We start from the raw sequence: 144,179 nt of genomic DNA, 5'->3' as shown, positions 1-144,179 counted from the left end.
CTCACTGAGAACCTAACAGCTAACGCCGCTTTACAACTTAAGTTCTGTCGGCCTGGAGTGGGGGAAAAGCCATCCATCAAAGATGTAACAGAACAATTTTAAATTCCCCCCCGAGTTACCGATAACTTCGGCTTCCACAAAACACAGTAAGCAGTCACACAAGGCTGCAGCATACTGTGGAGTCTGTCCTTCACAAACCTTACCTCAAAACGCTAGTGGTAGAAAAGTTTGTATCTGTACTGGATTCTAGATTATTCTTAAGACTCCATACACAGAGGTGACCCATGTGCTAAAATGCAACTATCTGAATTCCACTCAATGTAATTACCTCCCCAGGGACTGCCTGCCTCCCTAACCACATGGATATTACAGGCTTTAAGAAGTTCCAATAAAAACACACACACTTCCTTGTAAAAGCACCTACTGTTGATCAGTGTGTGCGGAGGAGTATTAAACAGCAACAGATGCAAAACAACTCATAACACGGGACCATGGAGGAAGCGTAAATAATCTGGAAGACAGTTCCAGTGAGACACAAAAAGTAAACACATTGAGTAACCATGAGCCTGCCAGTCACCAACGTTTAGTGACTTTCCGTAACTGTATTATGAGGGATGATATTTTCTTAAGGCAAACTTGACTCTGTGCTCAGAGTTTCAAGTCACACTATTCTATTTAGTGGCTATTTTGGGAGTCATGAGAGATCAGAAGCGTTCTTGGGGCTGAACCCTGCCCTCTGCCATGATGTCCGGCCGCAGGTGCCACGGTGCCCACGGCCGGCACAAATGACATCTCGAGAGGGAGATCCGGTTTAACCTTGGACGGCCGGATCGTTTACAAAGACCGTCTGACACCACCTCCAAGTGTCTATCCTCATAGATGTGTACAGTATGTGTACCTGAGTGAGTGAGTGAGTGAGTGAGTGTGTGTGTGTGTGTGTGTGTGTGTGTGTGTGTGCGCGTGTGAGAGAGAAAGTAAATGAATGAGTGTGTATGTGTTAAAGAGCATAAATGAATGAGAGTGTGTGTGCGTACAAGCAACTCATGGTACTTGTGTTACCCGCTGGTTGCCACGGTATATAAATAAGGCTACAAACAGCTTGTGGTTATAGTTAATGGCCAGTCTCAGTCATGCAGCTTGCTTCAGTTTCCTGTGTGCTTTAATAAATAAAGTGCGGTTTTCTAGTGATACTGTAATGCAGGATTTCACCAATGTATCTGACCTTTGAAAATGGATATAGCTATACCTACCATTACAACACAGTCAAAACTTCTTTCTTCCTTTCTTTCTTTGAAAACTTTATACTGTAGTGTTCCTCGTCATTTTGTTATCTATTAACAAATAATGAAAACACACTAAATGTCCTCATTTATCCTGTAAAAAAAAACGACACCTCTGCGGGCCAAACTAAGCGAGGGTCGTAAAAGCAGCGGTTTTCCATGTGATATATCAACCAGTTTCCTGTTGGTTAGAGTCCCTCTCCGCATGTGCATGAGGCCTTAATGAGAGTCTGAAAAGCCATGGCAAACATCCACATTCTCACACTGTGACACAGGGTATTCAGGAGAAGGCTCTTCATTGAAGCACTGAGCTATCTTTAGCATGGCACTGATTTCATGGTTTGATCTGGTTGGTCCAAGACAAAAAAAAAAAAAAAAAAGCCCCTAAGGTTCTCTTGTGAAAAACACCCAGCACCCACTGGCTCTTCAAATAGTGCCAGCGCAGCTTTCTGGATGAAATTCACGAGGAGGTGAATGTACAAATTTCACTGCTTTAACATAACACAGAGAGACGTCCTCGCGTCAACACATTCCAGCAGTTCTCTCTGCCAATCTTGGATGGGCGAGCTGCCTGAGGAGAAAAATCAAAAACATATTGTGTTTCACGGTAAAAGGAGAAGAAAGCAAGAGAGGAATCCAGGCGTTCGATCGATGGACGTTCCGTGACTCTGTTGAGATTTTTCTCCCACTTTTTGACACTCTGTCCTTTTATCGAACACAAAACTCTAGGACCCTTTCCATCCTTTTTCCCCCTCTTTTTGTAACTCAGTCACTCACATTTTTCAGTCATGTAGTTTCTCCAATCTCTTTCACCATAAATATATTGCAGGTGGCAAGAAATCACCTCCATTGCTTATGTGAAATTCAGAAAAAGCTACCTTACAAACTTAACGTGAAAAGAGTGGGGTTTTTTTCGTCCTAAAACTTCCCCTTTTAGCTCCAACTTCAGCTAGCAGTGTTTTACAGTCCAGAGGCTATGTGTGTGTGTGTGTGTGTGTGTGTGTGTGTGTGTGTGTGTGTGTGTGTGTGTGTGTGAGAGAGAGAGCGAGCATGTGAATTCGAGGCATCTGTGTGGAGTGTGAGAAGGTTGTAGACGTGTCATCTGAAGAGAAGCAGGAGCTCAGAAAGTGTTCTGACTCCTTAATTTACCGTAGCCATGGCTGCTTTTGTTCCCTCCGCTCCCTACCAAGCTGTGTGTGAAAGCGTCGCTGTTCTTTTCGTGTGTGCCGACCATCGCTTCTCTCTTTTTTCTTTTTTTTTTTTTTTTAAAAGGGGTGGGGGTCTTCCCCCAATCGCTACTACACTCTTCAGAAAAGAGAAAAAGAATGCGTAATAGAGACAAGAGAACCATCTATGACATTATACTGGTAAATAAAAATCATAAAAGTGCGATCAGTCTCTAGTGCAGGTTCCATCCGTCCGAACGAGGGATCCGAGCGATGCCCCCTCTTTGTGCCGGCGAAAAAGAGGTGAGAGGGGAGCTCAGACTAGCCCCTCAAGACAGTAACAATCACAAAAGGCATAAGAGGTGAAAAATAAATAAATAAATAAATAAATATGCAGGGGGATCAACAGAAAGCAGAGCAAAAGAAAGTGAGTTTGGAATAAGAGTAAATCAAATCTGAGAGAGGAGTATTGAAAATTACTGAACTGTCAAAAATCCAAAGCGAGAGGGGGAGGGGGGGGGAGAAAGTGTTTGAACCATCACCGTGTTGCTTTCATGCAGGGTGTCCCAGCAGGACATGCGGAGGAGGGTTAGCAAGGAGAGGCATGCAGCGTTCGTGTTGCAGCATGCAAGCCCGCAAGTGCATGAGCGAGTAGCCCAAACAAACGGAGACAGGGAGGGGGGGGGGGGGGGGGGGGGGGGTTGGGGGAAGGGGTGGTGTTTCTGACCTGTGGCTCTTCCACGTCGCTCAACTAGTTGAGAGGCTCTTCTTTCGGGGAGAGTTACAAAATCCTCACGCTAGAGAGAGAAACAGAAAAATCAAAAGCAACAAGGTTATCACTGTGCGTGACTGTTTTTTCATGCATGCCGGCCTTCTCGGTGCTTCGACGAATCACACAAACGTATGCGGGCATACCTTGAAATCAACTGTCGAGACAGAATGTGTTCGGTGCAATAAATACATCAGTGAAGTACATCTCAGAAACATGTGAAAACACCACACTGACACACTCCTAGACACCCAAGCCCTAGGGCACGTCTGAGGATGATTAGCTAACTTCAGGTCCTGGAACACAGATTAAACACCACAACCAGGATCTTCGTTTAATCAGTTGACCCAAAACGCAGTGCTTATAGTTCTCCCGGGTTACATTTAACCATAAACAGCTGTATGCAGAACATTCAAGAATAAACAGAAATAAACCAAAATTTTCTTGATGAGAATGAACGTCACTGGTTGAAAGGCCTGAGCGTACAGCTTTAATTGTCAGTTAGAATGGCCACCTTTCCGACCTTGCAAAAAGAGGTTTTCTGAGGGGAGGTCAATGTGTGTGTGTGTGTGCGTGTGTGTGCATGCTTGTGTGTGTGTGGTTCAGCGTACTCATCCAAACAGCTGCAGGCTTTGTGGACATGACAAGACATTTCTCTATTCACACGGTTTTCATTTACTGAGGGACGCAAACCCCCAAGAGACGAACGGCCAACAGCGCGGTCTTTATGTGGAAAAGCTTATACCAACCTATTATCCAAGTGTAAAAATTGAAATGGAACCAAAAAATACTGCAGCTTAACAAGCAATATGAGTCTTGCAAAATAGATTTATGGAGTACAAAAAGATGTCATAACATTCGTAATATTTTCCAAAGTAGTAAACAAAACTTTGGCCGCAGCTCTGTACCTGAAATAACTAAGCATACAACCAAACAAAAACAGAAAGACAGACTGATAGGCGAGCAGACAGATAGATTATATCAGAACTCTTGGGGGTAATCAAGTCATAACCGACTCAACTACAAATTACTGTCCCAGTGGATCAAAGACTATTTAAAGCCAATGGATACATTAATAAGCAGTTACAGAGACTAATGTTGGGGGGAAAAAGACCAAGATGTATTGTAAACAAACTGTTGCTAGTCTCTTCCATTTAAAATATCACAACACTGTCATTGTTTCCTAAGGAGATGCAAATTAAAACGTCTCCTGCTGGATACAAACATGTGGTACAATGAACTTGCAGGACGTAACTGTGCAGTGGTGGAAACCAAGCGTCAGTAATAAGTAGTAGGAAAGGAAATCTCAGTCTATAGAGAGTCTGTGACAGATGGCCAGCCTCCTATTCAAAAAAACTCTCCCTTTTTCTCAACCCACTTCCCAGAGCAGAATTAAAGCACTTCAAAAGGCCCTACAAGTTTTCCTCCTCGAGGAGTTTCAGCTACTCAATATACTATTCAATAGTCATAATATAGCCTCAAGAAAAGTATTAACTTTAACTTTCCTTAAATATGGCATTAACAAGCTTATCTAAACTGTTCAGTGTGCTACTGTCCTCTTTACAGCTCCTGAACATATAAATCCAAATGTCTTTAAATGATTATTACATGACAGTGTACTGATGTCTTCATCATTTCAGTGGTCATACAGATATTTCCAAAAATTTTAAAATGTGAGGAGAATGACAAATTAATACTTATTTCTTCCCCTGACTGTAGTGTTGGGCGATGCAGCAGAAACGCTATACCATGCTACAGAGACAATCTGCCAGACAATTCAATTTAGGTCAGCAGGAATTCATTCAGGCACTGCACAAACTTGCACTGTTCATGTGTACCGTGTTGATAATAGACCATCACAACAAGTCATGCTGAGAGAACCCCCCCCCCTTAAACACACACACACACACACACACACACACACACACACACACACACACACACACACACACACACACACACAAATACTGGTCTTTCACAGAGGGAGCAAATATGCTATACTCAAGCCATGCTTGCCATGTCGCATGCAAGATTCCCGCTATGTTCCATGCTAAATTTTTCCCTTACTCAACCCAATTACAGCGAGTCTTTCATTTAAATAATGTATTTGAAGCTTTTCATGCACTTCAAAGGAAAGAGTTAGATTCCTTATACATTTATGCACTTCAAACTAGGTCAACGAAAACAGAAAATACACATCAGTGGAAACCTCATGGGGTAAATATTCTGCAAATGTGGTAACATATATTTATACCAACTTATGAAATAACGAACTCAGATGCGACCAACATGTGGCCACAGCAGTTTCAGGCGGTATCCAGAACAAAGACAGTGCTTTTTAAACAGATAGGAGGTCTGTGTCCTACTTAGAGCCCAGAAACCCAAACAAATGTCCCATCTCACCACGCCCTCTGTACTCTCTCACATCATGGGGGGTGCCAGCATTTCACACTTGAAGGAGAGTTTGGGGTACATCAGAAGTTTTGGTGCAACATGACAAGAGCCTATAACTGATGGGCGAAAGGTCGCGGGTCATGTCCCCTCAAACGGACAGAGGAAGTAGTTTGACTTTGCTTCACAAAACGTGACACCGGCATCAGGCATATCTCAATTCAGCGCTATGAGACGTGCACTACGGGGTGTCCCCTCCCCTCTGACTGAAAACCAGGGCAGAAGAGGAAGTCTGGATGTCACGGACGTCTCGGTCCGAATGGATGATGGCTTTTATTGAATCGAAAGAAGAAGGATCAATTGTGAAAGGAGCTAACAGAAAACAAATGCATGTGATTGATGGTATAAAGGCTAACACACTTGAACGAAAGTTTGAGGAAACACTTCAGGACTGATTGCAATATAGATACTAACCAAGTACTTCTGGCTGATAGGATGTCAGAGAAATGTTTGTATTTTTTTTAATTAGTAATTTATAAAATCTTTTGACCCTTATGTGAGAAATTGACAAAGCCAGTCTATGTCACTGTCTCAGAAGCTTACTAGCGTTTAATGCTAATCATTGACTTTGTGAGTACCTTTGTATCTTATGATCATGATCTGGCATAATATACCTGTACTCTCAAAACAAAATAATCCTAAACATTCATGAGTCAAAAAGAGAGCTATGGTATGGGTGCAGATTTCATGAGAGTTATAGAAGCGTCACACAAGCAGAAGACAACATGGAAAGGAAAATGCTCATGCAGCCACTAAAGCATGGCTGCATTTGAGACTCTTGAACCTTGAACTGTGTCTAAACACAGCTTTGAGTGATGAATAAGCAACCAGGCTGGGAAATGCCAATCATCTCAACATCATGTGATCTGTCTGGTAAACACGCCCTCCCCAAATTTAGACCTTCAGATTTACCCTCTCTACTATACATGCCATCACGGGGAATGAGGGGAGGGGGACGGAGGGAGACAGAGAAAGAGAAAGATAGATGAATACAACTTGGCATCTTGGTCACTCTTACATAACTATGATGAAGATCTGGGGCCTCAGGCCACAAAGTTTTCACTACAAATTTGCTATATCTTTCTTGCCGACATGTATAATGCACTGAAAAGCCACGATCAGCTGATTTAGCATTTAACTGACTCCTATATTCTCTTAAAAGCTGTACAACAGAAACTTTGTCTAATGCTGAATAGAACTTTGCGCATCCTGGTTGACATGTGGAGTCTGTCACTTCCACTGTGCACATTTAATGAAATCCCAAAAAGCCTTGCTGTAGTTTAACCTCCCAGAGTGTGCTACTCAGCCAGAAAGAAACCTATGCAGAAAAAGCTGAGTGAAAATTCCCGCAGCTCCCCAAAAAAGGACCTTAGGAGCATGGGATGAAGGGGCTGGCATAGTCCAGGGCAGTGAAAAGGATTACAGGGGCTTGAATTGCATCAGATAAAAAAAATCCCTGTCTACAAGAACTGAAGCTGAAATCAGCCTTTTGAAACATCCCAACCAAAGACATGAAACACAATAGTTCGCTGTATCTACAATGCCCGAATGCTTAGGCCAGATCGTTTCCAAGCGGCCTCTCCAACGGGTTAAAAAAAAAAAAAAAAGCTCTCTACATTAAGCTGTGAAAGTCTTGGGGTAATGTTTTGCTGGCTGCAGACCAATCTGCAATCTTTACTACTTCCAGATAAAAACAGAAGTTGCAAATTGGACAAACCCTGGGCAACACTCCTAAGCCCCTGAAGCAATTTTTTGGAAAACACAACTGGTGTCGATAAATCAAGGTGAATCAAAAAAAAAAAAAAAAAAAAAAAAAAAACACGTCACAACTGGTGTACTGATGGGAAAAACAGACTACGTGTTCAGGTTTGTCCAAATCTCTTTCAGCATCTGTCAGCCCCTCACAAATCAACTGGCTGATCACACCTTTTTTTTTTTTTTTCAAAATTTCACCATATCATTAGATTGATGAGTCTAAACATACACTTAGTAACAGAAACTCAGGAGAGAAACATCAGACCCTAACATTATTACAATTTCTGAGGAACTCGTGTGTCAATGTTGCGGAGACGTAACACAGACAGCAAACTGAGATTAGGAGGGGGTGGGGATGATGTGGACCCAGGGTTGCATGAATCTTAAGTAGTCCCGTGTAGAAGAGTGCTTTGTTACTCCCCATGACAGGACCAATCCCTCCGTTTTTCTTCACTTCCTTTTGGCAGAACATTTATCATTCTTCCAAACAAACAATCACGCTACAACACAGCCCAGCACAGGCAGAACAATGGGCTACTAAATCGGGGGCTCCTTAGCCCCCCTAGATGGTTGCTAGGATACCTTTGATCCTCCAGACAGCTTGTCAACAAGCTCATCACTTACTTACAACTCTATGACAAAGTCGTTATTCCTCTTCTTGTTGTTGATGGCAATGATGGACAGAAGGAGGAAGAGCCTTTTTCCCTAAATCACTGGTAATTCGTTACAAAGTTATAGCAATTCACTGGCTCCAGCATCACATACCATGACTCCTTGGTGAAGTGGAAAATGTCAAGGACTGCACCTCAAGGACTGCAAGTTCTGATCCGAGTCGCCTTCGTCGTGTCACTAACTTTCCCCACAATCCGAGGGCTGGCATTCAAGTCAGGATGCATTCTCTTTTTTTTTTATAGACTAAAACATTTGAAAGCCTTTAGCAACTTCACGTCAGCTAATCAATGACTGATTTATCATTCCATTTCAAGAAGGCTTAGGAAAGAATCAGTTTTATTGTTAAGGGATTGGTAGTGATACCTAAAGCATTTTAGCGGTTTCCGGGGATTATCACACTACCAGGCCTACCGCACGAGTTAATGCACAGAACAGGTGCAGTGCAGATTGGGAGTGGGAGTCACGGTACCAAAGTGTGATGACACAACCAGTTACAGTCAGTCACTGAGATATGCATCAGTGAACACAAAGTGCTTCATGATGTGCCCTGTCCAGAACAGAGAATCCTGACGTAATACACACAAACACACACACAGATAATCTTTATGGTGGTAAACACTGGATTTCAGATAAGGGGGGGGGGGTAGGGATAGGAATCTTCATCCCTCTTCTGGGCTCTGTTACAGAGTTGGCTGTTTTGAAATTCCGTGTATTTATGAACAGGCTGTGACTTGAACTCGTGTCTACTTTGTACTCTAACAAAAAGGCAACAATCCAAAGGGGGGGTTTGGGCATCTCCTATATTCCTCCTCACTATTCATCGACTCTGTACCTGTTCACGGAGTCTTCTCATTTTTATGACCTGTTTTTTCCCCTTGTTGTCTGCTGCTTGGAGGACTCAACCTCCCAAGACCACTCATAGAAACTGATGGCATAGACTCAGGTCTTTTCAAACAACTCAATGCACTAAGAAGAAAAACAATAGAAATGCCAACTGCTGCCACCACAAACATACCAAAGCAAATGAGCATGCAAATGAACCCCTCATGCAAATGGCACGCATCTTAAGGGGCTAAACAGTAGGACCCTTTATATGCGAATGTCTTTGCTTCCTTGGGCGTCTGATGCGTTTGCCTGTACTGAGGTCGGACGTAATCGGAGTCTGAAAACATGATGACATCTTCTTGCTTCATGCAGGAGAACAGGCAGGCCACTGAAGAAACTCTTTATTCCTGTGTGGAGGCACCGAGAAAACAAAACGGGAACAGCAACTTACTTGTATGTCATGGCGTCAACTGGCGTATACTGATTCATGAAAATCCCTCTTCTGGATGAAGTCAACCACAGCTGAATATGGATCAGGATCCTTTGTGTCACTCTGTGAAGAAAGGAGAGCTGTTAGATACAGAAAACCAAATCAGGAAATGTATACTCCCCTACAGATCATCCCCTTCCATTTCAAATAGCTGAAATCTTCTGTTTGGCCGTTTTACCATTTCACAAGTCTAACCTCTCTGGGGACACCACGACATTTTGGGAGCAAGCATTTATTCAAACATAACTGTCATTTTCAGCAAAATAAGAAATATGTACACACAGACATGCACACACAAACTTAAACAAAGTGTTTCAACCCACTACATTACTAATAGCTGAAGTCTTGTAGCCTGACAACCAGTCAGACATCTTTCCATAGTCATGGAGAATCTCTAGAGAGATTGTGGCATTTCTGGGGTTGGGGGGTTCATACCCAAGTCAGTCTGAATCATGAATCTGCACTGTCAGTAAAAACATAACATCAAGGAGTCTTTTCATTTAAATCAAGTGCAGGTTGGGGCATCTCTCTGTTTGTCATAGACCCCCAACACCACCGAAATGCTTATATTAACAAGGACAAAAACACAACAGCCTATGTTTTCAGACAAAAGACATCTGAACAAAATGGGCTACCTCACAGCCATGCCTGACTTCCTTACAATTAACCAGCCAAAGAACAGGCCCTCGCCAACTTTGTGGGGGATACCGTTGCCATGACTACCGCTGAGCTGAGGAGAATAAATTGAGAGCACCGAGGAATTCTTAAATCAGGAAAAAAGACAAAATGTGGCTACAGCTATGGAGCAATGGATACAATTTACCAAATGAGCAAAGGTTAAACGTGTTGCCGAAGAAAAAAAAACAAAAAACTGTTCACACAGTGCACTGTCATAAAGATGACAATGAGCAACAAAAACCATGAGGACATCTATTAAACCTCTGTTGTCCACATTATATTAAAATCCTTCCTAATAAAATGCACTTAATCTCTAAAATAATCCATAGATAAGAGAATAAGAGAATACGTTATTCTTGGTTACGTATCCTTCCACTCAAATGAAACAAACTGAAAAGAGGCCAAGTGAGAACGTTCTGTAATTTCAAAAGCTGTATTTGCTGGTGCACATATGTGACCCATGTGTTTCAGTCCAACTCCATACATCAGCAAAATCAAGCCTAAGCTACCGGCTTATCTGCCTTCATAACCGATTAAAACAGCAACACATTAGCTTAATAGATTACATGACATGTCCCTGCATACAATACAACGACAAAGAGAAAGAGCGAAAAACCACAGACTTAGGAGGACAAAAAATAAAGACAAGAAACTCAGATGTAGGCTAATCAATCATTTCTGACTGCTCCAATCAGTTCCCATTTCCATACGCAGGAACGAGGAATGGAACAGTCCACAGCTGTTAAGGCTGAAACAATGTTAGTTCATCCGTTACTCAGCATTTACCCTGGGCAAGCAGGTCAAGCTCTCTCAAACAGTTTAATCCAAACAGCATTTGCTGGCAGTACAGGAATGGATTTATGTTTTTCTGATAGCGTTAACCTATCCCACCACACAAAAGTGCCTCCAGATGTCCAGCCAGCCAGCCCCTGGTCTTAGAACATGAGACTGTGAGGAGAGAAGTCTATGGGGGAAAATGCACCAAGCTGTTGTCTATCTAAAGGGTCCCATCTGACTTCTCCTCATTAGACTTTTAACAAGTCTGACTGCCTCAGCAACATCAAACCATCCATATCTTTCTCTTGTGCTCTGTGCATTACAATCAGAGCCAACCAAAATGAAGCTTTCAGATCTGCATACAAAAGCCCAAATCTTTTCGAGGTCCTCAGTGGAATCTCGGTGAAAATCCAAGAATGCATTGGCGTAACGGGCAACAAAGGCTGATTTTTCCACAGTCAATAGCATTTAGCCGTAATAGAATGGTTGAACCGGTATGTATGAAATATGTGCAGATTCTACTTGTTTCCACAGAATGGTCATTGGACCAGTTGTTGGGAATGCTCGGGGCAAACACTGTGGAAAAAATTCAGAACTTTCCGACGCGAGTATGGAATTTCTCGGCAACAGTTCCAAGAGAACCCAACAAATCAACAAAACCCGTTCATAAATCTCAAACTGTCATGAATTTGGGAGAAAACCTCTGATATATGGAAAATACATTTAGACATCAATCATCAACATCACAAATGATTTTTAAAATATGGAAGGAACGGGAAAAGAAAAAAGGCATTCTTTGTGTGATGCCAAATCATTTCCTGGGAGCCCACGGGCCATTTTCATGCACAAAGACTGATCCATCACTAAGAATCCCACTAACAATCCCACTAAGAATCCCACTAAGAATCCCATGGAGAAAGTGAGAGGTAACGTCTGACATTCCAGAATTGTCATTAAGCAAATACACTATTTAACAACCTTCTCTTCCCTCTCTCTCTCTCTCACACACACACACCTTTTTGCCCCGTTTTTTAAATTTTGCATGAATCAGACACGGGGGCCACGCCTGTCATGTATCAGTATTATTCATAGGTGGCACTCCAAAGACAAAAGCACGGCTAACTGTCTGTGTTATTGTAAGTATGTAGAGCAGTGCACAGTAGACCGGTAACATGGAGTCTTTGAAGTAGCATGATAACAGTTTAAAAGACGTGCCACTGAGCTTTGATCTGACAGAGGCTAACACAGACTGTTCAAGTGTGTGATCCGCACTCTCTTAAGAAGAGCCTAGCTCACGAGTGAACCAAAGACACTGTCAGTACCCAGTAATTGGTGCCATGCAAATGACAGTCCATAATAAAGGCATCATCAGAAAAGAGAAGGAAAGGACCATATTTAAACATGCGCTTGATGTTGTTTGGAATGGTGACTGCAAACTGGCAGCAGATGCATTTCAGGGAACCTGTCCCCTGTGCTGACGAATCACTAAAATCTGACACACAGCAAAAAAATAAAGAATGACATTAACCCATTCCAAATAATTCAGCTGTTACATTAAGACAAAAAAAAAAACCCTGTTCACCCTACATTCTCTAAACAATGATATCAAATTAAATAAAACTTAAAGATGAGAGTACATCAACACTAGCACCAAACTCACCAAGCGATCACAAGAGAAGAGATGTGTCCGCCCGGCCAAAAAAACACAGTGAGGTAAAACATCCCAAGATCCAATTTTACATCACGTATTAAACAAACTGTCTTTAAGCGTGACTCAATTTCCCTTGTGTGGCATCAGATTAGAACTAGAAAGCGAGCAATCAAGGTTTAGTCTAGTATTACTGAAGTGAAGTAATCGGTTCAGCTCCAGACTCTGCTGTGAAGCCTCTCTCACGCAAGCCCTGGGAGCTGGATGCTGTTAAAATGATACGGTACTCTGTTTTACCCCCCCTGTGTCACTCTCATCCCTGTTCCAATATGCAGGTATAGCAGGGGAAAGTTCACATCTCTACCAAATGCCTCCACCAAGCTGTCCTGATTGCTAGGAAGACTAACAATCATGTCCAAAAGGAGAGATAAAAGCCCTGAACATTCACTGACAGCCAAAACCTTTCCCTTTCTTTCCCTCTCCCTCAGTTCTCTCTCTCTCTCTCTCTCTCTCTCTCTCCCTCCCCACCCCCCCTTCCTTTTTTTTCTCGTATTCTCACTCTCTCATGCTCTCTCTCTCTCATCCAAATAACAATTAATTATTAAAGCTAACCAGTTTAGAAATGTGACGGTGGATGAGGAGGAGGAGGGAGAGCCGTTGCATCACACACACACACACACACACACTCACTCACCGAGCGTTCAGCATGGAGGTGGCTGTGCAGCTCTGCTGCTCTGACAGGTTCAGACAATAGCTGCCAGATAGACACTCTATGTGTCCCTGCTCACCGAGAGGCAATCGAATTCGAATGTGGTCTCTGGGAAGCATCAATGCTCACACGATTCCTTTTGGGGAGACGGAAGAAGAGGGGGTTGGGAACGGGTGCGTGTGTGTGTGTGTGTTTGAGAAAGCGAGCGAGACATAGTGTGTGTCTATTGTTTACAGGGTCACAGCGTGTTCTTTGGCAGGGTGAATAGTGTTCACTAGCCCAGCTGCACTATAACAGTAGTAAATCTCCCCGTAGCTCCAGGGGGGTCACAGTGGACCAGGCTGGACAGTGTTGGCCTGTATAAACAGTTCACACCCTGAGGGTTTACTGTGCAGAAGAACAGAAGGGAGTTCGTTAATCTGTTTCGTGCATACTCAAAGCAAATATTCATAACCACTCCACCAAAATCATGTGCCAATGCTGTGACAAATTACTTTATGTGCTCTTCACTATGAGACTCAAACACAGAACTGAGCAGATCTTTCAACAAGATTATGCTTTGCATAGCAGTCTACGGCAAGCTTCAAACTCTCCGGTCTTGACCATTGTCGAGCCAAACAGTCTTCCATTTTGCATAAGAGAATTTCATGCTTTGTTCACATTTAAGTGTTCCTGATCAACTAACTTTGGTATTCTATGTGGTCTCCAAATGTGGTCTCTGCTCTCCCCAAAATCATTACACTAATTTGTTTTCATTGTGACATACATCTATCTCTTATTTTCATCATTTTCAACAAAGTGTACCTATTGATTCAATTTAAACCAATGAGCTCCATCTTTCCTCGCAACAGCTGCTCTGAGAGAACAGAGTCTGGACAGCTGTAATATTTGGGTGGTCAAAGGGCTCTCGACCATTTCAAGCGCATCAAGATCAATGAGGGAATCATGTACTAGTCTTTTCTTTGCCCCTATTTAACGCCAGTGATATAAATGAAAAAAAAAATCAATCCACAGCAAGGAAAGGCATGGAAATGTATAATCTGTCATCACATAAAAACGAGGCATGTAAAAAGGATAAAATAATGGCAGTTAACCAGCCACTTTAGAGGATTTTGGGGGTCTTGTACACTGATGATATCCTCTGACTTCAATTTCAATTTCAATATCCTCTGGCTTCAATTTCATCATAGTAACATAAGAAAAATAGGCAAGCAAAAAACCCATAACTGGATAAAGTGAGGCCCATGTAGTATTACCTTATGTTATTTTTATTTTTAAACTTTTAAAGGTATTTTTATTTAAATTTATTGTTTTAAATAAAAGAACACAGAGACAAAAATCTGTCCTTTACAGGAGTGAAACTGTGAACTTGATAATGAGCATACAGTGCAACAATCAGCAGTCTGAAATGTTACCTGTCACTTCATCGAACAGGAGCTTTTATTCATTCTCTGTGCCAGTTGAAAACTGGAGCCTGTAGGGTGTTGGGAGTTGGGGGAAGGGGGGGTCCTTCAGACATCACGGAACCACCGACATCCCAATTGGCTCCACGGTACTGTATACAACTGAATACAATCCATCCACACTGCTCCTGCACTTAACTGCCAAGGGATAGGGGCCAATCAAAATGTAAATGAGACTCTGTTTGTGTGTGTGAGTGTGTGTGTGTGTGTGTGAGGGAGGGAGCTGATATGGGCCAAGTAATGTTTACAGTGTCCCCCTCCACGGGGGGTGGAAAGCAGGTCAAACGTCTCTGGCCATTTGCAGTTTCTTCTAACAGTGAAAGGACTTATTACAGACTCACACTTGAACAAGACCTTTTCCGAGCGGAGTTAAAGTTCTTCCCTCCACTCTTTTGGTTTGAATCACTGCAGAAAGATACGCTATTTCAAACACTGAAGAGGAATTTAAGCGACACTGAGAATGCACAGCTCTGCATAGAGTAAACCTACAACAAAATAAGGGTCCTCACAACCAAACCTATGTAATGAAGTCAACCAATAAGTTCCATCACGTCGCTACTGCACGGCATGCAGAATAAAAGGGGAAGTCCACAGACAACAACATTTACAAATTCAGGCGCATTTCCCACCATCAGTAAATCAATTACCACTGTAATGAATGTAACTGAAGAATCAGGCGGAAATTTGTGAGGCACGCTGGGTAAATATGTTATCTTTAACAAGCTTGGCTATCACATGTTATTCTATCAGCCCCCTTAGTCAGTCTTGTGCTTCCAATGGGATCCATTTAAATTGTTTGCAGTTAGTTACACAGATACATTAAAAAAAAAAAAAAAACCCACAAGCATAGTTGCGGGGGCATAACAATTACACACAAACAAAAATAAAACTATTGGAACCATGATACAAATAAAGCACACAACGTACATGACAATTTAAAAGCTAAACAGAACAGCTTCAATATTCTGCCAATTGAAACTGGCTTTGTCTCACACATTCCCGTGTCCTGCAAGTTGAAACTCAGCTTTGACCTCTCTGACCTCTGATTACCTGCAATTCAACCATAGGGCAGGATATAATTGGTCAGTGAGGTAAGGTGAGGAGAGGAAAGGAGAGAAGGGGTTTAAAGAGAGAGGGAGAGGCACTAACTTCTGACAATTACACAGCCACTTAATAAGGGGGGGGGGGGGGTAATTAATTATCCTGTTCGTGCATCCCTGACAAAACAAACAACTTTTCATGTGATAGCCACTTACTCCAACATAAACAAAGCTTGTTTTGTAAGGTTTTTCATAACTGGGTGTAGTTCAGAAGAGGAAAGAATACGATTTTATTTTCCTCCATAAACTTTTCCTCCTTACATTGAAATTTGATTTATTAGCCATCTCATTTTGTGACACCAGATAAGATTTTCTTGGATTCATTACCATACTTCCTGGTATGGTGACACTGTATGCGTACTGATAATCTAACAAACAAACAATCTAGAACTGTGCTCTGTGTCAGAGTTCAGTTCCCTTTAGTCCTGTTGTGAGGGTATAATCCCTACCATGTATTCCAGAGGTGTAACACAATAAGGACATCCAGGGTCTCTCAGTGAGTTTCCCAGCTCTCTCTGACTATCAGCTGAAAGGTCTTGGCAGGTATAAACAAAGGCTGGCTGTGTTCAGTCTGATTCAGTGCAGTCGGATAGCCAGGTCACTTAACACTGTTCTTTTTCTGAGGGCAAAGAGTTAGGAAAAGGCTATAGACTGATGTGAACTACAGCCATAACCACAATTTCAGTTATCATGGAAGATTACAGTCTGACGCACAGGACAATATTTGACAAGTTGATAGGGTTGCCAAACCAAAGCAAGCAAAGGTGTGTCATATTGTCCTTAACAAGATGTCTCCTCTGCTACGTCTCTGCTTCTCTAACTGTGGCAAAGAAATCTTGCTTCTTTAAGACAGATGAATATAGGCAGTAGCATTTTCAGCAGTTAAATAGTAACGCAAAGATTTCAGGACGGTTTCACAGTCCCCTTCATAAAAAAAAAAATTGACCCGCTCTGGGAGCTCATTTCACAGGGGTATTCAGTGCCAGTTTGATTCAGTGCAATTGGGTTTCGGTGACACGCAACTGCCTGGTCAGAACCAAGTCACTGACCATTTTATTGACAGGGACTGGATGGTGACCATACTTCCCATGACCCACTACAAAACAAAACTTCATTTCAAAAAGCCCGAGGACAGTTTTGGTCATGATAGACTCATCAATGAGACATCGAGTGTGACTGTGTGTGCTCTAATAAACAACAGGGAACTGACAATGAAAAGATGAGATGTAATGAACAACCATCGGATGAAGAGGTCTCTGACTAAGGCATGATGAACTCAAAGGGGATAAAGGAACAATAGAGTTTCCATCACAAAAAAAAAAAAAAAACCTCTTTTGGTCATTCAATTGTTGGACAATAATGTGCAGCAAACATTTCCAAAATGGGCACTCTGCCATGTGACCAGGATATAAACAGCTCATACTTATAAATTAAAAGGAGAGCACACACGTAGCCTACATAAACAATACAAACTCTAACTGTTCAGTATTCCGACCTTACTACATATCTAGCTTTCGCGGTTTATAAGCTAAGAGTTTAGATATTTTAACTGATTCATTGATTAATAAATACATCTGAGCATCAGTAATGTCCCGTTTCAGCAACAGTGCTGCATCCAGTTTTCTGAACATTTTGTAGTACGAGTTTACAGACCTCAATGTGAGTTGTGATGCTTTTACTGAGAGCGCGTTCAAAATGTTTGGTAATATTTCAGTCTAATCAAAATTTATACGTGTCCATCTTGGACAGTCTCCTGAGTGAAAATAAATGCTTCGTTTTTAAATTCTATCATACTGTCATTTAATAATTCCGAGAAGGAGGTTTCATATCTTACTATAAAATATGAGATACAGAGACGCTTTGATGCTGAAGAGAACATCAGCTTACTTCGAGCTAACACATCGCCCCTCTGCAATCAAATTATGCGGGTGCGATCCGTTCGGCTCTCTTAGCGGAGCTCCGAGATTTACATGAAATGCATTAGTTTATCACACACCCATATTTAAATACCTTGCACGTACTCCGCGGTAAACTAGAGAATTGCATCGTCTCTAAAGCATGTTCAAACTATAACATGCAAAATCGTTTATATTAACTCCCGCTACCGTTATGTTTTCCTTCGTTTTTAAATAGGGCCCTTTTGTTGTTGAAAAGAAGGGGATCCTTTAATTTATGCGTGCTTCGACTAGCAACCCCCAGATGACCCTTGAATACCAGACGCGTATTTAAACATCTTGTTGAATTGAGCGTGAGAATTCAAACATCTACCTGAAAAAAAGTCTAGATGCCGCTTTCACTGCAAACCCTTTGCACACATTCTGACGAAAAGCCATAAAAATGGAATAAGAGGGAGAGAAAATCACAGAAACGTGGTAAAACCACACTAAAGCAAACAATTCTGAAACATGAGCGTGCTCTCGAGTCATCAATAATAAAAAACCTTTTTGATAAACACCAGGGTTACGTTGCGATCTGTCGCCAGTTCATCAACATCGTTATCTAAGAAATTACAAGAATTTGGTTTGCCACTTTATTCAGAATGCGGGGTTACTCCTCTGTCTTCAGTAATGAAATCGAATAACTTGGATTAAGGAATGTCACCGAAATAACCACATGTAGACATGCAGAGACCAAATATTAACCTGTTGTTTCTATGAGTAACAAGTGCATGTCGACGAGCTCAAAGTCTTCTAAGCATGACCCGTAAAAGCAGCTCATCTGGGTACTGCGGCTACTCAAAAGATAGTAAGTTTCAAGCACTTGTCGAACATTGTGAGGTAACCGCACCCAAATACAGCAACAGACTAAAACCAAAATAAATTCTTAGTTGAAACAGACTTGCCTGATAATGAGGAAAATCTTCCGTTTTTCCAAGCAGTTAAAACAGTCCAAAGTTGATGTAGGAGCGTGACAAGTTTGTCTCTCCCAGCATGGCGGCTGCAGCGCTGTTGCTGTGATTCAAAAATCCTTTCACGATATCAATTCAGACAGGAAGGAGGGGTGAGCAAGGTAACCTAATGGTCCTGACGACTTGCGCAGAGAGAGAGGAAACCCAAATGCACAAACATGAATTTATCTCACTGTTTTAATTATCGCCATAATAACAGTTGTACCAACTGTAAGTTTTTTTTGTTTGGGTTTTTTTTTCAACATATGCTCATTTTGGAAACTTCGCTCGTCAGCAACTTGCCTTGCAGCGGAGACCTGCAACAGTCCACACAACTCCTCTTTCCAGCTGGCCAAGCGTTGAGTGAATTGGGAGTGAAAATGACAGACTTTTTCTAAGCACTTAAACTACTGCATTCCTAAAGGGTCGTGCTGCAATCTAAGCTACTTCATCCTCGTGAAAACATACGTAAATGAATGAGTAAATACGATCAGTAATTTAAAATCTAAATAATCTTAATAATCTAATCTCAGTAATCTAAAATCTAAAAATATTTTTATTATACGACTTTAAAAGAGTTGTACTACGGCGTAGAACCACTTAATGTTTAATAACTCGCAAGAAATCTCTTTCTGTTACGTGCTGGTGAACAAACACAGCAGCTTGAAAAGCGACATACTGTATTTAATAGTTAGAGTTAGCATCACATGCTGACCTCCGAATTCGTAATTTTCATTTTAATTCTGTTCTTGCACTGAATCCATTCACTGGATAAAAGCAAAATAAGACCAGTGTTATATACCCCATTTCCCCATCATAGTGCCACAGCTCAGGCTTGGGCCTGATTTGTGTTTCAAACCAGAGGAGAGCTGTGACCTGAAAAATGAAACTGAAAATATTTTTTCAAAATATATTTATTGTACAAGCACATAGAGGGAAGCAATAAGAAGCTGATTGTTTAGGGGTCAAAGGTTGCATCATATTTTTCTTGTTGGAGGACTGGACACACAACATGGTCACAGAGGACAAACAGCCCCTTGTCTTCTCTTCATTCTCTACAGAGGGGGTAGAACAGACTACTATGGGTGCTTGTTGCAAACAATTAGAGCTTTGAGTCATAGCACCCAGTCTCAGTTTGTTTAATCAGCCTGTACAGAAAACCGCTTGAGAGTTCTCCTGAGATTATACTGTTGAAGAACTGCAATGGAACGAGTTACGACTTATTCATTCATCTCATGAATCGATTTGGTTTCTGTCATTTTTTGTGTCATAAGTATTGTTCAACAACCTACAGAACACTGAAATATCGAAAAAGAAGCCCCTGAATCAGTCTTTTGCTTTCTCTCTGTAGATACACATCATAAATAATTAAGTTCTCTTTACCAGAGTTCTAAGAAGATAAGTGTACAAGTGCAGTCATGTCTCTCAAGTCTCCATCTAAACCTTTGCCCCATCTCTTATATCAATATAATCTTTAAGAATGTTTTAAAGATTGGAATTTGATGTAAAAGCTCTCTCCTAGAAAAACTGTGCCCCAAATACCTCCTGTCTTTGTAGCGGTACTCTTGATTTAGACTAAGCTGTTATAATTTTAAAAGTCATCGCAGCGATAAGGCTTCACTGTATCTGTACTCTCAAAACATCACGTTGTTTATGGTAAGTGGATGGGAGATACTACACAAATGCCATCAGTCATACATCTCCTTTAGTGTTTGTCATAGAATGAATACAGTAAGAGACATGTAGCCCCAACACACCCCAATACATGTATTCAAACCTGTCATTGTACATGTGAATTGTTGTCATAAAATAGAAATTAACTTGAATTTACTGCCTTTTACTATTTGATAAAGTTGTGAAAGTAGAAAAATGGGTCAAATGCATCCCCCCCCCTTTTTTTTCAGTATTAACAAAGTTCACTAGCAGTTTGAATAAGTTAGGTCTTTAGTTTATTGCTCCTGAGTCTTGTCTGCCCACTGTAAGTGCTGATAGTATTGCTATAAAAATGCACATAAAACCCGATGACTGTAATCTCCATTCTTTTTGTGAGTGGTGTTCATAAGGAAAAACAGATGACTGTGGAATGCTTTCACAAAACCAGTCTTCAGTTGGGAGGGCAGTTGATTTGTGGTTAATAAGACAGATGTGCATTTTTTTGCCCTCTCCCTTGTGATCGCACAGACATCAGCGAACACCAATGAGGTGTGGCTTACTTACACACGTAAGCTAAATTTAGTGTCACTTGTTCATGTGTATCTATGCTGCTACGCAGAGAATGATAATAAGTCATGGCTCTGAAGAGGATAGTGAAATGGTGTGACTGAGTTCATTTGTCTGTTTACCAACTCAGTTAATAGTTTTATTGTGTTTACTTTTTAAATTTATTTCTGAGGAACATGAAGTTTAAAATTAGCTTAATGCATTTGAAAACCACCAACCAAAGTCCAGTTAACTGAATCTTCTTTAGGAAAAAGTTGACACTTACAAATTAGTCAATAAGTGCATTCCTATTCTAATAGTTAAATAGTTTAAAAAGGTGTTGTTATTTAGCATTTAATTCAATGAGTGTAAGTCAGATCAGAGTATGATAATGACTGAACATCATATGTTTAAAATTATCACACATTTCATGTTCAGTAAATCAATTTAAATGCTGTATAAATGCATGAAGCATATCTAAAATGTGCAGTTTAAGGACACAGATTAGTTCCAGGAAAGGTCATGACCCTTCTTAAGGTGAGGTTGAGGTGAAGAGATGACTGATGATCTTCCAGTTATTTTGACAAAAGAATGATAATCCTAAAGCTCTCGGGTCTGGAGGAATATCCACAACCACCCCAAAACCAAAGACATTAGTGGACGGACTGTTACAGCCCACTATTCATCTAGTCCTGTCATTACAGTGAAAGAAGTGTCGTGTAATTAACAGAGAGCAATAAAAATCGGTCAGAATAGACCAATATATTGTGGTGTGGATGATAAACTCTTGTAAATTTATGCTGACACACACCATTCAATTATTCATGCTTTGTGGTTTGAAAAAAAGAAATGGATCTGGTATTTCTGTGCTCTGTGATATGTCTTTGTGACATATCAACATAAAACTAAGGTGGAGACTGTTTTACTTGTATGCTATCCAGTTTTAGTTTTATCATTTTTCTCCATCCTCACAGAAGCACAGAAGCTGTTACTGAGCTGAAAAGGTTGTTGGGTTTTGCTCTGTTTGGGTGTGATCTAGCCTGTGATTGTATATACCACATAAACATGCTGCGCAGCTGCACTTAAGATCAAAGTGTCATCTGTTTGTGGTAACCCAAGTGCTTTGTCGAGATGGAAACATGGCAAGTACTGTATTGTGTACAGGACAAACACTAATAACAGATTATTGGCACGCTTCAGTGATGGATGAATAAATTGCTGAATTAAATTTAGCTTAGTATGTTTGTTAAAGTGTATAAACAACGGCCGTAACAGTCCATTCATAGAATCATCTTTGCTGGTTTCCTATCCCGACTATTGCTGCTGCAATTTTATCAGCATATTTTCAGGTGCTCAACACGCTATTCTGGGACACACATTGCAGTGCATGAAAAATTTAAACCTGAAGCCAACTGCCCACTAGAGGAGGAAGAAGAAAATAATAACTTAATGTATTTAGTCTGCCAAGGTTAAAAGGACTGGCTCGTAAATGATATTAAACAAATTGTTCTGCAGGGAGCGTGGTTTATGCTTCAGCCATGACTGCTATTTCAGATATGATCATAACCAAAAGGATGTCTGCACGGCTTATAGGCACTGCGTCATTCAGCATCTTACTGAAACACCAGTAGCACTGCGTCAACGCATGAACACTGTGACAAAGCTCTCAATTTCACAGTCTTAGTGACACTGAAAATCAATTTTAATCATGACAAAAATCATTTAAAAAAACATTTGTAAAATTGAATTATAGCTACAGTTGTGGTCATTTTAATATTTATTAAATGCTTATCCTTTCTAGTTTAATGTAAAATTTTTCACCCTACTAGGAATGAAGTCATTTTAAGTCATAATTTTGTGTGTGATATTGCGGGATATGTAATAATTCAACAGATGCTGGAGGGGCCTACGATATTCCAGTATTCCATGTCCAAAGGAGAGACTTACTAAGGAAAGCAGTGTCTTGTTTCAGTCATGCCATTCCTAACGGATTAAAGAGACTCCAAAGAATGAAGAATGGGTGGCAGCTGCTGTCACCCAATGGAGCAAACCATTCAAAAGCCTTCAAAAAGCCACATCCCATCATAAGTTACAACAATTAATGAGGTCTGAGATTTGTTTTACTGATCAAAGGCAATTTCAAAACCCACCACAACATATTAAAAACGAGAGTGCTGATCTTTTCTGAGGCAAATCTAATTATAGAGACACGTAGATGATCAGTGTGTGTTTTATTGAGGGAAAGGGAAGGGACTGTTTGTTCATGAAAAACAACTCTGATTACATTGATCAAAGTTTGAGAAATTCCTTGTAGTTGATGGTAATAAGGGGCCCTCTAGTGGGATGTAAATGTAGCCACCTGACATTCACATAAAGTGAATAGCTGATTTCAGTTCCAACACTTCACAGTCAAACTTGGTTTCTGTATGGTCTCCCTGAATGACAAAAATGATGGAAAATGCAGTGTCAGAACAATTTCTTCCATTGCCATGCACAGGCAGAGGTTTCTTCGTGGGCCTGGAGTTAGCATACCACTATGCTAAACCCCTCCTGTACAGTAGGGGGCAATGATGCCACATTTAATCTAAGCAGCTTTCAATGACTGACGAGGAAAATGGAAAAAGGATGGCGCCACACTCCTAAAAAAGTTATTCAGGATTTATCCACAGTTATGTAGACGTACATCCTTGGTTTTGACGCTATATATATATATATTGTAAGTTAATACAACGTTCTATACATGCTTCCGTGTTACAATAATTGTCATTAGGTCTGGTGTCTTGACTAGTTATTGTTATAATTGTTATCCGTTTCGTATCATGGCTGTCTGACAACAAACTGGGCTGTGTAAAATACAGTAGCACGTACATTATTCATACAAATAAACTATGACGAAGCAAAGTATGTAAACAGTTTTGTTTGTCCAGTAGTAGGAATTGTAGCTGTGGTCCAGAAACATGCCCTTGTCAACTCAGTCACAGGCAGGAGATGAGCAGTATGTCCTGGTCGCCAGTTTGGACAATGTCAGAAATCTGTCCAATATCCTGAAAGCCATCACCTTCCGAGAGCACGCTATATTTAACGCCACAAAGAATGGCCTGAAAGTCACAGTCGAGGACTCCAAGTGTTTGCAAGCAAATGCATTTATTCAGGTGAGTGCTGGCACTGAATTTTGACAGTAGTTGTCGCTGCCATATATTTTGATTGAAGAGACGGTTGCTTTCATCATCGGTGTTTAGTCACAATTGCAATCTTTAATGATTTTTTTTTTAATTAATTCTCTCAGGCTGATATATTTCAAGAATTCACCATTAAAGAGGACTCAGTGGGGTTTCAGGTTAACCTGACTGTACTTTTGGATTGTCTGACCATCTTTGGTGGAAGCACAGTACCAGGTAAATGAAATTTTTAACAAATGTCCCAAAGAGTGATAATGTTGTCCTTTTGTATTCTGTTTGACATAACAGTAGATAGTTATACATAATGCTTAATAAATCTGTTTTCTCACTTTGCCAACAAGGAGTGAGCACAGCACTGAAGATGTGCTATAATGGCTATGGTTACCCACTTACTCTGTTCTTGGAGGAGGGTGGAGTGGTGACAGTGTGCAAAATTAACACCCAGGAACCAGAAGAGCCTTTAGATTTTGACTTCTGCAGTACCAATGTAACCAACAAAGTCATTCTGCAGTCAGACAGTCTGAAAGAAGCCTTTTCTGAACTGGACATGACCAGTGAGATCCTTCAAATCACCATGTCGCCCAGTCAGCCCTACTTCAGGTGAGCTGTCGTGCTAAAAGGGCTTTTCACTTTTCACTATTAGGCCAGAGCTGTCATTCCATGTGGGTTTGTAGAGGCTCTGGTCGAGCGTTTTTTGTTTTCTTTTTCTTTAATTTTGCTCTTTAACTTTCCAGGTTGTCAACATTTGGGAATTCTGGGAATGCTCATTATGATTATCCCAAAGACTCAGACATGATGGAGCTGTTTCAGTGTACCAAGACTCAAACTAACAGGTGAACTACGCTCATCTCCCATTAGTGTTATACTTGTAACACTTTGTTTAACAGCCTCTGTATCATGAAGGAATATAGATGGAATTCCTGTGGTTTATATCTAAAAAGAAATTGCCATATAGAATGAATCAAACACATGTCCACACTATTTGTAGGTCAAAGGAAGAGAAAGCTGGAAAGCATAAGGAAAGTCTAATAAAGATTTTTACTCACAGAAATGGCTTTACCAGAAAAGGAGGCCAGGAGCTTTCAATCTGGATATAAAATCATTATTTGCAGAGGCGTTGGAGATTTTGTGGAGATACTGTTCTGGCTTGAAAGCCGTCGTTGAATATGATAGCAAAATTTTTTAGAAGGGACAGTCAAACAAAATTTGAATCAATTATCAATGCAGCAAGTAAGTGTCAACAGCTTGCTGTCAATTTTGATGTTAAATTATAATAAAAAAGCCTTTATAGAATAACAATACTACTTTTCCTTCACTTCCTGTTGATGTGCCCAACTGTGTTACTGAGCACTCTTTCTGTGTCTTCTCTCCCATAGGTACAAGATGTCTCTGCTGAAGCCTTCCACCAAAGCCCTGGCCCTGTCCTGCAAAGTCTCCGTGAGAACGGACAGCAGAGGCTTCCTCTCCCTCCAGTACCTGGTCAGGAACGATGAGGGACAGATCTGTTTTGTGGAGTATTACTGCTGTCCAGATGAAGAGGTTGAGGAGGAATAACATGGGCATGTTCAAGCCATTCTTCTGTTTAAAAATATTGCAAACATTGCTGTCAGCAGTTCAAAAGTAAAAAAGGACTATTTATTTCACTGTAAGTTTTTGCAGCGTTTAAGATGCCTGATTAAGGCCTTGATGTGTAATCATTTAAACTTGGGTTCCCTAAATCCAGTTTTTGGGGTCTGCAGTTATGCCTTTGGTCTTCATGTTGTTTTACCTCGAAAAAACAAATGTACGTACCCTTCTGCCAACCCAAGCACAGAGTGGCTGGTAGGAATGAAGTTTGGCCCCCCAGGATTGTATATGGCCAGCTGTGATTTAGGCCAAGCATTTACTTGACCTTGGCACAGTGTTTCACCCATTCTGTGTATTTTATTTCTGTTTAAATTAAGGAGATATAAGTCCACTGAAGTTCTCCTTGTGTTCATAATTGTTGATCATACATATTGTTTCTCTGACAGCAAATGCTAGTGAAGCTGGAAAAGTGATCTGATTTCCTTTTGAAGTGATTTGTTCAGATTTGAAAGTAAATTGCTGTCTTAACATTCTGTTATCTGGATGTATTGTGTTGTTAAATATTTATGTAGGAAACAATGTGAATGCACTCTTTATTATGTTATCTGGTGTATCATGAATAAAAAAGTTTGTATTAAACTTGAAATGATTCAATTGTTCTCTTAATTTTCAGGTGTTGTATTCCTTTGACAGCATCTTGCTATGATGGTATTGATAGTGGAGTAACGAAACGTTCTCTTCCTAATCTCTAGGTGGCGCTATACTTTCAGTAAGTCACGCGTTTTGTTTAGATAGTATTTCACTTCCACTGCGTGTCATGCACCTCCACAGTGCAAAATGTCGGCGCTCAAGAGAAAACGTGGAGGAAAGGGTCCTGGAGCGAAAAAAGCAAAGAAAGTGAAATTTGTTGAAAATGGAGAGTCACAGCAGGACACAGCGACAGAGCAAGAACAGAGTAATGTCATCAGCGTTCCGGCTCCGGTATCAATGGTAGGTTACTTTAATTCATAGTGCTGAAAAGTGGATGCTTTGAAAACTTAACAAGTCGCGAAGAGCCGGAGTCGCGAATGTTCAGTATCAAGGCTGTTAAAAGGCGACCGTGAGCTTATCTACACATTTATTTAAGGAAGTTCACGTTACGTTATAACCTGTTCTTGAATGTGGGTGCATGATAAAGTGTAATCCGCTCTAACATGGAGATAAGTTGACTTGAGTCTTTATTGGCTGTGAACGTTGCCTCAAACTTCATTTACACTAGACTAAAAGTACCGCTCTCTTTGCAAGTAGTAAATATTTCCTGGAATGTGTCTTGGACTAACTTACATATCTTTTGTGGTTGGCTTGCAGGGTAAATGGAAAAACAAAGAAAGGGTTCTCGTGTTCTCTTCGCGAGGCGTGAGCTTCCGAGCTAGACACTTAATGCAGGATTTGAGGACTATGATGCCTCACTCCAAAGCAGGTAAAACACTCAGACACGACTCTAGTTTTTACCCGTTAAATATTATGTGAAAGAGAGGATTATTGTGGTCTGTGACTTGTCTGTATGTCAATAGCAGTAATAACAATTGTTTTTTTGAATCTCCACTTGTTAAGAGTCAGCAGTTATCAATGGTAAAAGTGGAATAACACACATTTTATTGTCTCAAATTGTTGTGTAGTAAAACAGATTTCCCACTACACGTAAATATGAACGTACATCACAAGCTGCACTGCATCCTTACTTTACAGATTCAAAGATGGATAGGAAAGACAAACTTTTTGTTGTCAATGAGGTAAGAGTGTACTTTAAAGATTCTTTAACACAACTGATGATTTTAGATATTTGCATTTGCTTAATTATGTGAATATTTCAGGTATGTGAGATCAAAAACTGCAACAAGTGTTTATTCTTTGAGGCCAAGAAAAAACAAGACCTTTACTTGTGGTGAGTTTAGAGCACACTATGTTTTTGTTTCTTAAGCCAGTTTAACTCTGCAGCCACTTAAGGTTATTGCCCACTGTGTCATGTGTTTTTCTTCCATTTATAGGATTTCAAATGTGCCACATGGTCCATCTGCCAAATTTCTGGTTCAAAACGGTGAGTAACCCTGGCTTGATTCAAATTAGTTTTCAGCTGAAATGAAGTCCTTTTGCTTTTGTTTGATCTAAATTCTCTTTATCTGTTCTCTAAGTTCACACACTCGCTGAACTTAAGATGACAGGGAATTGTTTGAGGGGATCCAGACCACTGCTGTCATTTGACCCAGTAAGTGCGACTGAACAAGAGGCAATGCAATATTATGATAATGATACTATGATGATGAATATGGATAATGATAAAATTTACACATGATATTGAAGATTACAGAGGTAATGATGGATGGTACTTCAATGTCTTATCACATTGTTTCTGCATGTTTTTGGTTCTTGTTATTCAGACTGTTACTTAAACAGAAATGTTAATGACATTTTTTCTTTTCTAAATCTCTAGAAATTCGACAAGGAACCCCATTATGCCTTGCTGAAAGAGTTGTTTATCCAGGTGTGCTTGCTTGCTTTTCTTACCTTGATGACTTTTCTGTTACAATGTTGGTAGTAATTGTTGATACTGAAAATGTCTTGTTTTCTTTTTTTGCCTTTTAGACGTTTGCGACACCACAGTATCATCCTAAGAGCCAGCCGTTTGTGGATCATGTATTTACCTTCACGATTGCAGATGACAGAATTTGGTTCAGAAATTACCAAGTGAGTGATGGCCTCTTCATACTCTCTCCCTGAACTGTCACTGAGGCAATACTCACACTTCGGGTTAAGTGTTCACTACTCGCGAATCCTGTTTGATAACTGTGTATATTTCAGTGTCGGTTTTTGGGTGAAGTAATGCTTATTGTAATGTTGTGTGCAGATTATCGAGGAGGATGCATCACTTGTGGAGATTGGGCCCCGATTTGTCCTAAACCTCATCAAAATATTCCAGGGCAGTTTTGGTGGGCCCACTCTCTATGAAAACCCACACTTTCAGTCTCCTAACCTGGTAATAATCTCTCCATGTGTGTTATAGTTATAGGAGTTTATTTCAAAATCAATTCCATGCCAATTTTTCACACTGAGTTTTTAGAAATAAGTTTTAATGTGTAAAAAAAAAAAAAAAAAGAAAGAAAGAGAGAAAGAAATGTAGAAAATAAATAGATAAAATCGTGAGCTTATAAGGCAATTTAGTATGTAACAGATGCAAGAAATATCCCTTAAAATCTTTATCTTTTAAGTCAGTTACATGTGAGGAATCTCATACAATTTAAATGAAATGGTGGCAATACATGCTGGACATGTGTAGCTAAATGTATTAAGGGTATTATGATGATTGAAAGCAAGCCAAGCATCTTACTACACTGAAAGCCAGTTATTGTACAGGCTGCATATTGCAGGTAGTATTAAAAAATGTGTAAGATTTTTTTAATAGGATTTGTAAATGTTCTGAGATGTTACATATTGAGTTTGCCTAAACTACCATCACTCTGTCTCATACCTAGCATCGACGCGTGATCCGTCTGGCCAAGGTTGCTAAGCAACGTGAAAGACACATGGTGAAGGAGGCTCAGAAGATTAGGAAATCAGAAGCCAAGGAGGTGGTGACAGAAGATGTGACTGATGACGTGTTTGCCACGCCAGCAGAGGAGAAACCTGTGGAGGTTGAACTGGAGCCCCCTGAACCAAAACCAGTAAAGAAACGCAAACTAACAGAGTTAAAGAAGAGGACGCTGTTGAAACGCAAAGGCCTGAGATAAAAGACTCTTGTTTCGGAGTGACTAAAAATTGCTCTCTTGACTGTCAGCAGGAGCCAGAGTCAATTTTTGACTAATTTATGGTGTTCGAGAGACTTGACCAGCCTTTTGTATGCTTGTATTGAAACTGAGTTTGTAATCCTGTTCAGTTGTACTTTTTGTCACAGCTATAAAGAGTACATCTACATCTTATTGTTGCCTGAAATCTGAAATCAACTTCCAATGTTAATTCCACTCTGAGCTGAACTGATGAATGACAACTGTAAAAACTGTTGTATTTGTATGTTTTTCATTAGAATATTAAACCATATGTCTGGAAACATAATGACCACCTGTTTATGTATTTTGACACTTTAAGCTCACTGCTTTGTACAGATGTAAATATTGAATTAAGAAACTTGAGCCTTTGTTGTTTCAAATAACTTCAAAATGGGAAATGAAAGATGAGTAACAAAGAAATTGGATTGGAAGTATAGCATCAGAGTCTACACCACTGTTAAAAAAAAAGCTACTTTATAGCATGAAATGAAACTGTTCATCTTGGAATGTGAAATGGCATGAAAATGTGTGTCCACTAGCCAACAAATATAATTATGTGAAATTGGTGGCGACCCATCCTAAAGGAACCGTGCCCCAAGTACTGTAGAGAGAGTAAACATGAATACTCAGTAGCTCAAATACTGTAGTGAAGGTAAACTTTAAAGATTACTGGGAATATATTTCCAAGAGAACTGCATTTTTTAGATGAAAAGCATCCCAGTGGGTTTAACGGCCCAAATCCATGACTGAACTGGGACCCAAGTCCCAGTATCTCAGTGTCTGTGATGCCCTGATTTCTTGGAGATCCAGAAGACAAAACTTTACACAACTAGACTTGGAGGAAGCATGCATTTATACCATTTCTGCTTTTGGAGTGTTAGTTCTATATGTTGATTCAAATAAACAGTTATGCCTCGACGGTGGGCTCTGGGTCTAAACATGTTTTTATTCCTTTTACTACCAAGAAACCACAGTGAGTGAAGTTTTGAATGAAATTCAAGAGGGATGAAATCAAAGAGAAAACTAAATGGGTCGCTGTTGTATCAATCAGTCTTCATTAAGGATTGAGTAATAATCACTAGCACTCTGTCCAAAATGTCGCCTCAACACTTTGGAGATTCTAGTAAGGAACCGGGAATTCTCGACATTCTAGTAGGGAAACCGGGAATTCTCGACATTTTGATGGCTGCTGTGTTCTGCTATTAGCTGTCGTTGTACTCCAAACCGTTGGAAGGTGGTAATGCGCTACAGTCGCTTTCCGGTTCTCAAATAAATATCAGAAGAAGAAGATGACAGCGGCTTTGCTCTCTAAACCACATTGTACTCATGGACGCCTCAGTAGATGTGTTGCAGGATGTGACTTTAACTTACTTGTAAATCTGCTTTAGACTTACCAGTTTCTCAAATGTCGTTTATCTCCTTAGTTGTTTGTCACGTTTATTATTTTTAAAATTGACTCTGTAGTACCTGACAGCGAAGGCAACTAACGTTAGCTTTTACAGAGAGCTCCGGCAAGCGACAGTAGTAACTTAGCATATCATTAGGTGGGTACTAAGAGCTAAGGTAGTGGCTAAAATTCTGGATATCTATATGAAAGTCATCTTCATTCTGTGGACAACCGTGGGAGAATAAAATGAAGTGTCACTACGAGGTGTTAGGCGTCAGTAGGGACGCAACTGATGATGACTTAAAAAAGGCCTATCGGAAACTAGCACTGAAATGGCATCCAGGTAAGCCATGACATACTTTATACTAAGCAACTGTTTTAAACTTCAATCGGAAACCACATCTTTTTTGCTGCTTTGTGTTAAGGTATCACAGCTCAAGCACTTTATGTTGCCGTCAAGTAAAGCAATAGGAATAGCTAAGTAAGTTGTTGTTTTGTGAGTCGTAAAGGTTATTAATTTAACCTAATTTAGCCGGTGGTGTAATATACGGCAGTCTGAAATGTACTCCAAATGCGATCATTAAGGCCTAAAAGTCAGTCTTTATATTCAGGCTGTCCTGCCAAGCTTAAGCATAGTCTTGGCCTTTTATGAAACTTAAGCTTGAAGAATTTCACAGTTCTGACTTGTTTCAACAAATGGTGCACAGAGAGTTGTTATGCCAGAAAGTAATTCTCTGTTAACTGCATGTTTACATATAATGTGATAACCATAATATAAATTCATGATTGTGTATAGGTCCTTTGATACAAGAGGACAAAATTACTTGTAAAATACCAAAAAGAAAAAAAAATTTAATCGGAACCTAGGGAATTCACATGGCCCTACTCAACTTAAAACAGATAGGCAATGATCATTTTGGAGAATGTAAGTGAATAGAGTCTTGTGCTTCTGTCTTATTCATAGTCAGCTGAATGAAGTGATGGTCCACAGGAGTCTATGATCTTTGGTGAATTGATTAAGGCTGGGGGGAAAAAAAAGAGTGCTGTTTTTGAATGGGATTGCCTACCCCAGTTTTACACTATTACAAGTCACCAAACTTGTCCACTTTAGGGCAGCGATTGTCAACTCCAGTCCTGGGGGCCCACTGGCATGCATGTCTTTGTTTTAACTCAGGACTGACACACACCCGATTCCACTGATTAGTTAGTTAATATATCATCGAGCCCTTGATTAGGTCAATTAACTGTTATGATGAAGAGTTAAAAGAAAGACGTGCAGGACTGGAGTTGAGAATCAAGGGAATGTTTGGCCCAGGATTATGTATTCTCTGAGAGATTCTTTATCTTGTTATGTTGTCTTTTGTTGAGACACCTTTGTTTTATTTTGCAGATAAGAATTTGGAAAACGCTGAAGAAGCAGCAGAACAATTTAAGCTGATTCAGGCAGCTTATGATGTCTTGAGTGACCCTCAGGAGAGAGCTTGGTGAGGATATCATCATATTGCGGTCTGACAATGTCCTACATAGTAACACAATTCTCCTCCTCTCTTCTTATGCAATGATTTTCATCAAAAGAGCTTATCTGGAGATTTGTTGTTAATGCTATCGTATTAATGAAGTGTGTGCACAGTACATAAGGTACAGAGATTACATTTACAGCTACTTTAATTGCTTACGATTTTTGCCTTGTCTTGTCTCAGGGGATTTAGTTCACAGCCCAATATTAAACGGCCTTGTTGAGTGACAGCATGATGGATACTCCTATACTGTAATTGCTCGCAGCAGACCAAGTAGAGAAACAGTATTTAATGTGACATTTGTTTTGTTTATACTGCATTTTCATGCATCATTTGTGCTTTAGTTATGTTAGCCTGATATCTAGGTGAAAGTGTAATACATACATTTCCATTGTAACTGTATTACAGCTTATATCATAGACAGTCTAAATTAGGACTATACTAAACCATTTTTTTTTTTAAATATGTAAACAAAACTGTCAGAGTTCATAGTTGTTTTTGATGTTCTTAGGTACGATAACCACCGGGAGGCGCTACTAAAAGGTGGAGTGACTGGAGAATACCAGGATGATAGCATTGATCTCCTGCAGTATTTCACCGTCACTTGTTACTGTGGTTATGGAGATGATGAGGAGGTGAGTGCATGGACATCTTCAGGTGTTTCTCTCAGTAGTTAAGAATTAGGATCAAGATCAGGCTAACACGTTATAATGCACTGGATATTGTGTTATGTTTAATCCATTCATTCATCTCGCATGAGAATGTTGCACATCAGAGGTCAGTGACTCTTGGAAGGAGAGACATACTTGTAGGGTTTTTTGTTCCAGCCTTTTGAAAACACCTTTCGTTGTAGCTGGGGTATGAAGATTATAGCCAGGTGTGTTTAAGTTGTCCCAGAATGTAAACCCGTTAAAGTACTCTCAATGAGAAGGGCTGTCTTTACATGTTAAGTTTGTTCTACATTGGGCTGTACTGCTATTAGAGTCCACCAGAGAGCAGTACAACCTTATGTATGATGGATACTTTCAAATAAATAGAAACTCAAAAATTACACCCAGAGTGCCAAATTAACTGAAGGAAAGGAATAAATGATAGAATGACTGTGACGCAAAGCCACTCCCAATGCCTAGGCCTTACACGTCAGTCAAAAGGCATAATGAAAAGAAAGAAATGAAAAAAATAATGGTTATTGTAGTAAATTAGAGTGAAAGAAGAAAACAATACTAGATGAATGCCTTGGTACATACTGATATTTTGGACTTTTTGTAACAATTAATTTGTTAATATTTTTATTTTTTTCCCCCTTTTTGACACTTTTTATTTGTTCTTTAAACCCATTTATTTCCTGATTTATTTAGACACTCTCAAGCCTCACTATTAACCCTATAATTCTGATAACGCATTACTTCATTACAGTACTACTGCAGTGTGTGGAAGGATGAGGAATTCCTTCTCGTGTAGAGATTTTGGATTGAACGACCCTTCTGCAGTCATTCATAAGCCGTGTCTATATGATTTGACTGAGTCTCTATTCAGTTATAATCTTCATATGTGTCTTGTTCCTGCTTCTGTCTTTTCTCTTGATTTCTTTTCGTTTTTCCCCTCAATGCCTCTGGGTCTTTCTCTTCTTTCTTCCCTCCTTTTTTCTCTCTCCTCTCTCTAGGGCTTCTACACGGTGTACAGGAATTTGTTTGAGGCCATTGCGAAGGAAGAGATGGAACACAGTAAAGGGGAGAATGAAGACGAGGATGAGTTTCCCTCATTTGGAGACTCTCAGAGTGACTATGACACTGTATGTACTCATATGACTGCTGTGAAATTCCTGTGAGGTATATCTTAATGCTGTTTTTTCCTTTTAGATTATGTTTCACACCGTTTCTTTTCTGGTCCAATACTAATACAACCCGAGGCACCCCTTGATTTCCATTCGGAGGGCTGTTTCAAAACATTTCAGACGTTTTTGTCTAAATGACCAATTTCAGGTCTTGTACTAATTTAAACTTTGTTTTGATGAGTTCACCTCTATTAGTGGGATTAGGTAACGTTTCCAAATTTACGAGCATAAATTTTTCAGTGGAAAATTTTTTATGAAACTTAATGGAAGTTTTCCAAACCGTCATGCACTCCAAGTTTATACTGATGTGCATTAGTGAACATCAATTTTGTTCTCTCAGTCCAGAGCTGAAGAGGCTCTTAAGTCCTGAGCCACATTGACCGATCACTGGGGCCCCGCGCAGGGCTTTTCAGTCTTACCATCTCTCAAATGGAATTCTCAAGTGTTTGTCTGCTCGCTGTGACGGAGCTTAAACCTTTGCGGATCGTGGCTGAACCCTCTTGCATTGTAGGTAGACCATGAGAGGTTCTTAGGGTGTATCTAAGGCTTGTGTAGGTCATGGAAAATGATAGATGGCCCCCGGCCTTGTGAGGGACTGTATACGAGGTATTTATATTGGACGGGAAACACTGTGGCTACATAATGCTCATAAAGGCCTTGTTCCATGGTCACAGGTATTGAATGAACAAAACAAAGTGGAAACAGCTGAATGAGAGATTTTGCGTCTAGTAAAATTCCATTGTTTTCTGTTTAAAAAAAGCTTTGATGGGATCTTGGGTTTGGGATGTCATGAGAAACAATACTTATATGAATACAGGGTTGTACAAGGTTAAATGCCAAACTACATTACCAGTTTAGGCTAATAGTTCGTTGTGTTATTGTTACTGTCCAGCCAAGTGAGAACAAAATTTAATGGACAATGATTCTCTGTCACCACATCAGTAAATTTTGACTTGACTTGCTTGCACTTGGAGTTTATGTTACTGAAAAATGAAATCAGTGTTGTGCCAGGATGGCATTTATTGTTTTGTTTGAAGACTGTATGCTAGAGTTGGACTTGGTAGTCTACACTCTTATTTAAATCTACACAAAGTTATTTTTTTCACTGTATTTATTTTTTGATTGTATTTTGGTATTACTGAATGCCATTTCTAGCTTTCTTGATTGCGTTTGTTATATTACTAAATGGAAGGACAATGTTTACTTGAATCTTGAAGAGGATACTCTAAACCTAATGAGTACTGTTAACTGTCAGGTACTTCAAAGCCACATGTACATTATTCTGTGTTGAACAAATTCATGTGTGAATGTACATAGGAGCAAAAAGGTTCCACTTATGCTTTGTCAAATATTCAGGTATGATACACAACATAGAACATTATTTTAATTGAATGTGAGACCATCAAGCACTATTTATTGTTTCCGTTTTATCTGCATTTGTTTAACTGTCAGTATTATTACATCAGAGCAATGTGCAAGGTAGCTCTCTCTCTCTCTCTCGCGCGCGCGCACACACTTATTTTATACATTAGAGAAGTTGATAATGTTACTGGTCTCCTAAGTCAGGGCTGGTTTTTATTGATTAACACTCATTTATGAACCTCTTCTCTCCTCTCAGGTTGTGCATCTCTTTTATGCGTACTGGCAGAGTTTCTGTACACGGAAAAACTTTGCATGGAAGGAAGAGTACGACACTCGACAAGCATCCAACCGCTGGGAGAAGAGAGCTATGGAGAAGGAAAACAAAAAGACGAGAGAAAAGGCCAGGAAAGAGAGAAGCGAGTTAGTGCGGCAGTTAGTGGCCTTTGTGCGTAAGCGTGACAGAAGAGTGCAAGCGCATAAGAAAGTTCTGGAAGAGCAGAATGCCGAGAAAGCCAAGAAGGTGGAGGAGCGGAGACGGAAACAGAAACTCCATCAGGCCAAGTCAGTGATCAGAGGAGGACCTACCTTCTCTCTTTCTCTCTCTCTCTCTGTCTCTCTCTCGCTCATATTTCCCATTCCATTCTGTTTATCATTATTGCTTTCTAATGGTATTTCTTGTTTCTTCTCTTATAAAATTGTGGGGGTTTATATTACTGTGTTGTTGCTTCACTAGATCCCAAATTACTCATCACTCCCTTTTGTATCTTGTTTCATTTCCTCTTGTTTGTGTAACTGGTCTCATGCCTTTATGTTCTCTCACTCCCATCTCTGCATCTTCCTGTGTGTGTGTGTCAGTCTGTTTACTCATCTGTCTCACTCATTCATTTCTTTGGGGTTCTAAACATTCTGCAAAGTTAGAAGCTGAAAAGCACAACTCCAGTATTAAAGGATGACGCCACCCCTCCGTTCTAGTGAACCCACTTCTCCATAATTCTATAACTTTCATCCCTATAGCATGGGGTATTACAAATGCCTTACATTTTGGAGTGAACTGTCTATGTATCTCTAATGTATGTTGTTGTGTATGACCACAGATCATCAGTTGCCAATGTGCAGAGGGTGGTTGGTGTATGTATTGTGTGTATCGGCGGTGAAGGATATTGTGTCACGTGAATGTGTTGGTCGTCTGGACAGGCTGGCAGAGGAGTATAAGGAGCAGAGTTGGGCGGCCATGTCAGTGTTGGAGAAGGAGCTACAGCACATAGAGGCTCAGTACGGCCAGGAGTTTGGAGACGCATCAGAGAGCGAGGAGAGCGTCGAGGACGGGCCGGACAGAGTGGACCACGGGGGAGGAGGTCGGTAAAAATCACCCACGTAAAAGAAAAAAAAAAAGCATGCTCGTACTCTCTCACATATGCCCGCGATTCAGACCGCAGGGATCAGAGAGGTCAGTTAAAAATCACCCACGCACGGATGCAAGCGCACGCAAACACCTCAGAATAGAGTGGACCACGGAGAAGGAGGAGGAGGAGGTCAACGACCATAATTCTCAGACACTCGCACACAAGCATGCGCATGCTCGCACTTGCCCTCAGTACTCTCCTGAAACACTTATGCCACAGCAGGTCACCTCTTACTCATTCTCCACTTATTTGTTTCTCTTTCTCTCTCTCTCTCTCTCTCACGCATGCGCTCGCTTCCAAGCATGCACACCCACGCGTACACATACTTTGTGCCTGACACGTATAATTGACATACAGCTGTGCTCCCTTCCTCTCCATACCTCTCTTTTCCGCTCTGAGACAAAGTGTTAAGTGAAAACAAGCAGCGATGACCGTGAGAGATCTGAAACGAATGTGACTTGTGTGTTTCTGCTCCTCAGACTCCACGCAAGCAGATGGTGCCGCCGATGACGTCGATGGCTATTATGACGATCTTTACTGTCCGGCGTGTGACAAATCCTTCAAATCTGACAAAGCGTGAGTTAAGAGCCGGCTCTGGTTCCCGCATGCACGTTCAAAGCTACTCTGGGTTCACCGTTCAGTCTGCCTGCCCTGGAACATGCTATGACCGTGATTGAAACATGTCAGTGCACACAGTGACAGTGCTGTGAAGATGTAGAAACAGTCATTTGCTCAGGTGGTTTTGTTCAAGGTTTTTGTTTAAATAGAATGTGGCACGGGGAGCCATGTGAATCTCAAACTTGCAGTCTGAATCACGTGACTTTTTGAATTGCTCAGAAAAAGGTATCTGTCATGGAGCCATGTATAAATATTGCTTTGATGAATATTCCTAAGCTGTTCTATAGAGTGACTTTATAGATATTCATTTCGTGTCCTTATTGCAATCATACTACAAGCATCTGATTTAAAATGTTCCTCTTGGTTTCAGTCTTCTTTTGTGCTTAAGTTAAGAGAGACGGGGAAAGTCTTGATTCATGTCCTTTTCTCTCGCCAGCATGAAAAATCACGAGAAATCAAAGAAGCACAGAGAGATGGTGGCCTTGCTTCGGCAGCAGTTAGAGGAAGAAGATTCGTTAAGTCTGAACTCTGGGGAAAGGGATGGAGAGGATGAGGAAGATGAGGAAGAAGAATCAGAGGACACACCAAAACAAAAGTATGAGGAGTTCATTATCATTTTAGATAGTATTTTTAGTTTGTATGTTTTTTTTTTTTTTTGGCCTGGTGTAAAATTATTTATAAAAATGTTAACATGCCTAAAAATATAGCACAACTGTATACATAATCATCGGGCAAGACATCAGTCTTAAAAATGGATCTCAAAATCTTACTTCATGCTTTTTATAAATATTTTTGTGGTCTGGAGTAAAATTATGCGAACAAATTCTGACAGAACACTTGTGTAGAAATGTAAGAAAAAACATGTACACATCAACAGCTAGGTTGCAGTATTGCAGTTTTGTAAAGAAAAAAAAATTCAGAATGGTACTTATATATAACTTTTTTTCTGTGACGTTACAGGCTCTCCAGGAAGCAGAAGAAGAAGAGACGACAGCAGAAGAATATATATGTGAGTGCCTTTTCTGTCAGGAGCTCATGTCCATAAAACAGACAGCACATTAACGAGTAAGATTCAGTATATATGAGAGAGAACAGTACACCTGTGTATTTAAACGTTTTATTTAAACTTGAGGTATTTCAATCTGATGTGTGTTAGGTATTTCAGTGTGATGCATCTTCTGTAGACTTTGTGGGACTAAGAAAATTGCAATAGTTGTATACCCTTGGATGGACAGGAGAGGAAGAAGTAAAAAAAACAAACAAACATAAAATGAGTTGGAGAATGCAAATTTTTCTGTCCCTGTCTTCTCCTAATTTGTGATTATAATCTATAAATATAAGCATATGTAGTTCGTATGTCAGGATAGGAAAATTCATAGTACCTCCTGCTTTGCATGGCAGTTGATAAGGGTTACATTAAGTAAACATTTTTTTTTTTTTTTAAATCCAAACAATATAATAGCTCTGGTCTACCCAACACTGTATACATTTTCTTTGGTTGCTTAACTTGTAAAATTGATTGTTTGCTCATTCCATTCAAACTCTTGTTATTGGCCTCTCACTTGTAGTGCTGTAGAGTCATTCAGTTCATGTTTGGCTTTAGTTATTATAATCCTATGCATTCTGATCAATTTTATCAACTGATAAAACACTTAAAATTGTACCCACATTCAAAAATTGTGGTTCCTCTAAGTACTGCATAGATTCAGCCTGATGACACACTAGCAGAATCCCTCACTGCCGGCTCTGGTTGCCTGCATTTGTGTGGAAGCTGAATGAGCCAGCGACATTTTCACACCCATAAAAATGAAAGGGAGGCGCAGAGCAAGTCGAGGTGTGAGAGAAAAAAGAGCCATATGGCCACTTTATCTGAGGTGACATATCATGGATTATTGATGAAAGGAAACGTGTCATTCTTGGTAAGCTGTTTACTTAGGTCGGTGCCGATTTAACTAGATAGCAAGATATTATATTATACAATAACATGGTTTTTTTTTTTTTTTTTCCCTTTTCCTTTTTTTCCTTTAAGTCTAATCAAACCATGTCTGTATTGGACTGAAAAAGCACTTATCATTTAAAACCAGTCAGTAGTCTTTAAGAAAGAGAATATTGAGCTGACAGTGTGGTGGTTTTTTTTGTTTTTGTTTTGTTTTTTTATTCCTCTGTAGAACTCCACTGAAGAGCCCGAGGCTGAGGGTCCGGTCCCAGAGTCCAATCTGGAGACCCCACCCCCACCTGCACCAGAGCCGAGCAGCAGTGAGGACACCCCCGACCCCTCTAAGGACGCTGGGCAAGGTGTTGGTCAGGAAGGACTGGCCACGGCCAACAGTAAAACGTGAGATCTCTCAGCACCTTTGTGCTTATGTTTGTAAGATGATGGTTGGGAGTTTTTTTTTTTGCATATTCCCATCTTCTGTTATTTAATTCATTTATCAGCTCTGGAAAGACAAAGGGGAAGAAAGCTGGGAAAGAGTCTAAAAAGAACACCAAACAGCATGGAAGTGGGGAATCAACCCAGGAGGTATGTACCGTGTATATGTCTGTGTGTTGACTTGCTCATCATTGCTCGTGCGCTGTTGCGCTGCACATATATTTATATCTAATCTTTCATTTTTATGTCGCTGATATTGTGTTCTCATCCACTCCTAGCAGAGAGAAGTAAACCTGCGTTGTGTGACGTGCCAGTTTGAGTTCGCCACCAGAAACAAACTGTTTGATCACCTAAAAACAACAGGGCATGCCACCGCTCTCATGTCCAACGGCCCCCCGCCAGGCAAAGGCAAGAAAGACAAACGGAAGAACAGATAGCCATGGCAACAAGGAAAGGCATTTAAGACTGAACCAACCAGTGACCAGGGGGGTCTTTTTAAGAACACTCGACCAGAACAGAACTGCACTCTGAATACACCTGAAATGTCGTGACTGGGTTTATTTTAAATGAAATGCGTGACTGAACATGAGAGAGTGAGCAAGAGTAAATGAAGATGTTTGTAGTTTTGTTTCTGTGCATGTTATGAAACACTCAGTGGCCTGAAGGTTAAATGGTTTACAGACGGATTCTGAGTATTCACTAGTATGAAGAGCCCTCATTTTCAGGTCACAGCTCATATCTTTGACCCCTAAAGACTAGACTCAGGATTGCCAAAGCTAAGCTGATCGTTAAGGAAATAAAACCTTAACTCTCTTATGCACAAATACTGTATCACTGTTTGTATTGACTGCACGTTGGCAGTCCGTCCGTGGATCTTGGCAGTCATTAAACGTTTATGGTGGATATGTCAATACATGCCTAATCTAGCTGCTGCGGTTATCCGATTGAGTATCCAGCGGTTTGGAGTGACCAAGGGTCTATTATTCAGCGCAGTGCAATGTATGGAGAATGACTAGATAGAGAGACTTGCTGCTCATTGATGGTTTGAGTGCCTTGAGCTTACTCCAAACAGAAGGTAAGTATGTGCTTTAATTAATGTGGTACATGGGATGTCACAAACATGTCATACTAAACCTGGAGATGAAACTAGACCCTGACTGGAATAAATGGCAATAATGCATCAACAGGCTTCCTTTTTGCTCTGAATTTCTTTAGTGTGTGTAGTCCCCACACTCTTGATTTAAAGCGACATTCATTTACCAAGTTTAGCCTGTTCTCTCAGTATTCTATGGCTAATTCAGTACGTTTTCAGTAGACTCAAACATTAAGAGTAATTCACAAATAAACTAATTAGTTTTCACTTATTCAAGAGCCTGGTTTGATGAACAGGAGATTGGGGAGAAAGTCATTAGGTCCATTACACAATTATTTTTTTCCCCCATTCGTGATCTGACAAACTTCATGTGGTTCTTTCGCTGCCTAAGGTTAGGAGCAGCCTCTTGTGAACAAGGACATTTATTTATTGCTTTCCATGAATTATCTTCTGGAGCTTTAAGAGATGGAGCAGATTTGAGGTCTTTGGTTGGTAGACAGCCTTTTATGCTGGCGGAAAAAAGTCTGCTTTTGCTTAGACTGACACCTAAGAAGTTTAAAAGACGGTCAGGTTGTTTTTAAGCTTACTTAGAGAATGGAAAGATCTTATATAGAAGGTTAAATTACCAAAGAACTAAACTGTCCCTTAACCTCTAATTTAATTTTATCTTTTGATGGGGCAAAAAAAAGAAAAAAAGACATTTGTCCTGAAATGTACAAATCCCATGTGAAGCATATGGTAGTGGGTGGAGATTTTGACACTAGGTTCAACAGGGAATAGCAATGAGTGGAAGCTAGAAAGGCAAAAATATCCAAAAGTACTTAAAATATGTCAGGATAATAACAAATAGAAGACAGAATGACATTAGCGCCTGTGGTTTATTTTAAAATTTGACAAGAACATTAGTCAGAGAAGCCTTATTCTAAATATTTAGTGTGCATCTTACAGGTACAGCTGTGGTTTATGGGATCCATCTACTCTGTAGTCTATAACTGCTTCTTTCTTTCAAGGAAACTAATAATCTTTGTCACATCCAGCAAACTTGACCAGTTAACAATAACACTGTGGGATATGTCATTTCTGTTAGTAAGCTAGATATTGTTTGAATCTTAGTAATAAGGACTTTGATAAAGTGCTTTAAAAACGGAAGTAGTATGTTCTATGTTACTTATTTTTTTATTAGTTAATTATTATTTTTTTTGATGCTGTTCTTTCCAGGTCGTGATAACATGGCAAGGAAAGTGTTGTTTAAATGGCCAGTGCCCTCTCTACAGTACTCCTGAATTTGTCTTATGTCGCAGATCGGCTCTATGGCAACCTTACTGTTTTAATGTTGCCATAATAAAAACTGTAGTACCTGACAAAAAGAATGGATCGTGTGAACCTTAAGCCTTTACAGGGCTTACTGCTGATGACTGTTCAAGGGACAGCTCTTCACATAATTCCTCTTTTGGTCAGATCATCTGCAAAGTGATTGAAGCAATTGGTGTTCTATAAACAGTGTTCTTGTACATCCTTATAAGACTTAAGACTTACTAGTTAGTAGAATCACACACAGAGAATCATTCAGTAGTAGTTCACAGTGTAATGCGTAAAATTAAGAGACAAACTTCTCATCCATTGTAGTGGTTGCGAGAAGTGTTGAGATTCAGAACAGATGCTCCCTTCGTTCTCAATGGCTCTCCATGTAGTTCTTTACTGCTTTATCGAAAACAGCCAAGAAGAAGTCCGCATCCTCTTTTGTAATGCACATTGGTGGTTTGATCCTGAAAGTCTGAGCGTGAGAGACATAGAGGTGTGAGTTGGAGTTTTAACTGCAGCACATGTTTCTAACAACTCCTATCTCCTCAGTATCTCTTATATGTGATAAAATGCTTTAGATAAACGCTTTTCAACCGGGAAGTTTGTGACCCCCTAGCTGTTTGTGTCAGTACTGTAGACAGTTTGTGAGACAGTGAGAGGAATGTAAATGTCAAATTAAACTCACTTAGGTAAATCTCGTTTTACTTGACATGATGCCATTAACAGTGTGTACACTGTAAACAAAAAGCCTTGTCTGGGGTGCGTTGCATTCAAGTCCTTCGTTTAATTTGGGCACTATGCACATGAGGTTTGAAACACAACCGCGAGGACGCGAGACCTTGAATTCATTACATTAATGATTTTGAAATTGATGACTAGCGGTTGATAATCGAGGTCAAGAAATCCCAAAAAAATAAATGATCCCCAGACAAAATGTTATGATGGTAATGGGAAGAGCGATATTGTCTGGCGTGTAGCAGCCCAGTAAACTGGTTTGACAGATGAGTAATAATGTTTTAGGGTTACACTGGGAGCGCCAAGTGGCGCTTGTCACATGATGCTCCGCTTCGCTTCGGCGCCAGTGGGCGTTGGGTTTAAGACTGGTCTTAACTTGGACTCTGTGTTCTAGTCGCTCCAAGGCTTCTAGTACATCTTTAGCCTGCGCTGATTTCTCTCTCTCTCCAGAATACATAGTAATTTAAAAACTTCTACAGCTCACTTCTAAGAACTAGCAAAGCCATTTGTCTGGACTTGAGAGTGGATGATGACGACAACATGTTGTTATGTTTGTAAGAGAGATGGTGTGATAGTACCTGGAAGTGGCAGAATGCAACTACATGCTTTACATTCCTCTCAGCTGAATGTGCCTGTACAAGTTTGGCCCTTGGGCCCAATCCAAAGAAACTCTGATGGGATTGCTAGCTTGTGGACCTACCTGTCCGTATATTCCACCTTTCCCAATCAGTACACCCATGTCCTTGGTATCCTCAAAAATTTGGGACATCGCTTCAGGGGGAAGGGGGTCTTTGCTCGCCTGGATAAAGGCCACATGAAAGGAATAAATGAAAAAAAAAGAAAAGATTGGGAAACACAATAAAAGTGCATGGGTGAGTCTCCTTACTGCTTGGGTTTTCTGGTTAATCATTTATGAATTTTTGCTCCATGCCCTTTGGGATTGTGTGTGCACAAACACATGTACACACACACTCACAATGAATGCGAAGCTTGAATTGTTTTCCAAGCGTATCAAAACCTTCTAATCATTAACTATTTACAGCTTGGATTAAAGCCTATCTTTTCACTGCGGTTCGCATGTGATCACACTCCCCTTAATTACCCAAACATAAGAAGACATCCCAACAAATAAAAACAAAGCAGAAAAAAAGGTCAGACATGAATCTCTTCTAATCTACACACAGTGGAACACACACCTAAATCTGTGTGACACAGCTGCAAAACAGCCAGATGTTCCTGTTTATTAATTATCTGAGCTCAGGTAGCCAGGCAAGCTAAAGACATCAATGCAAAATGTAACAGAATTTTCTCTGCTGCTGTTGGTGTTAATCATCAGCCTTACCTAAAAGTTCATGGTGATGGGATGAAGCAGAAAAAAAAGCTTTAAGTGGCATAGACCAACACACAACAGTCACGCAACAATCTGAATTTAAAAGGGTAAATGGTTACCTAATGGCTGAATGAGTCCACTCTGTTTGTACAGATACAATCCTCAAACATCCAGTAAAAAAAAAAAAAAGACCTGAACCAAATCCAAGCATACTTACTTTATCTTTAACCATCTCTACTCCGATCTGCAGACCTTTTCCACGGACATCACCAATGATCTCGTACTTGTCCCGGAGTTTGGCCAGCTCAATCAGTAGATATGTCCCTACCTCTGCACTCTTCTCCTGTGTCCTGTCTTCTTTAATGGTCTATTTGGAAGAAAGAGAACGTGTCTGGCTGGATCATAACTCAGTTAATTAGCACAATGTACCTTACCAGGTTGGATATCACATTTCATTTATTAAATGGAACTAATTTAATAAAGACAAGATATGATAGCCTTTGTTAGGTACTCAGGAAGTACCTAAGAAAGTGCATGAAAATGGAAAAAAAAATGCACTCTGTTTTTTGTGTGCTAACACAACTATGTGGATACAAATTGGGTTTATAAAAGTCATAATTTGTACACAATTTTATTATGTGTTTAATGGCTAAACTATCTGGCCTGATCTATTGCACTGGAGGTATATGACAAAAAAGGTCACATTATACCAAAAATATAGTGGAATATACCTTTAAAAATGCAACCTAGATATAAATAAACACATTTCTTTTATTTTTCTGCTTCATTTCCATACTCACATCCAGCACTGATGAGGCAATAGCACAAGCAACAGGGTTACCACCAAATGTGTTGAAGTGAACTCCTTTTGCAAAGGAACTGGCAATCTCTGTAAAACAAGAACCATTGTTTCACCACAATAAGAGCAGCCCTATAACTTCTGTAATGAACCAGCCTTTGGAAGCACGACTGTATGAAGAGAATTACACAAAGGAGCCCGCTATTCACAGAACAATTTCAAAAGCTCTCCAAACAGCTTTTACTCATCTCTGCTCCTCCTCCATGACAGAGAGGAACAGAATAGATTGCCTCTTCAGTTCATTAAGACCCAGGGCTTCTCTCTCCTGCTCTCAGTATCCACAGAAAGGATGAAACAAACAAAGAAGAAAGAACAGTAAAGCCCATGTGACTGGAAAAGAGAGAGAGAGAGAGAGAGAGAGAGAGAAGCAGAGAGAGAGAGAGAGAGAGAGAGAGAGAAGCAGTAGTGGCTCAAGGGTCAATTGAGTGAGACTGCAGAAGGACAGCCGGGGCTGTCAGCTAAATTTATCATAGTATTACTAAGGACCATAAAGCAAATGAACCATCTAAGGACGATGTTTCGCATTTGTATTCACTCAAAAATAAAACTCTGAATCAATCTCTCTCTCTCTCTCTCTCTCTCTCTCTCTCTCTGTATGTGTGTACGTCTGAGCATTTGTGTGTCTGTGTGTGTATGTGTATATGATGGCAGATAAGGCTCTCTGGGGTATTATGTACCTTATCTCTTCGCGAGATCAGATTTACATTGCAGTTTCCTAGTCCACCACACTCCTACAGGTTTTAACCGCTTTTTCCCCCATTCGCTTTTGTTTACTGTGTGACTTTCAGCTAAACCCGCATGTACCCGATTACCTGAAGCAATTACTGTACAGGTAAGCTCACAAAAAGGAGGGGGCAAGCAATCTGCCCCTTATCTCTAATTCCATAATAAGCATTTCCTATAAGGAGTTTTGTTGGCAAAAACAATCAGCATAATATAGAACTTTGGTTTATCACATGGAAACATCACAAACAGTCACTGTGTGGCACTAACGACCTGATGCGCTCAAGTTTATTTGTATAGCGCTTTTTACACCAAAGATTGTCTCAAAGCAGCTTTACAGTGATCGGTGCCTAAACCTCCAGTGAGCAGTGTCTGCTGTTACAGTGTCAAATGTGACACACGAAACTGATAAACTGATAACTGATAAAAAAGAAAGGAAGAGCAACTTTAGGGGAAATTGTGTGAAGAATAAAACTACAGACAATTCTCCCACATTAAGGACAGTTTACAAGAGAAAAATTCAGAAATTTGCGGTTGTCAAGTCCACATGATGCGATACACTAAACAGAAAGCAAGACCAACCTGGGGTGGTGACGAGAGCACCCATAGGGAATCCATTTGCGATTCCTTTCGCCATGGTAACCATATCTGGAATGACATCATGACCTTGGAAGCCCCAGAAATGACTTCCTGTACGTCCAAATCCTGTCTGGACCTAGAACGAAAGAAGAAACAAAAGGAATAACGTTTGATGACATGCTAAATATCAGTGACGTATGACAAAGAACACTGATCACCAAAGTGTTTTCATCTTTTCAGCTGCATGACCACTGAAACGTCGACCGACTTAATCTGTAGAAAATCTCATCTCAGGGCATTGACAGATGTGTTGATTTACAGACTATTAAACTAATCCCCTACCAGTCATTTCTAAAAGTAAGGTCTTTCCCTGACATGAAAAGATGAACAAATTAATCGTGCCATCTACTTTCAAAAATCGGTAAATGAACTGAATCTGCAAGCACCATGGGGAACGACCCTATAACAAGTCTTCTGAATAAGGATTTAATCAATGACTGAAATGCACAAACAAGAGCCCAGTTTGTGTTAACAGATGATTAGGGTCTGCACATGATTGATTCATTTGTAACAATTGAATGCATCAAAACTATGTGAATTAGTTTGTAAGTTAAAAGGAAGTCGGTATGACAATGTCTAAATAAATGTGGGGTTTTTTTTTTAGTGCTAATGGTTTGTTACAGGTGGCTATGCACCCATTCACACAAGTAACATCTGGCACAGTAGAATGAAGTTAGCCAAGTTTGTATATATTAGAGGAAGATATGGACTCACCTCATCTGCTATGCAGATTCCACCTCTTTCCCGCACAAGTTTGTAAGTCTCCTTTAGGTAGTTTTTGGGATATTGCACAGCTCCACCCACACCCTGTGAAGAAAAAGGGAACGCTTGAAAAAGACAGGAAAACATGTGCACCTGCATTATTCAGCATAGTTCCAAGAGAATTAAAATGTAAAAAATAATAAATAATAAAATAATCTGACATGTCTGATAACTCTCTCTCAAAAAAAAAAATCGATAAGACCTACACATCCGACAAATAAAAAAGACATTATACGAACAGAACAGAGCAGGTCTCTTGGCTATGAATTTATATTTGCAGCCAATGTTTTCATTATGAACCTCACATATTCTTCAGCTCATTTATGCTTTACAACAGATTAGAGAAGCAGATTAGATCACACATGGACTGTGCAGACTTGAGCTGTGCGATGAAAGATTTACTTGATGACATTTCCATGCGTGCTCAGTGTGCTTGAAGATGCCATAATTACATACTGCTACATTACGTGTGTGAATACATAAACCAGCCACTTCTTGTTGGATGTGAAAGTGTATCTGTGAATGTCATTTACTGTATATGTGCTCATTATATATACATATTTATATATATAAACAAACTGTGTTGTGTCTGTTGCACAATGTTCACAGTTTTTTAAAGTCTTGCTGTATAATATATGCACAATCAACCCATCACTTGATGGAGAGTACTGTGTAATGTGAATAAAAGAACAGAGTGTAGCTTTCTTGTTAACCAATGGGATAAAACCGTCCATGTTTTTTCTTTGATATATAGTCTGCTTGAATGTTTCAACTAAGCTGACATCAAACGTTGACTGACATCATGTTAATGGGTAGTTAGAGATAGTAATTTTGCATTGCTATGACGACTGGCTTTCTTTTATCTTTACAGTGCTTGAATATGCAGCACCACCACTAAGAATGCAATACTTAGGGTATTACTTAAGAATCCACTAGAAGTAATCTGTATTAGTCTCGGTATATGGTGTACCTGGATGGGTTCCCCAAAAAATGCAGCAATGCGACTGGGCACAGAGGTGGCAAAGACCTCTTTCAGTTGACCAATGTATTTGTCATTAGCTTCACAGTGACCTGCAAATAAACTGAATGTCACAGAGTAACACTGCTGTATACGTTTCATGTCTGTTATGCTTTAGGAAGAAACTTTGTCTTAGCTTTGTTTTTTATTGCCAGAGACTGACAGCTTCTGCTACTTGAAAACTCACATGATTAATGAGCATTTTGACAGTTTGAAAGCAAAATAGGATTGCCCCTGGATATAAGTGCGCTGAAAAGCAATGAAGCTGAAAGAATTCTGCGAATATAGTCAATGTTTAAAAAAAAAAAGAAATCTGGCCCTTGTCCTTCAGCCAGACACTATCATATATGTTTACAGCTCAAGTGAAGTAAAGTTTCTCAAGCTGTCATTGAAATGAGGAACAGACAGAAGGTATGACAGCAGAAACAACATTAGATAAGGCAGATGAGGAATGTTTTATGTAAAGAAAAAAAAAGATGATGGATCTTCTCAGTGAAGAACAAAACAGGTAAATTTTATGAGGACACGCAGACATTTAAACAATGACACACCTGTGAAACTAGTGTGCTGAATCTGTGTAAAAAATTTATGGAACTTTCAAGACCTTTATAGAGACATTCTTCAAGGAGCATGTCACACATACGGGTATGGTTATGCAAGCCAAATATACTGTGTGAGTGTGAGTGTGAGTGCGAATGTGTGTGTGTGTATGTGTGTGTGTGTGTGTGTGTGTGAGTGAGTGCAGAGAACCTGTGGTAACTTATGCGGCTGGAGGATTGTCATGCATTAAACCATGGCTAATGTGGCACATGCTTTTCACAGAAGAACAAACAGAGTAATGATTAAACCCAAGGAGAAGCTTGTTTTAGCCACTGGTTCTACTCAGCCATCATGTGTCCACGTGCCTCTCTGTAAGAGATCACTGTTTGTGTGTGTGGCTGCACATGTGCTCTTGTCTCAGCATCAATGTGTGTGTGCATGTGTGTGTGTGCATGTGTGTGTGTGCATGTGTGTGTGTGCATGCATGTGTTTCTGTCACCATTTGTGTATATGTGGCTCTTCCAGTGTGTGTATGAGTGTATGCACCTGGGGAGCAGCTGCAGTTTCGGATGGTTTGGACAGGGGAGTCTCTACAGTGGCTTCCTCCCCATGGTCCTCTGAAAACATCTGGGCACATGGTCTGGAACGAGAGGAGACCGGACAGAACTGGACTTCAATGTACGCCTTTCACTAAGTTACTTATCTTAAAAGTTCTGCTGAGTCGCCTACCCTGAATTCTCAGGACTGTCATGTTCTAATCTGATTCATCTTATCACCAAGCCCTTTACTTGACTGATCATGTGTGTCAAAACCAGGTAGAACAAAAATGTCCACTGAGCTGAACGTGCTCACAACAAACAGAATGAAAATTTTAATGCTTAGAAACCTCTTTGAAATGACAGGGACAGATGAGGAGCAGGGCTCAAGACCAAAGTGTTAAAGAGTAATCCTTTGTTCTGTTTAGTTTCAACTGTATCTCTGTCACTCTGCCATAACTGTATCACATGGTTACATTAAGAAAACAAATCACCTGTCTACACAGGATTATACTTGATGTATCTTTGCTAATACGGATACAGCATGTGTGCGTGGGGACATGAAGAATGTTCCATGAGATGGTGCTCAAACTTCATTAGAGTGACAGTAATAAGGCAGCTTTTGTCTGGAGTGAAAACATGGTCATTATTCACGTTCCATTTTCACCTGTGTAATAGGGTCTGTGAACTGAGATCAGGGAATATTGCATTACAGCAGGAAGCAGCAGATAATGTGACTGACAGGCGAGATACGTACATTGTGGCAGCCCAGGCCGGAGGGGGTGGGGTATTTGTAGGCTGAGTTTGCGGTCAGGCCCAGTGTCTGAGGACTTCCACCATGATATGATCCCCTGTAAAAACATAAATCGTTGCCAAAGCACTGTTAAATCTATATCCTCACCCATTCATCTTACTGATCTCTTATCTGTCTCCACTGATGTCAAATAAACAGTATCACACAATGTTGTTTCACAATAAATCACCTTCATTACGTATTTCTTGTGTTCATTTTATGTCATTTTTTAACATTTTTATATAGCTGTCATTTTACACGTTCCTTTAAGTGTTTATTTTTTTAAATCTTTGATCTTTCATTTTGATCTTTCCCCAAGCTAGAATGCACAGTTACTGACTTCCTTCCATAATTTTGACCCTAAGACTCACGCTTCCATCAACAGCAATGAGGCTAGCAAAGCCCTGACATGTGTGAGACGGTGAAACCTTTTCATCTTTTCACACTAAAAGCTGGGTGGTGTCATCAAGCAGCATAGCATGCTTAGAGGAGTGCTCTATTTGTGAAATAGTAGTCACAACCACTGGGGCGCCTGACCACCACTGACTGTGTGTGAACTTCAGTAACACTAGCTAACTATCTCAACCGAGGCAACACAGCTGACCACAAATCTGCTGCTGTGGCACAGCAGGTGTTTCGAACTGCGAATCCCCGTACCCATGCACCTCAACCAAGCGTGTCACTTGGGAGCCCTAAACACGCGAACCTTACCATGGTTGTGTCCTTCGTCTGTTTTATTTATTTATTTATTTTTTTAATTACTTTGGCATATGTTAAGCTTTCTGGTTGCAAAATCGCCTGAAAGACAAACTAAGTCTGTGACCATAACCACATGTCTAAATGTCACACCCCCACTCTGATGTCATTCTTATGTCATGCTTGGGTTTTTTTTTTATATTTAACAAGCATTTTCTTGCCAACTGCACCTGGCTGGTTCCTGACTGGTTCAGACCGGAATGGCTACAGTCAGTGTCGTATATTTTAACAATTTAAATTCTTTGAATCCTGAGATACCAATCTTGATAGCTCTGAATGCTTAAAGGCAGGCATGCAGATTCAGACACGCGGCCATTTGACAGTCGGTAGCACCACACAGTCATACAGTATGTACTTAATACATAAAGAACAAAAACTATTTATCAATTTAGCATGTTCATTTTTCAGTGCTCTCACTCTTTGGAAGATCTGTTTTTAGAACTGCTTCAATGTAGAACTTTGAACCAAGAATGTCTCTTTCTTAGATTAGATTCTGAGAATCAGAGACAGAACACTTTGATACAGGTAGACGAAATCTGTTGTCTTTACCTTAGGGTGATGATATCAAAATTTCCCGTGTGGAGACGTGCCATCATCATGGCCAAGTCGTTGGCCTCTGAGCCACTATTTGTCAGGTAAACCACCTGTGGGGCAAAAACACATACACACACACACACACACACAGGAGATTACAGTTCCCCAGTTCACATAGATTACAGTTAGACAGATTTTGTGACTATAATGGACCAATACAGTGAGTTAACCAATGATAAAACCAGTCCAGAATTACAGGGTACGCCAAACCACACAGGATACCTTAAGTGGATCAGGCATGAGGGACGCCAGCTTCTCAGCATACTCCTGGATTTGAGGGTACACGTAGATGCTTGTTGTGTGCCAAAGTCGTCTCAACTGTCTCTCTGCAGCCTCCGTTACTTTTCTGTGATGATATGAACTCTCAAATAAATCTCTATAGCAACACTAACACTCACAATAACGGCATGAAAAAACGCAGTAGGGAAATATTTCAATCAAGATGCCAAACAGAGGTAAAATGTTATTCGAACTACTTACGGATGACAGTGTCCAACACTGACAGTGGCCACCCCTGCAAACATGTCAAGATAGCGCCTTCCATCCACATCCCATAACCACTGCATGTAGCCCTGGTTTATAAACACAGGCCTCTTGTAGTATGTTACCTTCATGGTCATGGGATTGCAGTTCCGTTTCCTGATCTCTAGCATCTGGTCCTTAGACATGTTCTGGAAGAAAGGGGGGATAACTTGTCAAACAGACACTGACATTAACCTTGGCTGTGCCTGAACATCAGACCATAGCTGAATCAGTGTTAAATGTAAATTAGTAATTTACTGGCTAAGCCAGAATGAGCTATGGTTAGCAATTTTGTATGGTAGATCAACATTCATTTTGCAAGCCACCTTAGTTAGTGCATCAGCCCTTAAAAATCCACCTTGTAATACTTCTGGCTAAAGTGGTCTATCTACAGCAAGGTTTTCTTTTTTGTTGTTGTTGACATGGGTTAGGACAACAAAAAGAAAAGACAACAAGCAAAATATTCAACAGCCACTTGTTTGCATTAAAGGGATACGCTACATAATTTCTAAATTTTGTGTTTATCAGTTGCCAGGAAGAAAAGGAATGGGAACATCTATGAGTCCTGTAACATGGTCATTCACTTGAATACAGATTATGAACAAAAGAATTTCGATAACTGGTTAACTGAGGCTAGACCAGAAGCTTCCAGGTCGTAACCAGTACACACAATTACATTCCACCAAGTATGTTATCATGTTTTAGGCCCATATGATTGATTTCACTGAAAAAAAAAAGAGAAAAGACTTTTAGGTTGTAAGTTTTTTCTCAGATGACAAAAATATCTGCAGTATTGACAACACTCACCAATGAAGGATGGATACTTTCAGTGACACACAGTCCGTGCTCTTAAAAATAGGGCAGTATTTATTTCAATATTTATTACCTCTGATAGCCAGGTCTGAAATGTGAAGGATTAATTCAGAGACTATACAGGGCACATCACCTTGTAATCTAGAGGGTTACTGTCACCTAAAACATCGTTCAGAGCATAAGTATCGGAGGGTTAATGAAAAAGGGCCTAATATTACTATCTGAGGTAGTATTACTTGAAACAGTATAGCTCACAGTATGACCATGGGGATTTATTTGTGCTTACTGAAGAAGTTGCAAATGATAAGTAATCTTAACCTCTGGTATCTTACCTGGTATGGTTCAGGTTTAAAATAACATGGGGGCATCTCTGGAAGATCAGGTGGCGGGTATTTCACCGCTGACTTCTGAAGCAGAGCTCCTGACCAGAGACAGGTTTAAACATGATTATAAAAATCCACTGAGACAGGTGTGCTGGTGTGAGAAGACGGACCTGGGAACCTTCTATTATTACCAGCTAAGCCGTAGGAAGCCCAGATTTGACACTTGTTAACCTCTTGGTGACCTCTAGGACTGAACTAATACATTAGAGGCTTGAATAATTTGTGAAAGAACAGCTTATACAGCTGTATAAATAGCATAAATAGAGAGGTTAGGGCATGACTAGGATTCAAACCATGAATCCCAAATGTAAAGGAAACTTTTACACTGTAAAATGGTCCATTGTATTTGCATAGTCTCATGTGGCACTAGGTAGCCATGCCGTATCCCAGCGCTCGTCTGTGAAAATCTTTTCACATATTTGTTACATGGGGAAGAAGTTTCTGCATGCATAACATGCAGAAAAAGAAAAATCTTCATATTTATTTAATGTGTAAAACTTTGGAAACATTTGTTAAATGTTTAAACAAATCATGTCTAAAAAGCTTTCACATATTAAACGTGAGATACAAATTTACTGAATGCTGAAAACTTTTCACACATTTCTTTAAGACTTTAAGATTTTAATGAGGCCAGACAGTACTAAATGTTATAATGTAATGGCACTTAGTTTCCTTAATGGAAAACACGCATTTGTGAATAACCTTTTTTGGCACATTTAATACCCACTACAACAGCTCTTTCCTCCTCAAAATGATGTCTAAGAGCGAGGTCGCGTTATCAGTTTCATTGGCTGATGGGTGATGATTAGATAACTGCACTCACGGTAATTTATGATTGTGTGATTAGATGGACACGTACGATGGTCACTGACCTCTGTCTACATTTACTTGCCCAAGTTCTCGTTAACTTTTTTCTATAAAGTAGGGAGTAATAACCTTGTGAAATCAATAAAACAAAAGGGCGAAATTTGTTTGCTCAAGTGAAACAAATGTATTTCGAGAGGCAATCAAATTAAAACATATTGTCATTGTACACAAAATCTGAAATGTATTGCAGACCTCCTAGATTAGCAATAATCAGTTCTGACGTTAGGACGCCGAATTTCACATAGGACTACTAAGAATGTCTAACTGTCAACTCAGTGTAGCCTCTGACACAACGCACAAAAACATATTAGGCAAATAGCAGCCAAGCAGCACGCCAAAAAGATGCTTTATTTATCCACGGAACGGTAAACATCCAAATCACAAGAGGTAATTTTTCGGAAGTTACGCAGATGCCGTAGGCCTACATCTAACCTATTCGAAGATGACTGGTTAGTGTGGTGGGAATGCACGATTTGACGTGTAGTACGTCAGTGAAAAGGGGACGCTGACAGCTGCAAAGGGCTGTAGGCAAAACTGCTACCCAGGGATTGACCGCAAATTTAAATACACGGGCATGATACGAAGCAGATGCAAATACAGATGCAAATTCAACGGCTTCCTAAATACCTCAAACTATTTCGCTCAATATCAAAGCACAAAAAAGCTTCACTTCAGATACTTACCACTTGGCCGGTGGAATTTGGCCATAAATTTCAAGGCATTCCAGGGTTGTGCTCTCCTAACAAGAACATGGCTGTTACTTAAAGTAAAAGAATTATACATTTTCTCTACCACTTCTGCGATGCCGTGTGATTTCAGAGAATGCAAAAAATTTTTTACTCAATCACAGTGATTTCTCCTCGAAAGTATCGGTTCGGGGCGGGAGCACTTGTAACCAATGGTAGCGTGGGGGAAAGTCTACTGCTGGTGTGCGGTAACTTGAGGTTGAAATGACAACAAATGTTTTTAGAGGCCACTTATGGTAGTTCAAACATAGTTATTTGTTGTCTTCACCATAACCAACAATGGCTCTTGTTTATTTTACAACACCCCTTTTTGCATAACTGAACAACTATCTTAGGGAATGATTGTCTTTTCTAACAATTCTGATTTAGTCTAAAGAGAACTTTAAACTTAGTAGTTTACTTAATGTGTATCATGAAAAAATGTTGAAACTCAGAATTGAAAAGAATATTGGTATATAGAACAAATTAACCTTGATGACATTTTTAAATATTCTTGTTCTACGCAATAACATTGTGGAGCAAACAGGAATGTAAGAATGTGCTATGTAATGTAGTATGAATGTATCACCAAGACATACGATGTTTTAAATGGCTGCCTCTTTATCTGATAGCACAGTCCTCTTACAGTTTGACATCAATTTAACAACAATGTCACTTCAATAAAGCACCTCTGTATACCTCAAGGTTCAGATTGCCACATTCAGGACCTTACAAGCCTTTCCTTCAATGGATCGTGAATGGGCTCTTGGCAGTAGAATGAATCAGCTGTAATATTTTGATAGTGAAAATGATTTTTTTTTTTACCTGAATAATTCTATATTTCCACTAAAATATATTTCATATTTAATCAGAAGAACTTCCACAACATAACATGAAATAAGAATGAAAACTGCCAATCCAACAAACAGTGGGAAAAAAAAAAGATTCCTTGAGTTCTTCCATTTTCAGTCCAAGTAGTAAAACAGATTAATGCAAAATAACTGTAGTGAGGCTACTATAGCATAATGGTGAGCTGTACACATTAGTGGGGCAGGGAGTTGAAACATGGCAGGCTGTTTTTTCAGCCTAAAATCCATTAACAAAGTATTACAGAACAACCACTAGGACAGTTATTTTCCATATTCTGTCTAGCACAAAAGAATACACCAACATAATGATTGCAAGACACTTTCACATGGTGCATCAGGAATGTCATTTTGAATATCATGTTAGTACTCATCACTCACACACACACACACACACACACACACACAGAGAAAGCTGTGTGACATTGCCGACGAAACTTCATAATAACTAGTGAGAAAAACAAATCAGAAATCATTAATGTCATTAAGCTGGTAGATCTGACAGCCATCCTGTGCTTCAAAAAAAATAAACTAACATGTTGCACTAAAAATAACAGGACACTCATGTAATAAGCAAAGTACCAGCACAATTTTTTGTTTAAAGCAAATCTTTTGAATTGACAACATTCTAAATTGTTAATATCTCTCTCCCTTTCTTTAAACTTTATATATATACTTTTTGTCTTTAAAGATACTTAAAAGTCTGTTGACATCAGAGGTGTTTGTGGTCACAGAAGTAGGATTTTCAACATCTTTATCCATTAGACTGTCTGGAAAAATATATCATTATAACATTTCAGTGTAAGCTTTACTCTGAATGTTACTGAATAAGGCAACCTTATAACTGCTCAGACATTGTTCATACTATGTATTATTTCCGCGAAATTTTAATCTTTACAGAGAGCTTGTTTTAAACAACATGCATAGAAGGAATTTTAAAACTAAGGTTCAAATATCCAATTGTCCAGTTCAGTGTTTACTTTTAGTTACGTTTACTCATCCAGAAAACCCACACACAAAAGAAATATCAGAATAAGTAATTTCCCAAGTTTTCTATACATTAAAAATGTTAGAGAACATTAAGATTTTTAGCTTACTGGTGAAATGACAGCGAATATAAAAACTTGCAAGCAGCCTATGTAAAAATTTAAAGAAATGCCAATTGAAAAATACAGCTCAATTCAAATATTCAGATATAATCTCTATTAAAGGACAAAGTATCAGTGTTCACAATCAATACCTCATCAGAGTGTTTCTAGACCACTCCTCTTATGTACATTATATACATACATTCATAGTTAGTGTCAAAGTGAGTGTTATCTCCACCTGAGAATATCTCTTGAAGGCAAATTCTCCTAAGCAATATTGTCGATTAAAATATACAGTTCTCTTTAATCAACCACTATGCTTGCACAAGCAAATTACTATTTTATTTTGACGTTAAAGAGAATAATGGCATTCAAAGACCTCAACCTGATAATATTCTAATTTTTTCTCACTCTTATTTTGCCATCCTGTGGTATCTCTTTGCCATTCTGATGTGCAAATTCCAAAATTAATAAAAAATAAACATATATAGAAGTATGTGAATTGGGAGATTATGAGTGAAAACATAGTCAAGTATAACCTCTTATTAGATTTTCCATTCTGAAAAATCTGATCATAACTAACTGAGATATTTTACACACGCAATGTTTTTTTTTTTTCCTTAAGTCTTTTCTGACATTTAGTTTTTAAACCATATGACACAAATGAGCTGATTTTCAGTCGTAAATGTCACTGCTCCTTTAAAACTCTTGACAGAGCCCTGACTTTACATCACTTACCATCAAATGAGCATTGAATTACAGTCAGTTCACACCTTGAATAATTATGTATAATGAGGAATGACCATGGGTAAAACTGCGTAGGTTTGTAAACTTTGAAGTTTGTTGGTTTCTCTGCTGTAGCAAGTGTGTTCACTCAAAACTTTTTTTATTATAAAAATATCACTACGCCAAATATACATTTTGTAAGAGAAGTGTCCCCTAACCATTACTAAACCAAGAAAAGAAAATGCAGAAAAATAACAGTTTTGTAGTAATATAACAGGAGCTTTAACAGGAAATCAAATCAGCAGCTGAATTTTGTATGCTTGAGACTTGTATGTTTCAAACATACACATACAGTAGGAACACAAGGAGAACATCTCAGACAGCTGCCCCATTAGCACTCTCTCTGTTTAAAATACTCAGTCCACATGACAGTACCACACACACACCATACTGACTGATCAGCTAAAGAGAGTAGGAACTCGTGTATATCACATAGACTTGAGACAATGCCCTCATTGGATACAACACAATCAGCCCATTCATTAAAATCTGTAATAATTTATAATCTTACAATTTTCGGAGAGCAAGCTTACATAAATATATTTCTGAAATGTGAAATCTCGTGAAAAACAAAACAAAACAAAACTTAAAACATTTTGGGAGTGGTCAGTCTTATTTATGACAGAAGCGGGGAAAAGGGGATTTTCTCTTCTTATGAAGTCTCATGTCTTTTCTCCTCACTTGTTGTCTTCTCTTTATTTTATTGAGCGCATCCTAGTTTTAACATGTTGTAAGGATGCGTGTTTCAGAGGACTGCCTCTTGAGAGTCACACAGTACAGCAGTAACGGCTAGTGAATGCCCATCATGGCCGCAGAATCCACATAGCCATTGCTGGCCAGGTGCATACCTTCCTGAAGCATAATGGATGTGACATGGACAGCTGGTTTGCAGGACTGAGTCTGCTGGTTTTGGGGAACGCATTGCTCCACCTGCTCAGTCCGACTCTGGTGGTACTCTCCGAGGTATGAGGGTGCTGCCATGTCCATTTGCAGTAGAAGAATATTATCACTGATTATCCCTTTGACCTTGCTGTAGTCCTCAGCAGCAGGGGTGGTCGGCTGGTCGGGGTCATATCCCTCGTCATGGAGGGGTCTCACCAACAGAACGTTCTCCTGGTTGACCCTTTGCACCTCCACGTACTCCAACAAGTGGGGTGAGGGTATGGAAACCGCTACTGTCTCTCTCTCACAGTCCTCACCGTTGAGGTTGAACTCAGTGTGGGTCTTGATGTTCCCGTGGTTTCCATGTGGCTTGCTGAGCCGGAATTCCTCGAGATGGCACTCTTTTTGCTCCAGGACAGGGATGGGCATGCTGTGATAGGCCACTTTGGCTGCGTCATGGTGGTGCTGAGGGGAGAAGACGGTGGGCCAAGCTTTGCCCTGAACCTCAACAGACTTCAGAGTTCCTGCTCTGGGAACCTTTCCATCGCTGCTCTCTGTGGAGGCCCAGCTGGCCTCATCGTTTTTCTGGTGTTGGTGATGATCCCGACCCGATTCCTCAGTGGCCTCTCCAGACTTCTCCAAGAGCAGTGTATGGCTGTCACAGCTGCCCCGGCCTGAGTCACTATCCGATGGGGTCTTGCACTTCAAGCAGCCCTCGGGGATATCCTTGGTGTCCAGAACCAACCGCTCCTCATTATCGTACACTTCCAGATACTGCACCAGCAAGTCCTCATAGTCAGAAGTTGGTGGGAAACTCTGGATCACTAGGGCGTTCAACACCTCCTCAGACTTTCCGCTCTGCATAACAGAGGAGAAGAGATAATAACTGAGATCGAAGAGGCCACATTGTCCACTACAATCATTTCTAGGCATGTGAGCTGGATGAGACATATTTGAATAGGGAAAGGAGATATTCATAGTGAAATCAATGAAGATAACATTGAAAGAGGGAGAGAGAAGTCAAAGAGAGAATGAGAGATAATATCTGCTCTGCACTAAATGAGCACAATAAAAATGTGATCATTCTAGTCATTTTACAACAATGAGAAACTATTCCCATGCCTTATTCAAATAGAGGTCAATAGGGGGGAAAAGGCAGAAGAAAACGGAATTAAATCTACAGGGCCCTAGTGCTGAAAGAACGATGAAGAGAAATCACAGTACCTTTAGCAGCTGTTTATCAAATCCTTTTATTTTTGGTCCCGGAATAGGTGGCAGAATAAAATGCTTCACGCTGAACACAGAAAAAAAAAAGATATTACAATGATGACAAAACAAACAAGCCAGTATGAAAACAAACAAACAAATAAAAACAAATAAGCAACTCTAAATCTCAGCCAAGCTTGTGAAGATGCCCATGCTATTCACACTGAATATCCTTCACTCTGATCTGGTTTTGAAAATTTGACTCTGACTTATTTGACTGATCTCTGATTGAGACAGAAAGCAGCATTTGAAACTGTGTGCTAGAACAGAACACAAGTACTCCAGTATCAGTTAGCCTTGATGTGTCGAACACATGTTGCAGTATCTCTCCACGACCCCAGCTTCCGTATTCAGTGCTTGTTTAATGCTTCTAGTTTTGCAATTTCTCATAAAGATTGAATAAACAAACACAGTCAATTGTGGTTGTAAAAAAAGAGCCTGTTTATCAGAGCCTGCAAAATTGAAATAGGACCACAGCCGTATATAGGTGATGAATTTCTCAGAGTGGGTCATAATTACCTGTTCTGGTTTACCTTCGCCGTCCAGATAATGATGAGAATGAAGAAGGCTGAGAAAGTACCAATCAAAATCCACATGGATCGCCCTCTTGGAATGTCTAGAAGCAAATATATACACACACACATACATATATATATAAACATTCTGATAATTCTTGTTTGATGACAGAGTAAGATCATAGACATTGGATATTATAAGATTACAAATGATGTGACCATTGTAGGGACCCAGAGTTTGAGTCGATAATTTCATGAGTGCTCATGACAGTTTGTTTAACTTTTTCAAAGTTTTCAGTGGAAGATTAAAAATAAAAACAAACAAACAAATCTCAGAAGTACTCTCTGAATAACTCACTGAGGATATCTCACATCAAAAGCTGCTTTGCTATTCAAGTTAGTACATGTTAAGCAATACGAATAGTGTGTTCTGAGAAATATACAAGTCCAATCTCCTCAGCCTGATGAAGAAATACGTGCAGAGAAGTGTTGACTCATCCCTGTGTAAAAAACAGAACTCTGGAGGTTGCCAGGTGAGTCTCTCAAGAGGTCCACCCTTGCAACTTTGCTCCAGGGCAACTAAAACACAGCAGTAGGTTATGCTGCTCACTAACAGGCCCAGGTGAAGGCGTGTTGCCTGGAGGAAAGCAGGGACGGGGCCTTCCCCAGGGATGGAGTTTTCTAGCTGATTACATTCATAATATGGTGTCTGTATTCTCAGTAAGTTTGAATATGAATATCTGAAGAAGTGAAAGATCTGCAGGTCTTTCTTTGATTTGTAAATGAGCCTTAAATGAATGAGTTAATTTTCCTGCTTAACTAAGTTACACCCACAGTCCTGTGCCATTGCCCCATCATGCTTCATACTGATAATATGCAATCAATGTGACTGGAACAGGCTGGAGCAGCTGCACTAGATATGTTTTTCTCAACTACTTTCAAAGTATAGCCCCATTGCACAACATGCCATAAATTACTGTACGTTTGTTCCTGTGGTATTTGTTGTTGAAGTGTAGTCTTCTTGTTTTGCTATATCTTGTGCATTCTTTGAAGTTAGTCTCACAGAATAACATAAAGCAAGGGGGCTGAAACAGATCCCAGGGAGTTGACTCACAGTCTGGAACGGTCACATAGGTTGTGCTGCTCCATTCGCTCCAGAACCCATGATCCGGCTTACAACGGACCTGCACCATGTATACCCCACCAGAGTGAAGGCCAAATACGTTAAAGGTCTTCTGCAGTCCAACTTCATGCTCCTACACATGGACACACAAGTTAGAGAAAGTCAGTCATTAAAAGACGCTTTTTTTTAATAGCAGAGGACAGTTTTGCTATTTTCCATGCAGGTCTGCCGTTTTCACTTAATACACATCCAACAGGATATTATGAAGTCCACAAGCTAGAACTGAAGTACAAAGTATCCAGAAAGTGGAACAAAAACAAAACTTTGAGGAGTGAGACGGCTCTGTCAAACATTAAACAAACACGAGAAAGCTCCTTATCCAGCTGATACAGATATGATACAAATGTTCTTATTTTTCTCTTTTCTTTTTTTAGATTTGTCTTTCTTTTGTATCAGTGGCTTTTGTCGTACTGGAAAATAAGTTCAATCACATTTGTTCCCAGAGTTTCTGCAAACCTTCTGTAGATACATAGTCATGCATCTCTGGAATTTAAACATGACCTGTGGGCAAAGATCTTGTTCACTCAAGGTTCTTGACTGAAAGCTTTTGTTCTGCATGCTTAGCCTTTCTAAGACTATTTACGTTTAGGGTGCAAAGTAACAGTCAACTGGACCTTGGCAAAAGGAATCAATGATTAAATTGGTTGTGTGAAGCCTTCATTAGTGACTGAGGAAAGGGCAGTCAAGTCCTCCCAGATTCCACTTGATTACTGGCTGTACCTTTAGCTGATTATTTTTATTATAATACTTCACTTTCTCTTTACCAAATGAGGGTGAACTACACGGGTTTTATTTTTCCATGGACAATTTGCATTAGGAAATTTTAAAACGCTGTGACATCACAAAAATGGCATTAAAAATAATTTACAGTTTTAGACATAAGTGTTTAGGCTGGTGTGTTGCCAGTACTAACATTACAAATCCTGATCGCCTGAAAGAACACAGCAAATATGCTACAAGTTACTTAGCAACTAACCTAACCTACAATCTCCCGGTCATACAGAATCTTCTCACTCTCTAAGTCTTTCACAATCGACCCACCTCCCACTCCTTCTCGTTCTCCAGTTTCACTCTAATCTGATAGTTGAGCGTTATCCATCCGGAACGGGTGTCTGCAGTGGGAGGTTTATCCCATGACACCCTTAGGAAAGGTCCGTGGTCATCCTCCATCACTTTCACATTAACATTTTCTGGAGAATTGGGCTTCACTGTAGAGGAAACAGGGAATAGAATAGTAGAAGACATGTAGAGGAGATGGAGAGGAGACAGAAGAGGGGAGGAGAAGACAGGACACTGTGATCTTTAACTGACAGCAGAACATTCTCTACATGAGTTCAGACCTTAGCAAGCTAAGGAATGTTATTATTTATATAAACTGTAATGACAGTCGGTCTGTTGCTGTGAACAAATATGGATAAACTCTTATCCCAGCAGTACATTTGAGGACAAAAATATCCTCACTGATCATTTCTTGTACTCAACGCTTTTCTCTTATCCTTAAACTTTGCTTGGACAATGTTAAATTGAAAAGATATGAACAAGCAATGTATTGATAGTCATTTACATTGTGCAGCGGAAGCGATGGAGAGATGAATTATGCTGCTCCACTACACATTTTTCTTCCCTATCAGTGACAGGTGATTATGCCTATTAAAGAACATAAGCTGAGAAAATGACTCATCATGGCTAGTGAGTTTGTGTGTGTGTCTCTTTGTGTTAGTTTTTGCATGTGTTTGCACATGTATGTCTTTCAAAATGTCGCAGCTGTTGGGTTACATAGCGTGAGAGTATGTGAGCTGCATTGCATTATGGGTGTAAAGGAGTAAAGGGAGGGGAGAACGAAAGTCAGTCTGAAAAAAAAGGTTGAAACCTGACACCAGCGTCATGTGATCCACTCTGTTATGGCAACTTGCAGATCCTTCAAGCTTTGTAAGGGCAAAATAAATAAGTAAACCAAAGCCACGAAGGACACATGACTTCCCAGAATTCCCTCCTCTTGAACTAGTACACTGAGTCTGTTTATCAGATACCCATGTTAATCAAAGACCTAAATAAAAGACTCTTTTGGAACTCTTTAAATTTGTTGGTTTGAAAACAAATCTTTTTTCGGTGATATCCATCTTATAATTTCAATGAATAATTCTCTTCCCATGGCAGTTTAAAGAGCGAGTTTAGGATGACATCCTTTTATGGTAGGCAATGGAGCTCACTGGGAGACCATAAAGAGCTCTCTGTAAAAAAAAAAGCCTCACGTCTTCGCGCTACATCTAAAAAGCCCAGAAGAATAGTTAATGTTTAGTAAAAAGATGCAGTAAAGATGTAGTAACTTTAACTAACTTACACTTTCGCAAGATCCTCGCAGACTTTGATAGATGTAATGAAACTAAATGCAGCGACGGGATGAAACTATACAGCTGCATTAAATGATGAATAAAAATGTTTCTCAGTCTGTTTGCTATAATAAAAAAGAAATGTAACTCCACAGAAAGAGTAACATCACTCTGTTCAACAAGAGTGTTTCGGGCTATCAGGAAAACTGGATCGAGAAAAAAAATTGGTAAGGTGAGAAAATAATGTGATGAAAGGAGGACATAGCATAATTAACATTTGCCTCACTCTCTGCATTTTTTTTGTAATTTACTGAATCAGTGTAATGTATATTCATGAGCCTTGTATATGTATTACCAACACGCTCTCATTCACGACTCATCAAAGCTGGCAGCTTGGTCAGTGGGCCTGTGCTTCAAACTGTGACGCTCTCTAGGTACCCATGTAGCGTCAGGTTTGCTACTGCACAAAAACAAGCTCAACGCACTGACCAGGAATCGAACCCAGGCCTACTGTGTGGCAGACAAGAACTCTACCATGGAACCACCGACGCAACGAAAAACTTTACAGAGGTCCAGTGGACTCCAACATCAGGGAAAGTTCTGACCTAAAAACAGGAGTGGGATTTTGCAAAGGCTGGAATGGGCATGAGGCACGGCGCCACAGTGGTTAGCGCTGCTGCCTCCGAGATGCGACAATTGTAGTATATCCGCCTTGGAGATAGTAAAATTGCCCCATTGATATCCATTGAACAGCCCTGCACGTGCAAAACTGATGCTAAAGGGGTACCTAGAGCATCACAGTTTGAAGTATGTATGGCATAATACAGAACAAGAAAACATGACATGGGCAAGGAAATGCTCAGAATGTGAGAGGAGGATGAACAATGAGTCAGAGGGAAGGTGCTGGATGAAAATAGAATAGTAAAGATGAAGGATGTGGGAAAACTGATGGAAACAGGTAGGATCTGAGAATGTGATGAAAGAGTGAGAGAAGGAACAAAGTATAAATAGGCAAATGAGTGGCAAAGAGAAAAGAGAGAGAAGAGGGAAAGAAAGAGTAAGAAGAGGCAGAGATATGAAGAAAAAGCGGGGAAGGGTAGATGAAATAGATGGGAAACAGAGAGGAGAGGACAGCATCAAAGACAGAGGGATTAAGTCAGGAGACTCTCTCACCTATATAGACTACATCCACCTCAACAGGGTCTGAAACAGCTTGGCCCAGGGCGTTTTTGGCCACCACCGTGATGTTGTAGTTCACCCACAGAGACGTGTAGCTCTTGTTGAAAAAACAGGAATTCTCTCCAGCTGTTTTGTAGTCAGGACACTCATACACTCTGTCATCTCTAAACAACAGAGGACAAATAAAAACAATTTACAAAATGAATATTACTAATATAATTGTGAGTATAATTAATATTAAAACACGATGCAGTGATGGCGTCAGTTAGAAATCTGATTCAAGTGCGGGCAAGTCAATGTTGTTATGGTCAGTGTGAATGGAAGTAATGACATGTGTGATATTAGTCCCCTGAAATTTAATGCTGTGCTTTGTGCAAAATTCAATGCCAGGTGGCAAAAGCCAGAGAAAAAGCAGGAAATATCCTCTCAGAAAAATGCCAGGAAAAAGACTGACATGTACATTTCAGTCTATATTTCAGTAGTTAAGTATTACCAATGATTATTCGTCAGTATTCTCACAAGCAATATTCTACAAGCAGGGCCCACAGAGTAGCAGTTAAAATTTTAGGACCTCTTAAAACATGCTTTTCACCTATTTATATAAAATCAATGCAACTTTAATAAACTGCATATTTAGTAATAGGTGTGCCATGGGCAAGGGTACCAAAAACATAGACTGTAAAAACACTCAAAATTCTTTTATTCTTAATCCTCAAATCCTTTAAAATCATTTCAAATTACTATGATGGTGTCTGATACAACACCTACTCTTACACAAATTTGTAACTGTTAAAATGATTTTGAGTCTGTTCTGGTTTAATTAAACTGACAGCAAAATCACAAAACATGACTTTAAACACTTCACCACCATTTCAGAACTCTTGTGTTGCTAAATAACATTTTGCAACACAACTGCAATAATTTCAACAGACCCAAATCCTGTTACTACCCTTATCAGAAACTCATATCCTGTGTGGTTGCTAAGCACATTCCCCTTCAGAGCATTCTGGTTATGGCTGGATGATGTTATGTTAAACATCTTTAATGAGTCCTAGTTTACTTGGTGTACATATTTACAAATTTACTTTTGGATTATTCTATTAGAAGCAATGATCTCCTTAATGAAACAACTGGGGAAACAGTGCCTTGCATGGAAGATGAATTTCTGGCATGCATCTGGCCCTGTAGCCATATCCTCGAACGTTCTCACTTTTAAGTGAAAGATGGTGATCTCATTTGGTTGTCAATATTTTTTTGGTTCAGTTACAAGATTTCACAGCTGTGATGTTTACAATTCTTTAGGAGACATTATAACACATACATGTGCGATGTTTCCATAAACAATTCCAGCTAATCGATGCATAGTATACAACACTACACATGTCTTTACATATGTGAGTTTCTGTCTGGATATTGGTAAACGGTGGTGGACTAAAATACAAGACCTTGGGGTTAGAGCATCACTGCAGAGGAGAGAGATGGAGAAAGAAAAATAGATAAAGAAATACTCACCCTTCCAAACGATAATAGAGAGCGTAGGTGGTTGGCAGACCTCCATCATCTCCTGGTTCCCACCAGCAGGTGAATGTCTCCTTCTCTGGGGAACGGCAGCTTGTCTTTTTTGGCTTCCCAGGGACACTGTGTCCTAAGTGAGCATCACAGAGACCATGCAAATGAGATACACGTAAGACGGCTCTGAGGTCAGGCTACAGATTGGGAACCCATCCAAATCATATAATCAGTGCATTTTCAATGAAATACTAAAATGGCAACTAGGAGGCTGCCAGTATACGACTCTAGTGCCAAATCAAGTCATTGTGCTTCCCACCTGTAGTTTCGCCAAGAGACATAGTATGTTTTTGATAACCCTCATGATTCTTCAGGATAACAAAATATTATGTAATCACAGACACAAAATAATTCCAATATATCAGTCCACTACACACATTTCAGTGCTAAAGGATAAGACGGGGATGTCCGCTATCTTTACAGACAAGTCATATGAACCGTTAGACCACCTCCGTGGAAATACTTACGAGCTCCCACTGAAACAAAGATACCCGCCAGCAATAGAATCAGCAAGGCGTCTTTCTGCATTGTTTCTGATGGTCTTTCTTTCTCCCCCTGAGCTCTGAAAAAGAGAGCATTATTATGTATTAAATCACAACTGCTCATATCAGCATGTGGGACAGAACAGATGTGTGGGCAGGCCCTGGAGATGTTTAGCAATACACAGGGTAGACAATGGACAAAAATCATTTTAAAATATCAGTTTGAAATGATTCAGTAGATAAACGACTACAACACAAACAAGCGAAGTAAACAAAGCAACAGGTCACTCAGACCAAAATTTCCACTTTTACATGAAAAACCAGGTGTGTATAAACACAAATGATAGTATAGAAAAATAGTAAAAGATAACAAAATTGCCACATAATTGGTGGCCAAAAAAAGATCCGCTATGCAAGCGTAATTCAGTTTCTTTCTCTCTCTCTCTGCACATAGCTGTCCACTACACATAGGTCTGTGTTCCTCCATAGTGATGCATTAGCACTATACATAAGCCTTTGCAGCAAGTTGTTAACTGAATGATCAGGTTTAACATCAAAGTGTCAGGTGACCTCTAGGAGTGCCTCTCAAGTGAATGCCATTCTTAGGAGAAAAAAAAGGCTGTGATTCATGTATTGCAGACAAAACGAGAAAACATGCTTGCTTGTCCTGCTTGGCCTCATGTGTTTCCTGTTTTCACCATAGTGTAAGAAACGACAGAATGTGTGTGCCCATCTGCGCAACATTCTGGTCTCTACTGATTTAGTGCTGCTGACAATAACTCCACCAGTGAAAATGACAACATAAACAGCAAACATTAAACCTTGTCACCTTGGTATATCCGGCAAATTAACTCCAATCCACTCCTGCCCAGTACCATGGCATTACAAGGCACTGAAAACATTTTGTGTGGCACATAACGTATTTGAACATACGAATATTGACTTTTATTGTGGTTCATTACAAATATTTGATTCATTATATATCTCATGACAAACAAACAAATGGAAATGATAAAAAACTGTAATCACATGTCATTACTAATGTATAAACATGACAGCATATTTCTACAGTACTTCTTAACAAAGCTAAAATATCAGGGGTGAGGATATATATGCATTGGAGGGTGCATCTGATTACAAAGAAAACAAGAATTATAGGGTACAAACCCTTTCAGTCTAAAACCCTAACAGGCCCTCTAAGGAGACATTAAGTTAAGATGTCATCGCTTGCTCCATAGGTACCTCACTTCCACAAGTCATTTATCAATCACTCAATATGCAGTCAATATGGAGAATTCCAGATGGCAAACCAAGCAGAACTGCTGAGAAACATCAGCAGCATCTTTCAGTGAAGAATAAACATTCGTCCATCACCCCCCCCCCCCCCCCCCCAAACTTTTTTTTAAAAATATCAAACTAGTCTTTTATACACTGAAAACTACATGGTGTTCTTTATAAAGGATCACCTATCACTTTTTTATTATTATCAACTTCATATGACATGACTAAGCACACACAATGAAACAAAGGTCATGGAGTCCACACTTACACCCATGTGACAACCTCTTAACCAATAAGAAAGCAGATGGCTAAGAACTGCAGAGACCCACACAGATTGCTTTGGGAGTGTTCTAGTTAAAATCTCTTCATGGAGTCGTAATTTTCAGACATGTAATAAGAGGAATCACAGTAACTAACCAAATAAATACTAACATAACTGGGAAAACACTCACTCAGTAATGGAATCCGAAAGCAGCGGAATCCACTGTGAAAAACATGTCAGGTCAGAAAGAGGAATACATGACATTAATGGCGTGTCTGAAGTTATGACCTATCCCTGATGATTTATGTCTTACCAGGCATGATTATTTTGTCATATTCAGCGGTCACATGTAGATCTGCCAACAATTCGTTAATCATTACTAAGCTTTGCCACCAAGTTTTGTGAGAAGGCTGTTCCCAGCAGTTGTAGTGAAGTATCAACCTAATGCTTAAACTGAGCTGTACAGTCAGAAGGTGATGCTTTAAGTTCCTTACTTGCAAGCGGCATTTGGTTTACTGTCTCACTTCCAAATCGAGAATTACCAAACAACTGAAAGGATTACAAAAGAGGGCACAACTAACAACTACACATTTTAGGCATGCTGTTCTCATTCACTCATTCATTTTTCAATGCACTGGGCTAACCAAAAGCTCAGCATATACCACATGAATTAAGTATGATTCGCCCCAAAATAATAGCCACTGTTTGCAAATAAATTCATTAAAACCATCACTTCCTGAACGCTTAAATGGGTGGCTTAGGTTGGACGTGAGGATCAGGACACCAATCCCAGGGCTGACCTAAGCTGCTTTGCAAAACCCTTTAACGTCAAGGTACCAGATAAAATGCAGCCATCAAATCTGCCCTTCAGCACGGTGCAATGGGTTCAGCACTATCTGCACACTCTGATTGCTCAACAACATAAAAAAAAAATTTACAAAGGAAATGTAGCTCATTTTGGTCTTTCATCATAATACACATACAGTTTTTTGCTTTTGGGCCGCAAACCACATTGCTAGTAGTGTCTACTAAGTGTATGAAACATACGCAATAAGGATCACAGATGGAAAGGAGAGTAAACACTGGGAAGGGGAGGGAGTTGAGAGGGGGGAAAAACACTTTATTTTCCCTTGTGAGCTGAGTGACACCAAGGATTTAACAAAAATCCCCTCATCCAGCTGGCATATATGGGATATCTGATTGCATAAGGGATTATGTCATCATAAGAGAGAGACCAGGCAAGGTTGCAATGGACCTGATGCCCATTTGCATGACTCTGGATGCTCTCACATGATGCAGATGTTGTGGGTTTTTTTGTTTTTTTTTTCTCCCTCCTGCCCAACCCCCCTTCTGTTCCAGTCCTGTGTAAAATGGAAAACTGAAAGACAAAATGCAATTGGGAGAACATGAAATGGCTGCTAATGTATGGCTGTTTAATTTTCACTATGCTGCTTTATAGCCGTATCTGACCTCTTCCAACCTGCCCCAGATTCCGATTCAGCTAACAGCTGTTTCTGAATGAGACTGAGACCAAAGGTTCTTTACAAGCCAAGGCAGGAATAAACATGACTGATGAAAAACTGACAATCTGAAATTGTAGAAAATGCAGCATTACTCAATATATTGATCGTTTCTTATTTCGATGCATCTTCTCCTGGAACAATTTCTATTACTTACTAAAGAATAAAAGGTAAAAATAAATAAATAAAATTAACATGTGGTCCAATTTTTTATTAACTGTAATAGTTCTGATTTATTCTGAGTAAAAGACTAGTCTTGCCTTAGTGACAGACACAGCACCCATATATATCACTGCTGTGACATCATGAAGAAATCCCTTTGAGTTACCCAAAACAAGCCAATTATGTTCTCTGAACTTTTGATGTGTAGGCAGCTAGTGAACAAGTGAAGGTTCACATCTCTGCAGCATTGTGTCCAGGTTTGTGATCAAAGTCCTTTGTAAAATACAGAGATATAAAAATATCCATGGAGAACAGCAAAAATACTGAGAGACTTACAACTGATGACATGTATTTTGGATTAACTCTTGAACCACCTGTAATGACTGTGAACTGATGGTATTATGTACTCCATGGTACTTTGATTTCAAGAATATCTCAGTGGTCTGTGATCTGATAATTGGCATTAGGGGATTGGCCTCCTGCTACATATAGCTATGTTACATAACCCCCTCCACCCCAAGGAATAAGCCATTAAGCCGGCAAACAATCGAGACTCCCAGACAAGTCCACGTTACACCCTTGCTTCCCTCTGGTGTACAGCCTCCTCTCTCTCTGTTTTATCTACAACTATTCAACTCTTGTCTACTCTAGTTTCATATTAAACACTTGCCTACTGCACTCAAGTTTTGATAAGTTATTGTGTTGTGTAGTTACATATCATATCATATGAAAAAAAAAAGTGTGGTAAGAGTTCAGCTCTTTATGTTGACTTAAATTTGACACTTTCCAGCTGACCTTGTCAAACCCTGCTTCTACCAACCAGTGAAAAACCAGCTGCCCTTAGATAACACGTTTCACACATGTAAGGTGAGTTTGAATGAAATAGATAAAGGATTGCTGAAATTGTTGATTCAAACTAATTTATCACTAACTGTACTGGCACTTCCTCACCACCAACTGTCCTGTGCAGTTTGAAATAACTTGATATATTGTATTTGCTTGACGTAAGTATGACCGATACAGATAATTTAATTACGACCCTATATCTGCCAAACATGAATGAAAGACAGTCTTGTTTACTGTAACATGATATGTATACCTGACATCAACAAGGAAGAAGTAGAAAAAGGGACGGCCATTGATCAGACATCTGTAGTCATAGCAACAGTGTTAATGAAGTTGGTGAAATGTCCAGCAGCATTCATTATATTGCCCTGTTCACCATAAGTCCTAATTAATCTGAACAGACATCTACAGGTCATCAAAGGTAGGAAAGTAATTTATAACAGGAGGCCATTACCATCACATATGTTAGACTTATTTAATTCCATTTTTCTTTTTCCCACTCAACCTGAAGGATGCACTAATGTGAATCCTGGACTAACCCGAGCTTTAAGTAAAAGAGAAATGCACACATCCGTTGGTTAACAACACTGCTCTCAGATATTAAATAAATACAAAACTGCATGGACTATTTTTTAGAAGAAAACTCTAAGGAAAAAAAAAACAAAGAAAAAAAAAACAGCTACGGTATTTAAGAGGTGTGATATTTAGTGTAGGGCTGCGTCAGAAGCTGTGACAACCTGTAAAATGATCTGCGGTCTGACTGGTGTGCAGTAATGCTACCTGGGTAAAGAAATTAAGGATAGTACATTATTGAAAAGCTGAGGTGTTGTCTGTGGGTGGATATGCAAAGGCCCAGGTAGGCAGTACGGGACTCAGTAAGAGTGCCTAATTACCAACCGTGTTTGAAGCTAATGACGTCACGCTGTTCAGGTTACACGCAAGGTGTGAAGGCACAATAAATAACTGATGAAACACACATCGATATGCAAGGTTAAAGTTGCTCTGAATCATGTTTATGTAAAAAAAAAAAAAAAGGAAACCAGTGTGATACAAAAGAAATTTGCTCTCATCGCAGCACAACTGCATGTAATAATAATTTTTGCGTGTAATTGCTAAAAATAAATACAATGAAAAAAATACAATAAAACTAAACAACTGAGCATTAGCGAACAAAAAAAGAAATCATAGAATCATACCATTGTTCACCATAGACCATAATTATCCATTAACACTTCATTAAGCTTAAGAGCTGCGTGTAATTCCCGAGGCTTACGAGTCGCCATTCTTTTCCTGAGTTTGTTCTCAGGAAGAGGGGACGGGTTACAATCATTTGTTAGAGTTGCCCTTCAATTCCACATTGAACTAATTCCTCTCCCGAGGTATGATCTAACACAGCACGCATTTTGAAAGTTATAGTGAGCTGTGCTGGTCCCAAAACTCCAAAATTCAGTTAGGCCAAGGACTGAATGGCAGCATCGTACAGAATGGAAATTTCATATACTGGTGGTGCAACAGAACTGCTATGGTTAAATGCAGAGTATATTTAAAAAAAAAAAACCTGTTCGGCAAGCTCCTCTGCCCTCTATTATCTTCACTTGTACCAACATTTATGGGAAACACACTTCCTGGAAGGGTACCTTGAGAATTTTAGATTTTATCTAAACAAGTAACTGGTATTCCTGAGAACTTTCTAAAAAAAAAAAAAATTCTGCAGCAGATGTTTTCAAACAGTTTTATGTGTTCTACAGTCTTGTTGTGTTCAAATGTTTAGTTATAATGTGTAATTGCAGTCTGTTCAATTTAACAGGGCACAGCAGGCCACACACAGTGACTGTAAAGGGCAACCTTTTGTTGCCTGATCAATCTGGATAATGTGTAACAAGATAAATGTTGCTGACAATAAATAACTCCCATTACCTTTAAGCAAGGTCACAACAAGTGGACTATGTTTGAAGTATGTAATAAACAAACACATTCAACTGAATGTATTGGAAGAAACATGTACCAAGCTGGTCTATGTTTTTTTTTTTTTGTTTTCTTATTTTGTTTTGTCCGAATGAGTATAGCAAATTGATAGGTAAACAATTTGGTTAATCCTCTCCATTAGCAAAACCTATTAATTGTAATGAGCTGTAGGTCCCTTGTCTATTCATGGTCTTCCCTAGCAGAACACGAGAATGATGTACTTTATTAGTGTCAAACTGTGACCACATTCTCGGAACACATCTACTGGATCCGTGTGCATCTACATCCATGTACTTGATATTCGGTAATATTTAGTGGCAACAATTGGAAAGGTCTCTATAACAAATAATTTCTCTGCAGTGCCTTCTGAGTCTACTCATTACAGCAAAATGTGATATAACAAGATATAATCCCTGGTATACTTGAAGACACTGCCTCTACAACACGATACTGTTGCCAGTGTGCACCACATTATTTGGATGTCAAAACAAGTAAAACACCAAACAGGATAGCAAACAGGGGAACATTTAAAAAAAGTGTAAAAAATGAGGGAGGAATTTATGCAAATTTGTTCCGAATTTGTTCAGTGGAACGGCCAAGCAAACTGTATTTCCCACTCTCAGTACAACATGGATACTTGACATAAAGGTACTGATCATACACCATGAAACTGGGTATACGTTTTCTTCCCTGACGTGAAAGGCTTTCTGAGAAACAGCCACACCCTCCACTTCGGAGGAAGCATTTAGAGCTGTCGGCTCATATTGTACTAAATTGTTACATTGTTTAAGGCGGTTAAATAGGCGAAAATGAGCTACCAAAATACAAAAAAAGTGAAGTTTAGCAGTCCAGCCAAACAAAAGTTCAAAACTCTGCCTGTATGTTATCTGCATGTTATCTCCTGAGAGAGTACTTTCTGTGGTAGTTGTGAAACTGGCAGGGCTGGCAGTCTAATCTGACTGAGGAGCTAATTGTGGCAGGTTAGATCTGTATAATGTCTGGGAGGTACGTTCAGGGACACTATGAAACAGACATCTCTCTAAAACTGACTCTTAGATCAATGTAACTGAAAAGGATTTCGAGCTTAACAAAAGAATTGTGTACAAAAATAATTAATCAAACTCTCAATAAGACAAAGATTACTTTCGAGGTATACAGGGTGTACAAGCTAACTAGCACTTGCAAATTAAGTTCTACCCCCTCTTAACGGCTTCAGTGGTAGTTTAGAGCAAGTAAGAAAACCAATTAGAACCTCAGATAAAAGGCAATGTCATATTCTTAGTACTGGGAATCACTCTAAACTGTAAGCACCACAGCTCAAGCAATAATGTTGAAAGCAGTCTACAGAGAGAAAGACATTAGCTCAGAATGAAATTATCCTGTCGTTCAACAGCTATACTGGATCACAACAGCACCTACAGCAGTGAAGGAAAACAGGCCAGTATGCTTATTTAAGTGGTTATTAAACCAATGCCACATTCACTGAGTAAAATCACAACAAACAGGTAGTCTCATGACATTGCTCTAAAAATTTAATTGGTTAAAATGACATCTTTGAACAAGATATGGAACCACATTGCCAATTTTACTTGCAACATATATTTAAACAAAACAAAACAAAACAAAACAACAAAAAAAACACAAGTAACGAAAAACTGACACTAGACATCTAAAGCAGAAAAACAATTTGTAACATGTTTGTTGTCATTAGTTCAGGAAACAGAAGCACAAGAGTGATCCAAGAGGCCATAGAGGCTTGACTACTCAGTTCACTCTATGGAGGGATTAAACCCATGAAAAGCTCATTATATAATGAAAGACTATATCAGCACTTTCCATCTAGTTATTATACTTTGAATCTCATGCCACACTTTACCGGGCTAATGTGTGTTGTACAACAGTCTTAGGAAAAGAAAACGTATAGACCTTAAAGGCAAGGCAAGGTTCAGTACCAGCTTCCACTAGGATATTAAATGAAAGACCTTTGGGTAGCACTGAGGTGTCCTTTGTGAACAGGATTGAGGCAACTTCCAGGGTGAGTGGCTGTGCCAAAGTTAACTGAAAGGTATATTGACCCAAAGTGCGCCAATAAGGCTGAAATGGTGAGAACTACGCTTAGTTGCTATCGTTGTATCATTGATCACAACTTCTCATTTCGGCGTATTCACCAAGAGAAAGTTAATAGTAGAACGACGATACCTAAAGTACATTTTCATTGTCAAAAAGCACTGATCGTTTAAATTCTACAGATTTTTCAAATCCAACAAATCGTTTGTCTTATTCTGCGTACTCGCTCATGTTACAACACACAGATTCCCTCAATGACCGATTAATTTCGTATGGTTTTGAATTCCAACAGTTCTAACCCCAGTCATTGCTTAATTCTCAATTACACTCTTAGTAACAGGGAAATAACTGGCAAACTGACATTAAATAAATTGTAAATAATAAACAGTGATTTGACGAAACTGAAAATTAACATAAAATATGTTTAAGTAGAGGAAGAAGAAAACGAAACATTTCATTCAGTTAGAGCACACCGCAAAAAGGTGCGGGTGTCATCATGACAGCGATGATGTGTCAACAGTAACCACAAAGCAAGGGCACTTTGAGCCTTTATGGTTGCTTACCTTTTTGGACTGAGGAATGAGGCGTTTATCCTCGCCTAAAACGAGACACGCGACTACATTGAACTGACAAACTCGCAAAAATGTGCCGTCAAGTAATCAGTACAAAGCTAGGCTAAGGATTGGACAACACGTCCTTCCTTACACCTCAAAGGTAAGTCAAACACTAAAGAGATTACACCGTCCTGCCTAACCGGTCTGCAAGTAGGTGGAGCGGTACGCTGATGGCAAGCCCTCTCTCTCCTCCCACGAGTTCAAGACTCCACCCACTATTTAGTTCTCACAGGGTAGCTGTCAACATCAGATCCATGTCAAGATCTGATCCTAGCAACGAAGACACGCAATCGCTTTCTCTATGGTAACTGTTACATTGTGTTGGTAAGATTTGGAGAGTCTTGTCCGGTCATTGAATCTTGCAAAGGTAGATGAACACATTTGTTTCACTTGTCGTCAGATGTGTAAGGAAAGCAACAGAAATTATAATGCAGTTGTGGCATTAGGCAAACATACACAAACATGACTTGCATGTTTCAGCGAAAGACCTCAAAACAGAGCTATAAATGGCTGTACAAAAGTAGGCAATAGGATATGTGCAATTTATCTTTGACCAATAATGCACTATTGCCATAAGACCAATCCTTGACTACAGCCAGGTAATGTTACAGGTGTAGAAATTTAGGATAATGGGATAAAGAATATTTATTTAGCCTTCAGCGAACAAAAACCTCCTCAAACCAAATGAATGAATCCTCAAATAAAATAACTAGTCTTGCAAAACGTAAAGCTGAAAGCAAACAGGAAAGATTCTCTCTTTCAGTCAAGTGGTTGGTGTATCAGGGTTAATATACAAAAAAACTGATCCCACCACCACTAATTAGATATTATCCAAGCTGGGCACGTGTTAGTCTCCTAACAACATATTTCTTTTCTTTCACTGTTCTCTCTCTCTCTCTCTCTCTCTCTCTCTCTCTCTCTCTCTCTCTCAGACTGTCACAGGATCTATTTTCTGTTCCTTCCAGGAAGGTTGGCAATTATGTGCTTCATAATGATGGTCTTAGAATTTGAGTTGCAATATCTTCATTAACTCTTGAGAGCTGGTTTTGTGGTGGTGTATAGATCACTGTGAGACAAAGCAACTGAAAATATGTATGTTTCTGTCACCTGAATAACAGACTCTTGGCAGGTGCTTCTGTACTGGTATGGCAACAGTCACCTGCTACCTTGCTGACGTCATCTGATTCACTGCTGAACTGGGTATAGAGTTAGTGCACAAAGAGCACATACAATCTTAAAGCTCTCAGAGCTAAAAAAAAAAAAAGAAAAGAAATCTGTTACAAGATCTGTTAAACTCGTTGATTTATATCTTCTGGTTTCAGAAGACGTTTATGATATCTAGCAATATAGTGTGTATATGACAAATGTCTTCAGTGACATCAATGCATTTTTGACATTATGACTAGATTTTAGGAGAAAATCTTATTCAGAGTGATGTATGTGTGAAAAGATTGCAAAACTTTAGCTGGAGTGCCATCGTGACTAAAAATAGACTCATAACATGCTGCGACTTAAATATAGCTTAAATGTGGGCTGTACCAATAAATGCGAATCAGTTGATGATGTGGGTTAAAATTATACCAATGTTATAGATCAGTTCTCTACAAATACTCTAATACTAAAATCTCATTTGTCAAGCAATGTTACATGAAAGATTCAGTTTTGTCCACTGCAAAATCATGACATTGAACTTAAAAGGATCATAATCGACCTTGTTGTTGATCCTTTAAGAATAAACAGGATGTCTGCTTTAAGGCTGAGTTGATTGGTTAAAATATTTATGGCAGCTGCTAAGACCAGACTGTCTGTGCTTGCTCTCTAAACATATGTACACATTACACTCTCTCCAGACAGAACAAAATCTGCTGTGGTAATAACGTCTGTATCATGTTCTCCTGCACTTAGGTTTATTGTACTGCAATTCCCACTGAGAGGAGTATAAATTAACCAGTATCCAGGACACCGTGGAACATCCCCAAATAAAACAACAGTCTAGTACCACATTACTGAAAAAAAAAACAGGCCCTGATGGGGGGAAGCTGAAATTGAGAGTCCAGTTGTAAAGATGACGATCAGGTCAACCTTTCCATTTTAAATTAAATGGCATTGTAGGTGAATTGTTTACCTCTGTTATTAAGCGATTATACGTGGCTATCTTATTTGAAGTAGAAATGTGAAGCAGTTTCTACTAAGATGCATGTGATGTTTGGTTGGTTTCCTCATCTTCTTTCTTTTTTTGCCTTTTATTCCCCTTTTCTTCCAGTGCAAAGCCGATTCCCTCATATTCCCTGTCAGTTGCACAACTCCCACGCTGACTGGGGAGGGCGGAGACTAGGACGTGTCTCCTGTGTTACATGTGGAGTTGCCGATTGCCTCTTGTCACCCCACTGCAGGGAACTTTTCCAGGAAGCTGTAGTTTATGCAGAGGTTCATGTTATGCTCCACAGAGTCACCTACTGCTAATCTGGTGCCCCTGACCAATCAGTGGGAGTCGCGGTTGGAGACAGTGCTCCCCCCACAGTGCGACGTTGTGATACTCTCTCAGTCATGACTGAGAGATCTGCACAAGAATTCCAAATGCCCTTTTACATTGTACCTGAGCAAATGGCAAAATAAAGGCTTCTTCTTCTTCTTCTTCTTCTTCTTCTTCTTCTACTGCAGTGATGGCGAGATTATTCCCTGCTGGCTTCCCACCTGCAAGCAATGCCAATTGTATCCATGTGGATGCCCAGCTTTTCTTTACTTTTCTCTTCTTTTCTATGAAAAGACATCGTTAAAAAGCATTCGAACAGAGGAGAACTGCTTTCACTGGAAGATTTTAGCTCATTCAGTTAAACAAAATGAAGGAAGCTCTCAGAATATCAGGTGGATAAATCTTAGAACAAAATAATATTCTTTTCTGTCAGAGTCCTGTTGCAAATACAAATGAAACCCTTGCTCCTTGCGTATAATACATGTCCAACACAAATGTTTCTGTTGTCCAAGTTGTCTAAGTGATATCTAACTTTTTAATTTTTTTGTGTTGTTCTGGATTTGTTTGCTTACAAAACAAACAAAACAAAAACGGGTGACTTTAAAGACCTCAAATTTCACGTATTCATCTGATATACAGTTCAGTTCCCTTCAGTTCTATTCAGTTTTCAGTGGTCTCAAGGTCGTGTTGATATAAACTTGACTTGCTCTGGAGACGAAACAGATTAGTCATTCTGCATCTTTCTGTCCACAACATGCTGCCAAACAACAAGATGTCCAAACTTTCCAAACTATCTCACATAAAGGTGGTGTTTACACACCCAGTAACAATTGCTCTTTGTGGGTCACACGAGGGACTCTCTGTTCTGTAGCCAAGGCCAGAGGATATGTTATGAATCATACTCTGATTATTACACTGATGAGATGTATCATAATGACGCACAACTGGACATGACGAGCTTTGTCCCTTTGTCGCCTTGAGAATCACTCTTATGATCCAGACCCTTCTATTCTTTCCTGAGGAGCAGAAGGAGGGGCCTTCTCATCTCAGGAATGTCACTCTCAGTCTTGTGTGATTGTTGGTATATGGCGGAATTGGGGGGGGGGGGGGTTTCCTGAGTTTTGGGAGGGGAGTTTTCTTGAGACGTGCATTGCTGTACAATACCACATGAAGCGTGATAGTACATGTTTGCATTTTTCTTGGCGTGCTATTTAATGGTTGTAGTGTAATTTAGTGCTTGGTTGTGTTGTGATATTATGATGGTAAAACCTAGAATTACTCATGTGATTTGCGGAAATGTCATTAAGTTTGTCTTCTAACTTGGGTTGTATAACCTCCATAGTCTAAGAAAATAATTTTACTGTTGTCCCATCCAAACGTATAAATCACGATTTATATTTTTTGAACTTTGTGGTTCTGTTCTGTGTTCTCATTGTTCAGATACAAGGCTGTATTAGTTAAAAGAAGACTAGACAACCATGGTGCATTTCTTGCTAGTCTCCATCCATGTTCAATCCAAAACCAGGAAATGAACCAGAGAACCAAACACAGAGAATAATGGGCACAAGAGAAGGACCAGGTGCAAAAGCTTAGAAACCATGGTACTTCACAGAGGACACTGGGACAACTGTGAGTGTTTATAAACTGCTGATGATGAGTCCATGAACCAGGAACAGGTGACACTGATAATTTAGTGATTGATGATTAGAAAGTCGGGGAAGCAGTGCACTGACTGGTGGAACTGGAGAACAGGGAGACTGGAAGTGTTATAATTCTTTATCATTAAATAATTGTTCTGGAAGTTAAGGTGCCGTACATTTCACTCACCAGACTGTTTGTCTTTTGTGTAACCATGATTTTTAGATGTTGACCTATGTGTAATGGCTTTTCTCGCTGGCATATAATATATCAGACTTCTCACAGCTATACTCTCAAAAACAATACATAGAAGAAGTTCTTTAAAGCCACTTCCCCAAATGAAACTGTTGAATGTTAATGTGCCTGAACATGGCCTCAAAGTATTCATAAAACCCCAGCTATTTTTCCTCAATTGACAACTGACCGAAGGGCTTGAGTTTTAGTGTGATGTGTTTTTGTAGGAGTGCCCCCCCCGCAGACACACACACACACACACACCTTCTTACCTCATGTTTGCAGAGTATCTGAATTTGAATAGAACTAGGTACAAGCTCATCACGTCTTTTTACCAACCTGTAGGCAGTAATGGTTCTAGCTTGTATGGCACCCTGGGTGCAGGCGACCCTAGCCACCCCCTGCAAGATACCTCCCTGGGCAGATGCCCATGTTGCCCATACCTAAATCCGCCCCTGCTGTGAGAAATGACCCCAACATATTTACACATTTGGTACATTTAATCACAGTTTCTGAGAAAAGAAAACATAGGTATAGAACAATCAGAATAAAACTGCTATGTACATAATATTGTTTTTAAAAGCTCTGAGGTAACAATGGTGCATCCATTTGTTTAAAAAACAACAAAAACAACAACATTCAAAAAGAATAACCTGGAGAATAATAAACAGATAGATGGATGCAATTTTGATTTTGAATTTTATGCATGCCCAAGTGAGCATGATCAAGGTTTTTGCATTAGCTACGACAACCAAACTAAAAAAGTTCCATAAAAATTTCAATAAAATGACCATATATTCTGCCATATTATGAATGCTACACAATAATTGCCATATTCTGTAAAAAGAGGAAGAAATCAGCTTTAAACCAAGCTTACAGTTTCTGAGTTCAGTAAGTGGTGTGCTCATATATAAAGATGGAATGAATCTGATAAAAATACAAAAAAAAAAAAATCCTGATTGTGGGTCAGTTAAATGTAGATCGATACATGGTCTGTATATTTTCATATACTGTTGCATTAAGCATTTTCAGACATGTCTAGAACGTGGTTACTGAAATAGTGCCATTTCATGATCTACAAAACAAAACAAAAACAAACAAAAAAAGACATGATGTCTCACTGGCATCACATGTAACTGAAAAAGATTGGCCTTACTTTTCTTGGGGGGGGGGGGGGGGGGGGGGGGGGGGGGGGGGGGGGGGGTTGCTTGGTGGTTAGAGTGACCTATCAATATGACCATTAGACAACTGTGTTCCTTAGAAATTGGTCACATGTACTGTATGTGAGCCTGTTTGTCTCGAATATGTATATATATAAAATACTGGTAATTAGAAGGCTTCCATGTCCAGCCCTGGAGAGTTGAAGTCCTGCAGGTTTAATATCCATCTACAGCTATAATTGGCTCATAAGGGTGCTCATGGTACCCATGGAAATGTTGGTCTGTAATAAGATGTGAAGACAAAAAGCAGCAAGACATTTGTCCTTTGGATACCCCAGGTTTAAGGGTGCATTTCAGCTATGAAATATATGTTTATTTGCTAATGGAAGCTTATATTTGTTTTAATACTGGTTTCTGGTTACAGTTCAGCATACTGGTTAAATATGCTAAAATATATTTTTCTCTTTTCCAATCTATGTAGTTTACAAACCCATGAACAGATGTCCATTGTAATGATAAAGGAGGCAGCGTTTTGAATGAATTGTGATTCAAAAGAATTCTACGAGCAGGAACAAGCACCGACTGACCCACAATCAACCAAGAATGCCTGCTACCATAACGCACATGAACACGTTTATCATAAATATATAAGAACAAATAATGACAAGTTAACTGGAACAAAAGGAACAAAAAGGAAAGAATCCTATATTCAATTGTCACGAGAGATAATAGTAAGCACTTGGATATTTGCTGGGTATATAATGATAAAATCTGCATTCAGAGGTTGTGCAAAAGCAAAAAGCCAGATCTCAGTTTTCTCTCTATTCTCCTCTGTTCTTTCCATATTGAGAATAACCTATCCTTTTATTAATATTGCCCCAGATACAGTCTTAAGTACATTGTTCAGACCTACACTGCATGGTTCAAACTGATTATACTGTTTATACTAAAAAAAATAAAATCTAACATGGATTTTGTCAAAAACAAACAAACAAAAAAGTAAGGGATCAATGGAAATTTAGGATTAACTTTTTCTTCATTTCTGTCCTTGGATGAACCTTGTCCTTTCATTTAGTCCACACCGGAAGCCTCAAGCTGGAATAAACTCATATGATCTAAACATTTTGGCTAGCAACCCTCGTTTTACAAGTGGAAGCATGTTGTATAAGTATATTGATCCATTCTCATATTCATTTCCTGTGTGAGTATGATATAATGCTGTATGAAATGACTTGTTTGAATGGTTTGTGCCATAAGTGGTGATCTAGCACTTGATTGACGGATTCAGATTAAGGCATGCTACTGAATGTTTTGAATCTGTCGACTCAGTCAAGCAATTTTTTTTTTTTTTTAGGTTTAATCTTTTATCTTTTCAGTAACACAGTCTGGGTTTTTTTTTTATCACATGTTTCGATACACAGACTGAAGATTGAGTAAACAAGGGTGAATAAACTACAGAGTCATTCTTTTGCCATGACATGCACAATAAGTTTACAATGGTCTGTCCTGTGGAAATGTACCCTCTTAGCATTTCCTATTGTATTGGCTGTATCATAGCCCGTTACTCATACTGCATTATGTTTACATGTGAAAAAATAAAGCTAACAACGTTAAGAAAAAATGAAGTACATAAAGAACTATTTTTGGAATTTGATTTACATGAGAGTATGAAGACAATTATGTTGATAAATGGATTGCATATCTCTGCAGTCAGTTTTTAGTAGTCTGATGTAGTGTTAACCTTTATCCATTAGTGAACCTAGATGCACAGGTTAACTAAGCTGTAGACTTGTGCAATTATGCAGCAACCTGTTATGCTCAGAGATACAATTAAATTTAAAAATAGATTTAAGGTAAGCCTGGGATGAACTCTGGACATAATGTTGTCATTACACTGGATTCGTTGAATAATCGGTTTCTAAAAAAAACACCATCTCATCATCTTGAAATAAAGATTCACCTCCCACAGTGGAAATCTGTGTTTTAAAATACCTTGTTTTGTTTTTAAATATAACACAACCTCACAGGTGTGCTGAGTGATGTGATGTTTTCAATGGTCAACTGCAAACATCAATTTATGTTTCAAACACACCAACTAGGATCCCTTATTTATAGTCCTGATTATGCTCATTATAATCAGTATTATTTCTGTAATTTACAAGAAATTCAATCTGACAGCCCTTTGGTGTTGTTTACACTGTTAATATTTGGTACTAAGCCAGGTCCCTGTGCAGCATCAGCAGAAAGTCTTTATGTGTGGGCTGGTGTACACATATACATGTATACAAGTATGACAGTCGGGACCGAACAAACATTAACTAGCTTTCAACAAAACCACACTAGAATTCAACCTTTTGTGCATGTCTGAAGACATAACATGCCGATTCTCAGAAGTGTCCACTTTCACGAGGAGCTTCACCCTTACTTCTCATCTTGACCTTGAAAAGAAGGAACGAAGGAGAGAGTTAAAAGAAAGTTGCGGGCTTACATGCCCTGAGGCACACAATATCCACACTTACCAAAGAACAGTACTGCAGCTGTACTACTGAATTGACCAGAAAACTCAGGTAGTCAAATGTCAGGTGTTCGCCTTTAATGTGTGGATATTTAAGACTCAGGGTTGAAAATGAGCTGAAGTGCTATAACTCTTAAAATGGACCATTGGAACAAGATGAATTGATCTCTGTAGTGTTATAAGAGAGCGCTCAAAAACGGTAACAAATGAATTGAAATAATACCACTCATGTTTGAGCCAATACTTTCTTAATATAATGAGCAGGAAAACCTCAGAATGGGTTCACTTAGAAAACAGCAATGTATCTGAAAGGCTGAGAAATAGCCCATCTGTGACAGTGATCTTATGTAAAACAGAGAGAGGTAATAATTAACGTTGACGAGGTGACACTGCTTTGTAAGGCAAAGGAAAAAAAAAAACAATACTAGACAAAGAATGAAAGACAAGATGAAGGTGGAGGAGGGTTACCCTTGCTTTATATGGACCAGACTGCACTTTAATCTTTTCCATTTTGCTTAAACTCATATCTACACTTATACTCACCTCACTTAGAAAGACTGCGGGTCGTTTAAGAGCTTTCTGCTTTGTGGTGACCCGGTCATACCAGAAAAAACAAGAATAACCCTCAGATGTACCAGATGACAAATTCAGGGCCACAGTCTCTCCTGTCACAGAGGCAAGATTTGCACAAAATTTGAACTCCCTGAATTCCTGTAATGTATGCAATGTTCTGAAGAAAGAACTAGAAGAAGATAAATTGTGCTTCAATTGCTGAAACCTATTTTGTTGGGTGATTTATAGTTATTATGATGTTGAACCAGTTAGAACACTGCTTTCAGCATACAGAAAACAAATCCCACATCCCCTGTTTCTACCAAAGAACAAATGGCCAGAAAGCAATACATTGGGTAGAAGAAGGAGTAGAGCACTGAAGACACAAGCTTTGATTAATTTAGGATATAGAGTTGTAAATATTGGCTGTAAAAGATTATCAGTAACCGCGTGGTAATACTATAAACTACTACTGAAACCTACATCTGTTTGATATACTTAGATTTTCACCATGAAGCAGTACCTTTCCTATCTGTGTGAGAAGAACATGGCAGCCACCTCCCAATCACATGGTACCATAAACATTGAAACACATGTACGAATCCTCTTTATACTGTTTATATCATGCAAAAAAGAGACAGAACAGACAGAAAAAGAAAGTGTGTGTATGTGTGTGTGTGTGTGTGAGGGAGGGAGAGAGAGAGCACAGACCTTCAAGGACCTTGTTTTTCTGTTAAGGAACAACATACATTCTTTCTCTGATTTGCTTTTACGATCCAGTGACTGTGCTTCCCTGTGAATTTATTAGTGATTCACTGAATATCTGCCATAGCCATGAACTTTTCCAGTGAACATCACATTTGCATGTACCTCTCTTAAATCTATGAATTTTTCTAGAACTTTTGAGAGATGGATTTCCAAACAGTTTCAACACAGCAAGACACTGAGAGCGAATTCATATGCAAGTAATGGTTTCCTGCTGATGTAGAGTCTGCTTATGAATTGCAACATATGATTGCCCCAGACAGCACCTTACAACAATAATCACTGCCCTTCTGGCATTGGATTCAAAACATATTTGATACTGCATATTTTCAGCACTGGCACTGGTTTTGACAATCCAAAAAAAGTTTTATAACAGAAAGAGAGATACACAGTCACTGGTACCTGATTAATAAAATTGCTCTTTAAATTTCCTGTCAGATGGTACTTTATCAAGGGAGGATAGTAAAATCCATCCCACCCTACTTCTGTCATGGTACTAAGCAGTAGTGTTATGTAAAACGTTCATCTGGGCTTTCACTTTTAAATAACTGGCATTGTATTTTGTATCTCTTATGAATGACAGTAAATATAGACTTAAATTGGCTTCAATAGCTGCTGATTCCTCAGGGTTCCTGAACATTGGTAAAATGCAGTGCTCACACAGATGACGTGAATCTCCCCTCAAGGTGCACATTGCAATTATATAGCGGCAATTTAGAAGAGAGGACAAATTTTCTTATATTTTTATCACAAAAGCGAAGACCTCTAAGAAAACGGTACCCTGCTGACCTCCTCAAATGGTACTAATCGCGATCTAATTGAGATGAAACAGTATGCTACGCTTTATGTAACAAAAGAGCCAATTGAGACCCCAGGCTCTGTTCATGTATATAATATGCGTCACCTCTGATACACACCACAGATTAAGTATTTGAACAAATACTGGCTAAAAGCTAAAAGAGGTCATACTCACTGTAAGAAACGGTAACATACCGACATCTAGCGGTGGTAAAATAGCAAGAAGACATTTGAGAGAACAAAGATTCAGAGGCCATTTTTGCACTTTAAGGGCTTACATTATTTGATCTCGCTCCTTCCTGTTATCCTAACCTTTTGCATTGCATAAAACTGTAATAAGATCATGACACTTATATTCTAAAAATGTTTGTGTCAGGTGGTCAAATTGCCTTTTAGAAAACGCTGCATCTGTAGTCAGCACGTTTTATCAGAGCCTGGCAACAACCTGAGAAGTTTGACAGTCGCATATTTGGTGCTGTTTTGATCATTAAGACCTCTACAAAGCATTGTTTGCTTCTTGGTTCGTCTTCTTTTTCTAGTTTAATAAATATAATTACGCTGAGCGACCTTTTAGACGTCATTTAAGGCACCCCTTCTGACCATCGTAGCTTATGCACCTAAAGTAAAAGAAATGTGATCTCGCCATTTCCAGCGCAGACATTGATTATCTTTATTAGCAGATCAGTTTTACATTCATAATGTTTGGAACTTCAGTCAAGCTAGTTCTTGCGTTCAGCCATCCCCTTTGTTTTGTCTCAACTTTGAATATCGGTTACAAGCTCAGACAGATTCTATTGTCGCCTTGAATAATCGCACAACTTTTTTATCACTTACGGAGCAACTAATGATAGCAAGGTTTAGAAAAGGGATGAAGCAGTACATTGATTCAGTTCGGTCGTCCTCAAACCAAAAAGCAATTAAACTGTGAAATCTGCACTGTGTTTTTTTTTTTTTTTTTTCAAATATAGAATTTTATTTAAGAACATGTACATTTCTTCATTTGTGTTACTTTCGTTCTTTACTCGCTTAAAAAAAAATCCTGACAATCGTTTAAATGTTAAAAATGTCAAACCCTTAAACATGGTATGATTTTAAAGAAATTAATCTTTTCTTTGAAAACTGAGATGTGTGTTAAATATTAATCGATAATTATGTTATCACATAATTGATGTAGTCTATGTAATAGAGCATAAAATATAGTTTCGACATCTGCGGGGCAAAATGCGTTATTATGCTCTTTCAGGGAAAGAAATATTCCTTCAGTATTACATAGAATGCATTTGGTAAATATCTGCCTGGGTTTGCTAAGAATGTGGGATGAAAACATTACCGACAAATCAATACAGACAGGCAGACAGAAAGAAAGAAAGAAAGAAAGAAAGAAATCCTGTTTAATCGCAATGAGCAATACAGGAAAACTACTGTTATTTTGTCCTTGTTGTAATACTTCCTCATATTTGCTGTTACCTAACTGTGCAAATAATATAAATGCTTTCCACTCTTTTTCTAGTGCATTTATTCAGATTTCTAACGAATATATAAGAAAATTCTCGCCTTTTTGTACTGACGCTGATCAAATGTCTACAAAGATAGAAACCTTCCAGTCCTTTGGAAAAGGCAGTAAAAGAGACTGATGGCTGGAGAAACTTGAACTTTGACATTCACATAGATAGATAGATAGATAGATAGATAGATAGATAGATAGATAGATAGATTCCGTAAGAAGTAGCAGTATCCTACACTGCCAGTTGATCAGTACATGGGATGAATAAAGCCACTTCCCTCACGAAACTCTAGGGGCCGCCAACATACCATGGAGAGATCTTGGAAGATTCAGTTGATCTCGTCCCTGCCTACCACGGAGGAAAATAGGGGAACTACCCAGTATTATCAGAGAGAAAAAAATGCAGACGCTCTCCTTGCCCCTGAACATTTTTATTGGTTAGATTGCTTGCCTACGAGTTGAAGAAAATCGTGTGATTGGCTTATTGTATTGTCATTCTCCTTGGAGAGGAGTGTTTGTATGGAAGGAAGTGACAGGGAACAGTCTCGTTGACTTTAGTGGACAATAGCTGGATAAGACTCAACTGTGCTGGACAGGTTTTGTATATTTTGCTGAAAGCCTCGTGCGGGAAAGAACAGCAGCAGCAAAACCAACCCTTCCATAGTTTAGGAAAAGATTTCATTGCGGTGGAGCGCACAAGTTCCACATTAGGAGGAGGAGGGGGGCACTTTGGCTATTGTTCTAGCTAGCTTGTTTAGCGGCTAGTGTTTTTCGCTTGAAAAATCCCTTTTGGGCTATATGGCTACGAATTTTGACCCAATTTATGGACTCTCCGAAGATGAAGTAAGTGAATTGGTGTTTACTCACACGTTGTATTAAAGTTGAAATATCAAGCAAGTTAATGTATGGAAACCACGCCAGTATCAAAAATGACATGTTTTAACGTTAACATTAGCTAGCTTACTTTATTTACGGTTAGCCACCTAGCTAGACAGGCCAGCCAGCACGACTGTTAAATGAATTGCCTCCGGTCTTTTCCTTTTAATTACTGTAAATCAGTTTAAGTTATTTATTGTACACAATTAAAAGACAGTTTCTTTTCCATATATTATCTGGTACCGTCACTCGAATATAACTTCAAATACATCCACTCAGACTTTCCGATTCTTTATTCGCTTGATTGACAGTTAGCCAGCCACATTTCTGGAACACTGCATTGAAAACATGTCAAATTGTATAGGAAAGTTGCCTAACAGGAGCGAACAAATGACCAGAAAATATAATGTAGATGGCAGCATACCTGTGTTAGATTTTACCTCGCTAACATTATCTAGTTAGCCACTTAACTGAAATTGTAAATATAGTTACCTGTGATCACCCTTCACATGAGCTAGTTACTTACTTAATACGCTGCTTTCAACGTCTCGATTGTAATATGTTTGAATACTTACAGAGGCTTCCAATATTTCTGTTGGGAGAGCCATTTTAAATGGCTGTTTTCGTTGTTGTTTGGAGTGGGTGGTGTTATTAAGAGTCAGGTGTCATTTGTGGCTTAAACAGCAAATGTAAAAATAAGGCCTCTGCTATCCTTACATCTGTTCTTCTAAGTTAGTTTACAGATAGCCACAATATCCAATCAAGTGAAAGCGTAGTCATTGCAGATTTAATGGTCGTTTTCTGGATCTTATGCAATTGGCATAGCTTACCGTTAACGTTAATGAAACAATGAGACATGAACCCATTTGAACTGCTTTTGGGGAGCCAATGGAGGGATGGGTGTGTTTCACCACTCACTCCGTAGCCCACTGTTCAGGAAAATTAGGTCACCTACTCCGAACTGAAGAGGTATATTTTGAAAGCAAGGGTCATACCTGGAATTCATCTTTGCACAATATAAGAACTACACCACTGAAAGCGTGCAGTGCTTGTTCTCTTTGAAACATGGTCTTGAGCACCGTTTTAAGTTACATGGGTTCCTTAGTGAAGATAGCTCACTTTTCATAGATGTACCATGGACTTCATTTGGCAGAAGTGCTGATTTAACATGGACAGCTTCTCGACAGTGATTGTATAAGCATATAACTTTCTTACCTGACCTTACAAGTGTGAATGGTTAATATATGGGATCTAGTAGTTTTGAGACAGCCCAATAAGAAATGTTGGAGGATTATAATTTATTCATGTTTTGTACTAAAGTTAAACTTTGACAAACAGTCACTGATTTGTATTCCTCACAAGTTTTGTCATTTTATCCTAAGCTGATAGTTCTGTCACTCTCAGTGAAAAGTTCCCAGAATTCCCAGGATTTGAAAAGGACACACTGCTTTACATTGCTGCAGTGCCCAAATTTGCGCTGTGCATAAATAATCAAGCAAGTATTTCTGGGAGTTATCCTTTGGAGAAATAGCTTAATCATGCAGGTCTTTGTTTACTTGAAACTTAAATGAAAAAAGCTGATTGTGGGCCGTAGATTGTGTCCATTCACGCAACACAAACAGCTCATGAGCTTCTAAGTTATGTTGTCAACTGATGGTGTATATACTATCATCAGCTCCCTATACATTTCATAACACCACGCACATACACACAATAAACACACCACAGAGGCTCACCTCATTTTCATTAGGCCACAGCAACAGAGCTGGCTGGAAGCCAGTCCAGTCAGTGTTTCTGTATGGTGTTCACGTTTTCACACAATCCCATGGGAAACCCATCCCTCCACTTCCTCAGCCCCTGTCATTACTCTCAGCCTCAGTGCTCTTTTCCTGCGAGTGACGACATCCATTTCTGCAGATGAAACTGACACATACCCCACGGGAGACTTTGAGCGGCTGCTCAGATCCGTCATTGATGGGAAATTCACTGAACTCAAGAATTCCATTGTTTTTGATGCATGCCTCAAAACTCTACACCAAGTGTTCTGCCACTTTCTGTTCTAGCATGAATGTGTGACTACAAATTCTCCCGTGTTGATCAGCTCAGCTCAGCTCAGCTCAGCCTGTTCGTATTTAACTTGATAACAGCTAATCTGCCTGATTTTGATACATTAGGTTTCACAATACATCTCTGCTCCTTTGCTTTCGTAGAAGCACTAATTAAAATGCCTTAATTTTTCAGCAAATGCATTTTCCTGCCGCATTCCATTCATTAGAATGTAATGAAACTGATGCCAAATGTACAAGTAGTTGAACGTGCCTGAGTAGTTCCCTAGAAGAACCTCTTCAAATTACAGTTCTTCTAAGAAATTCTCTAGATCAGCCTCTGGGAGGATCATTCAGATTTTACTACTCTCACTTTCATGAGGGTGGAATGTGGGGTTGCACCATGTGGTCACATGTTGGGCATAAAATGTTCATGCAATGGGAGTAAGATTTGATCTTTTTTTTGTATGAGAGGTCTATGTTTTTTGTGTCTTCGGGGGCTTGCCCAGTGTGTGCTGGATTACAACAGAGCAGCTGTTATGCTGCTGCCACAGTTGACTAAACAGGATCATACAGTGGCCTTACTGTTAAGCTTCAGACTGTGCCTCTGTTCGATCGCTAGGAATGAGCAAAGAGACATACAGCGACACACACCCACACACACACACACACACACACACACACACACAGGCACACACACACACAGGCACATACACATGCTCATTCATACACTAATTTGCAGGTACACATTCTCGCAGCTGTGTGTCAATACTTTGATTTTGATCAGAAAGTAGTCTACTGTTCTAATGGTTTTGAGACCACAGATGTATTCTGGTTGCCCTCATCTATTTTAGATAGCCTAGTTCTTGTACACACTGTAGACATTTACCTCTCTTACTGGTGTTGTCTTTGACATGGGGACCTGAGGATATTAAAACAGATGACTGCAGCATGGTCCAGGTGTCCCTTGTTGACCACACCCAGACCTAATCACACTGCTCGGATGTGACATTCTGTGTTTTGGATTAAGGATGCAGATAAGTCATTAATGGAAAAGATTCAGGGAAGCTGATAGCTGATGTAGGCACTGTTGAATGCTGGCATTTTTTCCCTTCTCCCATTCAGTGTGATGGTATTAGTTGCTCTCTCATAAATAATTGAAACATTTTGATACAGTGCTTTTGAGCTGACATAGTGTCAGCCTTACTTTGTCAGTGCTGAAAACGTTTCTCTACAGTATTGCACCATACGTAAACGCAAACCCTAAAAATGTGTTAGGCCTAATGACTAATTTACTGATGAAGCCATTGAAGTGGGCGCTCAACTGACATGGAACATGGACTTATTGTTTTTGAGAATTCTGGGATGTTTTTTAATCTGACTTGTCATAAAAGTCATTGAGAATATTCTAATTCTGTGATCTGAACACTGAGAGCAGTCAGTTGGTACCCCTGAGCCCAGGCAGTGGCTTGTGGAAAATAGGGCATAATTAGACATTCCTCACATAGCAGCAGAGGGATGTTTGAGAGCTCTAGGGAATTGGTAGTTGGGCTGGGCTGTCCCATACTGCGACTGTCCCCCCTACCACTGCTTATCTTAATTAGAGAGAGACAGGAGTTTGTTGTCAGCTGTAATATGCACTGAGTAAACACTGCCTTACAGGGCAGTATTGATCTGGTGTGGCCTGATAGTCCTGCATGCAGTGGAGTGTAGGGAAAGCAGATGAGACAGCAGTTAAGAGGAGAGGTGTGCTGTACTCTCACTGACATACTGATGGAAAGCACCGTGAGTAACACTGCAAACTACAAAGATATATCCCCTCTTCATCGCTACATTGGCATAAAATGCATTTTAATATAGAGCACTCTCTTACCTGTCAGTGTGAACTCAATAAGACATCTCTCTTTCTGTTTACAACTGATGGTGCATAGTAGTGATCGTAGTTTAGGCTAAGATCAGTGGTGCACTCTCAGACAGCGGCTGATAAAAGAGCAGTAGGTTCTGTGAAATGTACCTGCAGCCAGAGTATTTCTGTAATAACCGTGGATGTGTATCTAATGCGATAAAGAATGCATGAGGCCTCTGAGAGCTGAGACACAGATGCTTTAGCACACCGCAGTGAGTTTCGCTCAGATTCTCGAAACCAGTTTAAGGAACTAGCGCTCTGAACTGGGAGAACAAATACAACATGTTGAGTCTCATTGGTGCAGACTTGGTTTTTTCCTAGCAGGCTGGAGAATGCGTAACTCATTATCCTGTTTAGTAGGCCTAACCTTTTGGTTAAGTTGTGTTTCAATGTGATCAAAAAACTGACTTGCTGCACAAGTGTACCTTTTTGTGACGTGAATGTTTTAACAAAACAGGCTAATAAACTGACCTAAGTTTTAAGGAGTCTGCTTTGATGTGTCTTGTTAAGGATGCCTCACATTGATAATTTGGAGAAATTGGCTTCAAAGACATTGGAGCTTATGTTCATGATGAGTCTGTACACAGTCAGCCGCCTTCCAAGGTTGTTCCTATAAAGGGAAGTCCTGGTCTCTTGGTCTCTCACCACTGTCAAGTTGTTTGGTTAATTAGTTGTTTACCGTGCATGTCAGAAGTGGCTATTGGCTTTTTAGTCTGTTTCTTCTTCTTTCTGTCCTCTTTTATCTCTATCTTTAATTTCTTTCTGTCTTTGCATAACACCCAGTCCCCTGCCAACACAGCAGTCCAGAGCTTATCTTACATTTCCTGTGTGTGTTTCTTAAACTTACATCTGACATTCCTCAACCCACCTGGGCTCGAACTGTGGTTTCTTCTACCTCAGGAAGGACCTTGAACTGTGACAGGGAATCAGTCTCCATTAGAAAGCCAAATGTTACAACCATCCCTTAATAAGGTTTTGTCCATGAAAGATTGGAAGTGCACTGAACTACAGGTCATGGATCATTGCTTAGCATTCTCTAGTGAATGGGAGGTGGCTAGTTACCACACCCATCCTTTGGTGTAGATTAAGGAGGACATGGGGTGGTCTGTGGAATTATTAGAGTTGAACACCACAAAAGCTTTGGAAATGTCCTGTGAGAGGAAATTATAGCTCATTATGTATTGATTGTTTCTGTTAGTCAAACCGAGGCGAAGTCATTGGGTGTGTAAGTTGTGGGGGTCATGTGTATGTGTGTGCTGGGTTTTTTGCATTGTTGTGGACGCTGCATGTTGATAGGCTTGAGGACAGCATAGTTATGGTGGGTGTGAGTGTGTAATGTGTATAGTACACATGTGAGCAGGTTGCACTTCAGCCCTGTGAAAGGCAGATAATGATGAAGTCTAGATTGCGTAATCTGTGTTTAAGACAAAAAGATGAAGTAGATATAAGCTGTTCTTGTATGAGTGTGGAAAAGCGTTTCCATACCCACAGTGGAGGTCAGGTGGTAAAGGAATGTGTAGTCATACTCACAACAAGGGACTTTTTGATGTAATTATTTGCATGCGTTTGCATTTTGAGATGTTTCCCTTACTGGAGCCATTTAGTCAGCAGACATAGTACAGAAGGTCATGGATGGCCGTAGTCCAAAAAACCTCAATCTAATCCCACTAATTAAAGGCTGTAGTGTGGCTACGGTGAGAGAGGATGTGAGACATTAGAATTGATCATTCCAAGAAAGACAGTACAGAGTGCAATATTTCAGTCTGACTGCATGAAATCCCTCATGCTTCCAAATGAACTTTAGTGAACTGGCTAACTTTGACAGTAAGCTTGGTCCAGGTGATTGTGAAATATGTTGTGAAATGCTCTGTAAAACTGTGAATCTCTTGTCCCTAGTGAATCACTGAAAAGCCATGTGCCTTATAAAATAAAATGTGCAAACACTGACACCAAACAAAGTGCAATGTGAGAGAAAAGGACCGTGGTCAGTTAGACCCCTTCTGTGATTGTGCCTCTTGCAGTTCACCCTATCAATGGCACAAACGTCTTGCAGTATGGGCAATGTTGAAGACACCCTGTACCAATGCTGATGCCAGATAAATGTTTTAGAATGTATCTTGACTTGATAAATTTGCTAGTGCACAGGCTAAGTTTTAACAGGATTTTAGGACTAGATAGAGCAAGCGTCTTTAAATAGAATAGAATCTGTTTTGTTTACCCTTTATATTTCTGACATGCACATCTCACATTGATAGAGCCCAGCAGGTAATATTAGCTTCTTACTGGGAGAGCAGAGTACCTCAGCATCTGTCTGATTCTGACAGGTAATCTCACAGATGCTGATCTGCTTGTGAAGTATTCAGGTCATGTATGGTTTGCTAGGTATTGAGTGAAGCATACTCAGTGAAATCTTTGTTTGTCATCAGCAGGCAGTTCAAATAATAACACACACACACTCACAAAGATGGACAAAGAGACAGAAATAACCACCCATTAACTAGAAGATATTTCGAAAGAGAAGAAGAAAGAAAATAATGTTGTTGTTGTTGTTTTTTTTTCCTACATGATGTTGTTTCTAGGCAGCTGAACTTCAAAAGCAGGGAGGAGAATGGGAGGCTTGTGATGTAATGCACTGCTTGTGAAAGGCTGTTGGGTTGAGAGGGAAGGCACTATGATGGCTGCATCTTATTTGTGTACAGACGGCGTTTTATGCAATGATGGCAATCTCCGTCATGGTCAGTCACTACCTTTAGTGTTTTCAGAACAGCAGGACTCTGTGCCTTAGAGCACCCCAAGCAGACACAGCCATGTACCCGTCGAAAAGCTTTCACCTCCTTCCGTTGTTCTTTCTGACACTGGGCAAGTCAGCAGAGTTATACTGAAGGAAATAAATGCAAAAGCTCTCTTGGCTTTTGCTTCTTGTTCAATCACCCCTTTTCCCGCTTGTTGATCTTTTTTTTTTTTTTTTTGGGAACAGAGTGGGTGACTTAAAATTGCCAGCCTGGCACTGGCTGTTTTTATTTAGCTGTGGTGTGCATTCTGGATGCTTTTCAAACTTCTTGATTTATTTATGACTTCTTTCTCTCTCTTGTTTGCAGAATGAATCCCGCATCCTTCGTGTCAAGGTTATTGCAGGCATTGACCTGGCCAAGAAGGACATTATTGGTGCCAGGTGAGGCTGAATATTTGGTGCTCAATGGAGAACAGCACTGCCCACATAGGTCTCTGTACTGACTCTGTTTACATTCTGATTCTCAGTCAGTGTTTAAGAACCATATTTCTTTGTCTTGCTATCTCTGTTCTCCTTGATTTATCTACTCCCACGCTGATTTATTCATATGCTCCTGTGTTCGTATGGTCTAATATAACCTACCAATCCAAACTTCATCACTGTCATCTCTCCTTACTCTCAAATCTACCATTTACTGGCATCTACTGAATTGTCATTCAGTCCTTAATATATATTTGTGTATTTTATATGTATATACTGTATGTGTATGTATACATATGCTGTATATGTGTGTATGTGAATATGTATATATACATATTTAAACACACACACACATCTACTATACTCACATATATGTACATATGTGTGTGTGTGTGTATATTTACATATATATAGTAGAGGTGTGCATCTTCACTGGTCTCACGATCCGATTTGGTTACGACTCAGAGAGTAGCTATTCGATTACAAAACGATTCTCGATGCATCATGATGCATCTTGTCCTCCATGTTTTATTTTTATAATTAAATACTGATGTGATTCCTTGTATTTGTTGTATTGCTGAAGAATTTAATCTTGGCTCAGCAGTTCTTACCAACAGCATATGCTTTGTCAAGCTCATTTTGGCTATTTTCATAAAAATCGAAATGTGCCCGAACATCTGCTTTTAAGATATTGGGTGCGTTTTTAATTTCTGGCTGCTGGATATGTTGCTCTCCATCCGCCTTGTTTCCAATCACACCAGACACAAGTGATAAATGTAGTATCAGAGAAGGGGGGGTGTACTTTTTAGTTACTTAGCCTGCTTTATTTACAGAAAAAACAGTGCGCTTGCATGTATGTTATTTGCTTACAATTTTTTAAAGTAGATTATGTTCTTTTTTTCTGCATCGATGCAGAATCTTTCACTTTTGCAGTGCAATGCACTGCAAAAAGGAATTATTTTCCCCAGCTCCAGTGTATATATATATATATATATATATAGATATATAGATATATACAGTATATAAATGATCCTCACTCACAGTTAATGTTTTGATGTCCCTCAAAGAGGGACTCTGCCAGTCATTAAAAAGTCTGAAAAAGCATTAAATCATATTAGTGAAAATGGAGCCCCTAAATGGCGTTGGGAAAAAAAAGGCTGAAATGCGATTCCCAGAGGTCTTAGACATTTCCGTTATCATTGTAACCTTATAATTTTGACTGATAAATTCAGATGGGAATAAAAATCGACACAGTGGCATTGACAGCTTTGGAGCTTTTGAGTGAGATTGAGACATGAGCAGTAAAGTCAGCACTACACAGACAGGCGTCGCGTTGAATTCTCACTCCCTGACAGAACTGCACTCCTCTGTACTGTTCCTAGCATAGGCGGTGAATAGCCACCGTTTTTGCTCTTGGAACACAGTAAACACCTATACCTGCAGTTTCAACAAATATTAGGCTAAAGTAAATGTTAGAGTTAAAGTAAGATGGGGTGGTCACTTTGCTCTAATGCCAATTTAATCGGAATGAGGGTACCCTGTACTCTTATTTCTATCACAGATTTTGCCTTTCAAACACCACCAACACCATTTCTTGCAATTTCAGCAAATATTAGAATATGTTCGAATCAAAGTAAGATGAGCTGTGGTCATTGTAATGCCACTTAATCGGGTGACTCTGTAACGCTCTCATTGTTTGGTGTAGCCTTCTCTATGTATTTCATTAACATATCTGGTCAGTTGTTTTATTTTGTCCAGTGCTTTGTTCCCACTCCACCATGTTTTTATTCATTTGTATTGCTGCTCAGGCTCTCCCATTGGTAGAACACTTAATTGGGCAAGTTCTGGCCCATCAAAACTGTCAGCTCAGTAAATTTGGCTCTTGTATAGCCTTAGTGGTATAACTGGCAGCTCAGGGTGGCATTAAAAGGCCTGAAAGTGTCATCAAAATGGTCTTAAATTGCATTAAATTAAGTTTGCTGATACCTGCAGATACCGTATTAAACTCTGCTTTGTCCCAACAGCAGGGATAAATGCTTGTCCTTCATGCTCAAACCTGTCTTAAAACAAGTCTGTTTGTTATGCTGATATATGCCTCCAACCTTGCCATTTAGAATCTCACTCATCGACTTTTATTGGATTTTGAATTTATTGGATTATGGCAGGACATTGTCCTTAAACCTTTCTGTAACTTTCTCAAGAGAGGCTAGTAGTGTTAAAAAAAAAAGTAAAGAAAGAAACAAACAAACCCCCTGTGGACCTTCTTCCAAACTTTTACAATGGATTACAGACCTGTAAATCTGTTACTTGGCCATTGCAGATTCCTAGTTAACCCTTTGTGTGATGAACAGGTCAGGTTTAGTATCAAACTCAGAGGTTAAAATAATCCCATTAACCTTGTCAGCAAGGCTCTTTTTCTCAGAAAGGTTTTGAAAAAGCTCTTACCAATTAACAAAGTTTTTTACAGAGACTGGACCTCAGAGTTGAACTTCAGCTGTGGAGTTTTTGCTCTGTCTGACTTTGACACAGTTAAGCATTCTGTATAATGAATATCCAGCTAGATAAACAGACTGCATATCTCGTGTTCTGCGTTCCATTACATAATAACTCTTTGAGGGATGTTACTGTAAGCCAAGACTTTGTTTTTATGGCTTAAGTGAGCAGAGTACTCCACACCTGTGGGCATTTAGAATATTTCCTAATCACACTATAAAGTTTTCAGCAGCAGTAAAACTGTGTTTTTGAAAATGCCTGCGAGTTCCTTCAGGATAGCTTTGTTTTGTTTGTTATGGACTTGGTGAACACAAGGTACTGCACAGAATCTTAGAACATCTCTAGAAAAAAACCTGTTGTGAATGTTGTGTGTTAGTAAACGGCTGGAATGGTTGTGGATAGAATTTTGCATTCACATTATCCTCAAGTGAGATATGTGTTGTACAGTCATACAAAGGTATTTCAGTGCCACAGTTAATCAGTGTGAAATCTTATTCGAAGTATCAGTCCTCAGGATTAGCAGTGTTTACGGATGATTCAGGTCCCTTGCATATAACGCCTTAGCTGACACAATAGTGGCAATAGTTCTGTTCTCAGAAAACACTGTCTATATAGAATTAACAGAATATCGCATGTATTTTTCCTGGTGTCTCTCCTCTGATTCTGTACATGAGAAAAATACACTCTCTTTCAGTGTTTAGAGTTGCACAGTCTTAACAGTATCTTCCACCCGTGGTTCAGACGTCATAGAGCCTCCTGTTTCAGGCTGTATGCTGAGCCTCTGTTCACTCTTATAAGCCTGTCTACTCCAATCAGAACATAGCGTGATGGTTCCTTGCTGAGCAGTACCAGCCTGCCAGTATATGTGTGTGTATTTGTGTGTATTTCTGTGTGTGTGTGTCTGTGTATATTTCTGTGTGTGTCCTGAAGTCCTGCTGCCAACGGATGTACACATACTGACGCATGGAGGCACTCACAGTAAGGTTTTAGGATTTGTGTGTGTATTTGTGTATGGGCGTGTATTTGTGTACTCAAATGTATGCTTGCCTGCTGAGAGCTTGGTGACTCTGCATTCTGTCACATTAAGACGTTTCAGTTACAACAGCCTGCTGCTGTGCCTGTTGTCTTTGTTCAGCATGTGAATGTGAGAATAAGAGAGATTGAAGAAGAGAAGAGGAGGCAATACACTACAACATCAGTCTGAGAATGGGAACTAGAGAGCTACATGGGAAAGGGACAGTGGTAATATTGCGGTGTTCTGTGGTAACTCACGAGTATGTGGTCTAGATTAAAAATATTCCTGCAACGATAGGGGGAATTTGGGGTAGACTTTATGAAGTGTATATTAGCATTACAGTAACGATACAGTAACGATAATTCACATTTGGTGTGCAAAACAGTACCGTCCTAAGCAACACTGGCAGTCAAGGATAGTCACCCTCCTCAAACAATCATAGGCACTTAAGGTGGACATTTAGTCACTCATTCGTCAGAAAAGCTGGAGTTTGAGTTAGGGATGGGCGCAGATACATGGTTAATCATGTGTATACACACACACACACACACACACACACACACAAATCAAATTGGCTGTTTAGAACCCGTCATACAAAATAAAAATGGAGATTAAAAATGTATTGCCCTATAATTTATGTATATGCTAATTATGAATGGGCTATATTTTATGACTGGAGCTGATGATAGAATCTTAATTTAACTGTAGTTTAATTTCATCTAAAATTTGATTTAACTTAAAATTCAAATAATTTAATTTAGTTTTTTCTTAACCACCACCATGTTTGCAATGCCACGGCTGACCGGTTAACTACCCAACATTCCAAAGTGCACATGTGTAGTAAAGTGAGCCCGTCCCTGGTTGGATTGGAACAATGCCAGAGTCAATGTTTGGGATTCACTTTGATCAAAGATGATGGACATATTGTCCCAAATGTAAAATGCAAGAATGAATATTTAATTAAATGTGTAAGGGTAAACATTTACATTTACGCAGTTCTGTGGAATTTATTAGTGGGCTATCTGTAGTAGGCTTCTAAGGGTGCTGATGAAAGATACCTGGAGAAAAAAATCATTCATGGGCAGGAAAAGGGGACTTGTCTTTGTGTAAGGGCACCGTGTTTGAACACGTGGGGGTAGAGTGTGGACGGTGTTGGGTTCCACAGGATAGGATTGGGATGCTGATTGGGCTTGTAGAAATGGTGATGGGGCACGCGAGGACAGAGTGGGGATGGTGTAGGGGTTTATTGGGACAGAAAAATTTCGTCCCCACGCAGCTGTCTAACATGAACCCGACGGCCGCCTCATAAACAACAAATGTGTAAGGCGTGCTGTATGAACCCCTCATTCCAGATAGAAACCTTGGAGAAGAAATGCTTTGGACCGTCACAGAAGCATGAGAAAATACTGTCACAGTCATTACTGTTTGTTTGCAGAAAATAATCATGAGGGCAATTAGAATCCTCATTTTCTGTTGTGGAATCTTAGGAAAGTTCCACCCATAAACCACTTAACTTTCATTAAAACCGCCATGGGTATAGCCAGTGTTTTTGGCTTGAAGCATTTGGAAATTTGTGCAGATCTTGAAAGTATTTTATTCAAAGAATAAAGTACACTGGCCTTTTGAGTGTTATTTATACTCCCATTCAAAGAACCAAGATAAACAGGAATGTGAAGATGATGTAATGTAACTTGAATAAGTTCTGCACTAGGATAACAATGGACAACACAAAGTACCCAGAGATGAAAATGGTTGCTGATTCCTTCACTGTTGTTTAAACAACAGTTCATGGTACTTGGAGAGAACCATTTGCAGTCTAGTTTCCCTACATCTCTGTATTGATTTTTGTGCAAGGATTGTTTAGACACAGAATTGGGTTTGAAAAGTCTCTTGAAGGCTCGCAGAATGAGAAATTCCTGCTTTTTGTTTGGCTCTGTGCTTACTCAGAGTGGGTCATTTGAATGAGGCTTGGAGCATATGAGGACTGTGCATAGCACTGACCCCGAATTTCCCTTTTGTTTGTTCTCCCCCCCCCCCCCCCCCCCCCCCCCCCCCCACCCCACTGTACTCGTTTCACTTTCCAAACAATAAAAGAACTTCAGCATGACTGTTCCCCAAATGGCCCGTCTCCTTGGCGATGGCTGGCACCGTGACCGTCTGTACGGCACCTGAGGTGGCACAGAGCAGTCTTTTAAACTAGATTATGGGACTCTGAGGGTCTTACTTGAGGATAGTTTAATATCCATGTTATTAACAGAGGGATGTGCACAGTTGTACTGAGGAAGACTTTAGCAGGACAGATTTATGCTACCTCTTCTGCTACTGCTTGTAGTCTTTGTCCAGAAGAGAGAGAGAGAGAGAGAGAGAGAGAGAGAGAGAGAGAGGCAGACAGCTAGCTAGATGGACAAATGGATGCCCACTCTCAGATGACTTACGGTACCAACAGTTCCATCCAAAGCCATTGCAGCAGTCAAAACTCTGACATTTAATGTTGCATGACTGAGAGTCTCTATTTCTACCCACCAAAATGTCCTCATTTTTAATCACATCTATGGACCTCTGTCCTAAACACATAAAACCAAGCACCTTCTATTAATTTTTTAATGACTCTGTTAGAGCATAGGGCAGATCCATATGAAAACAAAAACTTTGCACCATGATTTGTGAGTCCAGAAAAGAAATTCAAGTTGTTTTTATCCAAGCAGCAGAGAGACACTTAGGACTAAGTGGCCATTGCCCTTTGCAAAAGAATCTTTGTGATTTCAGTGTTCATACACTTTTGGTCATAATGGGCAAAATGTGGATGATGACAAAGAAAATTTAAACTATTTGGGCACTGTTACTCTCAGGACATTATTAATCATATCGTCTTATCACAGACTTATTGTCACATTTGTATTGGTCTATATAGAGACGGTAGAGTTTCTACTTCAATTATCAATTATTATTATTATCTACTTCAATAATCAAAAGCCTTCCTCGTTAAATTTGTGGCCTTTTCTGAAAAGAACTGACTAATTTCCCTTTTTCAGTCTTGCTAGTTCTTATGATGAAAAACCACTTGTCCATTGAAATGAATATTCCCGGAACGGAAGTGGGCACAGTACGTTGTAGGCACAGTACGTGACATTTTAGCCAGTAGGGGACACATACACATGGTCTTGAGTTTGTTTAGAAGCATACTTCCTTCTGTGTCTGTTGGGTCGGATTTTAACGTATGTACATCTTTGGCAGAAGTTGGTGTGTGTGTGTGCATGGTTCGTGAGTGAGCCCTCTTTTCTCTTTGAGAAGTCTTTGTAAGGTTTTATTTTCCCCTCATGTTTTGCAATATCTCATAAGTGACATTTAAGCCATGGCATTTCGTGTACATGTAATGGACTTCGTGAGTATCATATCAGCAATTCCTACATAAAATTGTCAATTTTCAGTTTTTCTGTCTCTATTTAGCGTTTATTTCTTCATTTTTAGCCCCTTATTTTGACAAGTCTCAGTCCATGCTCTATTTATTCTTTCTTTTTTTTTTTTTTATGGGCAACTCTCTCACTCTAAAAGCGCCGTGAATTTCCTATGAAGGAAATTGTTATTTTCTTAAGTTGAGTACGGATACTGAAAAATGTGACTAATGTACTAATGGCACTAATGTAGCTCTGACCTGACAGCACAGAGGAAGTCGGACGCTCTGAACATTGTTATATGTACATACAAAATGTTTGTGTACATGTATGCCATTGTCAGTGTCACATATTCAAAGTATAAGCCCTCGATTGTACCAGATATGCCTCATTGTGCTTTGTGAGCTGTTCAAAGAACCAACAACATCTTCCTCCCATTGTTCTTTCCTTTTCCTGTCCAAACATTAGTCATTAACAAGTTTTTTTTAAATTCAAATGCCCAGTGGTACAATAGTGTCAAGAGCCTGGAAATGATTTACTTAATTATGGTCCGGCTTGGGTCAAGAAAGCATAAGGAATGCATAAGGAACAAGGTTAATTTAAAACAGTATCGTGTAAGGCTGCAATGAATTTACGATTTATAGTTGTAGAGTTCTCACGTCAGCTGAGGTTTGACTGAATATAAATACAGCCTTGTAAGTGTGAGTCGGGTGGCGTAAGCTATTTCTCTGTCTCTCTGACTTAAAAAGCATATGAGTAATTGTTTTTTTTTTCTCTCTCTTGTTCTCTTTTTTTGCAGCGATCCTTATGTCAAACTATCCCTCTATGTCGCAGATGAAAACCGTGAGCTTGCCTTAGTACAGACAAAAACCATCAAAAAGGTAAGATCTCTCAGCTCTGTCACCCAAACCCAAGAGCTCTCACACTTATGCTGTTAAACTGGAATGAGGCAGCACCACTGTTTTCTCAGTATTTACACCTATTTGAAAATAATTACATTTTTACAGTTCTGTGCTTTGGTAAGAAAATCCTTTTACCCTATTATAACGCGAGTAGAAACACTGTCACTAGAGGGAGCATGTTCACAGGGGAAGTCAAATCAAAACATGCTGGGGAAACAGTTACATATAATTTTATGGCAGGAACAGCGCAGAAGCAGTTGCAGTTTTAGAATGTGTTTTAGTCCCATTGGAGTTACATGACTTATAGATGTAGCATTTGGTCACAGAGGAACAGCTAAATAAATGGAGACTGTAATCAGCATCATCATTACTTTATAATAAGACTGTGTGAGAAACAGCGAAGACTGTGTGAGAAACAACAAAGTGAACATAGCCTCCTCTCATGCATTGTCCTGCCCTTGGCACTGCACACAAGTAGAAACTAAATGAAGACATTGGATCGTCAGTAGTTCAGTTCAGAAACGTGGGTTATCGGTGGAGGTGACTGAAGGAATAGGTTGTTTAAAAAGATGATTCCAGCGGTGATATGCCATTTAGACAGTCATTTAAAAGTGAACAGTGACTATGAGACGGTCCTCTCTCCCGTCAGTACAGCTCTCTTTCTGCTGTGCCAGCGGCTAAGAGCTTTGAGAAAAGTCTTGTATGAGTGCTGATGCACTGTGGTCTCTGTCTGCTCAGGTTATAAATATCTGACAGCGCTCCTCTGTGTGAGGCTGAAGTCTGTTCATTCTCCGGTTTTCAATGCTGCAGCATGTCATAAAATGAGATAGGCCTGCAGTGCTCTCTCTAAGAGCATTATATTCATCTTTGTAGCCTGTGGCCAGTTAGAGCTTTTTACTGGCAACTCGTGTGTTTTAGGCTATACAGACTCTTCTTAGACAGACACATATGAAACCACTGAACGCATGGGTGAACTAATATCGTATTGGGGTCTTGCATGTAAATGTCACTGGATGGACTGGGTACAGACAATTTACTGGTTTCAGTCTGCTTGGTGTACCATGCCACACTATCTGGTGTGTATAAGGGCAAGAGAGAGGGTGAATGAGGTAATATCCAGCTCCTGTATTTACTTAGGGGTTTTTTTTATGATGTATTTCTTAAACAACAGTACAGTGTTTTTGCATGTCATTCCAGAATTATACCTCAAAGAATGTTAATTTCTTTGTACATATTACTGATTGCAAATACTGACTTCAAAATGAAAGAAAAAAGATTTATATCAGCTGCAAAAGTAACAAACAGATGGTTGGCATTGCTAAAAATGATAACCTTTGGAATTTTTTTTATCTGGAGGAAAAACACTTAGAGTGATTGTATGACTGAGTTGGGTGCAATTTCAGCTAGGATGCAAAAAATCTTTATTAATTGGACAGACCCATGAAAGTAGGACAATGTTTCATTCACAGGAGGGTGTGCTTGTTTTTTTAATTACTGCAGGCATTTTAACAAGTTTTTGCACATAGCTATCAAATAGTTAATGGAAAAAAATGTTTGTGTGTATTTGTGTGCATGTGCGTTGCTCCAGAGATCAATGGGAACGCTCCATAGCGGGCATTTAAAATAAAATGACAATCAATACGTCATGTACGGATAATGATCACGGCTCTTTACCCCTTAACAAGATCAATAGTGGTTAACATAAACTCCACCCTGCACTGCACCACTGCTCTGCACCTCAAAGTTTCATGAAGGATCACTTAATGTGCAACAAATTTAGCAATTTTTTTTTTTTCTCTTTTCTTGCAGACTCTGAATCCCAAATGGAATGAGGAGTTCTATTTCAGAGTGAGTATCTCTTTCTCCTTGTCTCAGGTGCCGAGGTGAAGCGTCTCTGTTTCATTCCTCAGTTTTAGTTCAGCAGCTTAAAAAGATTGTACAGGTGAATAATGCTCTCTTGCCCAGCTGTGCAGGTGTCCAAAACACTGTGTATTCCTTGGCACTGACTTGTCAGCTACAGACTTAAATCAAATTAAATCACTTAGCTCCTTGATGCCTCTTAAACTTACCTGTGTTTCATGTCTGTAGCCTTACACAGAAGCTAAATATATCTGGCATGTTTGTTACCGAGCTGCAGAAGGTTTACTGCGCGATTGTAATAAAAAATGAATTGCAGAAATATGTCCCAGCTCAGGAACAATGAAACCAAATGCATTCGCGCCTCATTTATGAGCCCGTTTTCACATATGTGATTTATAGGGGCTGTTTTTAGGTCTGGGAAATTGTTCTACTGTAATTAGAGGGGTTAGCTCACATCCAAAGGAGTTCAAGCTTTGTCACTGACTAGATTTTGCGGGCGGACTCTGGACTGCATTTAGTGGCAAAATGGATTTCAGTTGTCTTCTATGAAATGTTTTGCACTGAAATTAAGTCCTTATGTTTATGTTTGTATGCAGTTGTTCTGTGTTGTGTGTGCATATGCTGACTGTGTGTCTGTTATAAATGTATTGGTTTGTGTGTAAACACACATCCAGAATGCGTACACAGCTTGCCCTAATTTCATGCCCCTCTCTCACTTTGGTATATGCAGGTCTGCCCTCAGAACCACAGACTTCTCTTCGAAGTGTTTGATGAAAATAGATTGGTAAGAATCTTTCAGTCACTTAAGATATAATTATTATAAACACTCCTAGCATGTCCTTGCAAAGGTAGTCAACAGTCTCGTGTCAATGAACTTGATATTTCCTCCCATTTTGTAGCAAGTTAATTTGCATGTTCTATGTGATCTGAAATATCTTTTCGCAATTGTAGTCATCTCTTATTTAGCTGCTGAAAACCACAAGAATGAATCACAAGTGATGCAGTTTTTTGTAAAACAAAAGGTTGAACTCATTTCCCCTGCCTTTTGACATGTGTACTTGGTCTGTCAAATGAAAGCTACTCATGTAATTACATGAAGATCTATTGAAGTTTTGTGACATAAGCCCATTTTCCCACATGAACTCCGGAGAACGTCTGGAGAATCAGGTCCAGACGTTGTTCGGAGTTGCCCTTTCACACATGTAGCACGCAACAGGAGATTGTCCGTGGCAGACGCGTTCTCACCTACTGGAAATACTCCGTTTGGTTTAGACGAGGGGTGGTGCCTGGGTAGAGCATGGAGGACGCAGGGCATGACGCAAAAAGTACGCAGTGTTTTGTTTGCAGCACATCGAAGATGGCGGACAAGGCTACTGACTCATCCATAGCGATGACTGTTTTTGTGTTGATATCAATATTAATCAGCCCTTACTGACAGAAGTCCCCAAATCTCGTCGTCCCTCCAGTTAGACATTTTCGTTGCCGTCTTCGTGGAAATGACCCTTATTCTTCACCCTCGGATGTTTGTATTCTTCCGGTTTTGCGCCAGTTGCATGATAGAAACGTCATCAACAAGCCCACTCACTCGCTGTGAACTCTCTGGACAATGACCTGCTCTATTCAGACATGGACTTAATGGGACATTACACGGACTTTGTACTAGGGAGCTGGAAGGGTAAAGTCTCGTTAATGTTTCGTCCAACTGATTCAGACATTTGCGTTCTCATATGCAGCTCCTCCGGGTAATGTCTAGATAAGTTCAGGGTTGTAGTGCATGTCTGAAAGGAGCTAAAGATTCAGTATTGATTAAGCTGGCCCCATTTTCTTGCATCAGTGGGTTCAATAAACTTTAAAGCTGTGCTGTAAAGAAATATTTTTTCCTTGTTGCGTTTGCCATCTGTTTGAATGTGTTTGCTCATTTCTGGCTCCATTAAATTTTAGGTTCCAACAGCCGAAGCCCTGTATGTTGAATGCGGTTTTGTAGAGCCTGTTTTTCAAGAGGCTCCTTATGGACACAATAGCCACTTGTACTCTTGGTGTCTGGATGGAGTCAGCTATAAACAGTTTGTTTGTGCTGTTCCACAACCTCCTGACTGTATAGTAATTCTTTGATGAGTTCTCCAAAAGAATCCTACTTTTTAATATTACTGTCCTGACCAGTACCACTGCACATGTCACAGTTCTTTGCCATTTCACGCTACTTATATATAATGTTACAGTTGGATTAATCAGCGTAAATCATATACTAGGTGGCTCGACCCAGGCAGCTGGACTCTGATTTATGTGTACAAAAGAAAAATGGAAGTTGAGGAAAAGCGCTCTTGTCAATTTCATTTTCAAGTTTACCTTTTTAGTTCTGCAGAAAGTATGGAAACTGCCTGTCCACTTGGTAGCTTGATGACTGGCTTACTTCAGATGATTGTCTTTTAGTGATCATTAAGATTTTTTGAGGTGAGACAGTTTTACATACAAGAAAAACTGTTGATAGGGTCATTTGAGTTCAGTAAATCTGTTAGAGAAGAACAGTGGGTAAATGTGTCTGTGTGTGCCTATTTTAGTTGTTACAGCCTCCTAAGACAAGAGTTTCTGTTTCACTACCTGATCCTGGCATGGTGTCAGAGTTTCAGTATAGAGTACAACAAGACTCTGGCTTTTTCCTTATATGTCTCAGAGGCATGGACACCCTGTCTCACGGCTGGGATGCTGTCATATCAATGAGATTTCTTTTTTTCTTTCGGGCTTATGCTTTTGTCTGTCTGCCTCTCTCTCCCCTTTTCTCTCTGTTTCTGTTTGTACCCTTGTATCTATAACAATTTGTTCATCTTGCCCCTTAACTGGACAGTGTTTCTGTCTTTATTGTCCCACACTCTCCCCCTCTGTCTCCCTCTCTTTCACACTCACTCTCTCTTCTCTCTCCAAATTTTTTTTCTGCCCCCACTTTATATGGAGCATTGTCTTATTTCACACTTTGAGTACCTGCTCTCGACCCTAATGAATTCTCAACATGGGGTTCTGACTTGGAGAGCTGATGTTCTGTACGTGACTTCACTCTGCTCCAGATAGATGAGATGATGTGTCTGTGTGTGTGTATGTGTGCCTGTGTGTGTGTTTTTTTAAAGTTGAGTGAAAGTAGATCACGAAGAGGAATTTATCAGTTTTACAGAGCTCCTTTTTGGTTTTGTCAGTAAAGGTCCTAGCTCTACTCCTGTTTAAACGCCCTCAATTTGTGTGAAACAACATACGGAAGAGAGAGAATTGCCAACAATTCAAAGAAAATGTTTATTGTTGGCTCAGTGGCAACGAGATGGTGTCAGTGGGTACATTTCTCTGGATATAAACCCACACACAGTACTAGCCAGCAATACTGCAGGGCAGAAATCAATGTGCAAAATCTCCAATCAGACGTAATGCTTACGCCATGCTTTCTCCTTTCTTTTGTTCTGAGGACGCCGATTAAACACCACCCTTCACCATGCACATGTGTGGAGACCTTAACAATAACCCCTCTCAGGGCACTCATATACACTATCCAGAGCATTCTTTTGCTATGAGTGTGTTTTTCCCACCTCCCTCTGGTGTGCTGTGAAACACTGAGCTGTCATTGCTATGGCTTGTTTTTGCCACACTGGGTGTGTGATACAATTGCTCTCTGGAGTCACCAGAACAAAGCTGCCACTGTATGAACTGTTCCTCTGAGCCCACATTACAGCAAGCTTTATATCATCCTTCTGTATCATCAAAACACCCTGAGTATTACTTGTTTGCTACTTGTGGCTGTAACTGGAGATTGTGGTTTTAACACTTTCCACTATGATAGGACTATTCTAATATTTGGAATTTTGACAGAAGTCTGTTGATTGGCAAAGAAAGAGAAATCTCAAGAAAGTTCAAAAGATTCAAGAATTTGTGGATGAGTTATGATCCCAGTGATCAGTGACTGTGGTAATGATGCACCACTGATTGATCAAATTATTGGCTTTGTACTCGTTAAGTTTTTATGTGTTGAGGGTTTTTTTTTGTTTTTGTTTTTTTTTATAGTGGCCTTTAACACTGTACTTGAAAGGTGGAATAAACACTGGTTTATTTCTTTGATCCCTTATGAAATGAGACTAAGACTGTGTTATGCGTCATTGTTCATGTGTTGAAAGAGAAAGAATTCCTTTTCATTGTTAAATGCTCCCAGGAGTGTTCCACAGTGCACATTTCCAAGACGGAGGTCTCCACACTGCTGTTGAAACACAGTGTTCTCGTGGTCATTAAATTGAGTTAGAATAAGAAGAAGAAAAAGAAGAAGAAAGCTCAATATATGTCTGTCTCCTAATCCTCTTACTCAGGCTGTTGTGTCTGAATTTCCCTGTAAGTCTTTATACTGTTTGTAGGTGGTCTGTCTGTTGACCCACCTTTGGTCATGCTTGACATGATTAGAGAAATGTACCCTGCAAAGCGAAATCCAGAAGTTTTTAATGATCCTCAGTGTGCGTAGGATGAACAGACGCACAGATTTATGGCTGAGCAGAGTGTACTTTCTGACTCAGCTGTTCTCTCTCTCTCTCTCTCTGTCTCTCTCTGTGTGTCCCACCCCCAAGGACCTTGGCTATCCTGACTGATCAGTAGCAGCTGAGAGCAGGCCGTTTAGGCCTGGCTTTGATGGGGGGGCGGGTTGTTGTGGGCGCCATCTGGGTCACATGACCACAATCATCCTACCCTCTACAGTGTTAGCTGGAGTGCCGGGAGCCCTTATCCAATCATGCCTGGAATGCTGCTTGTCACTTGGGCTATTTCTGCTGTCTGTCGCTATCGTGCTGCTGCACTAACGGTCTCGCAGATGAGAAACTTTTTTTCTCCCTCTCTGTCTCTCTCTCTCTCTCTCTCTCTCGCCCGCTCTCTGGATTTCACTTGCGCTCTCCAGACCTTTTTTGCTCTCTTTGGAGTTTGTGGGCTGAAGTTTTCAGCTCCCTGGCGAGACTTCTCTTGTTACTGTGGAGTGAGTCGTCGCGTCCTCACTTGCCTTTAAGTAAGGAGAGAAATAAAAGAGAAGAAAAACAGAGAGGAAAAAAATCCCAGACAGAAACAGGATCAGGCGAACTAAAGAGTGGGAAAGACAGAATCAGCAGGAGCTGGATACTGAAATAACGTGAGGCTGTTGTGAGACAGAGCGAGACGTGAGAATGTCTCACAGGCTGAGGCTGTACTTTAGCTCAGGGCGCAGTAACACTGCTCCTGAACTGGAGGAAACAGAGGAGGTAGCCGAGGACGATAACGGTAATGGTAATGAGAGAGGCTTGAACGGCGCTGGAGCCATGACATTCCACATGCAACCTTCCCGTAGAGTGCTGCCGAAGAGTTCTGCCACTCCAGCTGCCATGGACACCTCACTCAAACGCAGCTCATCCATGTTCATTCCTCAGCTGCAGAGCCAGGCTGAACCCCGACCTACAAAAAGCTCCTCCATGCAGATCTCCCTTCAGCGCTCTATGCCACTGCCAGATGACACCCCGTCCCTGGACCCTCCACCAGATTACCCCCAAGATCCAGCCCCAGCCTACACAGACCCAAGTGATGGATGGCCCTTACCTCCTCCTCCAGCATACTGTAGGAGGGAGAACTCAGTTTGCCCTACTGCGGACCAGAATCACCAAGGTACAGAGCCTGCATTACCTAAGAGAAGGGTGTTCTGTGTCAGGCCGTATGAGAGCCAGAACGGACATGCCACTGCATTCGTACCTAATGGAGGCTCTCCTGGGATTATATGCATCCAAAGGAACTCTTTGGATGGGTCAGATACTCCTCAATTTCGAATTCTACCTTATAGCTCTGAGGGCCTAAGCGGTCCACGTCGCTGGTCTGTTCAGCAGGACTTAGATGGTGGTCCAGGAACTCAAAGACTTGTCTTTCAGCTTCAACAAGACCAGGCCAGATCCCTGAACAACACCTCTGAGCAGGAGTCTACTGATCTGGGCTTCACCAGTTCCAAGGGAGGTCATATAGTGCGATATCCTCGGATCCGACTTGAGAGGAGCGCCTCGCAACCGTTGCAAACAAGGGGAGTATCCATGCGACTCGGATCTATGCCAGATCTTCATGCCCCCAAATCAGATATGGAGACCCAGAGTGAAGTTGCGGAGGACGGAGCTCAAGGCTGCACTTTTAAGATCAGGAAAGATCAGAACTCAAGACAGCCCAAGTTTAAGATCTACTTCAGCCAAGGAGGTGATCAGAGCCCTAACTTAGCACAGGATGTCAACTTTGGAAAGAGTCCTAAAAGGATAAGCCCACAGGTAATTAGCTTTACAAATCTGTGGTGAGGCCTCCGGTGACTTTGGTAACGGTGATTATTTATCTAGATAGTAATAGTAGTTGGTTTAACTGAAGTTTGATCTTAAGAGTGTAGTTCTTGCTAGCCAGTTGTTTGAGCCGTTTCAGGACTTGACTTGATTCTACGTCTTGTGTGACTTGCCAGAAAACATGGTGACATCTGTTAAAATAGTCATCTTATATGTAATTTACCAGTTAAAAGGTTTAAAAATGAGAATACAGTGAGAGGTGAAGTGGAGGGATTTTAGGGGAGGGTAACAGGAAAGAGGTGGCCACATTCTGGGAAGTGAGAAGCAAAGAAGTAGCAGGCCAGGAGCAGGACCGAACCACAACATCCTTCTTTTCCCAGCCACAGGCATGCGAGCTTTTACACACTTCAGTGGATTCTCCTGCTTGGGGGAAAAATTAAGGAGGCTGGAAACTAGATGCTTTGAATGTTCACAGATGTATCTGTGCTCTTGGGAGTGCTCATCAGTCTTTTCCTCTCTTTAAGAGGCCTGTGCTATCTTTAGTCCTCTGTCAAGTTGCTGTTGTCCCTCTCCCTTGGCCCGGTCAGTGTCAGATTAGCGTAGCAGCTGCTCTTATGGCGATTAGGATCTAGTTGTCATTAATACCGGAGGGACCATAAAGAAGTTTAACAAGCTATCAGTGTCAACATAGAAAAATTCAAGAAGTATTTTTTGCTCAACAACAGCAAACCACTGAAAGATAACATATGTTGGAAAAATTCTTTTGTTTGCTGTAAAGCATTATATTTGCTTTGTAAGACTCTTATGAGTTTTGGTTGTTATGGTTTTGTTATGAAATTGTTATAGTTCATTAACTTCAGGAGGATGATAGTGCTTGTAATGATGATTAGGCAAGTTGGTCAGAAAGCATATTAGCCTGTAGAGATTCATTTAGTTTTGCTGGAATAATAGATTAAGCTTGTTTTGTGTTTGTGGGAATTTAACTCATAAGTGATATTTATAATTTGAGAGAGAACACCTCACCTTGTATTATGGTGTGTTGTCATAAACTGTAGGCAGCTACTTGCAATATGCAGATAAATGGTGCTGGATCATTTTAACTGCCACTGCCAGCTTTGAAGATGACAGAACTCAGGAACCTGGTAACGACACTTAAATCCTCTGTTCTGTTCCGCGTGGAAGGAGGGGTGCGTCAATTTCCAGTATCTGTTTAAAAGGGGTTGCCAGTAATGAGACATGAGCACGTCTGAATGACTTAAATGTGTGTTTGTTTTTTCTAATGTAAAAGGCATTCCCATGTCTCATCGGTGTCAGCATCGCTAAAATCACACATGAGCGCTTCAGCTGAACTATAAGCATGATTGTGCATCAACACATTTTAATACAGGAACAGAAAATTCCTGGGACTTGGGCAGTGTTCTTTTTAGTCTTCCCAAATCACAGGTCCTTTGCACATCTCATCATTCCTCATTACTCTGGATTTAGCTGATGTGGATAAAGCTGGGCTATGAGTGGCAAAAATGTTCTTGAAGTCCTTGCTGACAAAACTCTTCCTGGTGCCCCAGCAGGCGATGATGCTGCTTTAAAAAGCCTGCACAGGTGACATGGAGAACAGAGAGAGACTGAGTAGCCCTTTCTTTAGAATGGCCCACTTTAGTGCTAGTCTGTTGGTGCAGTTCAAGAAAGAGTTGGTTATATTTGAATGGGGCTCCAGCTTGTTTGAGCAGTTGTGGCTGTTTGGAGTTTGTTGTTGGAACTGTTTTCAGATTCCCCTTTCACATTGTTGTTACATAGCATTGAAACCAAACCTTATCCACTCGGAACTCCCAATTGGGGCTCAGCTAAGAAAACAAGGTTCCACCTGCTGTAGGGGCGTCTGTGATGCCCAGCTCGTCTTTCTTTCTCTTTTCTGTTGTCGAATTTTTGATTTTAGCATATCTCTACTTTTAAGTAAAAGAGTACTTGGGTGTTTTGTGGGTCAACTGGTTTTTGCTCTTAAAGGTAGTGAATTTTTGGTTCTCTTCTTTTGTACTCTCTCTCACACACCATCCCTGTAATGTGGGACAGAGAGACAGCAGAGAGCTTACCTGTTGACTTGCTTGTGACTCAGCAGTTCAACAGACAGCAGTCTCTTAAACAGTGCGTTGTGGGAAAAGGACAACTGAAGTGTCGACTGAAATAAAGACTGACTGAGAAGTTGTTTCTTTTAACCTTGAAGATTCTGAATGCCCTACAGACATGATTCAGCTTTGCTTTGAATAAATAAATAGAGTTGTTTCTTTGACGATAAGGCCCTTGCCGGTGCCTTGCCAAGATATCCGAGTGCCAGAATTCCAGAGGGTGACCTTTGAGATTTTACTGCAGCACCTACTGCTTCTTAATTTTCAGAATTTTCCTTTACACAACAGGGTAAACTGACTCACCCTTGTGTAAAGGAATGAAACAGAATAGATGACATAGTAGTAGTCAGTAGTAGTTTCATGCATAGTGATCTAATTTTCTGGGTCTTTTCTTTGTTTCAAGATAGATTCCAAATCAGACTCCAAGCACAGGCTGAGAATGTGTGAGTTGAACTCTCAGGGCTCTCAAATTAAGTGACTCATTCATAACCCCTTAACTTTGAATGTCATTACTGCAAGCTGGAAAATACATGCACAGTCACTGTTCTGGTACTTAGTTGAGCACAGTGGCTAAATGTCATCAGACAAAGCCAAGGGTTGACGGTGACATTAACACAATAGCTAAACTCATTCTGATTATAAACCATTGTACCAAACTGGACTTTTCCAGTATTCATTTACCCAGTTAATGTGTCTTTGTCTTTTGGAAGGTAATATTTGATTTAGTGCTGTGCAGTCCCCTGACATAGCTACTGTTGGCAGACCGTGCAATTCTGTTTTTAAAGTGGACGGAGTCATAAGTTATAGTTGAACGTTGGGTATAAAGAGTTATTGTCACATTTTGTCTTGAGTCTTAGATTTGTGTTGGTGATTTCCTTCCAGTTTCCTTGCCCATTTTAACTTTCCTTTACCTAAGATAATAAGATAATATGACTGGCACTCAGTTTGATCAAACTTAAAAAGTCCAAAATGATTAAAAAAAGCAAACAACCATAAAAAACAAAACAGTGAACAAGCAACACTAGTTGCAACACAGTTAAATCATTACCTTTGGTTAAAAGAAGCCCCGTTGGGCTGTGTGTCCTGTGTGCCGGCCCCATTTGTTTAAACCAGTTTATTCCGTATGCAGGCGCACTTTGGTCATGATCGCTCCAAGAATGGCCTTTTCAACTTCGGACAGGTAATCAACTGGGCCAAGTGTGACTCAGCCACATGCCGATCAATTTCAGAGTTTGGCTTTTGAAAAAATGGGTTTAATGGGATCATTTAACTTAACACCCCACCCCTTTACTTTATCCTCACCACCCCTCTGCTCTTCTCAAGTGGGCTGATTGGGTTTTTACACTTTAAAGTGATGGCTTATGATACAAGCAATGCTTCACTCTATCTTTTCCTTCCCCCACGTCCTCTCTCTCTCTCTCTCTCTCTCTCTCTCTCTCTCTCTCTCTCTCTCTCTTTCTCTCACTCTCTCTCTGAGCATGCTGCTGATCACTCACATAGTCATTGCAGGGTCATGCAGGTGTGTAATTCTTCTTGTGTCTGTGGTTTTCCCCTTCTGAGCCCTGCTGGAATTGAGTTCCTGTTCCACTAACACAGAGCCAATGTTTTGATTTACATTGTTCTAACGTTCTCTCTCTCTCTCTCTCTCTCTCTCTCTCTCTCTCTCTCTCTCTCTCTTTCTTTCTTTCTTTCTTTCTTTCTTTCTTTCTTTCTTTCTTTCTTTCTTTCTTTCTTTCTTTCTCTCTCTCTCTCTCTCTCTCTCTCTCTCTCTCTCTCTCTCTCTCTGTCTCACACACTCACACTTTCTCAGACCAGAGATGACTTCCTTGGACAAGTGGATGTGCCTCTTAACCATTTGCCGGTGAGTTTGCTTCCTGTCTGTATGTATGTGTATTCATGTGAAATGAGGCCTATGGATGGGATAGCACATAAAAGAGAGAATGTGAGTGAGACAGTAGGAGAGGAAAGACGGAATTCTCCCGTCACGTGATCAGGACTGTTGTAATTAGACAGCAAAACACTGGCGCCCAGGTCCCTGTACGGAGTGGAAAGAAATCCGTGTGGAATGTAAACAGCCGGGCTGGTGTTGTGGGGCAACCCCTGGGGCTAACGGAAAAACTACCCCTGTTTAAAATGGGATACACCTCCAATGTGCTCCCTGTCTATCATGGCGATGCTGACAGCACTCGAATTTGCAAGTGCATTTAACACCGTCTTGAAAAGTGATTTCCCAATTTTTTTTGCTTAACTTGATCGAAATATAATGACAAAACAACAAATGATTTGAAATGAAATTATTTAGTTTTTTTTTTTATTCCACTGAAACAGGATGAAAATTCATCATTCCTTAACACATGATTTTTTTTCTAAAGCCCAGATGGTTATAACAGAGTACCTAAAAAAATCAATTCCAGAATTTTGCTTAGAAAGTCAAGTTGCAGCTTCACTCTGGTCTGCTCTAAGGTTCACATGGCTTTATTTATTCTAACCTGCATCATTTTTTTAATAAATGATCTTGACCAGTCTTACCTGTGACTGAAGATTATACTCTACTTACTACTGCAGCTCTTTCTTGCAGTTGGAGTAGTAGTGGTAGTAGTAGTACTTACTGCTCAGTTTCACTAAGCGCATTTTATTTGAAATAAAGTAAAACTTATCTGTTTTGGAGCCTTCCTCCCCCCCTTCCCCCCTCCACTCCACATATTTTTGGTCTTGGGCACTGCAGTATGCTGATTCCAGTGATTCCTCTGAAGCCACTAATGACAAGCTCCCCTTTGCCATGAATATACAACCTGTGGGCTGTTGAATATGTAACAGGAGAGCCGTGTTGCATAAGACTGTATGGGACATTATCCAAGAGCCTGTTGCCCCAGTCCCTTCTCTCTGGGGTTGTTTGCCTCTGCTGTTGTGTATGAGTTGTATTTTCATACGTATATACATTTTTTTCCCTTCCAAAACTGTTTATACATTTGTGAATAAGAGTGTATTTGTTCATAGACGGAGGATCCAGCGATGGAGCGGCCATACACATTTAAAGATTTCCTCCTCCGCCCGCGAAGGTCAGTTGTTCAACGTTACTACATAGACCCGTTGTAAGGTCCACACGTACACTCAGAAATATGTTGGTTGCTGTTCTCAATGGTGTAGATGTTTTTGTGAACCTGTTCTGATGATCTTAGTAGTTTCATATTGGGTTAAAACCTGGCTTTTCGTAGGCTTTTTCTTTGATTTGACATTTCATAGATATAAGCCAGTTTTGAACTGGAACTTAACAGAATTTAGGACTTAGGACTCAAAGCCATATAGACAGTTGGTTACTGGTTAATACGTTTGCTTTGCATGCACATGTTATTTAAGACCTTTAAAATGTGAATACTGTTGGGGTAAATGTTACTGTAGCTGTATGTTTGTGTTTGTTACAGTCACAAGTCCAGGGTAAAGGGTTACTTGCGGCTAAAGATGGCGTACCTGCCGAAAAACGGGGGACAGGAAGAGGAGACCACGGACTTGAGGGAGGAGGCTGAGGTAAGGCCTTATGCTGCCAACCAGACGGGACAAACCGTCTGACCTCAATATCGCTCTCTTCTGCTCTCTGTCTGATCTCCAACACTCTTGCTTCTTTCACCGTCTCTGTTTTTTTTTTTTCTTTCCATCTCTGGCTGTGTCTCCCTCCCCATCTCTCTCTCTTTCTTGTTTTTTTTTTTTTCCCTACTTTTTTACTTCTGCTCTCCTTGACTCTCTGTGTCTACTGATACAGCCCCTCTCTGTTTCTCTCACTTTCCATCTGTGGCTCTCTCTGTTTCTCTTCTCTGGAAAGACAATTTAGTCATTTCCCCTCATTTTAAGAGAAATATGATCCTTTGGAAAACTCACAGATTTTATGAATGTGCTTGTGTGTGTGTGTTCATCTGCGCACATACACATGTGTATTTGTGTCTGCACACAGCTGCTTAGGTTAATGTGAAAGGTAGACAGAAAACAAGATGACGTATGAATTCACAGAAAATGACACGTTCCTGAGAGGTGACATTTGGCTAAAATGGCAGAGTAACTGAGAGTCTCAGTAAAATGTCACTGGTGCCACCTTTGACCTCTGTAGTTTTTATAAAGATAATCATGTGTATGTGTGTGTGTATATATATATATATATATATATATATATATATATATATATATATATATATATATATATATATATAAGCAGATTAGCCTGTTTTTAATAGCTGTAATGCAGGTCTTTAGATCCTTCTATTTCAGTAGATTTTTTCCCCTTTTTTTAATTACGTTTGGCATAAGAGTGTCTACTGTATTTCCCTCCATCTTTCTCTGTCTCTCTCTGATGTGTTCAATTGATTGAATTAATTTAAATTCGTTTTAGAACTATGACTATGTAATTGCATCTTCCGGCTTGGAACAATTAAGCTAATGTGATCAAAAATGCATTTGTCTGGCCTCTCTTTCCTTTGTCTCTCTCTGCTTCTCTCTCTCCCTGTCCAGCATTTCCAAACAGTTTTGCCAAAGCATGAAAAATATAGTAGCAATGGTAACATTCTGAAAAAGTAATCATTTCTCTCTCTTCCTCTTCACCTCTCTCTCTCTCTCTCACTCCTGCTTCCCTGTCTCTCACTCTCGTTCTCTCTCTCACTCTCAGGGCTGGGAAGTTACAGACTCTGCTGATGCAGGTTCTCAGAGAGCCCAGCAGCTCCTGCCTCCTCTGCCTCCAGGCTGGGAAGAGAAGGTGGACAATCTGGGACGCACCTATTATGTGAATCACAACAACCGCACGACACAGTGGAAAAGGCCCAGCAATGTGTAATGGACTTAGAAGTCTTAGAACTGATGGCTCTGTGTTACTGCACATTCTTCGTGCTGCTAAATCGTGATGAAAGGACTTTTATTCTAAATGGGAAGTGTAAAGCTGCCAGTGACATGAATGTTTTTCTCTGTTTTAGGGATGTGGTGTCGGAGACGGAGAACGATAACCACATCCGGCAGATTAATCAGGAGGCTCACCGAGTTTTCCGCTCCCGCCGACACATCAGCGAGGACCTCGAGAACGAGCATGTGGACGTCAGAGAAATGGACGATGTGAGTTTGACCTCTGAACTCTTAGCCCTGGGGGCTGTTTTTTTGAGGGGAGTAATGATGGAAAAAAAAGTCTTAGTGAATAGAGACTTTAGCACCTCAGAATAAAATTTAAAACAGCTTTTGGTTTGGTTTTATCCCACCTTTTTTGTTGATCTAATTCACTTTCATCGGTGTAGTGATAAGTGGTGTGCAGTGCAAATGAGTCCGTCTTCTTGCAGTCATGGGAGCCAATCTCTGAAGAGGACCCCGCTTTGGTGGGGGATACTCTGAGCCAGTCGATGTCAGGCCCCACCTTAGCCACAGTTGCACCTCAGTCCAGCTCTCAGGAGTTCTCTGACGAGATTAATTTACGTCTCTCTCTTACTCCTGACACAAATGGAGAAATACCTGGACCCAATTCTGCAGTGGTAAGAGCTGTGGACAAATACACGCATGCTGTGTAGTCAGTCAGGGGGTCAGCTGAAGAATTTTATTGGAAGTTTGGAGGAGAAACTAGTTAGAAGATGGGGAAAAAAAAAAGTAAGAGAGAAAGAGAATTTAAAAGAGAAACAGCTCTGTGTAGATGTTTATGATGAAGTTCATGACCATTCAATCCCAACTGTCTTCACTTGACTTTCTCAGATCAAGATAGTAGTCATCCTAATAAAACAAGACTGTCTTTAATAAAGGTGTAGCTGTTATTGCTGTGTGCTGTTTGTGATCTCCCAGCTGAACCCACAGTGTGACTCTCTATAGCAGACTCACGCTGACTCATTCTGCTTCTGAGTCATTGTGGGGACTGTGCTGGGGATCTGTGTGGAGTGGAAAAATTGAGCTTTGCCAGGGAAATGCCTTTGTTTGATTTGTAAAATTTCTGTGTCTTTGATTGCAGTCTCCATGCATTCACCTCATCAATCTCTGTTTCCCCCCCCCTCTCTTTTCTGTGTTCTCTCTCTTTCTGTACCCCACCCCTGTTCTGCTTTCTCACTTTCATCTCGGCCTGTCTCTTTCTTTCTGTCTGTCAATCTGTCTTCCCTTGTTTTTTCTTACTCATTTGCTCCCTTTACCTCTCCATCATTCTTTGTCTGTCTCTCTCTCTGCTCTACTCTTTCTCTCTCTCTCTCTCTCTCCCTCTCTCTACTCTTTCTCTCTCTCTCTCTCTCTCTCTCCCCTCCACCCCCCCCCCCTCTCTCTCTCACTCCAGCAGAGTCATCTCTCCTCCAGACTGCGTTCTTCCAGTATGACAGACGGAGTCAGTGATCAGGCTCAACCTCCTCCTCCCACGGTACACTCCCCCTCCCCCTCATCCACCTCTTCCTGTCAGCCTCCTCACCTCACTCTTTTCTGCATGTGGTGATTCATTCACTTGCTGTCTCTTTCTCCTTACTGGACTGAGTAATGTCCAGCATGTTTCTGGGCCAGTGCAAAATCACACGTTTCAGCTGGAGAAAAGTGTGATTTGTCTGGCGATGCTGTAACAGTGCTGCAAATCCAAGCCTGGTGCTGTAGTCACAAATGCTTTTTGGCCAGGATACTAATATTTCGCTTTAAAATAATCATGAAACACTCAGATAATACCAGCATCTTACAAACTGCAGTTATGAACAGCTACTTCTTGCCCCGCGCGTACACCGGCAACGACAACAAGCGACAAAGTGTCCGGAAGTCGTTCATTCCCAGTGGTTGCAGGGCTACACTGAACGACATGGTGCAGTGAGAAAATCGCCACAACTTGGCGACAAAAAAAAGCTGAGTAAAGTTCAGCTTTATGCAAACTTCAACTTTTAGCAGCGACGGCCAATCAGAGAGCAGACGTGTTCCTCTTCTGTTCTTTCGTTGTGAAACATTTTCTGAAACTTGAGTTCCTATATTAGCATTTCAGTTCAGTTCAGTGAGGTTTAATCAAGTAAATGGTGAATTTAAGCAGTTGTCAGTGATGCTAAAATTCCTCATGAACAGTACATATCTGAATGTTTATGAGCGGGACTTTTGTAAGTGAATTAGCTAAAATTAAACTGTTCAGATAAAAATCTCCTTAAGTTTAAGTTATTAATTGGTGTTAATAAATATATATATATGTATATAGGATCATATATTAATAGGACTGCCCTTCAGAAAATACAAACATACAACGCCACGATGAATATAGCAAAGATGATGTAAATATAACAAATAAATAAATATAAAATATAATATATGTTTTTAATAGTAGGCAACATACAGTGACGCTGCCAGTGTGAGCGCAGGGTTACATCTGAGATATGACATCAAAATAAGTTTAGGGCAATAATTCAATGTCTGAATGTTCAGGGATAGTAATGACGTTCAAAGTACTATTTTGTAATTGTGGGCAACAATATTAGTAATTATGTCATTGTTGGAATGGTCTTGGTCATGTGATCTGTGTTAGAATGTGAGTCTGACTGCAGCAGACAATACGAGGAAGCAGGAAAATGTCAGTGGAGCGCAGCCATCTCTGTGCCAACACAGGGGAAGAGATCTCATCAATACATGTTACATGACTGCTCTCTCGTTTGTTCTTGGGGACAGCCTTAGTGCATGCTTATGGTAACGGCTTTAGGGGAGTGTCAGTCAGCTTCATGTCAGTGGCTTTGGAACTTTGCTCCCATAGTTGCAGTGGTCTTGCAATGATCTCTCTTTGCTTCTGCTGGGTGTTATTGTTTTCCTCTAAATGTCAATGGTGTAATATTCAGGTCACCCACAATGTGCCCTCGTTTGGGTATCCATTTCTACCTTGTTCCCTCGACTTGACCTAAAATCTCCCAGTGAGTGTCTAGAGTGTCTAGATAATATTTAGGAACATGTTTCGTATCAGGGTAGCTCTGTTTCCTTTCGGCTTCAAAATTCTTGAGGGTTAGGTATACCTTTTTACCTGTAGCTTTCGGAGCAATACAGCAAGCTGAGTGGTTGAGATGCCTGTAGCCTTAATGTGACGTGGCTCAGATCTGCGTTTGGATATTTTTAGATATACTTGCAGTGAGCTTCCTGAGTCACCCTGTATCGAGACACGTGGTGTCTTTTTACTGGAGAGCAGCCCTGATTTTCTCTACATTCGTGAATCATTGATTCAGAACACCTGTTCCTATATTTGCAGGCCTTCATTGGAAATGTTTTGAAGTCTCTCTTTTTGAGAAAAGTAACTTGGTCTCGCATTTTATTGCAGTCTTAAAAACTGGTCATTAATTTGCCATCTTGACAGCATTGGAGATTTACAGTCACACCTTCACATATTTCAAGTTACACACTGCTACATATTTTTTGTTATCTTGAGCCTCATAGTATGCATGTTGTTCTGTTCGCTGAAAGACTTCATTCGATCCTGTGCCGTCAGTAAAGTACAGGGTAAGAGTATTTTATGTGTAGGGACAATAATGACAGTACTGGGTGCATACTGTGCTGACTGCTCTCTTGGTAGAGAAAGAGAGAGAGAGACACGGAGACAGACTGTGGGAACTGTGGATGAGAAATTTGTCATAGTCTCACCATATCTCATTGATATTAGCTGAGTAGGTGGTGTCACCTCCAGCACAGAACAGTCAGTCACAGTGTTCATTATGCTTGAGAGATTACACGTACATCGTTTGGTTTTATATCCATTCTTTGTCATTGTCAAGGGTGACGGCAGTGTTTATTCATATTTCCTCTCTGCGATTCTGCCTCACCTACTTTTTGAAGGTGATTCTGACAAACAGAAAGCAGCTGGTCATGACTGTTGAAGTCTTTTATTTTGTGTGCACTGCTTTGCTGTCAGTAGAGAAAAGCTGCCATGTTTTATTTTTTCAAACTATTGTGTGTGTGTGTGTGTGTGTGTGTGTGTGTGTGTCGTAATACTGTGTTTTAAACAGCCAACTGTTTGGTTTTTATGTCAGACAGAGAATCAGTTGTGTTTTTGGTGGAGCCCTGTCTGTGTCTTGTGGAATCACTGTGAAATTATGATAAGTGGCTGACTGATTGGAATCAGATGCAGATTAGGGTTCAGTTGACTTGGTAATGGCAGTCTGTCTAATGTGATTTAACAACCACTGGTTGCACAAATAATCGCAATTACCAACACTGCCTCACAGCTTTCTCCATTCCACTTTCCTCCCACACCCTGTAATCAAATCAAACATGCATTCAAACCCAATCAAACACACTCCACAAAGGTGATTTAAAAAAAAAAAAAAATACCTCATACATTTTCTCATGTGGTTTCTTTTGGTCCTGTCTATTTCTTACTGTTGATTTTGGACTGCTCTTCATGTTGGACCCCGTAAGCCGTCTTGCCCAGCACTAACCACAAAAGCTTCAGCCCTCCTCCCCCAACACCCCTGCCCCCACCCCCCCACCATTCCTCCCACCTACAGCCTCGTCCCTCTGAAGCCTCTTTCCGATTTTGCCCCTCCCTAATATTTGTCCTACGTGGGGCCCATGGCTCCACCCACTCTCATTCTAAAGCCCCCAAGTCTAAAAGCAGCTGTTGTTTGCCTCCAGAGCTCCCAGCCCAGACGCAGCCGAGCTCAAACCGTCACTGGCGTTGAGGAACCTATGGTAACGTTCCTCTGAAAACATACTGTACATTTATACACACCCATTCTACCCATAAACTTCACTACTCCTTTGATTTGATATACAGTTGTTTTTCAACCTTTTGCTCCCATTTATTTTCAGCCAAATCATGTCACAGAGAGTGTAAGGGTTTGTGTTTTTTGGGGGGGGAACAGCAGGGTGGTGTCTTTTTCAGGACACTGCTTATTATTCCCTAATGGACAAAACGTACACAGCATGTTTATTTTCATCAAGTCAAATCCACTGCATATATTTTAGGCATGTTCCTGAGTCAAGTAGGTGTCTCATCTGGATTGTGCTTGTGTGTCTGTGTGTGTGTGTGTGTCTGTGCGTGTCTGTGTATGTGCATTCTTCTTGTATTTTTGAGTGGTGACAGCAGCATCACATCAGCCCCGCATCATCCAGTCATCTGTAATCAAGTCTGCTTTATAGTTCCTCTTAAACAAATATGGACCTTTTGTTAGACTATTGCCCACAATGTCGGTACAGTAGCAGTGTGTTCACACCTTCTGTTTCAAGTATTGTTCTGATATAGAGCCCCTTCTTCACCTGTGCATAGAGAATAACAAAAGTTTGTGTGTCAGCATCAATGTTCTAGGGACAGGTAGATGGACATCCCCACCGAAGAACGTATTATTACGTGTAAGACGTAAAAATGCGTCTTGATCCTGAAAACTGATTTATAAACAAGCTCATACGAGTGTAATATACCCCATCTTTTAGAATTCTTCATAGAGAAAGATTCAGCTTCATCAAAGAATCATCTTCCCTTGAAGGGGGAAGGAGGGGCAAGTGATGTCACATGGGAAGTGAAACCATTATGGGTGCTAATACGACATTCAGGTCCCCTGGCAGCAGCTCATGACTTCCAGTGCAGTGGTCACTTCCCCGGGGAGTCTTAGAATGTCCCACCCCTCATTGATTATGCTCTTAGCCTCCTGTTCTGCTTCTCCAGCCTAACGTGCTTTGTACCTCTCGCTTGCTCAGTCCCCATCCGCTGCTTACGCCCTGACCACCCCGGGCCTGCCCCCAGGCTGGGAGGAGAGGAAAGATGCCAAGGGTCGCACTTACTACGTCAACCACAACAACCGCAGCACCACCTGGACACGGCCCATTTTACAGGTACACACCACTGATGCTAACAAATGTCCATCTCCAAATGAGTGGGGCCCTGTTGTGGTCCTGTCTTTTAACTCTCATCTTTGAATAAATCTGTCTGCCCCCCCCGTAATCCCATCCTGTTTCTATTCCTTGTGTGTTCCATTTTCCTGCTACTACCCTCTCTCTCTCTCTCTCTGGTCTACTATTGCTCTGATTTTTCTCTCTGATTCCCTGTCTGTCTGTTTCTCTTTCATGGTCTACTCTTAGGAATAGGTCTATCCTAGTCCTTACTTCTCTGGAATCAAAGTTTCCATCATGCTTCTTCTCGCTCTTGCCACTTAAATATCTTGTGCTCTCATGCTTCCAGCTCTTTATCAGATTGGTCATTGCACTGACTTTGTACTCACTCTCTCTCTCTCTCTCTCTCTCTCTCTCTCTCTCTCTCTTTTTGATCTCAGTCATCTTTCTAGAAAACAACTAAATCCTTACCTCTCTTTTCCCTTTTGGCTCCATCTCTCTCTCTTCATTAATGTTAAAGATTGCTCATATATTTCTTTAAATTGTGCAACAAGACAGTTCTAATTTGTTGCATCAGCCACTCTGATGAATCAGTGCAAGTACAATCCGACAGAGATATAATCAGTTTACCATTAATGTGCTCTGTTAGGTTGTCTCTTCCTTGCTGACTCTCCTCGGAGAGAGATTTTATGTAAAAAAAAAAAAAAAAAAAAAAAAAGTGGAATTGAAACTTCTCTCTACTTAACAGCACACTGAAGATGGAGCTAGCACCTCAGGTGCAACAGGGGGCGCCAGTGCCTCCACTCCCTCTGCCTCCACCCCTGCCTCCACCAGCGGCCACTTGAGCGAACCCCAAATGCGCAGACCCCGTAGTCTCAGCTCCCCTACTGTCACCCTCTCCACACCCCTGGAGGTGAGACCACAACACCTCTGCAGCCCTCTTTTTCTGTTATTCAACCAGCTGGCCGGTACCTGTTTTCCTAGTCCTGTGCTTGTCTCCTCATTCTAACTTTTTCATCTCTCCCTCCCATCATCCTTTCTGCCATTTCTCCTCCAGGTTTTGCCACTCTGCTGTTGTCTCCATCATGTGTTGTTTGACTTAAACAGCTACATCTTCATTAATCTTGTTTTCCCTATGCCATCTTTTAATGAACATCTTTCCTCTCTTTTTTCTTTCCCTCCTGTCTTCTTATCATCCTCTCCTCTCCTGTCAGCTGTAAGCTCATACAAAACCTGGACAGACGTGCAGACTGCCTTAGATCTGTTCAGATACATTGAATGAAACTTTGCAACAGAGCCATGGTTTTGATGCCATGAGGTTGCCATATAGAGAATATCATGGACAGTATGTTGCAGACAACAGTTTATCTGAAACAGCCACAGTCGTTATAAGAACGACTCTTTCAATCCTCTCCTTATTTTGTTCCACACTGACTAGTTGTGATAGCTTTTTTTTTTTTTAGAATATTAAACAAATGATCAACCAAAAAAAAAAAAAAAAAAAAAAGAGATGCAGTAGTAGTTGTGCTTGTCTCTCCTGCACTGATAAGCAATAATTTATCATTTTCAGGCCTGTTCCATATATTACTATACAATATGGTGCTCTCACACCCAAGTCTGTCATCAGACCAGTCCTGTCTGCTCCAAGTCAGCCATCTTTACCTCCAGTTTACTTCATCTGAACTCGCATCAAAGCCCCTGTCCCCTGTTCTCTTACTCCTCTCTGTGCCCCATTCCAGTCTAGGGGGTGTCTATGTTCAACTTGTGTTTGCCATATGAACACTGCGTCATCTCATATTAAACAGAAGATCTTTACATCTTCTCATGTGTATTGAACGTGCTTAACTTCACGGGAAAACCCTGTGTCGTTGTTAAGACAAACTATATCATATGATTTTAAAATGAGTTGTATATCATTTAGGGTGTTTAACAACGAGAAGTTAAATTTGTCACACATGCTCCAGTTTGTATGTGTTGTTTTTCTTACATGCAGTCAGTTCCTGTTACTGATGAGTCATAGGTCTGTGACTTTCAGCCTGAGATTGTAATCAGATCCCTAATTTGATTTCAGAGATTGGGATCAGTAAGGCTTCATTCTGATTGGCTGAATGGTGTGAACACCAGTGGTAGACACTGAGCCAACAGTTTGACCGCACAGGTGTTTTACAACTTAAACTGTCATGGTACAGAGACCACACAGAGCACTGTGTGTGATTTGTAAATATACACTTTTCTTACTAGGCAATTTCCCACTCCAGTCCCATCATTTGTGGGCCTAGTTTATGTCACATCAGTGCTTTATTTATTTATTTTTTTTTTTTAGATGAACACCACAAAGTCATGCAACTTTTAAGTCTTAAAGTCAGTGAAATTATGTAAGAATAAGGTTATCTCAGGAGTGTGTTCGTAGCTTTTTCCGCCCTAGCTTTGGTGAAAAAGTCATCTCTTTAAAATATCGTTTAGGGACAAGCCTGCTGCTCTTCAGGGTTACAAAAGGTCGTGCCCCTAAGAGTGATGTTGAAATGTTGCATCACAGTGGTGAAGGCAGTTACGCAGCTGTTCAGCACATCAGATTTCATGCACTCATCACCCTCTGTTTGTGTGTATGTGTGTGTGTGTGTGTGTGTGTGTGCGCGTGTTTGTGTTTGTGGGTAATTTTTCTGGCAATACACATCCACCAATGATACACTAAACCTTGCTGTCGTCAGGGTTAGATATCCACTTGCTTCTAGCATAGAATGCCAAGACCTCTCCTTTGCTAAGAAGGAGTGTAGCCTTCTTAGTTGGCTATGACTTCATATTTTCCTTCTTTTCTTTTCCTTCATCAAGCTCAATTCTGTCCTTCAACTGACATTGATAACGGTTTAGAAAAAAATGTGTCCCGTGCCTTATCTTAAGCAAAGTGGAGGATTTACACACACTGAGTAAGGGGAAAGCGTTAGCTGATGAGGTGACCTCGGCGTTGGCAGTTAATCTCTTGCACTGTAAACCTTACATGGTCATTATCACATCATTTACTGGTAATAACAGCAAACTGGAAACAAGCAAATTGAAAACAAGGAACACGAATGTTGATGTTCCTCAGGCTAGCATTAATCACTAAGGCTTGAGCAAAACACAACCCTTTGCCTCACCCATGCCACCTATGATATTATAAATCTCTATATTTTATATATCCCAGGCCTGAAGGTGCTCTGTATCCAACCTCCTGGAGTCACTCTATTCTATCAAATATTTCTTAGTTGGTTATTTTTCAAATTCAGTTGACACTTCCAGTTTTAGAGGCTGTGTTGAGGACCGTCAGAAGTAACAGTATTTTTATGAACATGGTGAACTGAAATGGTATTGAAGGGTAGATGTTTATGAACATGGTGAACTGAAATGGTATTGAAGGGTAGATGTTTATGAACATGGTGAACTTAAATGGTATTGAAGGGTAGGTTTTTATGAACATGGTGAACTGAAATGGCATTGAAGGGAAGGTTTTTATGAACATGGTGAACTGAAATGGCATTGAAGGGTAGATTTTTATGAACATGGTGAACTGAAATGGTACTGAAGGATAGGTTTTTATGAACATGGTGAACTGAAATGATGTTTCTTAAGTTATGCAGGTGCTGATCTTGATGACTTTTAAAGAGGGGACACCAAGACTGCTCTTAGTCTCAATCTGCTTTAAAAGAGCAGCTTATTGTCTGTTGGTGTATAGACTAAATATGTTCATCGGTTGTTTGCTATTCCATGGACGCTTTTTGAGGTGGATAGGAATTTTCCATTGAGGTCAAAACAACCTGAGGAACCCGCGAGGAAAGCCCAGATGATGAAATGATATGAGGGAGAGACTGAGAGAGTGATAACCTCTGTTCTATTTTTAACCTTCTCAGAGCAAAATAGTTTCTTGAGTGTGTTAATTAATGCCATGTAGGAAAGCATTTGTGCTGGAAAAAAATGTGAGGACAGAGAGATGGCAGATGGAAGTGGGGTCCTCTTTGGTTCATGTATTAATTAAAACTCTTGCAGAATTAAAAAAAAGTTGTCAGGACATTCCCTCCCTTTTATTAAAACATATGCGTTGCATAACTCCTGTAATTCACTGGTGGGGGTGTTTCGTTTATTTTAACAGTCATTTAATTACCTAAATATGATTAGGTTGAAATTAAAGTTTAAAGAAAAATCCCCTCTGGACTCAAAGTTTCTCTCAGGATTAAATCACTAATGTCAGTAGGGAAGTAGAGATATATACATAACTCCAATATGGAGGCAAAAAAGGAGAATATGTTTAATGCACTTCAGACTTCAGTGTTTCAACAAGGCAAACGGAGAGATTTGCTGTCAAAATCTTGCTGCTTTTGCTTGTAAACCTTTTTGTGCTTCGGGAGTTTCAAAATATTGTGAAGAGCACAAAGTTAGTTTTGGTCCATCTCTAATGTCCCGTCAATCTCCGCTTCCTATTTTCAGGGAGCCAATAACATCCAGGTACGGCGAGCGGTTAAGGACACATTATCAAACCCACAGTCACCCCAGCCTTCCCCATACAGCTCACCAAAATCCCAACATAAGAACAACCAGAGCTTCCTGCCACCGGGCTGGGAAATGAGGATAGCTCCCAATGGACGACCCTTCTTCATTGACCACAACAGCAGAACCACCACCTGGGTGAGACATGCATACACCTCCCCGTAAAGTCACACACAGACATGTGCAACACACACCTTTGTAGTCATACACAGGTAACATACACATGCTTGTGCAAATCCGTATTACGCCCAGATTAGAGCGTGCGTCCAGTGTTAATGAATTTGTGAATAATATTTAAACACACACCCTATAAGGACACAGACCACACACCTACACTGATTAAGGAAAAATGAACAAACATGAAAAAAAATGTCTTTGTGGAAAGTGTCTCCCGAATATGTTCAAAAAGGGACAATACTTAGGGTCACTGGACAGACTTGGTTACAGACTTCAAAAGAGCTATGCAGCTAAATTAAGAACTTATAAAAATACACACCATCAAAAGAGACTAGGGACTGCACTGTTCTACTTTCTACTCACTGTTGTCATCCGATACCATAAATAAGGTGTTTCGAGAGAACAGGTGAGCAGAGACGTCCGTTATTTGTGTCTTGTTTTCAGTTGCTAGTTCAGCGTCTTTTTAATGAAAGGTGAGAGATGTTTCTTTTCCCACGCTGGTCAGCATACACACACCAGCATAATCTTGTCACTACCACAGTAGTCAGCCAAATCCCTGAAAACGTACATACCCGTACCAGGTTAAAGACTGTGTGTAGGTTTGTATTTGTTATTACATGGAGAGAAACACTTGGTGTTTTCCAACTCAAGTCAAAGAAATGGTTACACTTTACACATCAGTTCTCATATTCTGTGTTCTGCGAAAGCTCTGTCACATAGTGTTGCCTGATTTTTATTGTTATTGAAGGACAGCGTGAAAGTATATTAGTCACTTGATTAAATATCAAACATACCCAGTTATGTTGATGTGCTACTGTAGGTGGCATACACCGACACTGATATTAAGGACACTTTTCAATTTAATGTGTATGTTTAATTTTTTAAATTACTGCACTTTCAGTTGCTTAATTAGTCTCTGTGAGTCACCACAGTAATAAGTCCATCCTAGATTGTAGTAAATCTTGATGAATTATTTTCTTTATTATGATGTAATAATTACATGCGCTATAAACAGGTGTGAGGTTTGCCGGCATGTGACATGAAAATTTTATTTGTCACACACACCCAGAAGTGGAAGGTAGAGATCTCAGAGCTGTAAAAAGTATGAGTGTGCCCCCTGGTGTCTGATGGAGGTCCTGCAGAGTGTTCCTCTCTCCATTTCGTATGGTCTGGTCTCCTGAGCACAAGCCTCTTGTTGTTCTCCACTGTGCTAAATCGATTAGATGTGCATGTTATTTAAAAGGCTATGGACTTCTCAGCAAATTTAATAGCAAAATTAAAGCAGATTGATTTTTTTTGTTGTTGTTGTTGTTGTGATTCAAATAAGGCTTGATCCTCTGTGTTTTTTCCCATAAAGCAGCTTCCATTGCAGGAGTTGTTGTTTAATGTGTTTTTATGTTGGAAATGTAATTTACTAAATTGGCACAAACAACCTGCCAGATGGTATTCAGATTAGAATAAATGTTGGTTAAACAGTTTAGTTTGTATCTGGTCTCCATTACAGCAGAATAATATGTTATAACGTTTCAATGCGAATAGTTAAAGATGCAGACAGATGTTAATTTTTTTCCATCACAAATATATCTCACCATCTGGGTTTAATACCGTTCTTTGAATCACACTGAAACAGTTTGCCATAATGAATGCACACAGTTGTCTCTGTATTTTCATCCTATTGGGAGGAGCAATGCATCATGGGATGAGGGAGTGAATTGCATTTCCTCATGAATGAGGGCAAAGCCCTCTGGCAGTGAAAGGTTGTGTCTCTCACTCAATCTCTTGTTCTTTTTCTCTCTCCCTCTCTTTTCACTCCACTCCATTCAGGAGGACCCACGCCTAAAGTATCCCGTCCACATGAGAACAAAAGCCACCCTGGATCCTGGCGACCTTGGTCCGCTGCCTGTGAGTGTAAAAATACCTAGTGAACTGCATTAACCACCGACCCTCCTCCACCCCTTCAAGACTGGCAGCTTTGCATCTCTCCATCCTCTCTCTGGAATACAAGCTTATCGTACAGCATGATTAGGATTCAAATATGCAGTAATGAAGGGATGCAGTCCCCATAGAACTCATTCAGGTCCAAAGAGAGTGGAAGGGTAATGACAGATTAGTGTTTTTTTGGGAGGTAAAGAAAGGGTCAAAATGCACCGCTAAAAAAAATAGATGGCAGAAAATGGCATTTGGAAATCAGTAAAGGGCTTTGACTTGCATGTAGTCATAGTAATTGTTTTTTATTTCTCTGTTAAGGCCAGTACAGTTGAGGAGTAGAAATCTTATTCACTTAGGACTGTGAGGATGATTCTGTGAACCTGTTTGTCAAACGCTCCAGTTTCTTAGAGACTGCTGACACTTGACTCTGTTTAAATTTACATATAATTGTATAGTTCTGTCTTTTACCTACAGAAGTTGAACTTCATTTATAAGGAGGCACAGAAGAGGGGCTTTGGGTAGCAGAGACCAGTTGAATTCTGCATTGTTTCTGTTATTCAGTGGTAGAAAGACCTCTCCTCGTGTCAAAGATACATTTTACCACAGTGGCTGATCTGAAAGCAGCAATGATTTGGATCATTTTAGGAGAAATGATTGTGGAGAGCTGAGCCTAGATTTGTTCTAAGGGAGATAGAACTTGAAATGTTATTAATTTGAATTGAAGGTGGCAGCCTAGTGGTGTCAAGACGTGAGAATATCTGATATCTAATTTTCTGCCTGAGTGCCTCTCTTATGAAGTATGGATGTCAATATTTTAATGAATTACGTGCATCTCTCTACTAACACTCTGCTTTTTCCTTTCCTCACCCTCTCAGTTTTGAATTTTTGATTGATGGATGTTTATATATGTTTTATATTTTTCCGTAGTTATTTTTTCATCAGCTGGTCCATTTAATCAAAACTATCTCTAAATGTTGAATCTACAGATTTACTCTCCTTGCCTTAAACTGTTTTTCCAAAGTGTAGGATTATGTGTGACATGATACTGCTAAAACTGTAGAGCTGAGATATTTTAAAGTAGAGCTATGTTTCAGGCTGGTGGTATGTTAGTGTGTGTGTGTGTGTGTGATTTCTTTTTGTTCTCTACGTGGCGTGGGGGACATCTTTTGTGCTGCGCTTGGTGGCGTCTTGCTGGCAGAATGTTCCAGAGGAGGTTGGTGCTGAATGCAAGCGCAGCCTCAGTCTGCCTGTACAACTGCCTGCCCACTGGACTGCACCCGCATCAGCATGGATGACTGTGTGCCATTAGCCTCCCTCCACTGTCTCTCTCTCTCTCTCTCTCTCTTGCTTCTCTGTCATTTTGTTGTTCTTTCACGCCTTTGTTTCCTTTTTCTCAAGCTGTCGTGTCCTAGCTCTGCCTTACTTTCATTCTGTATCTCTCATCAACCTTTCTGTCTCTGTATCACCGCCCCCCACTCTCTTTAAACATGTATTTTTTTTTTACACACACATATATATGTATCTCCATATCTCTGTCTCTCACCACGTCACTCATGTTTTATGGCCATTGTTAATTTTTTTTTTGTTGTTGCTTACGTTTTTCTCTCATCACTTTTTGTTGTTTTCCTTTCCTCTGAATCTGCTTGTCTGCCCTCCTTCCCTTCCCCCCGTCTCATATGTCTGTTGGTGCCCTCCACCCGTGACACCCAGACTACACGGCCTCTGTGCCCCTGTGTAACCCTTTTGCCAGTTTTGGGTTGTGAGCTGCCTCCTCTGCCCGTTCAGCACGAGGGCTGTACTCGTGGTTCTGTTCTGTTGTTCTCTGGGTCATGAATAATGTCCTGTGCCCCATTCTGGATGGTTATCTGTGCCTGTTTGGATTGTGAACCCACCTTGTGCAGGCGTGGGTTGTGAACTGTGGCCCTGTTGGTTGTGTGTCAGTGTTCTGTGCCAGGCCTAAAGTGCCCATTGGCTGGTGGTATTTTAAGTGAGTTAGTCGTCAAGGGATACTCCCCTCTCATAACACTTTGGTGTGAAAGAATGGAGAGGGAAAAAGAGAGTGAGAGAGTGAGACACACAGAAGAGGAGAAAGGGCAACCTCTTCCACTACTGCTGAAAATAATGAACACACTTTTCCTTTCTCCTTTTCATTGCTAATCAGTCCTCCCTATCTCTCTCTCTTTCTTCAGAGATACCCCTTTACTGGGCGTGTCTGAGCGAGTGTGTTTCTCTGTGTGTTTGCGTGTATGTGGCTATTGTCACTGTATGTGTTTCTGGTGTTTTGTAGGCTAAATCATGTTATCTCCAGTCACAATTTTGACTCTCTCTCCCTCTCTCTCTCTCTCTCCCTCTCTCTCTCTCTCTCTCTCTTTGTAAATCTTTACAGCCTGGGTGGGAGGAACGAGTGCATGCTGATGGCAGAACCTTCTACATCGACCACAGTAAGCAGACATGCTGTTAAATGCAGCATGACCAATCATCTCGCGCTTTCTCCTCTACAGTGTCTTTAGGGCCTTGGACCAGTCCTCCACACTCTCACACAGACCCACACACAGACTTACACTTCATTACAGCTTCCCTCGTTCGTTCTCTCTGTCTGTCTCCCTCACTCTTTCCCTCTCCCCCTCACTCCCACTTTTTAGCATTTCATTCTTTTTATAGATTCTTACACGTTCTTTTTCTCTCACTCTTACTGTCTCTATCTCAGTCCTCTTTTACATACAAGCGCACGCACACAGGAGAAATACTTTACTTTTTCACCAAGCTCTGCATACCCCTAGTAGCATTTATTGCTCACACACGCAGACAAGCGCACACGCACACACACACACACACACACACACACACAGATACAAGCCTAAGATAGACCTCACCTCAGGTTAGTGGAGCATGTTTTGCCCTGTCTAATCGATAGCATTGTGCTTATGGGAATCTGAACTGAGGGATTAGTTTACTCCACATGCATTATTAAATGCTGACATGTACAGTGCGTGTTCAGACCCATGGAGCTCTTAAACGGTGCAGTGTCAAACTACTGCTGGCAGTTATCCACAGCCACTACACCTGTTGAGTTGAGCTCTCAGCATTGCTGTTTGGCTGACCACCCTGTGGACATTTTGTTAATTACCAAATCCCATTTTCAAATATATGCCTAAGAGAGACTGAAGGACACTTTTGATGGAAAGAGGTCTTTGGTAAAAAACATGTGCGTTGTCTAATCTGTCACTGTGTGTTTACTTTATTTAATACCATAATCTACACTAATAATCCATGTTACGTAATTAGGCATTTAAAGAATGACTCTCCTCTTTTCCAGACACGAGAAACACTCAGTGGGAGGACCCACGCCTTCAGAGTCCAGCCATCACTGGACCTGTGAGTTTCCACCTCCTGTTAACTCTCTCACCCCTGTTTGTTTGTTTTTATTTTAACTGCCCTTTTACTCTCATACACATCAAGTCTTTTTGACCACACTGATCATGTTTCACAGTACCAGGACCAAGAGGCGTAGAAATAAAGCCATGCGATGTTTAATCAGTATTTAAATAAAATGTGACATCACAGCTTAACCTGTTCGGTCATGTTATTGTCCCTGACATGTTTATGATGGAATGTTCTACTGTGTGTTGGTATTAAAGCCCTGTTTGTGCTCTTGTTCCAGGCTGTGCCGTACTCAAGAGAGTTCAAACAGAAGTATGATTACTTCAGAAAGAAGTTAAAGAAACCGGTAGGTTTTGTTTCCTGCGTGTCAGGTAATCATTTTATTCTGAGATGTTGCGATACATTGTGTGAGAATGCACTGTTCAGCTGTGAGAAGTAGCTTGTTTTATATTCAGTGTTAAAGTCTTCCTCACACTGTATAAATACAGCCAGAGTCTGGCAGGAAACAAGAGGTGTCAATAAGGATATCCTGTAAGTGTCACACAGTACCTGGCTATGAAGTATAACCCAGGTAAAAAGTATGGTCAAAGGCCAGTTTCGTCATGGAGGGGATTAGACCAGGAACATGTGGGAGGAAACACAGATTATTAAACTATTAAAGAAGAAAAAAATTTTCTCTATCTTTTGTTAGCCCATGCCTTGCTCTAACAAGATATTTGTAGAATGACTCACACAAGTTTGAGTCTTCCCTAACACACACGTGTGTTTTTGTGATGATTTATATGTTATATCTTTTATTATATATACATTGGACTGAGGCCCAACTGATATATATATATATATATACAGTAACAGTAACTGATTGTAAGTCGCTTTGCAGACGCTTTTAAAAGCGTCCGCTAAATGCTAAATTGTAATTGTAAATTGTAACAAATACTGTACACTCAAGTGTATATATAACAGTTTTATCATTCATAAAGTCAAATGATAGATCATGATAAATGTCTTTTAATGAATAAAGACTTCTGCTCACAGAGCTCTACGTGGTTGGATTTAGAACTCTCTTTTTCACCGAGGTTTTTGGTTTTTCCATTTGGAGATCATTCTGTTTGGCAGGAAGTAATGTTCCATCCCCCCCCCCCCCCCCTCTTCTTTTCTCCCTCTCCAAGGCGGATATCCCTAACCGCTTTGAGATGAAATTGCACAGGAATAACATCTTTGAGGAGTCATACAGACGAATTATGTCTCTGAAGAGGCCGGACATCCTGAAAGCTCGCCTCTGGATTGAGTTTGAGTCCGAGAAAGGCCTGGACTATGGGGGTGTGGCCAGGGAATGGTTTTTCCTCCTCTCCAAAGAGATGTTCAACCCTTATTATGGATTGTTTGAATACTCAGCAACGTGAGTGTTGTCATTTTGTTGTCTTATTGTCTTGTTTTTGTTAATTTCATAATGTCATAAATGTTGTGTTTTGTTTCTGGTGCTGTATAGTCTACAAAGGTCCAGTGAGACACTTTAACCATTGTCTTACGTGACAACAAGCGTGTTTAATTCAAAAAGACAGACTTTCAAGAGGATAGCAGCCCTACTAATAGATTATATATTCCAAGACCATACTCATCCATACTGTGTACAAATGAGCTTGCATGCCTGGTTCTCTTACATTTTCACTCATTAGACGTGCATCTCATGGTGTGTTATCATATAAAAATGTTCTATGCTTGCTTATATATGTGTGTAATATAGACTAAGTGGTATGTTCACACAAGTATCACACATTGTCAGCTAATGTAGCTTTGATTGCTCTATACAGACTTGATGTGGACTCCACACATTTTATACTGGTATGAAATCAGTGTCCGTTTAGACTATCTGTGTCGCCGTATGTTTTTGTTGTGCTTCTTCATCTAAAGTCCCGTTAGATAACTTGCTCTGTTTCTCTGTTTATTTGGACAAGAGTGAGTACAGGCCTAAAGGCCAAATATAACCTTTCTTGACCCATGCGGCATGTTCAGCTGGCTGTCGTTATGATTGGGTCTTTGTTGCAGTAGCTAAGTGAAAGTCTGTGGGTTGAACAGCATCACTGATGAGCCTCATCATCGTTGGATCCTTAGAGAAATGACTCAGGAATGGACTGACTCTCTCTCTCTCTGCCACCACTCAGCCTTGGGGGGGGGGGGGGGGGGGATGCCTCCCACCCCCACTCTTTTTTATGCTCTCTCTTTCCTCTTATTCACTCACTTTTTCCTGGTTGACGGGAAGTGATGCCACAGACAATAAGAATAATGTATCATTTCTATTCTCATCCTCTTGTGCCAGGTTGGAAATGTCTGTCTGAGCTTTCGAGAACGACCACAAATCTCCCCAGTGCCGCCCCTTGTCTCGCTCCATTTGACTCAGGCGCGGTGCCTTAGTCTGAAATATAGCACTCAGAAGTGAAATTGCTCACAATAACAATGGCATTGCTCCAGAGCTCATAAGCTGACTTTCCATTATGTGCATCACTGATCAACCACAAGCTCAATGATCTGTCTGTTTTATTTACCACTCTGTGTCGACGTGTGTCTTATGGCTCTCTTACTTTGAAACATTTTTCTACCAGAACTGTTCAGTGTTAACTTTTTCTCAGAAGCCATCTGCTGACACACTTATTTTGTTTGTTAGAATTACATATAAATCCATTCACTTTCACTTAAAAGCCTGTTAGAAAATGCATGAACAAAGTCCTGGTACTTCCTTCTCCGGTTTTAAATAAACTTTTGTGTGGCAGTGTACCAATGCACAGAAGTGGTTCTGAAATGTACACTGGGCCCCTGTGCAAAGTCCCACCTTTTCTTAAAGGGTTGATTTTCACTTTGGCTTACAGCTTGAACTCTGTTCTCACACCTTCATTGTGTCTCTCCAGAGATAATTACACACTCCAGATCAACCCCAACTCTGGCTTATGCAATGAAGACCACCTCTCATACTTCAAGTTCATTGGCCGTGTGGCAGGCATGGCTGTGTACCATGGAAAGCTGTTGGACGGTATGTTGACTGAATTACTCTTGAGAGGCAGTCAATGCACAGAGCCTCTTACCAAATGTATTGAACGTTTTAACTGTGCTCGATTGAGTGTGTGGTTTCAGAGATAGCGAGAGGTAGTCTCAGCTATTACTTAGAGATTATTGAAGGCTGAGAGGTGACCTCCTTTGTCCTCCTTTATTAGGCTTCTTCATCCGACCCTTCTACAAGATGATGCTGGGAAAACAGATTACACTTAAAGACATGGAGTCTGTGGTAAGCCAGTCAGAACATCATATTATGTATCCTATAGACTTCAGTGGAATTGGAATAAGTTGCAGTGGGTAAAATATTTCACACGTGTAAAATATTGCTGTAAATAGACAGTGGCTCTTTCTCACAGTGTTTAGGAATAACTAATACTAAAGACGGTAATTTAGATCTGCTTACTTTACATCCCTTACAGTGCATTCACACTGTTAGCTTTTATTTTTGGCTTAGCACGGTGGTGTTTTTATTTATTTATTTATTTATTTTTTAATGTGACTATAGGACAGTGAATACTACAATTCTCTCAAATGGATCCTGGAAAACGACCCAACAGAGCTGGACCTGCGGTTCTGCATCGATGAAGACAATTTTGGCCAGGTGAAGTCTTAAACTTTGGCTTGTTCACTGATAATGTTACTTGTGTGATCTCTGCTTTTTCTCTGCTGAAGTTGGAAAGCTGAACAATTTTACGGGAATTTTTTCAGACATACCAGGTTGACCTGAAACCGAGTGGTTCGGATATGGTCGTCACAAATGAGAACAAAAAGGAGTATATTGAGTAAGTAGTGAGATATCTATACAAAATATATACACACTGCTCTCAGTGCATCCCTCCCTTTTAATCACCAAATATGTTAAAAATCAATACAGTGCAATGAAATTCTGAATGACGTGCATCCATTTCTCCCCATCAGTTTGCTAATATTCAGATGCATTTATGATTGTTTCCTGTTTTTCAGAATCAATAGTCCTCGGTTAAAGCACCGCATTGAATAATGGTTTTTAGGCAATTGATATGCTTAACAGCACACCATTCTTCTTGATGTACATTAGTTAAAGTGCTCTCTGTTGGTGTTCTCCTAAACAGCCTGGTGATTCAGTGGAGGTTTGTGAATCGAGTACAGAAACAGATGAATGCCTTCCTGGAGGTACGAATGACATCTTTCTATTAATGCCCTCTTTCCGCTACTGCCACTAGGTGGCAGTATGTAATAACATTTGCATGCGTAATGTATATTTCTTCAGAGTGAATAGTGTCTTGTGGAGGTGGGTTAATATGAGAGTGGATATCTCACTTTGACACTCCTGAGCTGCATTGTGTTTCTCATAAATGTTCCATATTTGTCTTTGCAGGGTTTCACTGAACTCATCCTCATTGACTTAATCAAGATATTTGACGAGAATGAGTTGGAGGTAATGCCTTTTTTCTCCGCAGTCAGCCCTGGTTTCATTAAGTGATCCAAACAACTGTCTCTAAAGTGTTTCCTGCAAACTGAACTCAGTGCATGACTCAGTCCAGCACAGTTCATCCCTCAGGCTTCAAAACAAGTTTTAGAGGAATGACCAGAATAGTTGGAGTTAGGTTTAACCTTCACATGCCTACTGTAATCTGTAAATTAAACTGATAAAGCTCTGGCCAGTCTCAGTCTCTGTGGCCAGAGAACTGAAAACACAAGCCCTGCTCTTACTGCAAACACAAGTGGGCTTTGTCTCAGATCAGAAACACAGTGGATCTAATTCAGGAAAACTTTAGTCCAATGGGAATCCATTGAGCATGCATAAGTACTTCTTTTTTGTAGAAAAAAAGGAGTAAGAGTCCATTACATTGAGGACTCCTTTGTGTTGGCAAGTGTTACATTGCCTTAAGACATAAGTAGCCTTTTATTCATTTATAGATGATCATTTAAACATCGAGTATTTATCTTATGGAAATATATATCATAGAAATGACTGACATCATAATTAGTTGGATAGATGTTAAACATTTCATTCTCTTTCTCTCTCTCTTCCTCTCTCTCTCTCTCTCTCTCTCTCTCTCTCTCTCTCTCTCTCTCTCAGTTGTTGATGTGCGGTCTGGGAGACGTGGATGTAAATGACTGGAGACAGCACACTGTCTATAAGAATGGCTATTGCCCCAATCATCCTGTCATCCAGTGGTTCTGGAAGGTAAGCCGACCAGCTTTAGGACCCAGAGCTGCAGCTGACCGCGCCTGATGGTCAAAGGGCAATTTTCAAAGGGAAATTTAAGTTGCTGTGATTAGGAAATCCTGTTTTTGTTGTCAACAAATATGATTGTCTTTTGGAACTGTGCTTCTCTCTTTTAAACACCAAGAATAAGTGGAATTTAAACGATAGAAATGTACTGAGTCTTGTAATGTTGCTAATTTATGATGTGCCGTCGACAAGTTCAGTTTAATTTTGACTGAATGGTGTGTAATATTAGTCACACCATCTGCAGCCCGGAGACAGTAATTTGCTGAATTTGTGGCACTGTGACAAGCCCACCTGCTTTCCTGTTGGTCATTGTCTTTTGTCCAGCTTAGCAGTGTATATATGGTTACATATCTGTCTTTTGGGAGACACCCACTGCAAAACCTGGTTCTTTTCAAGACTGGTGTTGTCAGTAATTATTGTTCACATAAAAGATGAGAACACTGCTTAGTCTTTGAGAGCAGCTCATCTCTGGATTTCTTTTGTTCAGCATGGTTAGTAGCATGATTTTGCTGAGTAGTCACTCAGAACACAGTGGGAAGACTCTGAGGAAATGTTCACTTACCCTTTGTTAACCTCTGTTAAAAGTTTAGGGAACTGTGACTCCATGACTGTGCACTTTCAGCTATTTGTGTGATGATAATGAAGTGTGTGTGTGTGTGTGTGTGTGTGTGTGTGTGGGAATGGTTTTAGCGGATGAAGTATATATCAATCTGCAGTTTTTGTATGTGGTAGTGTGGGACATTACTTTATGTGTGATGTGTTACATATCAGTCTGTAGTGTGTCTGTGTGTGTGTGTTATTGTCTTGCACTACTTAGTGTGCCATTGCCTTTTTGCTGTAGTATTTATGATATTTTGTATGTAATGACATGCTGTGACCATAGTGTGTATTTGTTGTAAAACTGCATTTCACTGTGGTTTGTGTGTGCGCGTGTGCATTCATAGACATGTGGGGGAAGAGGCGTGTGGTGATGGTTGGGGGGGGGGGGGGGGGGGTAACCCATGCTCCCTCCTGGAAAGGCGTGTGTAGATCAAAGTCTGTTTGATGTAACTCTTCAACAGTGTTTACTCTGATGAAAGAGCTAGACAAGCACATCAGCTACCTTATCAGCAGCCTGAAGCCGGACTGCCTCTTGTTACACACACACACACACACACACACACACACAAGTGCATACAAACACATACATATACACACAAGCATGCACAAACACATCATCATCACACTAAAGCATGACACACTAAAGCAGATACCTTAATACACTCACAAACCAGAAACAAATTTACTTTTACTATGAGCTTTACTAAAATCACCCATTTACAGCCTTCAGGTTCTATCCAGTGAAACTACCTTTCCCACTGAATGTCAGTGTTGCAGTTTGAGGTATTGGGACTGTACGGAATGGATGTTAAAGAGGAGGGTTGTCAAAGTGTTCCTGTGTTTATTTGTTTATTCTCAGGCCGTTTTGTTGATGGATGCAGAGAAGAGGATTCGGCTACTGCAGTTTGTCACTGGCACATCCAGAGTGCCTATGAATGGCTTTGCCGAGCTCTATGGTGAGTCCTCCACCCCCCCCACCCCCAAACTGGAGTCTGGGCTGTGGATGCTCTTAACATACTCTCCTTGTCAGCTAGCAATGTGTTTAGGCTATTTCAGTACACAGATAATGACACGGCACCAATCTTTACCACTGATAAAGTTAAGACATGTATTCTCAACTCACTCCTTAACCTTTCTCAGTTTTCCCCCTCTGCTTCATTGTCCCACAGCTTGAGTGTGAAGCTGTTTTTCTAATGATTTTCATAACCTCTCTGTTCCGCTAGGTTCCAATGGACCGCAGCTGTTTACCATTGAACAGTGGGGAACCCCAGACAAGCTCCCTCGAGCTCACACCTGGTAAGACTGAACAGGCCTGAGTAGGCCTGTGTTATAGTCTCTTAGTGTGTGGCCCTGTTAATTACAGCTGTTTTTACTTTATTTAATGGCTTTAGTCTCTCACATTGTGACCAAAAAATGTGACATGAACATTAAATGAAAGTGTTAAAAAATGTACTGAACCATACTGTCTTGAAACCTGAACTCCATGTTAGCTGCTTATCTTTCACAGCAACAGTGGATTGATGGGTCATTATTGTACTTGTTTTTTCACCGTGTCTTTTTTAGCTTTAACCGGCTGGACCTGCCCGCTTATGAGACCTTTGACGACCTTAGAGAGAAGCTGCTCATGGCTGTGGAAAATGCTCAAGGCTTTGAGGGCGTTGATTAAAGGACAACAGAGAAAAGAAAACAAAAAAAAACATCTATGCTGTCAATGCAACTGATAACACTAAGCACAGACTCTCACACACACACACACACACACACACACACACACACACAGACACACAGACACACACACAGACACAAGCTGCCATCATACAGCCAAACTACAGTGGCTGCAAGTGTGCTTCTCCAGTGCAGTACATGCATGTTTATGTATGCAGAAGTGCCACGGCGAAGTCCTGTGAGACTTAACAGAGACTTGCAGTATGCTAGTGTGCAGTGTCCTTTAAGCCTCTCCGTTTCTTTCTCTCTCTCTCCCTCTCTCTCTCTCTCTCTCCCTCTGTGAGAGGAGGAGTGGAAGCAGTGCAGCCGAAAAAAACCCCACTTTCATATGAGCGATGCTTCAGCCTGACGACCTGTTTTAGAGAGCGAGAGAGAGAGAGAGCGAGTCCTCAGACGCCTTTCGGTATTTCTGCTGAGCTCTGAGGGGGGGAAACGGCCTCGACAAAGACAAACTCTTTTTTGTTTTTTTTTTTGTTTTTTTGTTTTGTTTTTTTGCATTCTTTGAATAATAACAATAATAAAGAAGTAATAGCTGCAGCATAAATGGGCAATGATCCGATCACCCTTATCAGGTCTTAAACTCCACCAGATTACCTTAGGAATTACAGCCGTGCAAATGAGGAAGAGGAGAAAACCCACCTCCTCGCGCCTCATCCTCACTCTGCTACTTAACGCCGAGTCTGACCTTCTCTCCTTCCTTCCACAAGGATTATTTTTTTATCTTCTTTTGCAAAGCCAAGAAGGAACAGGATGTTCATAATCGTTTTTAGATTTTTATTCTTATTGTTATAATTGTTATCATTATTATTCTTATAGAGTACACTGATGTATTTGTACTGGTAATGTCGTTTACTATTTTAGACTATGTTATCTTAAGGCAAGGATCAGGCCTGTGTGAAATGAATAAATAAATAATAATGAAATGAAAGTCCATATCATTGTGGGGAAGACGCGGTTAACAAGCTTATTGTAGTGCTACGAAAACTGGCATGAACATGTATCTTGTGTTTTGATATGATTACGTAGTAATTATAAAAAGGTATTCTTCTTGGTTGAAAGAAAGCGCCCTGACATATCAGGGAAGCATAAGACATGTAAATGAGTTTGTTGGAGGCGGTTTTTGTCACAATTATTGTTATTCTGCTTATCCTTGTTCATAAAGCTGTAAATTAATTTCTTTATTAAAAACAAGCAAACAAACATTGAATTCTTTCACTATATGTATTACACCTGAAATGAGTATTAATGAACAACATTTTGACAGAAAGAAGCTGTGAGTGAGTGAGAGAGAGAGAGAGAAATATGACTCGCCCCTGTTTGAGCCACATTTTCTTAGCATATTAAAAAAAATGTAGTGACTTTCTTTAAATTTGTATTTCATTTCATCTCTCTCTTTTTTTTTTTTTTTTTAAATTTTCTAACACCACTGAACTTAAAGGGCACTTTATCGATTACTCACTACAGTCATGCCACCTGTTGTATGTCTTCTATCATTAACTTGAATGTGATTCTTTTTTTTTTCCCTGTTAAAAGCACTCGATTACCTGGTGCAATATCTTTGATCTCTAATCTGCCTGCTGCTAAAGTATGGAACACCTCAGTTATGAAGCTGGGCTTTCTGTGATCGAGAGGAGCCTCCCCATAAGATACTGATCAGGGATCAGTTGTCTTTCATTTGATAAATGTGTAAACAAGAATTGGACATAGAGAAACTGATTCTTGATCAGGACTTAAGGGCAGGTACTCCCCTGGAGCAAGACTTCAGACTGGTCCTTTCCTTTTGGGTTTTCTTGTCTCAGCCAATGTGATACTAACATGGCTCAATAGATTTGTGATATTATTATTATTATTATTGTTGTTGTTGTTTACTTTTTAGGGGCTGATTTTTTGAAAGGAGAATGTTCACATCATAATTCCACATCTCCATCAGCCCTTGCAATTTGCATAACTTGGATCAAATTAAAAATGAAATGTGGATCTTATTGTGTTTCATGGGTTTTTATTTATGCTGACTCTAAATGAATGAGACCAACCTCAACCATACATTGGCTCTTTCTCCTGGCATTCCTTATCTAGTTTTTCAGATGATTTTTTTTGTAGATAATTCAAGTATATTTTGTTTGGGCTAGAGCATAAGCCCAGAACAATCTAGAGCTCAACAAGATCGGGAATGCTTCCTTCTCTTATAGGCTACCACTGTAGTATTTCAGTATCATTTTCACAACCCCATCCACAAGCACTGTGTATAAACTATTCAGAACATTTGTCAACAAAATCCACAGAGACAAGAGATACACAGAGTCGACGTGCTACTTCAGAAGTGGTA

At 40.1% G+C, this 144,179-nt stretch overlaps 6 protein-coding genes across 10 annotated transcripts; 4 read left to right on the top strand and 2 right to left on the bottom strand.

The window, feature by feature from the left end:
* The first annotated feature begins 23,826 nt into the window (after positions 1-23,826).
* On the top strand, positions 23,827-26,119 carry rad1 (RAD1 homolog (S. pombe)). Its single transcript, XM_030769367.1, has 5 exons — positions 23,827-24,021; positions 24,156-24,264; positions 24,390-24,648; positions 24,783-24,881; positions 25,425-26,119. The coding sequence occupies exons 1-5, from the start codon at positions 23,827-23,829 to the stop codon at positions 25,600-25,602; spliced, it is 840 nt and encodes a 279-aa protein (XP_030625227.1). The 3' UTR covers positions 25,603-26,119.
* Positions 26,120-26,451: 332 nt separating this feature from the next.
* On the top strand, positions 26,452-29,652 carry bxdc2 (brix domain containing 2). Its single transcript, XM_030768962.1, has 10 exons — positions 26,452-26,604; positions 26,962-27,073; positions 27,343-27,386; positions 27,468-27,538; positions 27,642-27,691; positions 27,786-27,859; positions 28,085-28,135; positions 28,237-28,338; positions 28,499-28,627; positions 29,124-29,652. The coding sequence occupies exons 1-10, from the start codon at positions 26,452-26,454 to the stop codon at positions 29,376-29,378; spliced, it is 1,041 nt and encodes a 346-aa protein (XP_030624822.1). The 3' UTR covers positions 29,379-29,652.
* Positions 29,653-30,770: 1,118 nt separating this feature from the next.
* Positions 30,771-41,437, top strand: dnajc21 (DnaJ heat shock protein family (Hsp40) member C21). Its single transcript, XM_030768864.1, has 12 exons — positions 30,771-31,144; positions 32,192-32,285; positions 32,830-32,953; positions 33,982-34,110; positions 35,771-36,075; positions 36,709-36,869; positions 37,397-37,493; positions 37,972-38,130; positions 38,496-38,544; positions 39,704-39,870; positions 39,972-40,056; positions 40,185-41,437. Exons 1-12 carry the CDS (start codon positions 31,048-31,050, stop codon positions 40,341-40,343), a joined length of 1,626 nt encoding a protein of 541 aa, XP_030624724.1. The 5' UTR covers positions 30,771-31,047; the 3' UTR covers positions 40,344-41,437.
* A 421-nt stretch (positions 41,438-41,858) lies between these two features.
* Positions 41,859-55,022, bottom strand: agxt2 (alanine--glyoxylate aminotransferase 2). 2 transcript variants are annotated; one of them, XM_030770058.1, is made up of 14 exons: positions 54,855-55,021; positions 53,254-53,342; positions 52,067-52,257; positions 51,809-51,932; positions 51,542-51,636; positions 50,201-50,294; positions 49,454-49,547; positions 48,320-48,420; positions 47,302-47,394; positions 46,531-46,663; positions 45,167-45,255; positions 44,584-44,733; positions 43,737-43,835; positions 41,859-42,773 (listed from the first exon to the last, which is right to left on the bottom strand). In XM_030770058.1, the coding sequence occupies exons 1-14, from the start codon at positions 54,952-54,954 to the stop codon at positions 42,672-42,674; spliced, it is 1,554 nt and encodes a 517-aa protein (XP_030625918.1). In that variant the 5' UTR covers positions 54,955-55,021; the 3' UTR covers positions 41,859-42,671. The 2 variants fall into 2 exon arrangements, with proteins under 2 accessions (XP_030625918.1, XP_030625919.1); XM_030770059.1 differs by lacking the exons at positions 41,859-42,773; positions 43,737-43,835 and having other exon boundaries at positions 44,667-44,733; positions 46,531-46,662; positions 54,855-55,022.
* A 2,753-nt stretch (positions 55,023-57,775) lies between these two features.
* Positions 57,776-75,794, bottom strand: prlra (prolactin receptor a). Its single transcript, XM_030768235.1, has 9 exons — positions 75,709-75,794; positions 67,028-67,122; positions 66,504-66,636; positions 64,986-65,155; positions 62,524-62,690; positions 61,414-61,555; positions 60,304-60,400; positions 59,743-59,812; positions 57,776-59,376 (listed from the first exon to the last, which is right to left on the bottom strand). The coding sequence occupies exons 2-9, from the start codon at positions 67,086-67,088 to the stop codon at positions 58,426-58,428; spliced, it is 1,791 nt and encodes a 596-aa protein (XP_030624095.1). The 5' UTR covers positions 67,089-67,122; positions 75,709-75,794; the 3' UTR covers positions 57,776-58,425.
* Positions 75,795-88,017: 12,223 nt separating this feature from the next.
* Positions 88,018-143,835, top strand: nedd4l (NEDD4 like E3 ubiquitin protein ligase). 4 transcript variants are annotated; one of them, XM_030770267.1, is made up of 32 exons: positions 88,018-88,241; positions 95,324-95,397; positions 103,136-103,217; positions 105,048-105,086; positions 105,829-105,882; positions 114,632-114,682; positions 115,313-115,363; positions 116,500-116,561; positions 116,925-117,027; positions 118,154-118,314; positions 118,455-118,590; positions 118,809-118,997; positions 119,777-119,854; positions 123,064-123,120; positions 124,126-124,260; positions 125,006-125,170; positions 128,716-128,913; positions 130,777-130,854; positions 133,268-133,322; positions 134,198-134,256; positions 134,543-134,608; positions 135,432-135,661; positions 137,166-137,287; positions 137,469-137,539; positions 137,816-137,911; positions 138,019-138,092; positions 138,402-138,462; positions 138,668-138,727; positions 139,373-139,480; positions 140,988-141,084; positions 141,352-141,424; positions 141,692-143,835. In XM_030770267.1, exons 1-32 carry the CDS (start codon positions 88,197-88,199, stop codon positions 141,792-141,794), a joined length of 3,033 nt encoding a protein of 1,010 aa, XP_030626127.1. In that variant the 5' UTR covers positions 88,018-88,196; the 3' UTR covers positions 141,795-143,835. The 4 variants fall into 4 exon arrangements, with proteins under 4 accessions (XP_030626127.1, XP_030626125.1, XP_030626128.1 ...); XM_030770265.1 differs by having other exon boundaries at positions 119,774-119,854; XM_030770268.1 differs by lacking the exon at positions 114,632-114,682 and having other exon boundaries at positions 119,774-119,854.
* Positions 143,836-144,179: the final 344 nt, after the last annotated feature.

Source organism: Chanos chanos, chromosome 3 (assembly GCF_902362185.1).
Source record: "Chanos chanos chromosome 3, fChaCha1.1, whole genome shotgun sequence".
Lineage (NCBI taxonomy): Eukaryota > Metazoa > Chordata > Actinopteri > Gonorynchiformes > Chanidae > Chanos > Chanos chanos.
This window is presented reverse-complemented; position numbering and strand designations above follow the sequence as displayed.

What these genes read in the sequence shown, in the direction of transcription:
- agxt2 (XM_030770058.1), bottom strand. Translation starts at nt 54,954, where the DNA reads ATGTATAATTCTTTTACTTTAAGTAACAGCCATGTTCTTGTTAGGAGA. An exon ending in AGTGTTGGACACTGTCATCC is followed by an intron (nt 51,933 to 52,066) that starts GTAAGTAGTTCG and finishes ATATCATCACAG; the next exon opens with AAAAGTAACGGAGGCTGCAG. An exon ending in TCATGCCTGATCCACTTAAG is followed by an intron (nt 51,637 to 51,808) that starts GTATCCTGTGTG and finishes TTTGCCCCACAG; the next exon opens with GTGGTTTACCTGACAAATAG.
- rad1 (XM_030769367.1), top strand. Translation starts at nt 23,827, where the DNA reads ATGCCCTTGTCAACTCAGTCACAGGCAGGAGATGAGCAGTATGTCCTG. An exon ending in AAGCAAATGCATTTATTCAG is followed by an intron (nt 24,022 to 24,155) that starts GTGAGTGCTGGC and finishes TAATTCTCTCAG; the next exon opens with GCTGATATATTTCAAGAATT. An exon ending in CCCAGTCAGCCCTACTTCAG is followed by an intron (nt 24,649 to 24,782) that starts GTGAGCTGTCGT and finishes TTAACTTTCCAG; the next exon opens with GTTGTCAACATTTGGGAATT.
- nedd4l (XM_030770265.1), top strand. Translation starts at nt 88,197, where the DNA reads ATGGCTACGAATTTTGACCCAATTTATGGACTCTCCGAAGATGAA. An exon ending in ATGAGGAGTTCTATTTCAGA is followed by an intron (nt 105,087 to 105,828) that starts GTGAGTATCTCT and finishes TGGTATATGCAG; the next exon opens with GTCTGCCCTCAGAACCACAG. An exon ending in ATGAAGACAATTTTGGCCAG is followed by an intron (nt 137,912 to 138,018) that starts GTGAAGTCTTAA and finishes GAATTTTTTCAG; the next exon opens with ACATACCAGGTTGACCTGAA.
- bxdc2 (XM_030768962.1), top strand. Translation starts at nt 26,452, where the DNA reads ATGTCGGCGCTCAAGAGAAAACGTGGAGGAAAGGGTCCTGGAGCGAAA. An exon ending in TTCCGGCTCCGGTATCAATG is followed by an intron (nt 26,605 to 26,961) that starts GTAGGTTACTTT and finishes GTTGGCTTGCAG; the next exon opens with GGTAAATGGAAAAACAAAGA. An exon ending in AACTTTTTGTTGTCAATGAG is followed by an intron (nt 27,387 to 27,467) that starts GTAAGAGTGTAC and finishes TGAATATTTCAG; the next exon opens with GTATGTGAGATCAAAAACTG.
- dnajc21 (XM_030768864.1), top strand. Translation starts at nt 31,048, where the DNA reads ATGAAGTGTCACTACGAGGTGTTAGGCGTCAGTAGGGACGCAACTGAT. An exon ending in CAGAAACTCCATCAGGCCAA is followed by an intron (nt 36,076 to 36,708) that starts GTCAGTGATCAG and finishes TCGTCTGGACAG; the next exon opens with GCTGGCAGAGGAGTATAAGG. An exon ending in GCCACGGCCAACAGTAAAAC is followed by an intron (nt 39,871 to 39,971) that starts GTGAGATCTCTC and finishes TTCATTTATCAG; the next exon opens with CTCTGGAAAGACAAAGGGGA.
- prlra (XM_030768235.1), bottom strand. Translation starts at nt 67,088, where the DNA reads ATGCAGAAAGACGCCTTGCTGATTCTATTGCTGGCGGGTATCTTTGTT. An exon ending in CTCTATTATCGTTTGGAAGG is followed by an intron (nt 65,156 to 66,503) that starts GTGAGTATTTCT and finishes TCTGTTGTTTAG; the next exon opens with AGATGACAGAGTGTATGAGT. An exon ending in TTGATAAACAGCTGCTAAAG is followed by an intron (nt 59,377 to 59,742) that starts GTACTGTGATTT and finishes TCTGTTATGCAG; the next exon opens with AGCGGAAAGTCTGAGGAGGT.